This window comes from Spinacia oleracea, chromosome 6 (genome assembly GCF_020520425.1).
Source record: "Spinacia oleracea cultivar Varoflay chromosome 6, BTI_SOV_V1, whole genome shotgun sequence".
Lineage (NCBI taxonomy): Eukaryota > Viridiplantae > Streptophyta > Magnoliopsida > Caryophyllales > Amaranthaceae > Spinacia > Spinacia oleracea.
The window spans coordinates 131425555-131569733 of record NC_079492.1 but is presented as its reverse complement, the minus strand read 5'-3'; the positions used below and the strand labels follow the sequence as shown (position 1 = coordinate 131569733).

The following is a 144179-nucleotide window of genomic DNA, read 5'->3' as shown; positions in this document are numbered from 1 at the left end:
GACCCAGGAGAGGCGCATTGGACTGCTGCCAAGAACATTCTGAAGTACCTGAAAAGGCACAAAGATGACTTCCTGGTCTATGGTGGAGATGATGAATTAATTGTTAAAGGCTATACGGACGCAAGTTTCCAAACCGACAAAGATGATTTCAGATCACAGTCTGGGTTTGTCTTCTGCCTCAACGGAGGAGCAGTAAGCTGGAAAAGTGCTAAGCAAAGCACCATTGCGGATTCTACAACTGAAACGGAGTACATTGCTGCACATGAAGCAGCAAAGGAAGCTATATGGCTAAGGAAGTTCATAGGAGAACTTGGTGTAGTCCCCTCCATTAAAGGACCAATAGCCCTGTATTGTGATAATAACGGAGCTATTGCACAGGCAAAAGAGCCTAGACACCACCAGAGAGTCAAGCATGTACTTCGTAGATTTCACCTTCTACGAGAGTTCGTTGAAAGAAAAGAAGTCGAGATAAGCAAAATTGGAACTGATGACAACATATCAGATCCATTAACTAAACCTCTGCCGCAGGCGAAGCACAACTCGCACACTGCAGCTATGGGAATCAAGCATATTGGAGAATGGCTTTGATGTCTCTGTTTAATGTTTTAAAGTTTTAGAGTTTAAATCTTTGTAAAACATTATTGGTTAATCATTCACAATAAATGAAAAGAATTCATTTTTCCATTTAATTTGTGGTTTATTAAATGATAAGTCCCTTCAATTTGACGATATATTCAAGATAGACTGTCAGGACCAGTCCTGTGACTAAGAAATGTCTATCAAGTGAACTTGAATGTCAAAGGTTGAAAATGGTCCCTAATCGGAGTTTTCTATAAAATTGGACGCATAGAAAACGTTAGACGATTAGAATGCAAGATGACTAGTAGTTCTGTTTCTTGAACTATGTGGACATGGCAATGTCATAATCATTTGCATAGATACTTACTTTGGGAAGACTAGTATCGGACGAGACCTATGAAACTTTACTGTAAGAGATGAAAGTCTGTCATAAGTAAATTTCATTAAATTATTAGACACTAAATCCTCAATACCTGAGTGATTTGAAGATTACTTGTTTGAGAACTGGTTGCTTTGACGTTGACCAACCGTCGCACCGTAAAAGGAGGCTATAAAGGCAACGCTCAGGTAATCACCTATCAAACGAAGTCTAATCTCAAGATCGCAAGATTGGGATTGTCCTCCCATAAATCGGGATGAGATGCTTAAAAGTTGTACAAGGCCACTCGGAGAGCTAGAAACTGTGAAATGCATGGCCGTGCTCGGATGAATCATAGGCTATGATTATCTGTTTATTTGATCAGTTGAACTCTGAAACCGAGGAACACCTCTGGACATAATAAGGATGACAACTCTTACCTTATGTTCAAGAGCAAGCATCGAGCGACAAAGGAATTAGGAAATGCACACTTGTCCCTAAGGACAAGTGGGAGACTGAAGGAAATAATGCCCTTGGTCCAAGTATGCATTCTATGTTAAGTCTAATAAATGTGGTTCAGTATTAATTAACAAGTTAATAATTCAGTGAGATCAAGTGAGCTGAATGCCTAGCTAGAGGCCGCTTTAGTTCAAGTGGAATTAATGATATTAATCCACAGCTTACTCTTGACTGAACCCGTAGGGTCACACAAATAGTACGTAAACGGATCAAGTATTTAATAGCATTAAATACTCCATCTATGAATATTCGGAACCGACGGATCTTGGTTTCAGTGGGAGCTAAGATCGTCACAGGCAAGGAATGAATACTCCGGAAACGATGATATTGCCGGAAACGGAAATATGGATCGTATCGGAAATATAAATATTATCCAAGTCGTAGATGTTGCCGGAAACGGAAACATGGTACGTGTCGGAAAATATTATCGGAAATGGAAATATTGCCAGAATCGGAAATATTGCCGGAAACGGAAATATTGTCAGAATCGGAAATATTACCGGAATCGGAAAATAATTCCGGAAACGGAAATATTAAATATTTGTTCGAAACGGAAATTAATTCCGGAATCGGAAATATTAAATATTGTTCGTATCGGAAATGAATTCCGGAATCGGAAAATTTAATCGGAAGCGCATCGTACGAATAAGCATCGGACGAGGCCTGCCGGACGAGGCCCAGCACGAAGCCAGGCCATCGCCCAGCAAGCCAAGCGCGCCGCACAAACAGCCACGCCAGGCCCAGCGCAAGGCCAGGCCCAGCAGGCTGCGCGCAGCGCGCACAGCGCGCACAGCACGCGCAGCGCGCAGCGCGCGCGGGCGCTGAGTGGGCTGCTGCTCGCGCGCACGCATGGGGCCCATCGTGGCTGCCGTGCGTGTGTGTGCAAGTGTTTGTGTTCGTGCACGTTTCCTAAAACACGCAGAGTTCGGTTAATGATTAAATTCCTAAATCTATTTGATAAATTAATTAAATTAGAGTTCTTGTAGGATTCTAGGTTTAATTAATTTGTATCTGAATAGGATTTCGATTCCCTTTCCATACCGCTATAAATATGAGGCTAGGGCTCACAATTTATAACACAAGTTTCAAAGTATTCAAAGTGAGTTTTTGAGAGAAAAATTCAGTCACACATTTGCCTATAAAGTTCCGAAAATAATAGTACCTTAAGGGCGATTCTAGTTGGTCAATCTTAAGGCGGATCCGGACGTGCTGTGGACTATCTACGGAGGGACGACACTTGGAGTCCTAAAGACTTGTTCTTGTTCGGTTCGGGCGCAGCTAGGGAAGGCACGCAACAAAGAGTATGCATCTAATCTATGCTAAATGATTATGTGTAAATAATATGTTTTCCTGGGTTTATGGTTTTTCCGCATGATTTATGAATTGTCATATGTATCATAACCTAACACCTCCTTCACAAAGAAAACACAGAAAATTGGCTCTCCGAAAATTTTCCTCTCAAACACATACTCTCTTATTCATTTTTGGCAACGTTCAATTTCGTTTTCAATCTATCTTTTTGTACTACACCAACGAGATAGATGTCGTGTAACCCTGGAGGTTGATTGTCAAGAGGCCGTGTGTACGTAACGGGGCAAATTCAACTTTAGGGCAGTGTTCATACACGCCACGACTTGGTTAAAGATAAGTTTATTCGTTCATTACTAGTCATTGTTCCTACAAATACAACAATTTTCAATCAGCCAGGTCAAAAACGGGTTCCATCGGATTTTGACCCATTACTTTTCGGGTTGTTAGGGTTCAGATAAATTCTGGTTACGGGTCACAGAATCTTGTTCAAGACCCATTATTTCAGGACGGGCTTCGGGTTGGGTTGATTTTTGGGCAGGTCTACTAACGTGTATTACTCGATAGGTTCAATTGCGTAGTGTTGTACTCAGTTCTGTCTTATGGTTCCATGCATGCATTATTCGATACGATCCGTTCATCTTGCAGTTAAGACTTAAGATGTGGTTACAAAATATTTATTTTATTTTAATTTTAGGTGGTAAAATACAATTTTTATTTTATTTTAAGTGGTAAAAAATAATTTTTATTTCTTTAGGTGGTAAAAAATAATTTGTCAATTTTTTAGGTTGCAAAAGTCAATTTACAAGGATAGGAAAAAAAAAGATTTTTAGGAAATCATTTTTGGCGGAAAAAATTTGCACTAGAAAGTGACACATGTCATTCATGGTATCTATTTTAGACTTTATTATAATATAATAAAATAAATGGAATTTTGAAAACTAACAAAAAAATATGGAAACTATTTTGTGGTTTTTAGTTTTAGGAAAAAAAATAAAAAATTGAAAACAAAAAAACATACCAAACGGACAATTTTGGGTTTTGGTGTTTCAATTATACTAAAGCTACGTATGATCAAATACTTTTAAGATAACAAAGTTTGTACCGTCGTACATGGTCTAACACATGTAAAATCACTCCTCAAACACCTCAAATTATATAAAATTAACTTTGCAACGTGTTGACTTTTATACGATTTGTGCTCCCTACACATAATAAATCTTAGGATGAAAATTGATTTGTTACCATATTACACACATATGATATCTACATTTTCCTTAAATAAAAATGTTACTTTTATCATTTTAGGAATGATATAGGAAACTTGATTTTTTATTTGATATGTTTCTCCTACAAAGACCAGAACATTATTGGGAAGAAATCTCAAATTCCAAATGCATTTTTCTAAATCATTTATTTTGCCTCGAATTATTTACTTTATTTTTATTTTTATCACAAATAACTCATCCAAAGGTAAAAAAAGTGGCAACTATATAAGAGGCCCATAACAACATGAAATGAATTATCAATAACTAAAGCAGTTTTCCCCATACTACACACAAAAAAAAAAATACAAAAACTATTTTCATAGTTACAAGTATGGCTACATACATGTCTTGTTTTAATGTCAAGTTTTTGTTTCTCGTACTTGTGTCGATGATTATTATCGAGGTTTCTATGGTAAGTTTCGAGTTTGGACATATCACTACTCGTAATATAATTGATGCTTTATATATTTATGCCTTCGTACAAATTGATGTCACAAATTCTTGTTTATAATGGGTGTACAATAAATATTGTACACCGGAGTAAAAGTTGACTCAAAATGCTTAAAAGTTACATTTATATATGTAAAAGTTATCTATTTTTTAATGATAAATTTTTTCATTTGAATAAATATTACTTTTCAAAATCACTAATAATGTATAAATTAATCATTTAACCCTTTAAAATGTTTATCTATTAACTTTTTTATTTTATAATATAAAAGTTACAGAAAATAGGTTAAAGTTATGAAAAACTGCATAAAAGTTATCTTGGTGTACAATAAATTTATTGTACACCTTGTACGCGCAAGACCTTTTGAATTTATGTTAATTAAACTTTTTAAAAACATACATTCATGATCATTTTATTTTAATAGATTATCTCCAGCTGATCTAATTGTTTTTTCTTCTTATTCTTTGCAATCATTTTTACAATTATAGGCTGGAGGCGAAGGTTCATTGACAAAAGAACGTATGTGTATTCGTTTCCTTAATTTATTTATTATAACATGCGGGCGTGGCCAAAGATATATATATGGTTTCACATAACTAATAATGGGTTTATTCCGATGTTACATACAAATTTTGCAGAATGTCCAGCAGCATGCGATTACCGATGCTCAGCTACTCAGTATAGGAAGGCTTGTCTTTTGTATTGTAACAAGTGTTGTGATAAATGTTTGTGTGTGCCGTCGGGAACTTATGGGCACAAAGAAGAATGTCCGTGCTATAATAACTGGAAAACACAAGAAGGAAAGCCTAAATGTCCATGATAAATTATAAATGTAACTTTGCTACAATTAATTTTGTGTTTAGTTTGTTGTTGTATGGTTGATAACAGGGAGGATTATGGCCAATATTATTGCATAATGCAATGACAAATAAATAGACAAATGAGTTATTCTATTGTATGTCCAATAATTAGCATATACTCTTTAACTCTTTCGTTTAATACAAGTTTAACTCGACGTAAAAAAAACATTAAAAAAGAGCTATGTTTGGTTAATATGTGAGCAATTTGATTTCCAGTTTGACAAAAATCTAGCTTGATCAATCCCTTTTCCACATTACCCTTTAGGAAATGGTGCCTTATATGAATGTGATTTACTCTCGAATGATGCACAAGATCTTTGGAGATACATATTGCACTAGTATTATCACAATATATAGGAACACATTTATAAATAATGACAAAGTCACGTAGTTGTTGCTTTATCCATAGAAGTTGAGAACAACAATCAACAGCTGCTACAAATCCAGCCTCAACTGTGGACAAGGAAACAGTGTTTGTTTCTTGGAACCCCAAGAAACTAAGCAGGAACGTAGAATTTTTTGGTTGACTAAATCTCCAGCGTAATCCACGCCAGCATACCCCTTCAAGTCAAATGTGTCACTTCTTAGATAGAATAGACAGTGGTCATTAGATCCTTTGAGGTACCTTAGTGTCCTCTTCACAGCAGTCATGTGGGACTCTTTTGGGTTTAATTGAAATCTTGCACACAGTTCCACACTGAATAAGATGTCTAATCTACTACTCCCTCTAACTCTTTTTGTTTTTTACGTTTTCCTTGTTGGGTGTTTCAAAATGTTATTTACATTTCCTTTTATATTATCACATAAATGCCATAATATTCTATCAAAATCAGTGTCCAATAATTATTTTAACCAATTAAATTCATTGAGTCATTTAATTTTTCTTACATCCATTGAGACATTAAATATTTTTCATATTCCCAATATCAGAATTTTGATAAACGTGAAAACATTATAAATAAACGTAATTTATCTTGTTTAAATAAAAAAAAATAGAGTAATCTCAACACACATTAATTAACCGTTAAAACGCGTGAAAAATATCAAACGTAAAGAACAAAAAGAGACGGAGGGAGTAGTTGTTAGGTGTAGGAGTGATCCAATCATACCTCTAGACTTAGTTTGATCTACACTCTTTCCTTTGGGATCTTCATCAAGCCTTGTAGTTCTCCCCATGGTAGTGTTGTTGATCTTGCCTAATTCTAGCTCGTATTTCTTCAGGAGTTTTTTCACATATTTTTGTTGATGGATTTTTATTCCCTTGTCAGTTTGCTTTATTTGCAACCCAAGAAAGAAATTTAGTTCCCCCCATCATGCTCGTCTCAAATTCCCTACTCATTAACACTACAAAAAAACAGTACATTAACGACAACCCTTCAATGACAGGGCCTGAATCCCGTCGTTATTGTGATGGGTTTTACGACAGGGCCCAAATCCCGTCGTTATTGTAATGGGGTTTACGACAGGGCCCAAATCCCGTCGTTTTTGTGATAAAGTTTTATGACAGAAAACTTAAACCGGCCCATCACCCACCTGCGAATAATTAAAAACCTACAACAATCTCATATTCTCTCTCCTCCCTCATTTTGTTCCTTTCGCTCCATCAAACAAAGGCGACGAAGGCGATGAAGCTCCTCCGTAGAAACCGATGAAAATCGCAGGATTTCATGAAATTCCTTCATAAAATCGAAATTATTCAAGTTTTATTTGTCCAATTCAGCTGCAAATCAGAGATTATTTGATTAAAATCGAGCTTTATCAAGTTTAAATCCGGATGCAAGTTTATTAGGTTTTCTCCAAATTGATGATTCAAGCATTATCATGTATATAATCTCTCTTATGGTCGTTTTTTGCTCTTCAGTTGAATTTGTGTGAGAATCTGTCACTCCAATTTTATTTGTGTTTGTTTGATTTTTCCGAGAATTTGTAACTCCAATCTGATTTACCGACAAATTTTACTAGATTACTTCTCATTAAAGTTGCGAATTCGTATCTCCTAGTTATCTGGTGGTTTTTTTTGTTCTAGAATTTGATGTTTGATTGATTCTAGCTTTAATAATCTGCAATTAAAGTTTTTAGAAGCTTTTTTTTGGCATTTATCTGAAATTAAGGTGCAAGTTGTTTGGTAATTATGGTCATAAATTAGATTAGTTGATTGTAGATGATAATACTATCATTGGAAGAGTTATAATATACAAATTATCGTTTATTTTGTTGTTCTTGTTGTTGTTGTTCAGAGGAATGGAATAGTAAAATAACGCAATTGATAGAATCAATGGTTCTTTTCTTTGACATAATGCAGGAATTCCATGAGGACATGAGGTGTTACATAAAAGAGGCCTGGAGATTACAGTTCAAAGTTGGAATTCAAGTTTCATAAAATGGTTTGGTTAAGTGGTAAAGTTACTTTGTCTGCATTATCCAATTCGTTTTTACTGAAGAGTTTTGTTTTCTGAACTTCCTCCGAGTTAGAAGTCTGCTCTTCCAATCGAGCATTTGATGTTGTTATTCTTTTGTAAATTATGTGTTTCAAAGCATCATATTTGTTATTTTAAATAGCGCGTTTGGCATGTCGTTTATTTAGACTTAATTTCACAAATTTAGACAAGATAATATGAAATATATTGTGTACTTGCTCAAAATTGTTGAATTAGGATGCATATCATATGTTACTAGTCTTTGTGCTAGCTTTGAACTTCTCCGGAGAGTGGGAGACAATTGCCACAACAAATTCAACTCTCCTAACTTGTACATTGAACTTGTACATTGAAGCATTGGATATTCTATTTTAACTAATTATGCTCTGTATTAGGTTCTTACTTCTTAGTTGCGATGACATTTTATAATTTCTGAGATTTGTTTTTACTCATTGAGTAGAAAATAGTTGCTATAGAGCTTCTCTTTGTAGGAATTATCTTCTTATCTATTCTTTTCATGTCATTTATTGTGCACAAAGTGGTGCTTCCATCAGTGTTGTTCCCCTGCTTGACTTTGTAAAGCTCATCCTGTATCTCTTCTATAGTTTATTTTCACTTTCATAAACCACAGTCATGTTGGTGATCGAAATATTTGCCATTTGTTTCCCAGGATTTCATGGATATTGATACTAGCACTCACTTGGATATGCTCCTACTCTAGATGAAGGTGTATTTTACAAATATGTGACTTATTAGAGGCCTCCATTTGCATACACACCTCAAATGCTTCTACCTTGTCGTCATTCAAGTTATACTTGAAAAGGTAATTTCTTACTAAAAACACAGAATTTAATGTTTTCATACAATTGTTTCTTGCCTTTTGCTATTAATATTTGGGATAGAACTTGGCATTATAATTCATCCTATAAACTCAAAGGTTCCTGAAACTTATACGTTTTGCATTTCATTCTGTATAAATTGAAGTGAGGGCCAGAGAAGGAAGGGTGGTTAATATCCACATGGTTTCATGCGATTGGATATGTATTTCAGTATTGTGCAACCCGATGTCATCTCGTGATTGTGGGTTACAAAGTATTATACCAACATGTATGTAGCTGTATCTATCATCTTGAGTACTTATTACTATACTTTGTATAATGCTCAAATTTTTTGGGGAAAGTTATCAAGTCCATAAGAAAATCTCTACATCCTTGTTCAAACATACAATTTAAAGTTTATACCTTATGTTGTTGTTTTTCAGAGGAATAGAATAGTAAAATAACGCAATTGATAGAATTAAGGGTTCTTTTCTTTGGCACAATGCAGGAAGTTCCATGAGGAGATGAGGACATGAGGTGTTACATAAAAGAGGCCTGGATATTACAATTCAAAGTTGGATATCTAGCTGGTCCTAAACATTTTGTTGCGGCATGCGAAAAAATTCAGAGCCAGGTATAACTATTGAACTTGAAACTGGCTTCCAAACAAGTGATGGGATTTCAAAGTTCAAACTATCAAATTGTTTTTGCATGTCAAATGTCAGGTGATGAGTCATATTTGTATAGGGTATTTTAGGCGCATTTAGGTTGCATTATTAGGCATTTATATCATTTTAGTTGCATTTAGGATCACATTTGCATAAGTTATCGTAATCGTACTCTATTACGCCCCGTTTGTGTTTTCTTAATGTTTCAGGTGATTTTACGGTCATTTGGATGCTTTCGGAGTGTTATGAGTTGATTTGGATGATGAACGGATGGAATGTTGACTCGAGGATCATTGCATATCTCTAGGGATAATTTTGAGTCAATAACGAAGCTAAACGCTATTTTTCTAAGCATCAAAACGGACAAGCGTTCACTCTTTTGATGATATCTCAAGTTCTACATGTCGGAATGAGGCGATTTTTATTGGCCTAGAAAGTAGACTTCAAGAGCTTTCCAACGACAGGTCACACGTCCTTATAGGCATTGTAGAACAAGAGTTATGACATAAACAAGATGGCTCGACTATCCGATTCGCCCGAAGCCCAAAACGATGGCCCAATCTTCCCCTTGGGCGCGAAAACCAGCGACCCACCAGCGGGCCCGCTGGTTTCTCCGCCCAACTACTTCCACACGCGGGTTCATGCTTTCGCCTTGGTGATCGTCCAATTAAATCTTAGCTTATGTAATTGTTATCTTTTCCTATTTTGTTTAGAATTTGAGAAGCATATAAATACTTCAAGGTCATGCTTTTATTTCCTTTAGGTTTTAATTCTCTTGGAACTCCTCTCTCACGTTTTTTTTCTCCCTTTTCTTTTTCATGAACCATAGTTTTTCTACAAACTCCATTAATGTAATTCTTTGAGGTATTATTGATTTTCGTTTTTATTTTATTTATTGCTTTTAATTATGTTTTCATTCTTAGATTTGATTTTCATTGTTCGTTTCATGATTGAGTAGTTTCTTTTCTAGGGTTTGGGAATCCATGTTTATATTATGAATCCTTATTATTATTGTTGATGGTTTGATTATTCATTGATATTTCTAGTTGATTAGGTTTATATTGTTAATCTTTGCAATCTGATCAATTGTTTGATTAAATCATGCTAATAGGATTTAGAATCGAAAGATCGAATTTTAGAGGCTTACCTACAACTAGCAATTCTGATTATGTTAGCGATCGTACTGCATATGTTGAATTGAGAGTGTTAAGACCCGACCGTAGGATTAACTTGTGCTCTAGATAATTTGAATATTTGAGTTGTTGATGATGTTTTGATTGATTCTGAACTATGAACATGGTGAACCGTTGCCCTAGATCTTTTAATTTTTTTCCTTTTTATTTTAGTTTAAACCTTCAATCCTAAATTTCGTGACATCGTTAGTTTCACCGTACTTTGAAAGCTAGATTTAAATAGCCATCTCTCTGTGGATTCGACCCTACTTACCCTACTACATTGTTAGGAGGATTCGTTAGGATTTTATTTTTGACAGGTGTACGACAACCTATCAAATTTTGGCGCCGTTGCCGGGGAGACGGTTTTATTTTTCTTTTTAGCTTTTATTTTTGGTGAGGCTACATTGTATATAGTTTTTTGGTTTGTGTATAGAATTCCTTTTTTTAAAAAAAAAAATACACATGGCTTCTATTTGTTTTCCTCAATTCGAGAATGAAGTGTTTTGGAGGTATTATTATAGGCTCGGAGATTTTCTTGGTCCAAATCATCTTTTTGAACAATGGGAACTATGTATGGTGATTTATGAGGGATTGAATGAAGATACAAGATTGGTGTTGGATTCCATGAGTAGTTATATATTTGTGGAGAAGACTCCAGAAGAGTGTTGGGATTTGATTGAGCAATTAGCTAGGGATACATATGAGTGGGAAATGACAATGTTTGTTGAACCTACTCTGCAAAATTTCGCTTTTCCTATTCCTCAAACTCACACCCCTCCCCCATATTATTGTTCTTATTGTCATTGTCATGACCATGATACTTCTCTTTGTCCCTATAACGAGTCATATGTTAGTACTGTCAACCCTTTCCTTCGATTTGATATGCAAAATTTCCAACTCAAACCATCTTATTGTGACATGAAAATCCTTTATAATGATGATGATAATGATGGTGGATTTGTTGAGAATGTTAGTTCATTAGAGGAAGGTTATCATTTGACTCTCCATACTGATGAGGAAAAGTTGGATATAACGGAGACTTTGCAGGATAAAGAATCACTAATGTTTGTAGAATCGATGATTGAGAAACCATTGGTTGCGAAACTTTTGGTTGAAGATTTTAGTGACAAGTTTATTCACGAGGGTGGAATTATAGGTAAAAGCATTAATGTTGAGCCTATATCTCCTCCCGCCTACGTCCCGTTCTCGCGGAGGCTTGATCTTTTTCCTACATCCCCCATGTTAAGTCTTTCGCACTTTATCAATAGGTCTCCATTCCATGATACATTTGACCTTGCCGACCTTGATGCTCATTCTAAAACGTTTACATTGCCCGAGGAGCAATTAGAGGGAAGTTGTAAATATTCTCTTTTTTCTTTTTCTTTTGATTTTTCTTCTACTTCTGATTCTTTTTCTTTTGGTTTTATTTTTTCTGCTTATCTATCTAATACCCTATTTGCGAGGATGAATGTGGTTTTACTCAAGCCATACGTAGTGCTCAATGACATGTTTGCAGGGGCATTTGATAAATTACTCAAGGCGTTGGATTCTTCTGATTAACAACTTGAGTAGAGTCAAGCTAAAGACTTAAAACGAGCGCTTATCGGGAGGCAACCTGATTCCTAACTTTCCCTCATTTCAATTTTCTTCATTTATTTCCATTTTAATTTAGTATTTTATTTCTATTTGCTTAATTTATTGAAAAAAAAAAAATTTAAAAACAACAAAAGCACAAAAATATTTTCTTTTGAGTTCACTTGAATTCATAATTTTATTTTATTTTTAGATTAGTTTTCGTTAATCATATTTATTTATTTATTTATTTATTTTGCGTTTGATTTTACTAATTAATGATTTTTTTTCCCCTTTGAGTTCGCTTGAATTCATATTTTTATTTCATTTTTAGATTAGTTTTTCGTTAATCGTATTTATTTATTTATTTATTTTTATTTATTATTTTGTGTGTTTAATTTTCACTAACGATTCTAACTTTGAGTTTAGTGGTGTTTGAATTTTTTATTTAATTTTTTTTTTTTCAGAATTAAGGTGCAAGATCAAGTCCATTTCGAAAATTCGATGCATCGACAAGTTTTGCAAGCCACAATAATGCAGCGAGCAAGCGTCTCGCGCCCAGCGAGGGAGTTCATTATGCGCGCATGTCCCAGCGATGGCGCAGCGGGCCCGCTGGCCTGTAAGCATCCAAATTCGAAACATTCTGCCTTGCCCGCTGGCGAACCAGCGCTACCGCTGGAAATCCCGCCTTCCCCTTGATTCAAAAACCGAAACCAACCTCCCTCCCTCACCACTGCACAACCTTATCTCGCCAAATCCAACCACCATAACCGGCAGTTACGCCGGCGCTGCACCGGTGGTCCGAGAAACACCGACCCAGCCCCAGTGCCCCACTCTCCCTCACCCACACACCGCAGCCGCCCAACCTTCGACCTCCCTCTCTTTCGCACCAACCTACAGTCGGCCATCACCTCACCGGCGTTACGCCTGCGCCGAACCGTCACCTGCACCACGTGCAGCCGCCCAGCCGTCCAACCACCCCTTCGAAAGTTGGAACTCTCACCCTACGACGCCCACAACAAACAACTGCCTCCGGCCACCTGCACCATGGTGGTCGACGAACCACCGCACAACCAGCTCACCAAGCCCACCACCTTCTTTCGTCCAGTCCCACCACCAGCCGCCACATTCCTTCCCTCCCTACTTCTTCGATCTCCCACCTTCACCAATTTCATTCATAAATATCAAACCTCATTTTTGAAATCAATTTGGGGGTTTTTGGTTCTTTGTGGACATTGGTAAATTGTGTAGTATTATGGCTCGTTTGCGGAATTCACAACTAAATTATGGTCTTTGTGGTGCACAAAAGATATTAAAATTTCAATTTTTCTAACGTTTATTCACTTGAATCATATTTTGAAAAGAAATTTGGAATTTTGATGACAATATTGGTTGTTGAATTCAAATGGTTGTCGTTGTGAATATTATATGAATTATTTATCGAGATTGGTTAACGTTTGTTGATTGTTGAGTTCAAATTGGTAGCATTGGGAACTTATTGATTATTGCATGAACTATTCGTTGGGATTGATCGTTGAATCTTGAAGTATGCACCGTCTTGGTTGATTGGAGTATTTTAACTCGCGGTTGTTGCATCATGAAAGCAACTAAACCAACTAGCTTTCACCCAAATCCACCACATCTATGGAGATTGGCTCTTAGCGTAGTCAGTTTGAAGCTTCTGGCCACACCGCTTCTACTGTCGACAGTCGTACCGAGTCATACTCGGCAGACGATGCTCATCACGAGTGAGCATTTCCCATCTCTCTCCCTTGTTTGAATTTTTCTGTTGCTATTTTCACAGTGAGGGCACTGTGTTTTGTTTAGCTTGGGGGAGGGATATCTATCTTTATTGCTTTCTAGTATAGTTTTATTGCTTTTTTAGGTGTTGTACGCTTTGTACCATCCATTAGGGGTGGGAGTTTACGTGCAACGAAAAAAATGTACTGCTTTCCTAGTGTTATTGTTCAATTTAGTTGCATTTTTTGCATTCATATGTCTTTATACCCTGCATTGTGCAATTGACTTTCAAACTATGTTCGGGCTTTATTTGACTCTCTTGAGCTTCTTTTGAACTTAGTTATGATTCTGAAATTCAGTCGGTCATGCTATACATTGATAACTGCTTGGCATTGTGTGAACCAATTGAATGGTATGCGGTAAGATGTTGGTCTCGTGTCAAGAATAGCTAGCCAATTATCTTGTAGGTCACCTTACTATGTGTTTGTGTGATTGATGTGACTTGTTATCGTATGATTTTGGCTTGAGATTCATTAGTAGTTTAGTTGCAACTCACGCATGCCGCGTATGACAGAGGCCATTCTCTTAGGAAGCCTTCAGACGAACTTAGAAACATCAGTTCCTGCCTTTCATACCCATGTTGTAGCCTTGTCCGTTTATTGTTTTAACTCCACAAAATTGAGCCCTATTAGCCCCGTTGGTTACTTGTCCCGAGTCTAGCTTGGGGGAGCTTCGGTGTTCGTAATGGTTTCATTGATGTTGATTGATTGGCACACTAAGCCAATAGTTCGTGGTTCGAGGCTATGTTTGGATTTGTGGTTCGGAAATGGTGTATATTATTGTTGGCACCCAAGCTTGTAACAGTTAGCATTAGATTTATTTATGTACTTTCGATTTCATTATCTAGTTTCATTTTCATACCAGACGTCAAAAAAAAAAAAAAAAAAAAAAAAGAAGAAAGAAAAAAAAAAAAAAAAGAAAGAAAAAAAAAAAAAAAAATAATATGTTTTTCGTTTTTGTATGTAATTTGAAAGCAAGGAAAGGGGAATGAAGAAAGATCATTGACATTATATTATGTTTTCCCTTGGTTGTAACTTGGTTGATTGTTCGGGTTTCATGGTTCGATGGAGTTGGATTTGCGGCATTATCACGCCGACGCATATAGTTCACATTTGCTCCCCAAGTTGGACCTTACTCTCACTTTTTCCCAAATTATACCCTACCCTTCCTTTTCACCTAGCCCCATTACAAGCTTATTATAAAGACCTCTTGATCGGCATGTTTGTTTTGTGATTGAATGAAAATCGTTTCTTGCTATTGTCATCTTACCCTATGTTGCATCATATATTTATATTCTACAAGGTATGCGGCGACGACTAGCTTGATTGAGAATAGTTTGTGGCTAAGCTTGGTTGTTTCGATTGTGGATCACGATGCTTTGTGGTTCTATTTGTATCTGAGCTAGATTTCCGTCTCAATAACTCTGTTTGATTGTTTGCTCGAGAGTTAGGTTGGTCTTACCATGGTTTTATGAAAGTCAAGTGCGTCTTGCTTCTCTATCTTTGGTTTAGTGTTGCTTGGGGACAAGCAACAGTCTAGCTTGGGGGAATTTGATGAGTCATATTTGTATAGGGTATTTTAGGCGCATTTAGGTTGCATTATTAGGCATTTATATCATTTTAGTTGCATTTAGGATCACATTTGCATAAGTTATCGTTATCGTACTCTATTACGCCCCGTTTGTGTTTTCTTAATGTTTCAGGTGATTTTACGGTCATTTGGATGCTTTCGGAGTGTTATGAGTTGATTTGGATGATGAACGGATGGAATGTTGACTCGAGGATCATTGCATATCTCTAGGGATAATTTTGAGTCAATAACGAAGCTAAACGCTATTTTTCTAAGCATCAAAACGGACAAGCGTTCACTCTTTTGATGATATCTCAAGTTCTACATGTCGGAATGAGGCGATTTTTATTGGCCTAGAAAGTAGACTTCAAGAGCTTTCCAACGACAGGTCACACGTCCTTATAGGCATTGTAGAACAAGAGTTATGACATAAACAAGATGGCTCGACTATCCGATTCGCCCGAAGCCCAAAACGATGGCCCAATCTTCCCCTTGGGCGCGAAAACCAGCGACCCACCAGCGGGCCCGCTGGTTTCTCCGCCCAACTACTTCCACACGCGGGTTCATGCTTTCGCCTTGGTGATCGTCCAATTAAATCTTAGCTTATGTAATTGTTATCTTTTCCTATTTTGTTTAGAATTTGAGAAGCATATAAATACTTCAAGGTCATGCTTTTATTTCCTTTAGGTTTTAATTCTCTTGGAACTCCTCTCTCACGTTTTTTTTCTCCCTTTTCTTTTTCATGAACCATAGTTTTTCTACAAACTCCATTAATGTAATTCTTTGAGGTATTATTGATTTTCGTTTTTATTTTATTTATTGCTTTTAATTATGTTTTCATTCTTAGATTTGATTTTCATTGTTCGTTTCATGATTGAGTAGTTTCTTTTCTAGGGTTTGGGAATCCATGTTTATATTATGAATCCTTATTATTATTGTTGATGGTTTGATTATTCATTGATATTTCTAGTTGATTAGGTTTATATAGTTAATCTTTGCAATCTGATCAATTGTTTGATTAAATCATGCTAATAGGATTTAGAATCGAAAGATCGAATTTTAGAGGCTTACCTACAACTAGCAATTCTGATTATGTTAGCGATCGTACTGCATATGTTGAATTGAGAGTGTTAAGACCCGACCGTAGGATTAACTTGTGCTCTAGATAATTTGAATATTTGAGTTGTTGATGATGTTTTGATTGATTCTGAACTATGAACATGGTGAACCGTTGCCCTAGATCTTTTAATTTTTTTCCTTTTTATTTTAGTTTAAACCTTCAATCCTAAATTTCGTGACATCGTTAGTTTCACCGTACTTTGAAAGCTAGATTTAAATAGCCATCTCTCTGTGGATTCGACCCTACTTACCCTACTACATTGTTAGGAGGATTCGTTAGGATTTTATTTTTGACAGGTGTACGACAACCTATCATCAGGATTTAGAAGTGGGCAAGAATCCTCTGGCTAATTACTGAGTTAATTACCTTGGAACTACATTTGATTTGTTTGTTCCGCTGTTCTAGTGAACTTCAGGTGCCAGCAGCATATCTCAAAAAGCAGGAGTTGCTGCACTTGGAATGGGAAAGGCTGGTGGAGAGGCAGTAGCAACAATGGTCAAAGCATTTAGAAAGAGCAATGGTCAAGCGATTTCTTGATTAAAAGTTTCAGTGGTAATCCTCTCCCTGCATATAAACAACGAGACTCCCTCTCTTGTTCTTTTTCTTCCCCTATCTCTCCCCGCATTAAGAGCCGATCTTATTGACCCACATACTAGTTCACCTGTTTTCTGCTGTTCTAATTTTGTCTTGAAATTTCTTATAGGCCTATATTCAACAGTTAGAGTGTCACAACATGTATGATTTTCATTGCCCTGATTCCTTTTAACAGTTTGCCCAAACAACAGGTATGATTTCCAAGGCTTCAAATATCAATTGTTGGTGGGTTATTGTTGATTTGGCTTAAAATTTGATGGTGGGTGTACTGCATTTGGTTGTTTCACTAGTGATTATCCTGGCCAGTTTGATGAGCTTTTTTGAGCCAACCCTTCTAATTTTTAGATGCATTTCCGTTTTCTTTTCGTAGTTGGATTATCATGAAGAAAATATTTCCCGGTGTAGGAAAGATATCTTTTTCTAACTAAATACTCTAATACTCTGTTGTTACTTCTCAGGTTGCTGCGGCTATGTGCTTCCTTGCTGCTGCTATGTGCTTCCTTGCTTCCTGCTGGGCTAATGTGCCTCTTTTCTACTATCTGCTGCAAACTTTGAATTTTATTTTAATTGTAGTAATCAGATTAAGTGTTGTTATTGTGGTCTTATTTTTTGTGTCTTGGGCATCAAACAATTGATTGTGGTAGTTTTAATCATGGGCCCCTGTAAATTTGGATTTTGTGAAATGAACTTGATGGTACTTTTACAATCTGATGATGAAATTACTATGTATGTAGTAATCATTGATATATATTGATTCATAACTAGCAGGTGCATGAAACTAAAAGGTGCTATAAGAATCAGACTCATGGTCTTTTGCGACGGGGAGTGCCCCTGTCATAGTTAGCTTTTCGCGACGGGAGGTTAGCCCGTCGTGTTTAGCCTTTTGCGACGGGATTTTTCCCTGTCATAATAGGCTTTTGCGACGGGAATTTTTCCCGTCACAATAAGCTTTTGCGACGGGGTCATGACGGGGTAATCAATTACGACGCCCCCCTTTCATGACGGGCTTATGACGGGTAATCCCGTCATAATTGGTTTTTTATGACGGGTTAATGACGGGATTTCCCGTCATAAATAGAACCTTTTTTTGTAGTGTAAGTCAACGAATTCCTTGCACAAAATTTCGTTAGTTGCACCAAAAATTAAATAATATCATCTACATATATTTGAACAATGAGCGAGTATGTTCCTTTTGATTTAAAGAAGATGCTTTTGTCAACTTTTCCAATAAATTGCCGCCCATAAGTTTGACGTAGTTTTTGTAACGGTCGAGTATGTTTGCCTGATAAGATTAGATTTTTGTATCAGGCGAATATAACGTCCATTACGAATATGGTTTAATGAATTACATTTTTCCACTAGTGATTATTAGAAATGGTAGATGATATTTGGATCATTTTATTCAACATATCCCTCCTGATATTGTCAAATTGGTTCTAGCCATTGCCATATCTCAATCCTCCTCTGTTGGGGATTTCATTCAATGAACCAGCATACCATATTCTAACCAACGGTCAGATCATGGATCATTCCTCACCATTTTCTTGGAAGCAACTTTGGAAAGTGAGAATGTCATTCAAATACGAAATGATGGTCTGGAATTGTGCACATGCTATTCTTCCAGTTGGTCAAAAGTTATCCCTTTTTATGCCTTTTCTCTCCTCTAATTTCTCTAGATGTGGTTCACATTAAGAGTCACACTACCATTTATTTAAGGATTTCCCTACTTCCTCTATCTTATAGAATTTTATTTTCAAAAGATTGAAGGTGCCAATTAAATTCTTTGACTATAGTGATTTCACTTCTCTAAGGTGGGATAATTGTATTGGCTACCATTTGAATCTCCCAAGCTCTTGGAGAGTTATTTTTACGGTGACAATATGGCATATTTGGAAGAGTATAAACTTGATTGTTTTTTCCCTTGAAAATGGTCTCAAGTTTCTCTCTTTACTCCTCTTTCTTTACTGACTTACAATTCTGTGTTTCCATTGATCAAGGTAAAGGAAAAGGTAATATTACTCATGAGAAGGGGAAGACTTTAAGTGGAACTTACCCCAACAAGAATTCATGAAGTTGGACACTGATGAGGCATGGAAAGGTATTGACATTGCTGGTGGGGGTGGTGTAATCAGGAGGGATACAGGTACATGGTTCATTGGCTTATCTTCCAAGTACAATGCTCATACACCCCCCCGTTGTTGTTTAGTTGTTGGTCTTAAGAGTGGTGGTGGTGGTGGTGTAGTTGCAATCCAACCTGCTGCTTTGTTTGCTTCTCTACAGATGCGTTTGATGTCCTATTCTGAAAAATGTTGGAGAAGTTCTTGAATATCTTTAGTGTTGTGGTGAAGTTTCCATGGTGTGGCCCAGATACCTTTAGTGGTGTTGACAATAAGAAGGTTATCGCCTTCAATTTGAATTTTTTTAGTATTGTTTGCTCTTGCTTCCTAAATGCCCTTGTGAAAGGCACAAGCTTCTTCCATGAAAGCTTGATAGATGCCAAGATTGAAGGTTGTAGTTGAGATTACAGTGCCAACTTTTTCTCTGATGATGATACTGACACTAGCAAAATTATATATTTTTACAGGATCCGTCGAAGTTGATTTTGAAGGTGCCCGTAGGAGAAGGATACCAACGAACCAGACATGAATGAGGCTGTTGAGGATCACTGTGAGTGCGTGAAGTGAAAGGGGTTCCTTCAGTTGGTGTATGTCTAATTGCAGGCGTAGATGCCATTCTTATATGTAGAAAGTGTTTATTGAAAATTGAATTGTTGAAGATGCAATAATTTATTTCCTCCCAAAGGGTCTAAATTGCAAAAATGAATTTGCATAATGCCGCAAGGAACTTTTTGAGAGCGTTGACGTTTTTAAAGAGATCATGGGAGACTGTAGAAAAGACAAGACATTTCTTTGTTAGGGTTAAATCCCAGAATTTGTAAGAGGGTGGGAATTGGAGAAAGAGAATGTTTATTGTTTCGATGAAAGGAGAATATTTCTTTTGAAGAGAATATCTCTTATTGGGATGCTTTTATGGCAAAGTTGCCATAAAAAATAACAATTTTTGGGGGCAGATCAACTTTCCATATCCAGTGAATTAAAGTCCCACTTAGAGCTGTCAGGGATTACTTCATGAGCAATCTAAGTAGTGGATTTTACAGTAAAAAAATCGAATGAGGATGTTGGTCCCCGAGTTGGGCTATCTTCTAGGTTCGAGATTAGAATATAAAATTTCTTAAATCTTTCTTACTATATGCGATGGTAGATAATCAATGAGTTTGGTGATATTCCATTTTTCAGACGGGAGAATAAAATCTGCCACCACCATGTTAGCATCAATATTATTATAGTCTAAGTTACAACAGTTCTTTAGGTTATCTTGGGTTACCAAATTATCTAGCCAAAAGTTAATATGATAACCATTTCCTAGTTTCCATCTAATACATTTTCTTAGAATTTCTCTTTGATTTAAAATGTCGTCGTGCCAGATTTTCAAATTTTTTGCTTTGGCTAGAAAGAAAGACGTATTTTGTAGATAATTTTTCCTTACAGGTGAAACCCAAAGATTATTGTTATTTGTGAGGATTTTCTATCCTAGCTAAGAAATCTCTATGAAGGGATCGAGTTTTATGAAAACCTAGACCACCTAATGATTTTGGCTTAATCTAGGAAATCATGGGGGGCGAAGTGGAGTGGAAATTTTGTTTCAGGATAAATTTTGTGGATGATATCTAATTGCTTGCAAGTTTTAGTTGGTAAAAGGAAGGAGGAACATATATACACTGAGAGGGCTTCTAGGTTGCTTTGAATAAGTACTTCCCTACTTGCTTTAGATAGGTAACTAGTGTGCCATGAATTAATCCGATCTTCGTTTTTTTGCATAATATTTGTATAGTCCATTAGTAGTTTGTAGGAAGATAAAAAGGCTCCTAGATATATTCCTAGGGAGAGAGACTTGGTCATAGATGAAAAAAAAACTTGCCAAAGTATCTTTTCTTGTGTTTTGAACTTGTTTGAGGAAGATAATTGCTAATTTATAGAAATTAAAAAATTATCCCCACAATTTGCGAAATTCATTTGTGGTTTTGAGGGTATTACAAGCAGAAGTGGAAGCTTTACATAAAACAAGGTTGTCATCTGCAAATAAAAGGCAAAGGATTTTAGTCATTCAGGGGCTAGACTAATTCCAAGGCCAGTTTTTGGATTTGAGGTTTAATTAATGAGCATGATAATGAAAACTTCCATACAAAGAAGGAAAACATAGGGCTATAGGGGGTAGCCATGTCTAACTCCCCTAGAAGGGGGGAAATGATTTTTGGTAGCACAATTTATTTTAAGTGAGTCTGGGACTATTTTGACGCAAGCTTTAACCTAGTTAATCCATTGTTATGGGAAACCAAAAGCAGCGAGAGTTTTCCAGAGAAAATCTCATTCTATTCTATCAAAGGTTGTTTCCATATCTAATTTTAGTGCTCACCAACCAATTTTGGAAATTTCTGTTTTGAATGATAAGTATCTCTTGGACTATAAGTAGGTTATAATGAATTGATCGCTCTAGTGTAAAGGCATTCTGAAATGGACTGATATGATTTTGAAGAATTGAGTTAGGTCCAAAGACGAGAATTTTTGAAATCTCTTTATAAATGGTGTTGCAAAGACTAATGGGTCTGAAATGGTTTGGATTTTGTAGAACTCATTTTTTGGGATTAGGGCTATAATGATTTAGAGCTTTTGGATTTTTCTATGACGTAAGAAACTCATAATAGCAATATTGACCTCCTTCCCTATTATAAGCCAATAAGTTTGAAAGAATTTTGGACCAAATCCGTCAGAACCCGGGGATTTGAGTAGATTCATATCCACAAAAGCTTCTTTTGTCATCTTTTTCCTGGCCAGTTACAAACTGCGGAAGGAAGGAACGATAAATGGTTCTTCCAGATTGTATAGAAGTAGTGAAACGATGTTTGAAAGCATATAGTAAGGTATTAGAAATAGTCGGATGGTCATTGACCCATTCCCAATATCATTTTTGAGCCTAATGGTATTACGGTAATTAAGGTGTTTGATACGAGTGTGGAAGAATCTAGTATCACTCTAAGTGAGCCATTCTTTTTTATAGAACTTTTCCGGCTATTTTGTCCAAAGAGAAGTAATTTTCTCTTTGTTTGATCATGCGTTGTATGTGATTTCTAAGGCATGATTGAAAGGTTGGTCCAATAATTTAGCTTCTAGAGATTGAATTTGATCGGCGGCTTGTCTATCTTAGGTGATGTTATTACCAAGAGGAGGGTTTCGAAGTATTATATTACTCCCTTATTTAGGTTTAATGACCCATTGTGTTGGGGGATAAATAATGGTTTGTATTGGTTTTCATGGAATAAACCTCCTCAAGAAGGTTTGACTTAGGGTTTGAGACCCTTACTTTTGTAAACATTATAATGGCCCTGTTTGGTAATTAGAGTTTAGTGTTTAGCTGTTTACTGTTTGCATTAGCAGTTAGCTAATTACCTTTTTATTTAGCAGATTTGACTGCGGATTTGACTAGCTGTTTATATAAACGTGTTTGGTAACACTCAGAGGTTTGATAAAAGCTGTTCACTATTTAATTGTGCAAAAAGACACTTATGGACATTAGTATTATTATTGTCTTTTTAATTTTTTAATAATCAATAATTGTGATGTAAAATGTGATTTGCTAATTTAGAAAATATTATACAACTTTAGAAAACACAAATAAATACCACGTAAATCATTAGTATTTAATATGTGATATTATTAATTACCAATAATAACAATAATACATTAATAATCATCCTCTCACATCATACACACAAAAATATCAGAAAAAACAGAGATAAAAAAAACATCAAAAAAAATGGGCATGAAGAACCCAAAACCCACCCCCAATAGAATCAAAGCCCATTAGGTAATTATTAAGTAAAAGTAATAAAAGAAAAAAAAATCTTCAAAGTCCCAAACCCAAACCCAGACTCCACTTCTGTTCTCCAACAACGCATCTTCGTCTTCACCTTCTTGCCATCTCCGTCCGACATTCCTCCATCCCCATCTCCTCAAATATCTACTATTTTCCACTCCTAAAATATTTCCCATATTAATTATCAACGGACATCAACAATTCAAGGAAAATAACCGAGAAGTAATTTGGTAGGGATTCAACTTTTAATTTTAATTTCTTCAGGTATATCAAATATCCACCAAACAAATGTTTTCCCCCAATAATTATCACTGAATATCCAATTAAAAGTTTGATAGTTTATTTTTATTGTTCATATGAAATAGGTTTTCCGGACTTTTTTTTTGGGTTAGATTTATGGTGGTTTAATTGTGAATTAGTTTGGTAAATCACTGATCAATTGGAGTTGTGGAGATGTAGCTCAAGGACTCAACAGGGAGGACAAGATCGTCTTTTACAATTTCGTACTTACAAAACTCTCAACGAAACGTTGCTCAAAGCAGCGTGTTGATAAATGGAGGTTTTAGGCCAAAACTCTAATTCAAACCTCTTTCTACCAAACACCACTATTAGAGTATTTGACTAGTCAAACCTCTAATAGTGGTCCAAACCTCTAATTTTCTCCAAAACCTCTATCTACCAAACAAGGCCAATATCTAATTAATGAAGTGATCGTTTGTTTGCGTTAAAAACATAAACATGTGCGGGCATAACGTTGTAAAAGCCTTAAAACCCTCTAATCTTATTAAGTCGATTTTGAAACGGGATAACTTTTATGTAACCTTAACTTTGCAACGGGACGAGTTTTATGTAACGTTAACTTTGCAACGGGACGAGTTTTATGTAACGTTAACTTTGCAACGGGACGAGTTTTATGTAACGTTAACTTTGCAACAGGACGTTTAATATATGACTTGAATTTAAGTCCCGAAACGTAAACTTCTTAAGGTGAAATTTTTATTTAAATTTTTTGATTTGTTACCAAATGAATTATTTCACATATCTACAATTTCCTTATATAAAAAATTTATTTTGGTCATATTAGGAATGAAATATTCACCTTGATTTTTTTGATGTTTCCATAAGCAAGAACATGAGAAAATATCCCAAATATTCAGCTTGATTTGTTTCTGTTCCCGTTTCTCTGCTTTTTTAATAAATTAAAAAAATGAAAAATACAAATAATATTTTCTTGTTTTTGTTGCCAGTTTCCAAAACTAATATGATTATTTTAGATATAATAACTTTTAAGTTCATTATTCCAACCTAAGTGATATGACCTTTGAAATTCATAAAACCAAAACTGGAAACTGACCATGATACCGAAATATAGCCGCATGCACTACATAACGTACTCGGTATATAAGAGGCCCTTAATAACATGAAATGAAGCATTGATAAGTTCATAAACTTTCCTTTACCCAAAAAAAAGTTAGTCGAAACTTAGAAGTATGGCTGCATATATGTCTGGTTTTAGTGTCAAGTTTATGCTTCTTGTTCTCATGTCGATGCTAATTATCGAAGTTTCTATGGTAAGTTTCGACATCACTACCTATGAACACTCATTTTTTTGGGTAAATATTTGATGCTCAAAATAATTCTAAATTTTCTAATTTGTTGAATTCGATTAGGCAGGAGGCCCAGGCTCATTGACAAAACGAGGTAAGTGCGTGTTTTGCTGGATTGATTCCACATGGGAAATTAATATCATACTTTCACATCTTCTAAAATAAAATATGTTGTCTACTTTTTTTTAAAAACGAGATCTTTACAGTAACACCACATTATCATGTTTTTTTGACATATACTTATTTGCATAGAACTTTAAAACATGATTACACGACATCATTATATTATTGTAACACGGTAAAATTTATAGTTTCAAATAACTGATGTTTAATCTGGTGCAATAAATTTGCAGAATGTCCGTCAGCATGTGATTACCGGTGCTCGAAGACTCACCATAGGAAGCCTTGTCTGTTATATTGTAACAAGTGTTGTGTGAAATGTTTGTGTGTTCCGTCAGGAACGTACGGGAATAAAGAAGAATGTCCGTGCTATAATAACTGGAAAACGCAAGAAGGAAAGCCTAAATGTCCATGATAAATTATAAATGCAACTTTATTATTTACTTCTTTGATTAGAGTGAGGATATGGCCAATATTGTTGTAATTCAATGACTATTAAATAGACAATTGAGTTCATTTTATACGAGTAAATAATATCTTTTTACTTCTCTCAACTAGGGATGGCAGTGGGTAATGGACCCGACCCGGATCCGTGGATCCAGATCCGTGGATCTGGATCCTCAATTTTTGGACCCGACGGATCCGGGTAGGATATGGATCCTTGGTTTTAAAAACGGATCTGGATCGGGTCCTAACTCATTACCCGGATCCGGATCCGTTTACCCGTTTTTATAAAAAAAAAATATAAAAATATAAAAATAAATACTTAAAAATTGTAGTATTATTGAAGTTTTTGAACTTTTAATATTATTTATGTTGGATTTGTTAAATTTTATTTTAGTGAATGCTTATATGGACAAATATCGTTGTTATTAAAAATTTGTTAAAATATGTTTTAAGGTTAAAATGAAAATTAAGGTCGTTTGATGAAAAAATAAGTTAGGATCCGTTTTGGATCCGTTTTGGACGCGGATCCGTAGGATCCGTCGGATCTGGATCCTCAATTTCATTACCCAGCGGATCCGGGTAGGATCTGGATCCTTGCCTAAAAAACGGATCTGGATCTGGATCCTAGAGGATCCGGTCCAGATCCTACCCGTTGCCATCCCTACTCTCAACAAATTAATAGGCCCATTATTTTGTGCAACACTACCTTTAAGTTACAAATAATGGGCCATAAAATTACAAACGAATGAAAGAGATTTGAACCTAATACTTATCATACACGTATAAACCCTTAGTTTTAACCAGTAGACAAACCTTTATTGATATTTACAACTTAGTCGTTTTCATGGGCTCGAGCAATGGATAAACCACTTTGTTAATGTACATTTACATGCACCACAGGACGATACATGTAACATGTAACTTTAGGGTAATAAGGTCTTGCTCAATCTACCCCAAAACCCTAAGGCACGCGGGCTCAGCACGACTAGAGACATCTAGATGGTTGGTATTACGGCTAACCACGGCTTCTTGACCCCTACTCCAATTCACATATTCTTTTTCCTTTGGCCTTTTCACTCTCTCTGACCTTCCATCCATCTTTATATTTCACACAAGCACGCCCTTTCCTTTTTTCAGCCAATCTACGCAACAATTTAACTTTTACCCAATTTTTTCTAACTTTTATATTACTAAAAAATAAGTTAATCGATAAACATTTTAAAGGGCTAAAAGATAAATTTTATACATTATTAGTGATTTTGAAAAAATATTTTTTATTAAAATGAAAAAATTTATCAGTAAAAAATAGATAACTTTTACATGTATAAGGGTAACTTTTAAGCATTTTACGTTAACTTCGGTGCACAGTATTTATCGTACAACCCATGTAAATAAGAATTGTGCACCCAAATCGTTCAATGTTTCGCAAAACTTAATCAAACCAACATCCAACTGACTCCTCAAACCAACATCCAACTGACTCCTCAAACCAAACCGCACCGAACCCAAGTACCCAACCAACCCAAATAAAGGATACACTCGGAAATTCGGGATTGATCTGATCTAAACGGCTCGCTTTATGCAGTCCTCGTCATCGGTGTGAACCAGAAAACAAAGTTCGATACTGCTTTCTCTCTCTCTTCTCCATTCCAGTCTCCTCCTCACTGACATCTTTCGCGAACCAGGTATATGATTTTTATATGTTTCTTAACAAATACTGAGATTATTATTCAGATTCTTATTATGTTTTCAATTTATTATATTTCAATAATCATCATTGATTTCATTTCATAGTTTCTTCATTTTACCCATGTATTTTTTTTCACAATCCCAAGTTGAAGTATCACCCAAAAATCAACTGCTTTATGGATGATCATCCAAATAAAGATATGGGTTCCACCCATTAATTAAACTCTAATTGATGCTCTTAGTTTTATTTAATCTTCTGTTTATTTTGATAATTTCCAACTTCTTGCGTTAATCAGGCGAATTTGCTTTCTCTTGTGGATCTTGTTACTTAGTTTTCATGTATGAGCTAGTGATCGAGCTACAAATTACATTTATTTTTATTTTATTTTTTAATTTTAATAATTATTTTCAGCTAGAATTTTCCTTATTAATTTCTTGTTCTTTGTTGGTTATTGGGAAAATGGACAGTAAGTACTGGTTTTTAATTGAAATGTGTGGGAAAAAAGGAAATGAATAAATTTTATACTAGAAAAGTATTATGAGCATTCAAAAGAAGTAGTACAGGAAGTAGATTATCATTCTGTGAATGGGACTCTTTAGTCGTGGTGTTCATCCTCATAATGAATTTATCTTTGCTTTACAAATCGCTTACACTATACGAAGTGCGAAATTCCCCCCCCCCCCCCCCCATCCCACCTACCGATCAATAGAGGGAAAGGGAAGAAGGGGGTCGGTGGAGGGAAAGGAACTTTTGATGCGATCATGAACTCATCTGTAATTCCTTTTGAAATACATAGTCAATGTGGTATCTAATTTTCTTCAACGGAATGGGGTAGCTCACTTAGGTATGATATAGATACTGCTGGGAGTTGAAAGGAAAACAGTCTTGATGCTAATGTGAGTAAGAGATGGAAAAACAATTGAGTGATGTGGATTTAAGGTCGTAAACCAGTGTCCATAGTGATATGATAGGATTGATAGACATGTTTTTTCGGACCTTGAGACTTGAGTTGTGATAATCTAGGGAGCCGAACAGGGGCATACGCCATATTTAATTTAGTTGTATATGTGGTGGCCCTTTTGCAAGTTTTGGAGACTTTCGTGTTTAACAGAATTATCTATATTGCCTAACTACTGGTATCTGTGATGATTCTGATGAAACTGGTGATAGTTTTCTTCTTATCATGGAAATATTCGTTGGGCACACAATCTGACTTTCTCCCATGAATTAACATGTCTGTAGGATAATCCGAATTCTAGACATTCAGTGCTCAAATGGGCAGCATTAGTTCTGAGAAATTAAGGTTTTGCATTGACCGAGGGGGCACGTTTACTGATGTATATGCTGAACTCCCTGATCAAACTGAAGGTCGTGTTATGAAACTATTATCTGTCGATCCTTCTAACTATGATGATGCTCCAGTTGAAGGTATCCGTAGAATTTTGGAAGAATATACTGGGGAGAAAGTCCCTCGGTCTTCCAAGATTCCCACTGACAAAATTGAGTGGATACGCATGGGTACAACTGTGGCTACAAATGCCCTTTTAGAGAGAAAAGGAGAGAGGATTGCCCTATGTGTTACTCAAGGATTTAGGGACCTGTTGCAAATTGGAAACCAGGCTCGTCCGAACATATTTGACCTCACTGTATCCAAGCCTTCAAATCTTTATGAAGAGGTTTTGGAGGTTGAAGAAAGAGTTGAACTCGTTCTTGATACGGAAGAGAACGTCAACTCATCACATGTAGTCAAAGGTGTTTCAGGTGAATTAGTGAGAGTTGCAAAGCCTTTAAATGAAGGATCTTTGAGGCCTTTGCTGAAAGGACTGTTGGATAAGGGAGTAAGTTGTCTAGCTGTCGTGTTGATGCACTCTTACACCTACCCACAGCATGAGATCTCTGTGGAGAAATTAGCCTTGAGCATGGGCTTTAGACACGTATCTCTATCATCGGCCTTGACACCTATGGTTCGAGCAGTTCCACGGGGTCTAACTGCCAGTGTGGATGCATATCTTACCCCAGTTATCAAAGATTACTTGTCTGGATTCATATCCAAATTTGATGAAGGCTTGGGGAAGGTTAATGTTCTTTTTATGCAATCAGATGGAGGTCTAGCACCTGAAAGTAGATTTTCAGGTCATAAAGCAGTTTTATCAGGCCCTGCTGGGGGTGTTGTTGGTTACTCGCAGACTTTGTTTGGTATTGAAACAGATAAGCCTCTTATTGGGTTTGACATGGGGGGTACATCCACGGATGTCAGTCGTTATGCTGGTGGTTATGAACAAGTGCTTGAAACTCAGATTGCTGGAGCAGTTATTCAGGCACCTCAGCTTGACATAAACACTGTTGCTGCTGGTGGAGGATCAAAGTTAAAATTCCAGTTTGGAGCCTTCAAGGTGGGACCAGAATCAGTAGGGGCTCACCCTGGCCCTGTGTGCTACAGGAAAGGAGGTGAATTAGCAGTTACAGATGCTAATTTAGTGCTGGGTTATGTTATTCCTGAATATTTTCCTTCTATTTTTGGACCCAATGAAGACCAGCCTTTAGATGTTCATGCAACCAGAGAAGAGTTTAAGAAGCTTGCTGAGCAAATAAATTCACACAGGAAGAGCCAAGACTCATCAGCAAAAGACATGTCTGTCGAGGAGATAGCTCTTGGGTTTGTCAATGTTGCAAATGAGACAATGTGTCGTCCAATACGTCAATTGACAGAGATGAAAGGCCACGAGACGCGGAACCATGCTCTTGCTTGTTTTGGAGGTGCTGGACCCCAACATGCCTGTGCTATTGCTAGGGCGTTGGGCATGAAAGAGGTATTAATCCATAGGTTCTGTGGTATACTAAGTGCGTATGGAATGGGACTAGCTGATGTTGTAGAAGAGGCTCAAGAGCCATATGCTGCTGTTTATTGCAGTGAATCGGTTCAGGAAGCTTCATGTAGAGAAGCCAAGTTGCTGGAGCTGGTAAAACACAAGCTGCAAGAACAAGGTTTTAGAGAAGAGAGCATCAAAACTGAAACTTATTTGAATCTGAGGTATGAGGGTACGGATACAGCCATCATGGTCAAAAAACAAGAAAGTGATGGTGGATCAGCATTTGACTACGCTACTGAATTTGTGAAGCTGTTCCAGCGGGAGTATGGATTCAAACTGCAGAACAGGAACACTCTTGTCTGTGATGTAAGAGTTCGGGGTGTAGGAGTCACTAATATCTTAAAACCCAAAGCTCAGAACCCTGCTTCAGGAAGTCCAAACAGTCAATGTGTATGCAAGGTTTATTTTCAAAATGGGTGGCAAGAGGCCCCCGTGTTCAAGCTTGAAAATCTGGGTTACGGTCATGCCATCCCTGGGCCTGCTATTATCATGAATGGTAACAGTACGGTGATTGTGGAGCCAAATTGTAGAGCTATGATAACAAAGTACGGAAACATCAAAATTGAAATCGACTCAATATCAAACATAACAAAAGTTTCGGACAAAGTTGCGGATGTGGTGCAGCTTTCAATTTTCAATCACAGATTTATGGGGATAGCTGAGCAGATGGGACGGACTCTACAGAGGACTTCAATATCAACAAACATTAAGGAACGGCTAGATTTTTCCTGTGCTCTATTTGATCCTGATGGAGGGCTTGTAGCTAATGCTCCTCATGTTCCTGTGCACCTCGGTGCTATGTCAAGTACTGTTTGTTGGCAATTGAAGTACTGGGGTGATAACTTGAATGAAGGAGATGTTCTGGTCACCAATCATCCTTGTGCTGGCGGTAGTCATCTACCTGATATAACTGTTATCACTCCTGTATTTGATAATGGAAAACTGGTGTTTTTTGTTGCTAGTAGAGGACATCATGCTGAAATTGGAGGTATTACTCCTGGAAGCATGCCCCCTTTCTCCAAGGCTATATGGGAAGAAGGGGCTGCCATCAAAGCCTTCAAACTTGTGGAAAAGGGTATGTTTCAGGAGGAAGGTATTGTAAAACTTCTCCAGTACCCATGTTCTGATGATCCTGCTCATAAGATCCCAGGAACTCGAAGGCTCCAAGACAATTTATCAGATCTCCATGCACAAGTAGCTGCTAACCAAAGAGGCATTTCTCTTATCAAAGAGCTTATTGAACAGTATGGTTTGGAGACTGTAAATGCATACATGAAATATGTACAGCTCAATGCAGAAGAAGCCGTCAGAGAAATGCTCAAATCAGTGGCGGCTAAAGTGGCATCCCCATCTGGTGGGCCTGAAGCAGGGGGTATAGTGACCATTGAAGAAGAAGATTACATGGATGATGGTTCTACTATTCATCTTAAACTTACAATTGATTCAAACAAGGGAGAAGCTTTCTTTGATTTCTCTTCGACAAGCCCAGAAGTATATGGTAATTGGAACGCACCAGAAGCAGTTACAGCAGCTGCAGTCATATATTGCCTTCGCTGTTTGGTAAATGTTGACATTCCTCTGAATCAAGGCTGTCTTGCCCCTGTAAAAATTTATATTCCACCAGGTTGTTTTCTTTCTCCGAGTGACAAAGCTGCCGTGGTGGGAGGCAATGTCCTCACATCCCAGAGAGTCACTGATGTCATACTCACTGCATTCCAAGCATGTGCTTGTTCTCAAGGTTGCATGAATAATCTGACTTTCGGGGATAACACATTTGGTTACTATGAGACTATTGGAGGCGGATGTGGGGCCGGTCCAACCTGGGATGGAACTAGTGGTGTACAGTGTCACATGACAAATACTCGTATGACTGATCCAGAGATTTTTGAGCAGAGGTACCCAGTGATTCTGCACAAATTTGGTCTCAGAGAGAATAGTGGAGGTGACGGGGTTCACAGAGGAGGAGATGGGCTTGTAAGAGAGATTGAATTTAGGCGGCCAGTCATAGTGAGCATTCTTTCCGAGAGACGTGTTCATGCTCCAAGAGGATTGAGAGGAGGAAAAGATGGGGCTCGTGGTGCTAATTACCTAATTACTACTGATAAGAGGAAAATTTATCTAGGAGGTAAAAATACCATTCATGTACAGGGGGGAGAAACTGTTGTGATTTTAACTCCTGGAGGAGGTGGGTTTGGTTCTTCTCTCTAGAAGTTAGATGCTGCCCATTGAACTGTCGATGTGTACTGCACAAAGGTACGCCTGCATTATTTGAAATAGTTTCCTTTGTTTGTCCAAGGACATGATCACCCGAACAATAACAACCCTTTTTTTTTACGAGGTGAAAATAACAGCAATAACTGAACAATGAAAAGTTTGTTGCTAATTGTTGTATTACCTGTATGTTAAATGAGAAAAAGGTCACACATACCTCAGTTCATATTCACTGTTTTGTCCACTTTGTAGTGCATTTTAACTGAACAATGAAAAGTTTTTTTGCTAATTGTTGTACTTGGTATAATGGAATTTTATATTATGATTCTCATTAGTTGTGGCTTGCAAGTAAACAAGTTTATTAGTAATCATTAAAAAGGTTGAAAGTTGTAATTTGTTTAGAGCAAGGTAGCAATTCTTCAAGGCAGCCAGAGATCTAAAGTGTGAACTGTGAAATATGTAAATTTTTTCATTCTTCTGGTTTGTGCTCATTAAGAATTAGATTGTGTTAAGTAGGGAATCTTGGTAGTTTATGCACTTGCTCTGTTTTTTTGTCGGTTACAATGGGCCGTCCTGCTTTAAATACCGGCAGGCCTGACCCTGTTAAAACCATACCGGTCCGGGCTTTAAAGGTCTGTTGTTGACTACTTGTTCTGAGATCGGAGGTTTTTAGTCCGATCCCGGAGAAACTGCATGATGTATCATTGTTTTGGGCAAAAGGTTGGGGACTTGGGGGCAAAAAATAATGAGCTACAGACAACACTGCATATTAATTAAAATACTAATCTCTTGTCAAAAAAAAAAAAATTAAAATACTAATGAGATGCCTTGTAAAGTTGTCAATTTTCACCAAGAAAGTTAGTAGTCAATGATCCTGATTGCTAATTAGAATCTAAGCATGTGACTATCTAAGTCACTTCAATTTTAATGATCCGTACTAACTAATTTAACATGTATGAGATCTATGACATGTCCTTTTTTGTTGCAAGATTTGGATGCCAATCTTTGTCTAATAAACTAACAAAAGTGGAGAATAATTTTATTGAAATTTGGTGGAGTCAAAAGCAAATTTGAGTAAGTGTTTATTTGGATGACACATGGAATACTTTTATGATCGAATTGTTTGCTTGGAGAGAAATAGGAAGTTGTATTTCTCGCAAAATGGAAGAAGCTACTTAACTAGTCTTTTTAAACGGAATTTAAACACCCCTCAAAAGAAAAAACGGAATTACTTAGAAAATATATTCGTGAGAGAAACATTCATTTAGATAATACTATGTACTCCGTATAACTTATCATGTTCAACTAAACAAGTACTTCGTACTTTTATCTACAATATAAATTGAATATATTTGGAGTTATATGCATTTATTGTCGTGCTATTAAGAATTCTAAAAACAATGGTAATTTTCTTGTTATAACGGATGCAAAGAAAGATTAAATAACGTAAATAAGGAACGCATATATTTAACGTGGTTTACTAACAATATGTTAGCTACGTCCACATGCAGAGGGGAGGAAAGTTTTATTGATCTTGAGAAGTACAGATTACAGAATACAACTAGGTTATGACCTAGAGAGTTTATATAATACTCTCTAGAAGGATGCGGAAAAGCCCAGAAATAGGCCCAAAACAAATAACCCTAGTCCTGAACAACGGAGATACCCGTGATGGGGCGTTGCAGTAAAGGGCTTGACCGATTCAAGGCATTATTCTAACACTTCTGAAAACATGCTAGGCTAAAATGACATCTTAAACGAATTGAATTAGAGGGAAAACTTGTAGTTGTCACGCTTCCTTTATTTTCTACTCCCTCCGTCCCAAAATTCTAGTCATGTTTGAATAAAAACACGAATTTTAAAAAAATTAGTGGAATATAGTGGTAAAGTGTATAGAAAAGTGGGAAAGTGTATAGGAAAGAGTAAAATTGGAATCTATTACTATATACTAAAAGAGACACTAGGAATGACACGTGTCAATTCCTGGTGCAATTTTTTCCCGCCAAAAACCAATTTACCAAAAACGTGTATTTGTTTTATTTTATTTTTATTCTCTACCTTTTTTACTATTTACGTATAGAAACAAAATTTAGTTTATAAATTATGGCAATAATAGATACGGCGTAATAATAATTATTCTAATTGGTAATATTTTAGTCAAATCGCTATATCAATAATGGAAAATATATCACTCAATATTTTGTCAAATTACCAAATTAGCATTTTAAATATGCATATTAGATGAATAAATTTAAACGATTATGTTAAAAATGTTATAACTGTGCAGTAGTTTGAGAGATATACAGTTAAATTTGTGAAAAAAAATGATCAAAATCCGTGCGTGCACGGGATCTAATCTAGTATAGTGTATGGAAAAGTTGAAAAGTGTAAAAATTGTAATATAATGTATGTGAAAGTGGAAAAAGTAATATCCAACTAAGGAAACAAGACTAACTTTTAGATGCCTGAAATAAAAAACATAACTATAATTTTAGGATGGAGCACGGAGTAGATAGGAATCTTGACTTTACTTAAGGAAACCTTAAAGCTCGCTAAGGCTATATCTTGGATTGCAAATGGCTCTCAAGTGCTATGCACGCTTGATTGTGGTGGAAAGTGATAGCTTGTATGCCATTACCAAGTTTGAGAGCAAGGGTTAGATTTTTCATTTAGTGGATTGTTTTGAAATAATTTAGCTGATTTTTATTTAATTAAAAAGGCAGCGGTGAAGATCATGAAATATAATTTTGTAATGGACATATGTTCTTGTTTAAGACCAAAAAGGATATCCAAGTACGGAGTAGTAAAAAGTGCCTCATCCACACAAGTTTTTTTTAATAAAGAAAGAAAATCAAGATGGACAATATTAAACATCCTTTCGGATGAGATACAGTGACTCGATGGCTACTGCATTGGAATAAAGAGAACAAATAATACAATGGAAGTACACCCAAGTCTCGAACTATCCCATCCCCAATTCCATGTAACTTGGTAATTAAATAGACTACAAAAATACATGAATAACCGCACCGTAAAGAATAGATTCTCCGATATCACAAGGAAACGAAACAAGAAACTAACCTACGGCGAACCTAAGAGAATACGGAGTAATAAAACAACAATTTTTAAAAAAGATCTAAAACTAAAAAAATCAAACAAACTACTTCGGATTTACAATAATTACATTATGTTCAATTCCAAAACAATATATAGGAAAAGAAAGTCGAATGTTGAACAAATAAAAGAGTTGGATATAGATACCTACATTTGAGTATTTGACCCTCGTATCGCATCCTGAAACGTCTTTGATACAAAGTGAGATAGTGAAGAAAAATAGATAATCGGAAGAAAAAAAAATATAGAATTTAGTTGGCCGCAAAAATAAATCTCTCTGCACAACAATTTTCTAGCACACTATTTATGCGCTAGAAATATTCCAGCTCGGGTTTATATACGCTAGGCATTTTTTATCTCAACATACAACAACTTCCTTTTTAAAATGTGGCTCAACCTCTTGAACGCACGCTAGATTCTTTTCCAGCGTAAGCAACCTTGTGCTAGATATTTCCAGTCTGACTTCTCATGCGCTAGATTATTTCTAGCGCAGGTATGCAATTTTAGTCGATTTTCAATTCTATTCTATGTATGATTTCTCGATCAGTTTACATTATAAATACAACCTTGTAAACCTCCAAAATTAATAATTCTATATCTTCATTTCATATATACTTAGCACTCCTGGTATTTTGGATTAATTTCTCTCTCTAATTCTGTAATTCTGTAAGTCTGAATCTCGTCCCGATATCTGTACATTTTATCTATTTCTTAGCTTAGCCCTTAAACACAACTCCGCAATGTTACTTTTTGGAAACTCTTACTTGGGGCGGATAGAAGAATAGCAAGGTTACTTTGGATGAATCGCATCAAGAATCTGGATTTTTCAGTCAGGAAAAGGGTCTTCGACGTCTAAAAGGAGATTCTAGTAAAGACTAGTGGTAAGATTATGAGAACAACAACATAACTCTAAAACTATGTTGCAATATGAAATTATATTATTTATCACTTTCATCGCCCTTTATAAACTGTTCACATAATTAATTTATCCTGACATGCCTAATAAGATATTCTGGACAATTTGAATTATCCTATTAAGTACCTTGAATCCATTTAAATCAAATTTCGACATACTGTTTAGTCTAAATTATATGTGCATTAAAATCAACTTAATAGTAATATACATGCTCATGTCCCTGCATTGAATTGTCACACAAAGTTTCAGGCTGGTAAAGACCGTCGAGGGCTCATACTGGCACTCTCTATATTAGTAACTTCACCCCCGAACCCAATGTGTTGGGGCGATTTCAATTCGGAATCACAATGGAACCAATTGCTATTATGATCAAATATTTGAGTTTCTGCAAATTGGAATCTGTAGTACTCTTATATCACAAAAAGGGTTTTATTCGTTTTCTCCAACAAGTCTAAAACTATACGGCGGTTCCATTAATTAGTTAAGGCAAGATAAACCTCTTCCTTAATAAAAAATTTCACTCCAATATAACGAGGGAAAACATGTTCTTTTCTCCTTTAAAAAGGGCGGGGTGTGCAGCTTTTTCGACCCCCTCGCACTAGAAGGCGTTGAAAACAAGAGGCAACTTCTGCAAATCCTTTGCCGGAGATCCATGAGGCGTTAAAGTTCCGAATCTAAACATGAATTCAAGGTAAGAACTAGATCTGACCGGAGCGGTGAAAGGGATACAAAAATCATTTATAGGACTACGGAAACTTAAACGAAGAAATCGAGTACCCAAAAACAGGTTTGAAAAGGCATGATTGATTGAGGACAAGTATGAAAAGAGTGTGACTGAGGACGATGGGTATGAAGGAAATAATGCCCTTGGTCCAATTATGCATTTAATGCTAAGTCTAATAAATTCGGTTCAGTATTAATAAATTATACAAGTTAATAATTCAGTGAGATCAAGTGAACTGAATGCCTAGCTAGAGGTCGCTTCAGTTCAAGTTGAATTAATAATATTTATCCACAACTTACTCTTGACTGAACCCGTAGGGTCACATAAATAGTACGTGAACGGATCAAGTATTTAAAGGAATTAAATACTCCATTTATGGATATTCGGAATCGACGGATCTCGGTTCTAGTGGGAGCTGAAATCGTCAAAGGCAAATTATGAATACTCCGGAAACGATGATATTGCCGGAAACGGAAATATGGATCGTATCGGAAATATAAATATTATCCAAGTCGTAAATGTTGCCGGAAATGGAAACATGGTACGTATCGGAAAATATTATCAGAAATGGAAATATTGCCGGAAACGGAAATATTGTCAGAATCGGAAATATTATCGGAATCGGAAAATAATTCCGGAATCGGAAATATTAAATATTTGTTCGAAACGGAAATTAATTCCGGAATCGGAAATATTAAATATTGTTCGAATCGGAAATGAATTCCGGAATCGGAAAATTAATCGGAAGCGCATCGTACGAAATAAGCATCGGACGAGCTTGCTAGACGAAGGCCCAACACGAAGACAGGCCCATGCCTAGCAAGCCCAGCGCACAACACAGCAAGCCAAAGGCACGCCAGGCCCAACGCAAGGCCAGGCCCAGCGCGCCATGGCTGCGAGCAACGTGGGTTGCGAAGCAGCGCTTGGGCTGCGAGGCAGCACGGGGGCTGCGAGCAAATGGGCAGCGAGCTCGTGTGGGCTGCGAAGCCTGCGATGAACTTCTCGTGCGCGCGGGAATGGCCTACTCGCTTGTGGGTCGTGCTCTTGTGCGTGTTGGAGTTTGTGCATGCATCGAATCCTTAAGCGATTAGGATTAGATTAAAGATTAATTTTCTAAGTTACTAGTTTTAAGTAAATTCTAATTCTAATAGAATTAGAATACTAGAATCCTAGTAGACTTCTAAATCCATTATTCCTACTCTATAAATATGTGATGGCATTCACAAATTTATACACACAAATACATAATCTCAAGTATTCAATAAGTTTTAAGGATTAAAACTAAGTCAAATATTTGCCTAAAATATTCGAACATATTCATAGAACCTTAGGTGCAATTCTAGTTAATTAAATCTAAGGCGGATCCGAACGTGCTGTGGACTATCTACGGAGGGACGACATTTGGAGTCCTAGACTTGTTCTTGTTCGGTTCGGGCGCAGCTAGGTAGGGCACGCTACAAAGTGTATGTGTCCTAAATTATGCTAATTGTTATGTGGCAATTAATTTGGATTCTTGGCTTTATGGTTTTTCCGCATGATTTATATTCAATTATATGTATCATAACCTAACAGTGTAAATGTCCGAGTAGAGACAATGGGTAATTGTCCGACTGAGGACAAAGAGGGAAAAGACTAAGCTTCTCATATGAGTGCCAGATCTAAAAAATGGTGGAGTTGTATTTTTGGAAAATAGGGTTTCCCAAATTGGATTTACAAGGGAGTTATGATCTTTAAAACGTTAATAAATTGTTGTTTCATATCATATTTAAAAAACAAATGTACTTGACTAAGACAAGTTCAAATTTTCAATTATCAAGGTTAACTAGCTAGCTCATAAACCAAACCGAAAGACGACCGAGCTAAATTTACACTTTGTTTGGTAGTTTAACTTTGACCAGGAAAAAATGAGTAAAAGTGTACTAAATATGAGGAAAATATAATCCTCAATTTTACTATGTTTATTCATTGGAAAGAAACCAAAGAAAACTACATAACAAAAATGTGTGGAAATCCTTATACTTGTAAATGAGTCATTTAGTTTCAATAGTATTTCCTTTAAAATCAATGAAAAAATGTGAAAAGATATGAAAATCTTTAATTTTCTTACTAATTTCAACAACTTTCTTAACAAACTATCCAAACAATGAAAAATTAAGTAAATAAATTTACTTTTTCAATAGTTTTACTCATTAAATAATCAAACAAGTGGAAATCATTAATTTCATAATTTTTCTTTTCACGTATTAGTGTAATTTTATTTTTTGGATGGATCTGATTTCTAATCAAATTCCAAACCGGAAACCGAAGTTGCCCCCTTGCTATTCGACAATATTCCTCATGTAAACATGAACTTATTTCCGAGCTGTCTAACTGTGATGGTAAATTTTTTATTACCGTCGATCTTTGGGATTCTGGAGTAAGTGCTTTGCATTATTTGTGTGTGATTGTGCATTGGATAAATCATGATTGGATGATGCAAAAACGTATTGGCGGTTTTAGAGCATTAGAATATCCGCATAATGTAGTTAACATAGCTCATTTGATCATGAGTTGTATTGAAGAGTACGGTCTCAATAATAAGATTTTATCTATGACTTTTGATAATGCTTCCACTATGACTGCATGTGCCAAGATGATTTCCCAAAATCTTTTAGACGTAGTTTTGGATGGAATTAATTACTTTACATGTTTGATGTGCATGTCATGTTTTAAACTTATGTGTACAAGATGGTCTTAAAGAAAATAATCCGTATTATACCAAGGTAAGAGAAGCATGTAATTTTATTAACATGTCTGATATGAGAAAGCAAGAATGGAAGCATCATCTCAAAAGTCGACGGCTACCGGTAAGAAGAATTCCAGTTGATGTTATGCATAGGTGGGATTCATCATATGAATTGCTTAAGTTTGCAGTGAAATATAAGCAACCAATTACCGAGTTTTTTAATTCCCGGTGTCCTAATTTAGCATTATTAGAGTCTGATTGGGAGCAATGTGAAAGACTTATCATTTTTACATTTGTTTTATGATTCAACAATTTTTTTTTCTACGGTTTATACTCCAACCGCTCATACATTTATGTTATGGGGCTTTGATTGCACAACTTTTTAACAAATTTCGTGATAGGAACAATGTCAAAATTATCTTCCAAAATGGAAAACAAATTTATAAAGTATTATGCTACTATTCCAATAGTTTTTATATTTGCGTCATTTTTGGACCCAAGGCAAAAATTTGAAACAACTTGTTCATACATTGAACTTTATTTCCAATTTTTAGGCCTTCTTATTGACTTTAATTTGAGAGTTACAAAAAGAAGTTAAGTGATTTTTTTTTTCAACTTTATAGTTGTTATGATAATCGTTTTGGTGAAACTCGCAATGCTCCTATTAAAACAAGTAAGGATTCCGGTAGTGGTAAATTAATATCTAATATTTTTTTCAAAATGATCTACTTTACTTGGTCTTAGCAAAGGTAAGTCTAAGAAAGTACGTACTACTACTTCGTCTGACATGTCTGAATTCCAAATGTTTTTAAATTATGATTTCATGCGAGGTGAAAGTGAAGAAACTATGAATGATCTAGACTTGCTTGATTGGTGGCAAAAGCAAAGCAAATAGTTCCCTGTTTTATCAGCCATGGCACGAGATATTTTTGCTGTTCAAGTTTCTTATGTTGCTTCCGAACTTCCGAGCGAGCTTTTAATGCATCTGGTCGTGTTTTGGATGACAGAAGAACTAGATTAAAACCGGACACTCTTGAGATGTGTGTTTGCTTCAAAGATTGGTTAGATGCCAATAAAAGAATGTAAGACCGTGAAGAATATGATGCTGATTCAGATGATGTAACTGCAACGACCGCATCGGTCCAATCACTAGCATCTGAATTAGAAGGCGATGAAGAACAAGATGATCAGGAATATGAATATGAATAAGTGATGTACATCTATGATAAGCGTTTAAGTCATGAAGAACTATGAATGTAATTCTCGATTAATGTATGCATGATAAAATGTGATGTATCTCCTCCAAATAATTACTGCTAAGTTTAGAACTTTGGATGGTGTACCATGAATATTCAAAATATTTAATAAAAAAATATGAGGTATTATTCAATAGTAAAAATTCGTAACTTTGGATCGTTGGTCATATAAAAATATATCCTTTTTTAAGTTCACAAAAATGAACAATTCGGTATATCTAGTAGTTTTCTAAAACAATAGGTTTTTTCATGAAATGCCCCTGAGGTTTCACGAAATTCACCAAATACCCCTGCGTGTTTCAAAATACATAGTATACCCCTATTTGAACTTAGAGTGCACCAAATACCCCTTGACTTAACGGCCGTTAGTGTTCCGTTAACGTTATTTTACCTTTATGCCCTTACTCACCCAATATTCTACATTTAACTTTTTTTTTTAAAAAAAAAAAATTCCTCTCTCTTCTTCTTATTCTCTCTCCTCTCCTCCCTGTCTCTGTTCATCTTCTTCTTCTCTCTCCTCTCTTCTTCTGCCATTGTTGCTCTCTTCACAAAACAAAAAAATATTTCTTGCCCATTGATTAGCCTAACCCAACGTGAATTCGTATCTGTATTCCAATATGAATTCAACCTTAAACCCTCTTCTTTGGGTTCGCCCTTCTTGTTTCTCCAATCTCAGTTCAAGCGGCGACTTATCCGACATGATATCGCCTCCGGTCAGCCCATGTTGGTCGCCAATGAGAGCGGATCTCACCGCGGCGTGTCAGGCGTTCGCGACGGTGGCGGAACCGGACAAAAGTTTGAGTTTGCAATTTTCAATTTTTTACCCAATTTGATTTGTTTGAGGTTTGGAATTTTAAAGATGGATAATGCGGTGAGTCGGAGGAGGGCGATAAACGCGAGTTTCTCCAATCTACCTTCCCGTATGTTCTCTTCTGTGTTCTCCTTTGTTGTATCTCCAATCTCAGTCCAATTTGTGGGCGATTATTTTCCAATTGATGATTTCAATTGTTGTTACTCATTTCCCATTTCAATTTAGGGACACCAATTTATTTCAATTTATTTCTCCATTTGGTGAGTTAGATGGGGATGTCTCCAATTCATGCTTTACAAGCCACTATAGCTCAAGGTGTTGCTTTTGGAACTGGAAGTGTCGTAGTACACAAGGCTGTGTATGCTATTATGGGACCTCCTACAATCCAACATGAAACTGTTGGTACAGAGGTTGACAATATGATTTTTAATCTATGTTGTAAATGTAAAACAATTCATTGAAGGTTGAAGGTTGAAGGTTGGCGGCGAATATGATTTCCGCGGATATGATTTCCAATATTGTCAATTTTTCCATATGATTTAGGATCTATGTTGTAAAAACAGCAGAATTTAGGCAGATTAGAGAGAGATTATATATAGACACTAGAATTCGAATTTGTAGTTTAGATTTTTCGATTTTAGGAATTAAACTCTCAAAATTTAATATTCTCTTCTTCAATATTATGGGTTTTGTTCTTCAATTTTCACATGTGTTCTTCAATTTTGGGCTTCAAATTCAATTATTAATGGTATAAGCTGTTTGGGTATTTGGTACAAAAAACTTTATAAATAGGTGTATATTATGCAAAAAGTTTATAAATAGGTGTATTTGGTGAATTATAAACATGACTTAACGGAGGACTAAAGGAAAGTCATAATAGGGGTATTTGGTGAACCAGTTTGAAAAAATAGGGGTATTCTATGAATTTTGAAACGCGCAGGGGTATTTGGTGCATTATTGCAAACCTCAGGGGCATTTCATGAAAAAACCGTAATTTTAACATATTGCAAAATAATATTCTATGCTCATATTTTTCAATTCAGCAACTAAACAATATGCTGATATGAATCTTGGATGAAATTTAAGTTCAAATAAAATCCCATATAACTCAGCCAAAGTAAATAGGAATTGAATAAGAAAAAATGAAGAACATTTCAACACAAAATCTCACATAGAAAAATAGTTGACAGGGCGGAATAAGTGTAGTATTAAAAAATATTCAAATTACTCGACCCAGCACGAAGTAAGCACATGGGCCTAAGCACGAGAAAAGCATGTGGGTCTAGGCATGAGACAGACACATGGGCTTAGGCACAAAGTAGGCACGTGGGCTTAGGCATGGGAACGGTCCACCCCGGCCCGCAGGCTTGTGCCATGCCTAGCCGTATAATTTTCATTTTGTGCCCAGCCCAACCCGGCCTATTTAACTCGTGCCGTGCCTATAATGCCTTTGGCCCGAAGTCCGACCCGGCCCTACCCGATCCACGGCCATCTTTAGCCTGGCCCCTTGGCGACGTGTTAGTTCAATTGGAATTTTATCCCTCAACACTTTCGAAAGTTTAAACCAAAGTCGTCAATTTTCCAAACAAAACTCCAATGGCCATACAGTCACTCGCGGCAGGACCCACCTTCCCATTCCCGCCGCCATCCAACCACCGCCCAACACCATCCCGCAACAAACCCACAACCTCGCCTGGCCCCGACCGCCCTTCTTCATCCTCAACTTCCATTAAAAAATGGGGGCCCCCACTTCCTGCAATAAAGGAATACACCAAAGAAAAGGAGAGAGAATCAAAAGAGAGAAAAGAAGAAATCAACAGTAAAATTGCATCCAGAAAAGCCATTTCTGTGATTCTTAGAAGAGAAGCTACCAAAGCTGTGCTTGAGAAGAAGAAAGGGATTAGTTCTAAGAGGCTTTTACCTAGGACTGTTCTTGAATCCCTTCATGAACGTATTACTGCTCTTCGTTGGGAATCTGCTCTCAAGGTTTGATTTTTATTTTTTTTCTAACTTTTAATTGTATGGTTTAATTATTGCATTTGAATTTCTGGTCATATTGTGAATGAATTCTAAAGCAAGAGCTAAATGGGGTGCTACCTAATTCTTAACCCATTAGGGTATAGTGAGGTTTAAAGGAAAGTCCTGGTTTTGATTTTGTTTGGATGTTGAATTCTTGTAATATAGAGTCAGGGAAAATTGTTATAGAAGAATATGTAAGAAAAGTTTTGTTGGGAGAGAGTTTTAGTAGAGATGATTTGGGAGTGTTTGGCAAGCTTACATGTTTGGGGCTAGTGTATATTCCGTACATATCAATCAGAACTTTAGCTAATCCAATAAGCAATTTCAATCAACAAAGTATTTCAGCGAAGGCTGGCACTCAAATTAATGTATACCAAGTAAGAGATTTGGCTGGTATACCCACTCTATTATCCAGTTCTAATTACTTGTTTGATCAATAGTGGGTGAAAGGTGAAAGGTGAAAGGTGAAAGGTGAAACTACAATCTAATACCATACATGTTGTCTTTACTGATGTATTGTTGCTTCCTGTGGCTGATTTCTAGAAAGCTCTCCGCCTGATTCATGTTGTTTTAACTTCTTTGGCTTTCGATTGTTATCATTAATTCTATGTATCAGCTTCAGCGGTCTTTAAACTTCATTATAAATCTATAACACATTATGTGATGTTAAGAATACTAACTCGTACAGAATTTGATGGGTTAATTGTTTTGCTAATTGGAAGATGTTAGCTATCTAACTGGTTGCAAACTGAACTTATAGCTACATTAAAATTTGGCCTCGGTTTTTTTCAGATAAAATAAACATATTATGTTCATGTGATGTAAGGAAATCCAAAATGGTCTTGCTGAACTGAAGAGAAACTAAGCTTCAAACTTGAGCATATACTTATTGTCTAAAAACATCAAGGATAAATCTAACTGAGTTATTTTGGCCTTCAAACTTGACCATGCGCTTATTGTCTAAAATCCTTTTCTTGGGATCAAAACTCCTTCATATTATGCTCCCAAAGTGAGCATCCCAAGCTAAACTCCTTCTAAAATTTGGTATGAAATATATTGGTTGTAGCTCTGTAGCAGAAACTGACAGACACATTGGTGGCAACCCAAGCTAAATTCTTGATTCAAAACTTTAATATATTCATCAAAACCAGTCAGGCGAAGTTTTGTTAATTTCGTATTCCATACTCATTGTTATTCTGTTCGTGGTACATGCTTTAGGTGAATCATGTTGTGGGTTTTCATATATTAGTAATTAATAGCCTTGTAGATACACATTCGTGGTTTAAGATACACATGCAGTGGCATGCAATATGAGGAAGTTGGTACCTATGGTGAGGCTTAATCCTTTCTTCCATTTTATTCACTAACTTTTAGAGATTTTACAGTGAGCTCAAATCTGCTTGAAATTTCACTTTGCTACATGGCTACTAGTTGATCAGGGTATTGTTTATCTTGGTAGCATGTGCGCTAATGTGCTATGTGGAGTACTGGATTATGTCATCCAGCCATCATTTAAGGATGAACTGTATATAAGTCACCATTCTAATGAGATCACTAGATCACAGTCTTTAATTCTAGAAGTCGGTATGTCAGACTCCTATAATCAAATAGCTAGTTTATTATAGCATGTCCTTTATTCTTGGAGGTTTGCTAGTCCTGTGAAATAAATAATTACCCGAGGAAGAAAGATGCTGAAATATAAAGAATTTTAACCTTCAAAATTACTCTTTTTTGTAAGAACTAAGAAGTTAATGTTTCTACGAAGACATGGACCCTCTCTTAAATATCTCCCTGTAATTTGACGCAGATATTTGAACTAATGAGGGAGCAGTTATGGTATAAACCCAACTCTGGTATTTACATAAAGCTTATTGTCATGCTTGGAAAATGCAAGCAGCCCCAGAAAGCTCATGAACTGTTTTTAGCTATGGTTGACGAGGGCTGCGTTGTAGACCATGAAGCATGCACTGCTCTGTTGTCAGCCTACAGCAGGAGCTGTCAGTTTGATGAAGCCTTCGCGTTGCTTGAGCATATGAAGAACAGTAGTAATTGTAGACCTGATGTTTATACGTACTCGATCTTCATAAAGTCTTGCCTCCATGTTTTTGCCTTTGATAAAGTTCGTATGCTGCTTTCTGATATGGTGTCCCAGGGAATCCCGCCCAACACAGTCACATATAATACCTTGATTGATTCTTATGGAAAAGCAGGAAAGTAAGTGGGTTCTATCTCTTGCCTATTTTTAACCTTTTGCTTTTGCCTTCCATTAAAATTTTGGTTGAGGCATGTATAAACTTATCTAGTTTGATCATTACCTCTTGCATCTGTTTTCCATATTCGGTTTTGTCTGCATAAAATGCATCACCGCGTTTGCCCATTTTACCAGGTTTTGGTATGCCTTGTAATAAAATAAGCGGAACTTTGAAAAATAGATTTTTGTTATTTGTGTAGAAAAAAGGAAATTCTTTTATCCATCCGAAACTTTTTAAGTGCTTGCAAGTGAAATACTGAATGTCTGAGCAAGTCTCGGAGTTTTTTTACTTTTTAGTGATCCGGAATGTGCTGTGTGTGATAGCTTCTTATGAAAGATATTCATGATTTCGCTTTGATTTAGAATTGGATATTTCTGTAATTCTTTCTTTTCCTTTTTTTTCCTTGTTGCAACCAGATGGGTGTGACATTGTGATGACAGACAGAGAATTCATTTAGTTTCTCGTATTTCATAAAAGGTTTGCAGAAATGGAATCAATACTAGCAGAAATGCTTACTAATCGGCATTGTGAACCTGATGTATGGACCATGAATTCTACACTTAGAGCTTTTGGTAACAGCGGACAAATTGAGATGATGGAGACATGTTACGAGAAGTTTCAGGGTGCTGGAATTGAACCCAACATAAGAACTTTCAACATACTGTTAGATTCATATGGCAAATCTGAAAATTATGAGAAGATGAGTGCTGTTATGGAATACATGCAGAAATATCATTACTCGTGGACAATTGTGACCTACAACGTGGTAATAGACGCATTTGGAAGAGCTGGGGATTTAAAGCAGATGGAATTTTTGTTTAGGTTGATGCAGTCAGAAAGGATTAAGCCGAATTGTGTCACATTTTGCTCACTTGTCAGGGCTTACGGAAGAGCTGGAATAGCCGAGAAAATTGAGAGTGTTTTGCGAATAATTGAGAACACGGATGTAACTTTGGATATCGTGTTCTTCAACTGTCTGGCGGATGCATACGGGAGGATGGAACGGTTTGCTGAAATGAAGGAAGTCCTTGAGATGATGAAGAACAAAGGATGTAAACCTGATAGTGTTACTTATCGAACCATGATCAAAGCTTATACTATGGCTGGAATGGCAACTCAAGCAAAGGAGTTGAGAGATTATATTACATCTTCAGAGGATTCTTTGAGATTCAAACACCCCAACTAATGTATGAATTATTATAGAAATCGATAATCATATCAAGTATCAAGTATAATGTAGGAAATATAGCTATTATCTTAGGGTGAAATGTAAAATTAATTTTGTCCAAAATTTTAACTTGTGAAGTAAATTTATATGGTACCCCTACTCGATACAATTCCACTTGCATGGACCCGGTCCATCATAAGATTACCATGGACCAGGGTAATTAGGTAATTTTAACAGTGAGTAAATTATAGAAACTGTAGGTTCTGTAAAGTAACTATATCTCCAGAATAATAACTATGAACATAATAATGATAAGAGTAACTATTTTATCCAAAGAGTAACTATATCATATAGAAAAGTAATTTTAACTGTAAAACAATTACTACTATATATTCATTCTTGCAGACAAAAAGAGTAAATTATAGAAACTATAGGTTCTGTAAATTAACTATATTTTCAGAATAGTACTATGAAATAAATAATAATAATATAGTAATTTCGATGAGAACAATTATTCTATCCAAAGATTAACTATATTATATAGAAAAATAACTTTAGCTGTAAAACAATTACTATATTATAAAAATAAACAATATGATATAGATGGTTTAGAGGTCATATAGTACTTTTTTTTATTATATATCACATAATTACTGAAATATAAAAGAGTAACTATATCAAAAGTAACAGTAATTATAACTCTTGAACAATAATAAAGAAAACATTAACTACTTGGTTAGTTGTTTTAGCTACGACATTCTAATTCTTTGCATCTATTAAATAAACTATGTTAAACTCAAATGTTTTTTGAACTAAAAAGTACTAATCGACACGTTCACGTGGACCACGTCTCTTTTTTCCACCAACACATCATGTCCTTCCTCTACCACGTTCTTGGTTTCCATTGTTGTCAGGATTTTCTACTTCTCCTCCTGCTTTTGTTTTCCTTGCAGAATTTATTCTTTGCACGATTTCAATTATGGGTGCATCATCTTTGTATTTCTGAATAAATAATATTTAAACTAAGTTAATAATTTAACATTTAAATATGAAAAAATAACATAGTAACTATGTAAAACGTGTAGTTTCTATTATGCATCATATAGTAACTCTTACAATTAACGATGGTAAAATACTTGCAGAATTGCATATATAGTTATTGTTATTGTTATAGTCATATAGTTACTGTCAAAATAATATAGTCACTTTTATTAATAATAACATGGAGTACAAAGAAAGATCATAAAAAGAACATAATGATAAGATAATAACTATTAAAAATATATAGTTACTATTATACATGATATAGTAACTCTTAATATTAATGATAGTCATATACGAGCAAGGTTGTAGATATAGTTATTGTTATGATCATATAGTTGTTGTGATCATAACATCGTAACTCTTATTACTAATAACATGGAAGACAACAAAGAACATGAAAAGAACATTATAATATACATAAAAAACTATACCAAACATATAGTTACTATAATACAAGATATAATACCTATAAATATTATTGATGGTCATTTAGTCACAGAGTTGCAGACATAGTTGATGTGATAATAATATAGTAACTCTATCCATAATACAGTAAATATATCATTAAAAATATAGAATAACATAAAAACATGCACATAACATAATAAACTAACATAGTACCTATTTCAAAAATATAGTAACTATATAAAACGTACAATAACTATTAAAGAAAATAAACATATGGTAACAAGTCATGATAAAATAAACATAATATCTATTTCAAACATATAGTAACTATATAAATAATATAGTAACTATATAAATAATATAGTAGCTATTGAAGAAAATAAACATATGGTAACATATCATGATAAAATAAACATAGTACCTATTTCAAACATATAGTAACTAATATAATAATATAACTATTGTACACATATAGTAACCATTATAATCACACAACAACTAGCTTAACATATAGTGACTATTATTATAATATAGTAACTATTGTACAAATATAGTAACCATTATAATCATATAGTCACTATCTAAGAAACAGACAAAAATATACTCGAAATAACATATTACATAATGTAACGTATAGTAACTATTATTTATCAAAAAGTCACTATAAACTGTTCTTAACATAGTAATTATCTTAAACACATAGTTATTGTTTTAAATTTATAATAACTTTCTAAAAAATATAGTAACTATTTTAAACAAATAGTTACTGTTTTAAAGTTATAGTAACGTTTAAAAAAATATAGTTACTCTAAAAACTACTACTAACATAAACACAATGAATATTCCAATGACTATTAAAAACATTATTTCGCAACATAAATTAAAGGTAACTATATCATTTATATACTAACTATATGAAACACAAACCCTAATTTCACCCAAACAACAAACACTATTTCTACCTCTTGTGCTTTGCTGCATCAATTCTTAAAGTTCACAGCCTTTGTCTCTTTTTTCTAAATTTAAGGCATTATTTCTTCTTATACAAATGATATTGTAAAGTATTTTTGGAGATTCGTCACTAGATAGTGCAACTTTAGGACCTGGAATAACATGTGATTGATACTTCGTATTATTTTCTTATACAAATATCAAATATATAGTAACTATATAAACCATATAGTAACTATATAAAACATATAGTGACTATTATTAAAATATAGTAACAATTTGAACATATATAGTAACCATTATAATCATATAGTCATTATCAAAGAAGCGGACAAATACATACTCTAAATAACATAATACATAATGTAATCGTATAGTAACTATTATTTATCAAAAAGTCACTATAAACTGTTCATAACATAATAACTATCTTAAACACATAGTTACGGTTTTAAACTTATAATAACTTTCTAAAAAATATAGTGACTATTTTAAACACATAGTTACTGTTTTAAAGTTATAGTAACTTTTAAAAAAAGTATAGTTACTCTAAAAACTACTACTAACATAAACACAACGAACATTCCAGTGACTATTAAAAACACTAATTCGCAACATAAATTAAAGGTGACTATATCATTTATATACTAACTATGTGAAACACTAACCCTAATTTCAACAAAACAACAAACATTTCGAATCACTCAACAAAATAATAACTATTGTACACAAATAGTCACTGTTGTACACATATAGTAACCATTAAAATGATATAGTAACTATTGTACACATATAGTAACCATTAAAATTACATATTACCTCTTTAAACCATATAGTTGTTGTATTACTCATATAGTTACTATTTAAAATCGTGAAGTCACTGATCGAATTCGCGAAGTGAAACGATAATTCGGTAAAACACAAACATTAATTTCTTCAAAACAACAAATATTTTCAATTTTAAATAAAAATAGACTTAAGATTCTTTAAAAAACAACAAATCGAGATGTGATCTCTAAAAATTCTTGCGAAGATTTGTAGGCGAGCGCAAATTCTTCGATTCGATTTCGCCAACGATGAACCTCCTTGATCTACTACTTCCTCCAATTTTTCCTCATCAAATAGATCCAATCATAAGAATTATAAGATAATTACGAAAAAAATCGAACAAAACCTAGAAATTTGGGCTAAATTTTGAAAAGCATAGAGAGAAAATGAAGAGAGAGAAAATGAAAGAGAATGAACAGAATGTAGATCTGAAACTTTGAAAAATAAAAAAGTTTAAAACGTATATAAAGTGGGCTAGACACAAATCGCATTAAAACTCTTCAAAACACATAGTAACTCTTTAAAACACATAGTTACTGTAATACGCATATAGTTATTATTTAAAATTACAAAATAACTGTCACGTGACAGTTACATATGTTACCCATAAAAATTACTCCGTTGCCCTGGTCCATGCTAAGTTAGCATGGACCAGGTTTATATTAGTGTAAATATACTCGATAATCTACACTACAAATACGATTTCTCATTGTGCTCAAATAATTTGGGAAATAATTTGATTCTTCAAATATATTTTTTTTTTGACGAAAATCAAATTTTCAACTTATGTTCACTTAGATATTATGAAAATCATGAAGTATTAAACCGCCCAAAAAAACTAAATTGGCGTTGCACATTGTGATACTAACAATCATTGATAAATAAATTGTCAATTAGTTTATCCAGAATTTTGGATCAAATTTCGTCTACTAATTAAATCAGAAAATCCAATAATCTTTTTAATCTTTTTTGGGTTAAGTTTTGGAATTCCCCGAACTTCTTAACGAAACATCTTCCTTATGTTTTTTTTAACGGTTTTTTCATGAAATGCCCTTGAGATTTCACGAAATTCACCAAATACCCCTGCGTGTTTCAAAATACATAATATACCCCTATTTTTCCGTATTGTTCATAAAATGCACTTGGACTTAACGTCCGTTAGTTTTCCGTTAGCAGTAGTTTACGGTTTTGCCCTTATATTGCTTTCATCCCCTTCATCCCCTTCACCTGCAAACTCTCTCTCTCTCTCTCCTCCCACTCAACCACCCAAACTCTCTCTCTCTCTCCTCCCACTCAACCACCACTCCTCACCGCCGTCACCATCTTCGCCCTCGCTACCGTCGCCTACCTCGGCCAGGGTTCGACTTCCTCGGTTGCACCGTTGATGGCATCGGTGACCCGGTCAACTCTCTATCTCCTCCATTGGCGTTGTCGACGAGTGAGATTTCGTCAAGGCGAGAGACGTCGATTAAGGGGAGGAGTCGATCCCGGAGAAAATGTTGATCTTTCTCTCTCTTCTCTTCTGCTAATTTCAGTAGAAATTTATCACAATTGTTATAATAATATGTTAAATTAATGTAGCCTTACAATTTCTCTCTTCTCTTTCTCTTACTTCCAATGAAATTTATGGGTTTTCTGCATTTTTAGGGTTTTGATTTAAGGTTTTTGTTTGTTGATTTTGGATTAATATTAAGCATATAATTTGAACTGATGCATTTCTACGCTTTTTTATTAGTTGGATTTTCATCAATGATTGTTTTTTATTGTCCCGAAAACATGATTTGTGGATATTACAAGTTTTCTGCTGGAAATGGACATCTCTGTTGTAATCAGTTAATTTGAGAACTAAGGTGTTTGGTGGAAATGCCAAGAATGTACATTTGATATTAAAATCTTATTTTGATAGGATATTAACATTGATTATGTTTTCGTATGGGTATTATATTTTTCTAGAATATCTGAGTATTCGACACCATAACATGCTTGGACTCCTGACCCTTAATTTGGACCAATCATATGAAGTTTTAGTTGTGTTTGTTGCATCCATGTTCGACATATGATTTTGAGTTGGTGTTAGAGCCTCCAGGATATCCATTTGTGCCATAGCTATTAACTGCTATGTTATTGTTGGGATTTGATGATCCCTTGAATGAGATTTTGTTCAATCCTAATTTTGACGTTAAATTGCATTTTAGGTTCTAGTTGATGCTCCTAACATGGTTAGAGGTCAAATGAACTTGAAGCTCTTTGACCTATATCAAGGTTGAGATCGAGAAGTCACCAAACAAGAAGACCCTTGTCCAAGCTATGGAGGTTGCTGGTATGGTTTTTTGATCTCGGATTGATCTTTTGCTGCTTTTTCTTTGGGTATGCTTTGTTGTTAAATTGCTATGATGTCGGGCAGATGTTAAAAACAAGTGGGAGAACAGTTCATGGGGAAGGAAACTGATTGCCCAGAAGAGAAGAGCTGCTCTTATGACTTCAAAAGATTCAAGATCATGGTGGCCATGAATCTGCTTGTGTTTTGCTTGTGTTTTGATTCCATGAAATTGTTCCAGAAAAAATTCACGGGGTTACAATTGTTTCAAGCCATTTATGAGACTTTTTATTTGTACTCCCATCATTTTGTGATGAACCACACCACTAACACACCACCTGCTATTGTGTACACCAGGAGAAAGAAACAGAAGCCACTAGAGGCAGCAGCAGTGCAGTAGAGCAACACAAGGCTTGTGGAGAGAGTTGTTACCCCACTGCTAGCAGGCAAGAATAGTAATTAATGAAGTGTACTATGTAATTCTTAAATAGAAGAGGAGAGAGATAGAGTAGGCATTGAGCAACTTGTATTGAGATAGGAGATTGGTGACCTAAAGTCACTTACTTTGAGAGTTGTAGCCTTCAAGCTGTTGTCTTTTGTATCTGTACTGTTTGGTGTGAATCAAAGAAAGCTTCTTCTTTTCTATCTCGGTGTGAGCTTTTGACAGGTTGCAGGAGGAACTTGTTAAATTGTCTTCACTCGTTTCCATAAAATGTTCAAAGTATATGGCAATGGCAATCTAAGTTTTTGTAAATTAAGTTACTATGCAAATTAATCAGCTTTTTATGAAATATAATCCCTGTTTATTGCTGGAAATTTGTTACAAGCTGCTCCACTTCATTGCTAGGAAAATTAGAAATGCAAACTAGCCGTTAGATTTAAATTATGCAGTTTAAAAACAGTTTGGGTATTTGGTGCAAACAAGTTTACAAATAGGTGTATATTGTTCAAAAAGTTTATAAATAGGCGCATTTGGTGAATTATAAACATGACTTAACGGATGACTAACGGAAAGTCAAAATAGGGGTATTTGGTGAACAATACGAAAAAAATAGGGGTATATTATGTATTTTGAAACACGCAGGGGTATTTGGTGAATTTCGTGAAACCTCAGGGGCATTTCATGAAAAAACCGTTTTTTTAATCACATTGAAGCATTCCTGGTTCCAAAAGAGAGCATTGTATTGCCAATAAGCCCAACATGCAAATAATTAGCTTAAAGTCAACCGAGTCAATTCTCAACTTCTCATACGCATCATAAAAAATCAAGAAAATAGACTCATAACCCTTTTTTTTTTACGGGGAAAAACAATTTCATTAATAATTAGTCATACGGCATCTACAATGATAAAGTAGATCTGCATACCACAGATTCAAAGAAAATACATAACTTTTACAATCAAAACAATTACTATTCTGCATCCTAAAGCACATCTCGTACTCCACCGCTACTGGCTTAGCGCGAGCAGTGATTTTCGATGTTTTCGCATCGTTACAAGTAGAGCCCTTCGCAATCTGCGCACGAACTGTTCTGATCGACGAGTTGATGATAAATCCTAAACCTGTATGAATCCAAATCTCCTTCCCAATTATTGAAACCCTAAAAAAATTCTCATCCATGGATGAGAATCAAGAACCTAGAAAACTCTAAGAAAAACCCAAATAAATTGAGAATAACCCAAGAATAAATTGGGAACAAATCAACGGGAAAAAAAAATACCAAAACAAAACAACATAAAGAGAAAACAATGGAAAAGCAAGAAGAAGGGTTGGAAACAGTCTAATTTTCGAAGAAATTGGACTATTTTCGGCCTAAACGGCAAAGAAAACTGAAACCCCAAAAGATGAGAGAGAAGGGAGAAAACTGAAACCCTAAACTCATAACCTTGACTTAATGGAATCATCTAAATTATACGTTCTCCATCCATCTTATCATTTTTCATAAATTTACGTTGTTATGTTAATTTAAATTTCTCAAATTAATAAGTAGTAGTTATAAAAAAGGAAATTTTGGTATTTACTATCTTAAAAATATACAATTTTTGTATTTACTACCTTGTGAATTTTTTATTTTAAATTACTACCTTAAATTTTCAATTTTTTATTTATTTACTGCCACTTTACAATTTTCTCATTTTAAAATTAAGATATATCTTTCGTTTCTTAATTGTTTAAAGTGACTCGATCAAAGTTCATTGTTTTCTTTTTCTATAGGGATCCCTAAGATATATCCTTATTCCTTTCTGTTAATCTGGATTTCATATGAGAACGACATTTCAAAATAATTCGTTTGATAATTCATAAATATTTTTAAATTTACAAATAACATTTAATTCGTTTTACCTTTTACAAAATGTTAAAATCAAGATTCTTATGGAATCCTTACACATAAGTGAGAAGAATGGATTTTGAATCATTTAAAGTGATTAAAACACAAAAGAGATATCTTAATTTTAAAATGAAAAAATTGTAAAGTGGTAGTAAATAAAAAAAAATGGAACTTTAAGGTAGTACTTTAAAACAAATAAAAAAAATGGAACTTTAAGGTAGTACTTAAAAAAAAAAAATGGAACTTTAAGGTAGTAATTTAAAATAAAATTTTCATAAGGTAATAAATAGAAAGTGGTGTACTTTCAAGGTAGTAAATAATAAAAAAATTCTAAATACAAATAAGTTTAATTTTATAGTTTATGCCGCACACAAAGACACGAGTAAACCCGAAGGATACGCCCTTCAAGACCACAAAATGACGAACTTTCTAATCCTTAAACTCTAATGTTCGAAGATAATGATATATTGTTGATAAAGGGGTTTCAAACCTTCAAAATCAAAGCCATTGTGATATTTATTGAGTTACTAGTGAGAATTACGTGTCATGCACGTGTTGGAACGAGCTACATTTCTGAACATGAAAAACAATGTTTTAATGCAATTAAGGAACATGTTTGTATGAATTTTCTAAATTTATCATTGCATGCATATTAGCATATGTTTAAATAATTAAAATTACAATTTCATTTGAATTTGCTAATTATGCAACATGTTTGAAATAATGTCTCATAATTATCCTAAGAACTCCCTACATTACATTGATACTTAATTAATTATAACGTCATGAATTTTTTTGGATGAACTCGTATCTAATACAGAGTACACTACTACAATATCTTAGAATCTATCATACCCCCTCCATATTTTTCAGGAGTCACAATTACTATTTTCGGTCGTATTTTTTTTAGGAGTCATAATTCCTTCTTTTGGTAACTTTTACACACACTTTCCAATTGTTTTTTATTTTTTAATTTCTTATGAGTCCACTTAAAACATAAATAATTTCATTTTTGATAACTTTTACACCTTACTTATCTTTTTATATTTCTTATACCAATTGAGGTTGGCATGAGTGGTTAAGGGCCTCTTGCTCCTTAACCAAGGTCTCGGGTTCTAGCCTTGGGAATGGAAAAAATCTCAACTGGGAGTGATGCTGTCCATCGAGGTACCCATGCAAACTCCTGCGGGAGATTAGTCCACTCGCCTAAGGCGGTGGGAACTCCTCGTAGTAGAACCAAAAAAAAAATCTTTTTATATTTCTTTATTGTCAACTTTTACACTCTACTTATCTTTTTATAATTTCACTTACATCATTATTATATCTTATTCAACTATGATTCCTTAACACTTGTGTCGATTAACATGTGACTCCTAAAAAAGATACAGATGAGTATTAAACTTGATCCAGGATCGGCACTAAACAGTCATAAAAATAATAATGAAATCAAATAAAAAGAGTTTGTTTAGAAAAAACTAAATTGAAATTGTAATAAGCAATTGAATAAAAGGGCAAAATGGAAACAAAAGTTATGCAAAATGTTGTAACTCCTTCGGCTTTTTATATAGGTAGTGATAATGATAATGATAATGATAATGATAATGACAATGACAATGATATATTTGATGTTAAGTTGGATTATTAATCTTCATTTACATGCTAGAATGAAACCACTAAGAAACACCAATAGAAACAACATCATTGCATAAAACACTTAGGGTTCGCCAAGTTTGAGGGTAAAGGGGGAGAATAAATAAATTTGAGGGTAAAGGGTGAGAATAAGAGAGTATTTACTTATTTCATGCCTTTTTTAAAGGGTTGGATTAAGGGAGAAAAATTAGTAAGTGTTTTAATACCTCTCTCTTTCCACTATCGGAAAAGTAAGAGATCACACCCTCTCACATCTATTACTTTATACTAAAACAAACATCAGGAATGACACGTGTTATTTTCTGGTGTAAAATTGTCCCGCCAAAACCACTTTCCTAAATATTATACGGAGTATCTGTTTTATTTTATTTTTATTCTTTACCCCTTTTTATATATACTAATTATGTACGAAAAAAAAAATTAGTTTAGAATTATGGTAATAATATATACCACGTAATAATAATTTTGCAAAACACTCTTTGGTAATATTTTAATCAAATCGATACATTAATAATGAAAAATATATTAACTCGATATGTCATGTTGGTCAAATTAACATATTACACATATATAATATGCATATTTGATGAATAAATTTAAATGAGTATGTTTAAACAAATTTATAATTATGCAGTAGTTTGGGGATATTCAGTTAAATATTTTGTACAATAAGTTATCATAATTCGTGCGTGCACGGGATCTAATCTAGTTCAATTAAAATACGAAAATGATAAAGGTCGCAACATGCGACCTTTAAGCCGTGTCACAATGATGACATGACATGCTTATGTGTCATGATTTAAATATGAAACTAAAATATTTAATTATATAACCTATTATATATGTTTCAAAAAAATGTATAAAAATCTTAATTTTATAATTTGTTTCCTTCTTTATATCGACTACTTTATTTACATATTTTCATAGTAAACAAATATTGCATTGATAGTAAAAATATTCTGATGACGCATAACTCACGTGGCGCATATATGTACCAATTAAACTCCGACACGTAAGATTGCGACAACTAAATATTGTAGCAACTTGCGACCTTTATCTCATTTCACATCTACTTTTTTAATAAATTAATATTTGATAACCAAACAACAACTTAACTCCTAAAACTTTGTGTCATAATAAGTGTAAAGACTAATTTGTGACGGAGTGAGTAATATTTTACATCCATCATCTCCACCCATACTCCGCCATCAAAGCTAATACATCGTCACAAACGTAACTCCGACATTACCCGCGACTATCTCTCACTCCCTCATAACTTTTTCCTTCTGCAAATCTACAATATTTGGTGAGGGATCGAGGAAATTACTGTCGGATTTATCTTAGCCTTGTCATTCACACATGTTAAATCATCAGCATCCATAGCCACCTACATTATGGTGGTTTTCACTTGTTAACTAATTTAAAGGGTTGTGCTTAGAGATGACAATGGATCCTAGAACCAGTCTGGTTGATCCATATCTGTTTTACAAGATCTAGATCTTTAAAATTTGGACCACGCAAATCTAGATCCAGATCCGGATCTGTTTCCGGCGGATAGGATATGAATCCTGTTTTGAGATCCAAATCTAGTCCAGGTCATATCCATCGGTCCATTTATAAAAAGAAATTTTATTTAGTAAAAGTATGTAATAAAATAAATTGAACTTTTTTTTTGATATTTATTTTCTTTATTCCGTTATAATATATCTTACAACGTATGATAAATGTACAGTTTTTTGTTTCTTTTGTAAAAAATAGTATAAAAATAATATTTTGAAGGAAAACAAATTACATTTGGATTCAGATCCTACCCACAGATTCGTTAGATCCGACGGATTTGGATCCAAATTTTTAAGACCCACGAATCCAGATCTGGATCTGTGTATGAAAAACGGATCTACATCTGGATCCACTAGAATCCAGTCCAGATCCTATCCGTTGTCATTCCTAGTTGTGCTAACTAGGTGAAGGTCATTAATGACAAAAGATCTTTTTTTCCCTTTTCGGGGCAACAAAGAGAGAAAACGAGAAAATGATTACTTTAATTTTATTGGCGGGTAAAAATTACTCATGTGCCAAATTTGTAGAAAGGAAAAAAAATGATTAAATAATTTATGTTACAATGTATATTTCAATTCCTCATTTTTTTTACCCCTTGAAATTTATACCCAATCTTGGCCAGGCCTTAAGGTGTGTTCGATATCAATCCGAGTTTTAAGTTTTTGGTTTAGGAAATTAGAAATTATGTGATTTAGGAGTAATCATATATCTAAAATATTCACATTGAAAAGTTGACAAAAAAAATGAAATTACTTTTGTAGTTTCTGTATATTTTTATTTTATTCTAAACAAAAAAACTCAAACAAAAACAAAAACAAAAACAAACCGGGTTTTAAGTTTGCATGATAATACAAACACGTATACAAATTACATGGGATATATTAAGTTGCTAGTCTTGTAAAACATGTAAGATTATTAAACGTTGTATTCGTATCTGACTGGATTACGTAAAATCATACCTTCATATATTTCACAAAAGTATACTCCTATAATTTAGATCAACCAAAAATGTTACTCCCTCCATCCCAAATTAGTTCTTAAAATTTTCATTTTCATATGTACCATATTAGTTTTTACTCAATCTGTCCCAAATTACTTGCAACATTTGACTTTTTGCACTATTCCCTTTGACCACATTTTATGTCAAGTAATTGAAAACAAATGTTAGTATGTAATATATTGTTGGCTTCTTCTTAATATATATTAATATTTTATAAGTTTTTTTTAATAGGAAAATTTGTCAATTACTACCTAGCTCTTTGGTGCGCTTGTGAATTACTACCTACATCTTTGAAAATTGTCAATTACTACCTAGCTTATGCAATCCTTCTATTTTTCCCCTTCTGTTAACGGGAAATATGGAATTTTAGGTAGTAAATTTTCTTAATAACCCTAACAAAATCATGCAATGAAGATTTAGGAATTTGTGTGTGGGCTTAATAGCAATAGAAATCAATATATTAGTCCAAACAATAATTTACAGCGATTCATCTCAAAGGAAAAAGAAAAATCACGAATGTATACGACGAGTTTTTATATGTTACAAAGAATTTGATTCATTACAATTACATTGACAAGTAGGAAAAAGAATGACAAAACTACAGTATTTGTTTTTTAAAGTTGCATCTTTTTCAATGCTTATGGTGCAGTTATTATATTAGACCCCTAAAAAATGCAATAAAGTTAAGCAATTATAAAGTATAAAATACAGTATTAACTGTAAGGTTATGAACAATATAATTCATGCGGAAAAACCATAAAGCAAGGAATCCAAATTAATTGCCACATAGTCAATTAGCATAATTTAGTATACACTAGATTAGATCCCGTGCACGCACGGATTTTGATTATTTTTTTTACAAAATATTTAACTGAATATCTTCCAAAACAACTGTATAGTTATAACATTTTTAACATACTCGTTTAAATTTATTCATCTAATATGCATATTTAAAATGCTAATATGGTAATTTGACCAAAATATTGAGTGGTATATTTTCCATTATTAATATAGCGCTTTGACTAAAATATTACCAATTTAATTATTATTATGTCGTATCTATTATTGCCATAATTTATAAATTAAATTTTGTTTCCATACATAAATAGTTTATAAAAAAAGGTAGAGAATAAAAATAAAATAAAACAGATACACTTTTTGGGAAAGTGGTTTTTGGCGGGAAAAAATCGCACCAGGAATTGACACATGTCATTCCTGGTGTCTCTTTTAGTATATAGTAATAGATACTATGTGATGCGTGCCTTCCCTAGCTGCTCCTGAACCGGACAAGAACAAGTAAAGATCTACAAATGTCGCCCCTCTGTAGATAGCCCACAACACGTACGGATCCGCCTTAGGTTCAACCAACTAGGATATTCTCTAAGGTTTTATGCACTCGGGAATTCACAATATGTGATAGGAAAATATTAAACTCTCTTGAATTTAATGTCTTAGCAAAGTTGTTCAAATATGTGATCATGAACCTCATATTTATAGGGTGGAAATAGAGAAGTTTATTCCTACTAGGAGTCGATTAACTAAACCCATTAGGATTCTAGTTAAACACAATCACTTAGTATTCTAGGAATTATCAAATACTAATTAAGTATTAGATTCATCCTAGATTTCTAATTATATAGGATTTAGGAAAACTTTAGCTTGAGGCCCAAGCTACTTGTCGCGCAAGTAGACTTGGCGCCCAAGCCTACAACAAGTGCAAAGATGGGCCTACGTGCTCGCTGCACACGCGTGGCGCCAAGCCCACGTTGCAGCTTGCTTGTTGCCCACGCATGCCTTGTGGGCCGCGAAGCCTTGTTGTGCATGTTGCCTTGGCTCGCAGCCCATGCTACCTTGACTCGCAGGCCACGCTGGGCCTGGCGCTGGGCCTTGTGCTTGACGATGGCTTGTCGTTCCAAGCGGGCTTGCTCGTCGAGCGATGGGCTGGCTTGCTTGCCGGCTTGTCGCTCGTCGTGCTTCCGATTCGTTTTCCGATTCCGGAATTTATTTCCGATTCGAACAATATTTACGTTTCCGATAATATTTCCAATTCCGACAATATTTCCGATTTCGATAAAGTTTCCGATTCCGATAATATTTCCGTTTCCGGCAATATTTTTTATTCTGGTAATTTTGTTATTTCCGTTAATATTTTCCGATACGAATCATATTTCCGTTTTCGATAATATCTTCTACTTGGATAATATTCATATTTCCGTCATGAACCATATTTCCATTTCCGGTAATATCTTCATTTCCGGCAAATATTCTTTCTTTTCCTTTTGATGATTTTAGCTCCCTTTGGAACCAAGATCCATCATTTCTGAATGACATAAATAGAGTACTTAATGAATATTATATTTACTTAAATACTTGATTCGTTCACACACTATTTGCGTGACCATACGGGTTCAATCAAGAGTAAGTTGTGGATTAATATTATTAATTCCACTTGAACTGAAGCGGCCTCTAGCTTGGAATTCAGATCACTTGATCTCATTGAATTATTAACTTGTTAATTAATACTGAACCACATTTATTAGACTTAGCATTAAATGCAAACTTGGACCAAGGGAATTATTTCCTTCACTAACATCTAATTATAAGAAAACAAAAACAAAGAAAGAGCAAGGAAGAAATCATGAAAACATCATAAAATGGTAAAAGAAAAAATAAAGCCAAAAAGATTTTAGAATGTAAGAAACCATGAAGATGAATGGTCACGGGTAACTGGGTAAGGACAAAAAAAAATGAAGTAGGTTTGAAGAGTGCATGTGTCGGAATTTGAACACAAGACATACGCGTTCAAAGGCTAGAGTTTCAGCAAGTAATTTCACCACTGATCTACACCAATTCATTATTATCTTAAACGTACATTAAATACATATATATACTTTTCTATTTTTTTCTAGAAAAATGGGGGTCCTTTTGGTCCACTGAAGGACCATGTAGATCCGCCCCTGACTACCTACATCTTTAACATTCATTGTCAAATACTACCTAGTTGTCATTTAACTATATTTTAACCAATTAGTGAACTAATAAAACCTATAATCACCCTAATTATATATTAGTTATTTTAATTATTTATTAAAAATTAAAACCATTGATTTTTAAGTTTGGATGAGTTAATTTTTAACTTGAAGGAATTCGGGTCAAGTGGACCAAAAACAAGTCCGAGTTAGGAAACTCGTTCAGAACTCGGTCGATAATGGAAGGTCTAGTGAGTTCGAACCTCCTAGCACCACTCACCAAACACACCACAATCCTAGACCGATTCAACTCGTCTTTTCGAGCCAACTCCGCCGCCGCTGTCACCTTCGATAAAGACAATTATTGGACAGAGCTCGGGTTGAATTGAATGTTTCCGGTGTTGCGGTAGGAGGAGAAGTAGAGGAAGAAGAGAGACAAGAAGAGTAAAGGGAAAAGACGGCAATCGATATTGGATAGCCACTTTGTTAACTGCATCGATTAAAAATAAATGGCTTTAATTTGTAACTTTTTTATTTTCTTTTGAGAAAAGTTTTAATTTGTAATTAAAATACCATTAGGGTGATTATGATATTATTAGTTGACTAATTTGTTAGAAAATAGATTACTAAGTAGTAGTTGACATCAAATGTTAAAGATGTAGGTAGTAATTGATAACTTTTAAAGATGTAGGTAGTAATTCACAAACTCACCAAAAATCTAGGTTGCAATTGACAAATTTTTCCTTTTAATATGTACGTAGCTAAAGATATTAGTGGTCAAAGATGTGCATTACCAAGCGTGTCCAGTCAAACTGTGGCAAATAATTTGGGACAGAGGGAGTACACTTCTATTTTAGAAAAAACCCAACAAGTATTTTAATTCATCTCTCTTTCTACTACCAAAAAGTTCGGGTCACTATGGTCACTATGGTTGCATAGAAACGCGGATCTTCAGTTTACTTCAATTATGTGGTCACTATGGCTGCATAGAAATGATATCTTGTTTCGAGGCGTGAGTGAAAGCCCAAAGAGTATTCTCAAAGCTGCACAGGTACACGTCCAAAGGTGGGAGCACATGAAGGTATTCAAACAGGCCACCTCTCAGTCGCTGCATGAGGTTCATAGTGTGCCTTTAAGCCAAAGGCCATGCGTGTTCAAGATTGGAAAATGTCAATCAACTAGCTTCATTGCTGCGGTGGTGGATGCTGCGTGGAAGAATCATAATCAGAAGTCAAAGAACCATTGGATTGCTGCGGTAGGATGGGAGGAAGACACGCATCAGTCACCAAGGGTTAAGGGAGCTATGAAGCTCTTTGTTCAAGATCCCCTACAGGCTGAATGTTATGCGGTTTGGTGGGGGTTACATCATGCCTCCCAAATTGCAGGAAATGTGCTAATAAAATCTAATTGCAGGGAAGTAGTTCAGGCTCTTCAAGACCCAGGGAAAGCCAGTACACACATCGCCACAATCGTGGCTGAAATCAGGAAGCTTGCATCATCTCTTGATTACTTTGTGTGTATTAATGTAGGTAGAAACCATGTAGCAAAGGCGCACTTTCTTGCTCAACAAGAGAATAAAAGCCTTTGAAGTGTTGTTTTAGCTGTCAACAAAAAAGAAGCCCAAAGAGTTAGGGTCTCACACTCTCTCACATTCAATTAAAAGTTATTACACTATGTTCTGTCACATCCACTTTTCAATAAAATAATACCCACTATCTCCTTTCACATCTACATTTCCAAAATTAAAATATTTGATAACCAAACAACAATTTACTTCCTAAAATTGTGTGACATGATAAGTGCCAAACTAATCTGAGACGAAAGAGGTAGTAAAACTTAACAACTAATTTGATTAGCTTAAAAGGCAAGGAGTAATCCATTTACGATAATGTCATATACCAGTGGAAAAGATTTAGAAAATCATACGAAGTATATTTACATAGTAAAGTATGTCTAATTAGATTATGTGAAACAATATATTCGTAAAAATATAGATTAACTGTGTAGAGTGTAACATAGTTGTTCCTCGATCACTCAAAAGTGCACGAGAGGAGAATTATTGTGCTAAATGACCAAGTAAAACAATTTTTTTTTTATATATAAGCATTCTATTAAAAGGGTAGTTTACGTTATTTTATATCGAAAATCTACATATATCAAACGTTCATAAAAAGAAATATTGTTTACATATGAAATTTGATCCAAATAGATTTTATGAAAATGTTTTTGTTTTAAATATTATTCTGCGATTTCAACAAACCGCGTCAAATCACATTCATAAAAATATATAATAGAATCATATATTAGCAAAAATAAATATCGTATTGAGATAACATAGTAAAAAATGTGTTTTATGAGCATGTATACTCTAAAGTTTCAAAGAGGACGATATCATCGTCTTCCCTCTCCCTTTCCATTTCCTTCTTCAACGCTATTTGTTTCTCTAATCTCCATGACATTAAAGCGAGTGGTTTTTTTGGGGCGACCATCTACGTTCTTTATGTTAAAAAACCTATGATCGAGGAAATATTTAATAGTCCATAATTTCATATGCTTCAAATAACAATCATTCTATTGGTTTTCTCCCCATTTTTGTGGGCATCTTCCCTCTCCATTCAATATGAGTTACTTGTTATTATTTTCTACAGTATTTACGAAACTGATGTGATACATTACTTTATTTTACAGATTTTTCTAACAAAATACAATAATTGATTGTGAAGTCCTCTGCGGTTTTAGAGAGCTATCAAGCATTATTCACGGCAAGATGAAGGTTGCTAATTCAAATTCTTACCCAAATATAAACCTGGTTAACAAGTCTGATTACAAAATTTATGTCAGAACTTCTACTCTGTTATGTTATGCATATCTAATTTCACATTTAACGCATTATATTTTTCTATCAATGATATTTTTTTCCCATCAAGAATATTTATTCAACCCGAAATCCAAAATATTTTATTAAAATAAAATAAGACGTTCTATTTATTTTTCCTCATTACAAGAATTTTGTATAAAAAAAACATAGTTCTCCACGTCCAAGCCCACTTTGCTCCCTCTTACTCCTACTATTTAGATCTCCTTACCACTATTGCACATTTTATAGAGAGAGAAAAAAAAGACACTGAGATAGAGAGACAAACCGAAAAAAAAAGGATTTTTTATTTTAAATTTATATTTGTTGTTTGGGAAAAAGGGAAAAAAAAAACCCACGAGGAAAAAAAATTATTTTTATTTTTAATTATTTTTAATTTTTCGAAACGAAGAACCAACAACGTCGAGGTCGAAAAGCTTTATTTTTTCTGGGAAAAAAGGGGGGTGACAAAAACAAAAACAGCAAAAAAAAAATTAGTAACACTTCGATTTGAGGACGTGTTTGCATGCTTCGACATTTTTGCTGAGAAATTGGAGAGAGAAATCGTTGTTAATTTCATGAAATTAGGGTTCGAATTCGTTTGTTGAAGAGGAGGAAAAAGGAAAATCGATTTTTTTTATTTTCGTTTTACAAGCCCTAAAAAAACCCTAGTTTCGGAAATTAGGGCAAAGGATTTCAAATTTCGCTTGCTGTTTTGCGACATAGGTTTTGTAATCTAAGGGTTTCGTGTTGCGGGGGTGGTGTGTTTTGCTCAGGTGATCTTCTCGACCTTTAATTTTGACCTAATTTTTATTTTTATTTTCGCAAACCCTAGAATGTCATCAAGTTTGGGAAATTAGGGTTAGGGGGAATGAAATTGTGTTCGTTTTGTTTTGATTTTCGACCTACTAGATCAATTGATGAGTTGGGGGATATTGAAATGTGATTCTGCTTGCTTATGCTGCTGAATTTCTGTTGGGATGGTGATGGGGTGCTTTTTTGGGGTTAGTTATTTAAATTTTGATGCTTTTTATCTGTGGCATTGAGTGCAAATCTTTATTTCGAGCTTGCCCTTGATGCGAAGTGAAACTAGCTGTTGCGCAGGTATTACTTTGATCATTAATAGCTTGAAATTTGTACTTCTAGTTAACTTTTGCTGGTGGCATCTGTAGAATTTTGCTTTGAGGTGAATTACGGACCATTTTTTCATTTATATGTTCTGCTGTTAATGTCATTATTGACCTGCTTTCATCTCGTAGTACCTTAGTACTCAGCATAGACCACTTACTACGTTGCCATGATGTTGTTCTATATTGTCTTTGTTTGTATGGTACATCTTCAAGTATGTGCTGTCTCTGCACTTTGCAGTGGTTCTGTGCTGTTAGTATTTGTTGGACTTGGCAAATCTTTTTTAGTTATTTAGAATATCAGTGACCCATATATGTTTATCCTCCTATCTGGATACTCGAGTGTTGAAACTACTGCTCTTATGTTTCTCCAGCCCTCTGGACCATTCTTTTCTAATTTTTTTGTAATCCATGCGTGTTAGACTGTTGATGCTTTCTGAAAAATGTGGGTTCTTCTTGTACAGGAAAAATAGTTATTGAACTTATCAGATGAGTTTATTACATTTGGCATGTTGGGAAACCTCAATTTGTTATAAGTATTCATTTCCAACGAATACAGGAAGGTTTCGGTTTGTTATGTCATATTCCTAATTCTATTATGAATAAATATGATTTCTGCCAACTAACCTCTCTATAGAATGTCTTTTTATATTTTTTACTCAAAAATAAAAAATAAATAGAATGAATTCCCTGTGTACTGTGTGGCATGTGAGCAAGTCAAGCTCCTTATTTTCTATGTCACACGTTGGATGAGAAATCTCCAAAGTATTAAGACGGAGGGTTATTGCGGGTGAGTATGGTTGCTCTTTGTTTGCCACTGAGGATGATACCAGTATACCACATACAGAATGACATTCTGGATTTGCAGCTTTGATGTTATTTTTAATTTTCCGTACTCAAGTTTGTTGAATGCTTAAGCAAATATTATTACTTCTAGTATTTTGTAATCTAGTAATAAAGCTCATCGGTGCTAGGAAAAGGGAGAATCTAACAATAGTAGTAAAAAACCTAAAAGTAAGAGTGATGAAAATATGTAAGCATACATATATATGTTTTTGAGAGTGTTTGTGTGGCTGTGTGTGCATACACAGTTACACACACATCACACACACATACGTACGCGTACATACACAGGATATGAAATTATGAATATTTGTGTGGAAGTATGCATGTACATATGTGTTTATCTATATTGAAAGCCGGCCTTAAATGAGAGGAATTCTAGAACAGCTGAGTGTTGAGGCTTACTGATAAATAATTTGAGATTCAATGACATGCGGACTCTTGGTACCTAAGCCTTTTAAAAAAAAAAAGATGCACTGCCTTCAATTTACTGTACTCCTCTCTTTATTGCTATTTCCTTGAAATTCATCGCTCTTAATCAAATCCTGAAAGCAACATCCACTATCCACTCTTATTCTTTCTCTGATCTGTTTTCGATAGATTTATATCCATGATTTTTCATGATATCCTGCTACCATTTGGTAGTTAGGAACCAAGATCAGGGGTCTGAGTCCAATATTTATCTCTCTTGGATACTTTTACCCCCTTTAAATTTCCATTGATTTAATTGGAGCTTAATTTGGTAAATTTTGCTACTGATCTGATGGCAGTTTTATTTATTTATTTAATTCTAATTTTTCTGAGAGAAGGGGGAGGGGATTCAAGCTTCATTGTCATTAATGTTGAATCAAATGGTTAAACATTAGTTGCCATTTGCCAACATGCTCTTGACAATGAGTATCAATCAGATTCCATTTACCAAATGCTTTAAATCCAACTCATATGTCTTAATCACTCTTCTCCTTTGAGCTCATTTCTTGGCATGTGTGTGTGTGATTTATATGCATTAGCATCTTAGTTTTGAAAAGCGCGAAGCGCAGTGAAGCACAAAAGGGCCCTGGAGCTTAAGCGCAAAGCGGAAGCGCACGCTTTTCGCAGGCGAAGCGCACCCGAAAAGAAATAATAAAATTTCAAAAGTTCAGAAAAGATGGAGAAATATGGAAAGAAAAGATGGAAAAAAAAGAGAAATCAAAACGATGAAAGAAAAATTCAGAATCAGACGGGAGAAATCCGACGAGAAGGCTATAGAAATCCGGCTACGGGAGAAAATTGCACTAGGATTTTCAAAAACTTCCCAAATATTCACTTTTTAAAAAAAAGAAATCACGTGATACTTTTAAAAAGAAGATTAGAGTCACGTGGCTTTATTTTTTATAAAAAAGAAGGGTCTGATGTGCCCAGACTACAGGAAGCGCAAAAGCGCTAGGAAGCGCAGAAGCACCGAAGCGTGTGCGCTTCCTGTATGTCGCTAGGCTTCAGCTGGTAGAAGCGTTTTGATGTGAGCTTCTGAGCTTCCAGGGCTTAAGTGCAAAAAAGCGCGCTTTTTAAAACTAAGATTAGCATACGAGCCCAACGCTAAATTGACCTTTAATTTCTGGCCTTGATGCTAAATAGTGGATTTAGAAAAATTATATTACTCCCTTCTCCGACTATTAAAACTCTTATTTGCTTTTCACGTCCTCCAATGCATAACTTTGACTGTTCACATCTTTAACTACATACTTTCTCCGTTCTTTTTTAGATGACAGTATGACACATCTTAACTTTTGACACTATTCATATAATATTATAATCTACTTTGACTATCAAATATGGTTTATACTTAAGAAAAAATATAGTGGCGGGGGGTCATGTATTTATCGTCTCATTGTATTGATTATCATATCAACTTTTTATACTTTTTACTGATTGATAAATAAAGATATTAATGATTGAATTATTACATTGGCAAACGTGATTTCGTGTCAACTAAAAAAGAACGGAGGAAGTATTAATATAAAGGATGTTTTTTTTGTTTCTTAAATTACACATTTAAAGTTTGAAAAAAGATATAACAGGACCCCACATGACATTAAAATAGCAAATATCACTTCTATTTGAACAGTAGGAGTACTTTTTTTTTTATACTTATGTGCATGATTAACTATTAACAATCCTTTGGATTTTCTGTGATTAGTTCTTATTTTATGTTTTGGAATTGTTCTGCCCATGTAAGAGATTACATTATAAGAGATTTTAGGCTATAATTTTTTTGTTTTTCTTGTATCATTCTTCGAGGACTTAAGCTCTGGTTTGGGTCGGGGTGTTGTACTCTGGTGCTTCCTTACTTGATCATAGTCTGGCAAGTTTGTAGTTCTCCTATCTTCTTTCAGTTTCAACCTTTTATGTATTCAACAACAATGAAATAATCTAGTGAGGGTTCCAGTTGTAGGATCTGTGGATGTGGATCTATAAAAATTCAAGCCTACTACACTCAGTCCACATTTGTGGAGAGAGTACTAGAGTAGTGAGAGACCATTTTCAATCTTTGGATGTATACAATATGGTTCAACTTTCAGTATTATTTCTTGTTACCCTTTATGGCCCTTCCCATTAAACTGCAAGTAGAGCTTTTTGTTAAGCAGTAGAAATTTTCCTTGTTCTTCCGTCACCTTTTTTTTTGGGTAATTAAACAAGTTGGTACGTCTTTTCTGCAGAGATTTGACCAAATTACAGAGCAATGGAAGGTGACCAACTATAGCTTTTTTGGAGAGGAATGCATGGATTTAGTACTGGATCTACTTTCCTCGTAAATGCTGAGGTTGATTCCATGGGAGGAGTTGTTGACGGTGGAGTTGGTATTGGAAACAAACCCTCTCCACGCCGAGCAGCAATTGAGAAAGCACAGGCTGATTTACGGTAAGATGGATCTGTCTCTTGCTAACATGGTTTTTTTGGTTGTTTATGGACAATAAACTTTTTTTTAAATTTATGACAGAGTGGAATATGATGTCCGAGAGGAGAGGAGGAGAGAACTTGAGTTTCTTGAGAAAGTAAGTAGATCTGTCATCTTTTCTTTTTTTTTGATGTATCTATCCCAGCTTCTGTTGATGTGCTCTCTGGTTCTTGTGCCAAACATTGTGTGGCTTATGCCTTTTTCTTTGCAGGGTGGAAACCCTCTTGACTTCAAATTTGGTCATGCAGCATCGGTGAGTGTCCAGTCTACCTCACACACGTATCAACACCCAGATCAGATTTTGACGAGGTTATAATGAAATTCGATTTCTTCTGCAGAAGTGTCTAAAATATACTATTTATTTGCTATTGTATTAATTTTATTGTTATACAGTGAAGCAAAAGGTAGTTTTGCATTGACTGCCTCGCCTCATGGAGATTCGGTTGAAAGTAGTGGAAGATTAGGTGTTACTACACTCTGTGAGCCAAATAGTGCTGATAATTTTGATGGTGAGAACGAGATTCTTGAAAGTGAAAGGAAGTCTAAACATCCTACTAGAGGTACCATCACTCCGTCAGAACATTCTTCTCAGCTTGATGGGAGCCAAAATGTCAAGGAGTCTGAGGACTCTCCTATTTTCCATCCCAAAAAAGGTCAAGCGTATAGGAGAAGGAATCGGTCAAGGACAAATCGTGATGGCCCTCGATCAAGTTCCAGTGACATGGCATCACGCGGACAGAATTCTTCTTTGCCTGGTCGACATGCGATCCTTGCCAAACCTGTTGCATCCGAGTATCAGTTTGAATTGGAATCAGAAGGCACCCATGGTTTGCATACATCTACATGCTCAAGAGCCAGTGAAATTTCTGAAGGTAAGTTAACTATATCAACTTCGAAGGAAAATCGGGAGGAGCTGCAAAATTCAAGTGTAAAAGCTGATGAGATTCCTGCTGCTGCAACCAATGTCGAACCTGATATAGTTGCAGGAAAGGAGACTGTAGTTCCTGTAGATGCTGGAGGTCCTCCGTGTTCTGGTACAGAGAAAAAGGAAGATATTGTTAGTGCCTCACGACTGGATGAATCTGGTAAATTCAATGGAGATGGCAAGCCAACACCAAATGATGCAATTATTAGTAATGATGCAGTTGTTACAAAAGGATTAGATTCTGAATCCTCGTGCACCCGTACTAGCCGTAGTGTAGATGGAAATGGAAATATTGAGATTGATTTGTATACTAACTTAAAGAATGTAGATAGTAATGGGGTCCCTAAGGAGCACAAGTTACCACTTGGGGAGAAGTGCATCAATGTAGATGATGAAATGCTGAGTGAGAAGCATGTTACCAATCCACTAGACAGTGTTTCTTGTATTAAGGAGGATCAGCATTCTATCAGCCACCATGGCAATGGTTTTGCCGATAAAGATCAAGAGGTTGATAGAGATAGATATCCTTCTACAGACAAGCCCGACTTTCCTATAAATAGAGAGGAGTTATTGGCACTTGATCATGCTGAGACAAAACCAGATAAAGACCACGGTCATGATTCCGTTCAGAAAGTAGAGAGCTCTTGTCCTGTTAGACCTCTTTCTTCTGTGGAACCATCTTCCCATGAAGTTAATAGGAATGATTTGTCTGCACCGCCTCCTGCTTCGAACACTCAAACTTCTAGAGAAAACCAGCGGAAGCAGCTTGACAAGGCACATGAGGACAGGGTATTGGAAGAGGCACGGATTATAGAGGTTATTGTTTCTTCTTTTTATGTATGATGTGTGAGCTATTCAGTGGGTACTTTTTGCTTCATGACTAATGGATTATGGTGCTTTGAACAGGCCAAACGTAAAAGGATAGCAGAGTTATCTGTTGGTTTGACTCCTAGGGAGCACCGCCGTAAGTCTCAATGGGACTTTGTCCTTGAAGAGATGGCGTGGTTAGCCAATGATTTTTCACAGGTTTGTCAATTGGAACATTTTTCTTTTCAGTTTTGTCTTTGCAGTATTTTTAACTCAGTCCCTACTTTAATTGTATTGGTTCTATTGCCTGACACTTCATGAAGTTTTGTCAACTGTTCAGTATCGTTCTCATTTCATTTCGTGTATTCTGGAATTTTCTTCCAGGAGCGTGTTTGGAAATTAACAGCTGCTGCTCAAATTTGCCACCGGGCAGCCTTTGCTTCTCGATTAAGGTTGGAGAAACAAAATAAGAGCTGGAAGCAGAAAAGTGTATCCCTCACATTGGCAAAGGCTGTGATGGAGTTTTGGCATTCAGCAGGTCTTCGTGTTGAGAATGTTACGCACAATGCTTCATCAGGGGCAGATAAAACTGGACAGGTGAAGGATGTGGCTGGAGGTTTTGAAAAGGTTTGTAACCTCTGAAATTTGAATCCATTTGCTTATTGTCTTATTTTGTTTTATTCTGAATATAGTTGATACTAGTTGGCTTATTCTGTGTACCTCTCTCACTGGTTGTGAGTCTTATGACATTATTGCTGTCGCTTTGCTGTAATGTTGTGGAGGTTAATGAAGATGTAAAAACTTGTTGAGCTGGGTTTGAAGCTTAATATTATGTTCATTTGCAGTGATGTATGCTCTGTTTGTTTATCTGTTGAGTGAGCAGGTGTGATATTTTCTTGCTCTGATGTTCTTGGGTTTAATTCCCTTTTTTTCAATGTGTTACAGTAGTATAACGTCTTTATTTCCGTAATATTTCGTAAATATATATCTTCTGCTGCTTGATATTTTTTTTGTTATATGTGGTGATACCGGTGTTGCGTATTTTCTTTAACTAGATAGGAGACTATGCTTTTAAGTGGCCTTTTTTTCCTTAGCTTTATTGCATGGTATTGTGACAGGATGACGTTTCTGAAAAGAAGCTGCAATCTACTGGATGTAAACGGGATCTCGCTGTCTATGGATATGCAGCTAGATTTTTGCAATATAATCGCTCTTCACCACCTTTTGTCAAAGTTGAGGGTTCAGGGACTCCTGATGTAGCATGTGATATTGACTTAATAGGAGTTTCTTGGCAGGACCAGCTTACAGAGGTATTGATTTTTCATCACTTTGATATTTATTACGATATCTTGCTGATGCTGGGGCCTGGGGATGCCATATGGCTCTCTGTTTCCGTCCATGGGGTGGGCACTTGGTAGTTGGTACAACTTAAGGTGACCTGTCAGCAATTTATTGGAATCTATGTTGCTCTTTCTCTCCTATGTGCTTTTCCGTGCCTGTTTGTTACATATCTGATGCCTTCAATTGCTAGCAATACTTGGCCATGATTTTGAATGATTAGACACCTTTTGTTGAATTGGGAAAAAAGAGAGGGAATATCATTTGATTCGTTGTTTTTTTATGATAGTAGGATCTGATGATCAGAATCTATTGTTTAAGCATAGTCTACACACAGCATTAACATATTATAAGAATCCCTAACACCCTCATGGATTCTTCTAATGAGTTTAATATTTTGCAGAGTCAGGGTAATACACTTCAGTAGTGGTTCCTTCTTTTTTGGACTATGTGCAACTCTGTTGTGTTGTTGAACTCCATATGAACCTTCCCCATGGCAACTAGATTAATGTGATGTCAGTGTTCTCAACACTGCAAATGTTTAATCAATGCTGTTTTTACTACTGGGATGTGGTTGATGCTTATTATAATACCTTTGGCCGTCTCTTTCACATGAGCTATGTGTGCTGGATATGCTTCCCGAAATTGATTTGCTTGTCTAATATTACACTTCTTAGTGTTCTTAATGTTGTACGAGGCCTCATTTCACATTCCTGTTCACTTTCTTTTTCCAGGAAAATCTCTTTTATTTGGTTCCTCCTGGTGCAATTGGAATCTACAGAAAATCAATTGAACAGTGTTTGTCAGATTTTGAGGTACACACATCTCGTTTTTTATATGACATGCTAAATATCCCAGAAATACTGTTTTCTGAATCAAACTGACAGCTTGATGTGCTTGGATATTGAATAAGTTATTATGTAACTGTATATAGTTTGCTAATCCTTCTTTGGACATGTCGTGTATTGTTCTTATTTCGTTCAAGCTATGAATTATCCTATATGGCTCTCTTTTTCTTCTTTATAAACGTGTGCTTTACATCATTTTTAACCTTTTCTCTTTATGCATCTTTCCATGTACTTCATGATTAATTTAGAGGGTGAGCAACAATATACAGGAGGAAGTTGATACGTCTTTATATGATGCTGCCACAGGTACTGGTCAGTCTGCTTGAATTTCTTTTTTGCTGTGTAATGATTTATATTTTTAACATTTGCACTTAACTGTTTTAGAAATTGGATATCAAGAGAATGATTATGAAGAAGATGAAGGAGAAAATGGTTACGATCTACCATTCGACTCTGGGAGATCGTCAAAAAAGAAACGGAAAAACATGAAATCATATGAATACGGTGGTGACTTTGGCTACGTACGCTCCCTGGATAGCAGGAATGGAACCCCACAGTCTGCTTTAGTGGGAAAAAGGCCTGCCAACAATCATGGTGTTGGTTCTATTCCCACAAAAAGGATACGCACTGCATCTAGGCCGAGAGTTGTTGGTCCCTTTGGTGCTGGATCGGCTGGGGTCACTCTAGCACCAAGTAGGGCAGATGCTTCTAGTGGAGATACCAACTCTTTCCAGGATGACATTGTCCCAAGAGGCTCAGAGGTTGATTCTGGCATGGGCTTTGAGAATCAGTCTTCATTTGATTCTCCAGAAATTTCGGCAAAGCCTAAGAAGAAGAAGAAAATTAAGCATCCGGTAACTAATTGGTTAAACTAGATACTGGGTTACTTGAAATCACTAGACTAAATTTCTTTGCAATATCTGTTCTGTTTCAATAGTGCTCTATTCTTGATGGTTACAGGGTGCAGGATATGATCCCAATTGGCAGGTTGACTCTTCCTTGCATAATGAACAGGTGTCCTTGCTTTCACATACTTTACTTCCCTGTCTGCAAAATTTGTTTAAAGAGACTGTCTATTATTTGAAAACCGAGTCAAAGCAACACAACCAAATGTAACCCTGCCGCAAGGAGAGGGATATATTTTGTGTTAATAGAATAAAGCTCTTATGTTGAATTGGGTAGGTACCAAGTATGTTCTTTACTCAAGTTGTTTGAAAAGATAGGCATATAGCAGAGACAGGGAGTAGAGGAAAAAGTGCAAGCAGGCCACATAATTGAGGCTGGAACAGAACGTGAGAATGCAGAAGTAATTATTAAACACATACTAGAGGAACAAGGGGACACAGTTGCATATAGTCACCATCACAGTTGTTGTTCTAATTGCGTTTTTAGGATCAGTAGGATAAAGCTGCATACTTCTTAGCGTTGTAGATCTGCTTGAGCCGTAATCTTATTGGTTGTAAAGTAATGGTGGCCTATCTGGGGTTTGCATCTTTCATTTTCACCTTACCTGACATTTCTTTCAGCTGTTAATTGTTAGAATGGTTATTATTTTTTTAATTTCTTTTTCAGCATTGCCAATCCCTATTTATTTTCTTACAAGAGCGGCAGAAAGATTGAAGAGAAAATAGAAACTTACAATCTAAAGTAATAGGAAGTGAAACACTTGAAAGTGTAGTTGGAGGTTAAATTATCTCAAAAAGGTTTCTCAACAGAGGGTTTAAAATTTTTAATATGGGATATTGGGAAAAGAAAAAGGGAGTTTATTTCTGTTAGTGAGTTATAAATGTATGTCTCCTTAGTTTTCGTCATTCTCAAAGTCTTGTCACTTTTCTAGGGAGCAAGTATCATTAGAAAGAAGAAAAAAAACAGAAGACAAATAGTATATACACGGATGGTTGACAGTACAAGGATTTTTTTTCAGCTGTGGTGATCCTCCGTCACCATTCTTACCCACCTAAACCTATCTTTGAAAGATATAAGGTTGTCTCGCAATTTGTTCCAAAACTTCCAATGTCACTTTGGTTTTTAGTCCCCACCACTTCTAGGCATCTCGTTCTCCAACTTCAGTTTTACCTTTTCTTTCACTTACCCCGTTGCTTTTATCCATTTAGTTGCACTGAAGCACTACATCAAAGAAATCATACTGATGTATTTTATAAGTGTTCCCATCTTTGTTCAGATGACTTAGTGTTGCCTCTCCTTGTACCCCCCTATATTTTCTGTAACATTCTTGCCCTATCCCTTTCTTAACCTTTTGTCTCTGCTCAGCTTGCAAATATAATTGTCATAGTGGTACTTAGAATCAGCTCTGTAGTGGTAGTATTACTGATGAATTTGGAGGTGGGTCTGAAGCTCTTGTGCATTTCTTGTCCTTTTAGTTGTCAATTAAAACATTTTGTGGTGAAGTTTTTCCCTATAGTCTGGCAATTTTGCTGTAACATAGATGCTTTACTTGTAAGGTCCTTCTTTGTGTGAGGTTACTTTGTGTGGCTATTTGGCTTTATATTTGGACTATATTTGGGGTGATACTCAAAACATCTGACATTGTCTTATATGTAATACAGAAAGATCATGCGAGAAAGAGATACGAGAGTTACCAGCTTGAACCCAATGGGAATAGCGGTGAGATTTGGTTTTTCTTCTCCTTTTTTTCCTTCTCTGTTTATTTTATACCACCATAATAATTAGTTTTGTATACTTCTACCTTTTCTTCCATATTTAGGTATGTATGCTCAACACACTAAGAAGCCGAAGACATTTAAGCACCCATTGGATAATCCATTTGATAGCACAATGCCCATGGCTGGGTCAGTTGCTTCACCAGTTGCTTCACAAATGAGTAACATGTCCAGCCAGAGCAAAATCATTAAATTGATTGGTGGCCGGGATAGGAGTAGAAAAGCGAAAGGGCTTAAGGTAATATGTTAAGAATGCCGTATTATGCCCTATTATGCCTTCTGGTTCGCTGTCATCTTTTTGCTGGTTATTTTAATTTTCTGTTAGGACATATGAATACTACACGAGGAAACAATGGCAAGGCTAGTGTTAACTGGTGCCGACTTTCGGAGTTTCGGTGTATTTTCTCATATGTCTTGACCACCTTGGATCCTGCTGCAAGCAGTATCTGAACTGGGTAGTGGTTGGTTTTGTGAGATCATAACATGAATTTACTAATTTTCCTTGTAGGTGCCTGCTGCTCAGACTGGTTCGGGAAGCCCGTGGACTTCATTTGAAGATCAGGTTTTCTTTCTCCTTCAATTCTCCTATCAGCTGTATATTTGTTCATTTCGAAATTTCCTGATATTCTTTGTTTCCTTTTCCTCCAGGCACTTATTGTGCTTGTTCATGATATGGGTCCAAATTGGGAGCTTGTAAGCGATGCTATTAACAGTACTTTACGATTCAAGGTATTCTGTTTTGAGTAGCTCCTTGTCAGCAGTTGCAGAATTATTTGAAAAATCTAAGTTTGTTAACTGTAAATTAGAAATTTATTATTTCCCCTTTCCAAAGAGAATTACTTAGTTATTCTTTGTTAATTATCCAGTGCATTTTCCGCAAGCCTCAAGATTGCAAGGAGCGGCACAAACATTTGATGGACAGGACTCCTGGTGATGGTGCTGATAGTGCTGAGGATTCTGGATCTTCTCAACCTTATCCATCTACGTTACCTGGGATACCAAAGGCAATTTCTAGGCTATTTGTATTGAAATAATGCTTTATTAATGTGTCAGGCTTTCCTCTTCCATCCTACTCCCTCCGTCCCATAATATAGTGCCTGTTTTCCTAAAATGATGTGCCTATTTCTATCTTAAACCATTATTTTTTACCCATAATACCCTCAAGCACTAATTGTAATTCCAAAATTGTCCTAAAAAGGTCAGAATTTTTACTTTGAAAATTGTACTTTTTGACTTTTATTCAACCCATGTGCTTGATTTTTGTCATTTTAAACCCATTTATTATGTACACACCTTTAATTTCTAATTTCTCTCCATAAAAGCCACCTAACATGTACTTTATCTTGAAAATACAAATAATTATTGTTTTATTATCAATGTTATCCTTTACCTTAATAACCATGATTTTGGTCAAACGAGCACTATATTATGGGACGGAGGGAGTAGTTGATTATGAATTGCTTGTAATGATATGTCCTGAGGGGTGGGAATGCTGCTTTTGCTGAATGTGTTGTACTTGATTTATGCAGGGAAGTGCAAGACAATTGTTTCAGCAACTGCAGAGACCGATGGAGGAGGATACTATTAAGTCCCATTTTGAGAAGATCTTCCTTATTGGGCAGCAACTACATTACGGGAAGAAACAGGTATTTTTTTTTAATAATGCATAGGCATAATACTAGAATAATTGTCGCTGCTGTCATAAATATGTTTGAAGTTGTAAATAACTAGTGTGTTTAAAATTAAGGGTCACACGGTAACATCTATATTACCTTATCTGTACTTGCTAATAATTTGCTTGTTTAAGCTTAAATTCGCTGCTTTTATTCACATGTTGCCCTTAATTTCTTGTTTTGTGATAGACTTTCTGTAGTTTTATAGCCGCAATTCTGGTGCTTTTTTCAGCCACTTGCAGTGTTTCTTAAAATTATTTCCATGGCAAAATGTTATTAGTTTTATCAAGGCATTTTACACAATCACAGTAACAAACTGGTTGCTTTAGTTCGAGTTCCTAAACTGTGCAGCAGTTCTTTCACGAGGTGATTATAGTTGGCATCTAGTTAATTGCTTGTGGTTGTATCTTAATTATGGTTCATTAGCTTTCAAAACTTTATGATAAGTTTGTTTGAATTCAATTCACATGAAATAGGAGATCTACGGGGATTGTTTTTTCAAAATTCAATTTCTTTGACTTCTAGTCACGTTGAAGCATGTTGTCTTGTTTACCCTTTTGTTTAATCCATATGAAATAAGTAGGAGATCAAAGTGATGTTATTATGATGGGAGATTTGAGTTGTGGTTAATAAATAGCATCTGCTGTTGCGAAGTTTTTTTTAACAGCATTCTCTGTTTTATTTACACACTTGTTTTCCTTGCATAATCTGTTTTGTTCATTTTCACCATGTGCAAGTGATGTGTGATTTTTTTTAAGATTGAAAGTAAAATGTATACTCTTTAACGAATAAAACATTTATAAGGTTCTTTGGTGGTTGTAAAATAAGTACTGTTGCCTCGCAAATATTCCAGCTAAATTGGCTCAAATTTGCAACACACTTGAAATGGGACAAACAAATAATCATCCTTGAATTGAACCTTGATAGTTGATGTTATGCCCTAAAAAGTGGATGAGAATTATTAAACAAGTTTGTTCTTCTTACTGTTGTGCATTTGCGTGTTTGACAAGTGAGGCACATAGTATGGTATTTAAACTTGTCCTACCTTAATCACTGACTCATTTTAGTTTCTAACTTGTGCTTTCCTCCTTGTAAAGAATGATAATCAGGATTTGAAGCAATTAACACCTGTTCATGGTTCACATGTTGTTGCACTCTCCCAAGTCAGTCCGAACAATTTGAATGGGGTGATTCTGACGTAAGCTTTTATTCTTCTTTAAGTGCTTTTAAGTGTTTTTTTGGGATGTGTTGATCTTTCTTTATTTCTTGTCAGTCATTTTGCTATTAGCATGTCCAATCCCGGACTTCCTTTTACTCTCTTTTGCCAGGCCACTTGATCTGTGTGATATTGCTCCATCCAACCAAGATGTTCCTCTTGGGTTTCAAGGCTCACATGCCGGAGGGTTGGCAATGCCAACTCAGGGTCCATCACCATCAATATATCCATCTGGTGGGCTCAATTCCTCGATCCCATGTCTTCCAGGTTCTCCTAGCATGGGTAGTGTTAACAATTTGGCATCTCAGTCTTCTCAGTTCACTAACGCTCGGTAATATGTTCAATGATTTTTTTTTTTACATATTTTGATTTAGCTGTAGCGTATCAGCAAATGCATGCTCACATGCTGAACCTTATGTTTTGATAGGGATGCTAGATACCCAGTCCCTAGGTCTACATCTTTGCCGGTAGAGGAGCAGCAAAGACTACAGCAGTACAATCACATGATACCTGGAAGAAATGTTCAGTCGTCAAACTTGTCGGCTGGGTCTCTTTCAGGACCTGATCGAGGTGTGCGTATACTTCCTGGTGGAAACGGCGTTGCCATGGCAGCCGGAATGAGCCGAAGTATGTCAATTTCAAGACCAGGACTTCAAGGAATTTCATCTTCACCAATGCTGAATACTGCTCTTTCCTCCAACACGGGAGGGATGCCTAGCAACATGAATATGCACTCTGGAACAGCTTCGGGTCAAGGAAATTCAATGTTTAGACATCGTGATGCATTGCATATGGTGCGGGTGAGTTTGTTTTCTTTTCTTTTCCTTTACAAGAGTGCCTAACTACCCATGTAGTCTAAATTCTGATTGGTGGAGAAGATGGTAAATATTCTTTTTATTTTCATTTAATGAACTGTGAAACTGGTAAACAACTTACGGGGGACGAAGATGAACTTTGATTGATACACTGGAAAATTACAGAAATGAAGGATAGATTCCAAGCATTCGAGTGGCTTGGCAGTAGACCTGTCAAAAATCGACCCGACCCGAAAACCGACCCGAACCCGACCCGAAAATACTGGGTCCTGAACAAGATTTTGTGACCCGTAACCCGATTTTATCCGAACCCGAGCAACCCGAAAAGTAATGGGTCAAAACCCGACCGAACCCGTTTTGGACCCGACCGATTGAAAATCGTTGTATTTATAGTAATAAATGCGATTATGAGAAAATTTAAACATAATAAACACGCTGTTTTTACTATTATTGTGTGTAATATGATTTTAATTTGAATTATACGTCATTTTATGGTTGAATTTGACTAAATATAAACTTGTGTAGGAAAATTTGTTAATTTGTGCCCATATTTTGTATATTTATCACCTAAATTAATGAAAATATAATGCGCGTTTTAAAATCTCTCAACCCGTTGGGTCGACCCGAACCCGAAAGTTCTGGGTCTTGAACAAGCATTTGTAAACCCGAACCCGAAAGTGACCGACCCGATCTAACCCGAACCCGAAAATAATTTTTTACAACCCGACCCGACCCGACCCGTTTGACAGGTCTACTTGGCAGTGTTGGCACACTCCCAAGCTAATACACTAAAAGTAAATTTAACTTCATAATCTTCTCACGTAGATTATTTAATCATCTGAGAGAGGGAAGGATGGACAGAGCGTTATTAATAAATGATCTAATTGAACTCAAACCCTGTGTTGTTTCTGTACATTTGAATCTCTATGCATTCCCTTCATTTTTGGGCATATATAATTTCTTTTTATATTATTTTCGGGGAAGAAGTTAGTTCCTTAAAGCATAGGATGAAATGATGAATACTCAAAGTCAATGTAGCATTGTTGTAGCATTGTTTTTGCCCCGTCTAAGTTCACTCAAACTTCTTTTAACATTGCTTTCTGTGTGCAGCCTGGACAGAGTTCAGAGCATCAACGTCAGATGACGTTGCCAGAATCTGGTAGCCCAGGAGTCCCTCCTTTTGGTGCTTTGAGTTCTGGCTTCACTAATCAGACTGCTTCTCCACCTATTCAAGCATATGCTGGCCACCACCACCAACAACATCCGATGCCACAGCAACATTCCCATGTGCTTGGTAGTCCTCATCATTCGCATCTCCCAGGACAGAATCACACTGTCACTCCAGAGCAACAAGCCTTTATGCGTCTTCAAAGAGACCGGCAGATTCAGCAAAGATTGTTGCAGCGGCAGCATCAACAGCAACAGCAACAGCAACAGCTTCCCGCATCAGGTGCATTGATGACACATGCCCAAACTCCTTCCCAGCTACCTGCATCATCTTCTGTGCAGAATGCTTCCCAGATTCAATCACCATCTGCTTCTCAGCCTGTATCGTTGCCTCCACTAACTCCTTCATCTCCAATAACTCATGTGTCTTCCCAGTCATCGCAGTCGCTAAAGCACCATGTGGGGAAAGCAACACCTCAAGGACTTGGGCGGAATGCACAAAGTGGTCCAAGTGGATTGATGAATCAGGTGGGTAAACGTCAACGGCAAGCACAACAGCTTCCACAGCAGTATCAGCAATCTGGTAGGCAACATCCACAACAGCGTCAACAATCACAGCCTCAGCAGCAGGCTAAACTATTGAAAGGAGTGGGAAGAAGTAACATGCTGATGCATCAGAATCTTCCCATGGATCCATCTCATCTGAATGGCCTTACAGCGAACTCAGGAAATCAAGCTGCTGAAAAAGGGGAGCAAGCTGTGCATATGATGCAACCTCAGGGCTTATATTCAGGGTCTGGTGTAAGTACAATGCACCAATCAAAACCTTTGGCCTCAACCCAGAATTCAAGTCATTTGCAACATCAAAAGCCATATGCAAATTCAGTTCCAGCAACACCAAAGCAAGTTCAACAAATACCTTCTCACTTGGAAGGTAGCAACCAGGTTCCTGCAGTTTCTTCTAATCCTGCATCAGCAGGCTCAACCCAAGGACTTTCATCAACGGCAATGCCTTCTCCTAACCATCAACCATTACAAGGACATTCACAACCTCTCCGAAAGGCTGTTAATCAATCTCAGCCTGCTCTTCAAAGGGCTGTTCAACAAAATCGTCAAGTGAATCCTGATACGGTGAACAAGTCGCAACCTGATCATGCCCCATTGGAGCAGCAGCGAGCGAATAATGCTTCTTTAAATGCCGGTGTTCAACCAGCATGTGTTGATTCTACCAGTGCCTTACCTCTTTCATCTTCTGCCAGCACTTGTGCGCGTAGACAAGCTCAGGACCCTCTAAGCGATACCAATATGAATAATGCACCCACTTCATCAGGTCCTGTAAGCAGTCCAGCTATTACAACTTCATCAGGTAATGAGACATTAACACCAGTTAGCGATGGTCTTGGGGAGAGGCAGCAGTCAGGCAACGTGGAAGCTCATGGGCATGGGGTGCAATTCCAGAACACGTCACCACTTCAACCCATATTACCGCAAAAGCAGTCACAGCACCAGCTGCAGCAACTTGAAAAATCCCGCCAGATAGTGCCACAACAACAGCCTCAGTCACAGATTCAAGCTGCGCAAAGCAGTGTGCTAGCAAGGACCCCTAATTCAAGATTGGAATGATCCTTACCATTGATTGAGAGCAAGTCTCGGCACGCTTGTGCCTTCCAGGATCAAATCGGCATGCTCTTGTAACAGCAATGTACAGGTCAGTTTCCACAAACACTTGAAATTCTTCATGACCATGAAATGCATCTAAATATTCTGAAACTGCATACATTTGTTTGATACTTTAGGATGAATGTTGGCCTATTGGTAGGCACTTGATGGTTGTTTGCTTGACATGGAAACATATAGGAGGTTATCCTTATTGGGAAATAGAAAATCTTGACCAAACTGAGGAACTTCTTTATGTAATAGGGGAAATTGCTTGCTTAATCCACTCCTGTCTCCTACCTGGCTAATTGACCTTCTCCAATATGTTGAACTTTCCTACTAGCCTCACTCAACCAAATAGCTTCTTGCATTACTTAGGGTATTTCATTTATACGAGATTGTGATTTGGGAATTGTAAACTTCCTTATCCAATGTCCTCTCTATGGGCATAACTCCTTATCCAATGTTCTCTCTACATAAGAACTCTAGGGATTGTGATTTATTAAGAAGCTAACTAGGTCATGGCATAACTTGCAGATGGAGCTGTTAAATTTGCAAGGGCTCTACAGGAAAAGGTAAATGGGATGATGATCGTAGCTTCCAGGTTACTGACTTGACAACTTTAGGCAGGCTTTTTTGGGTTTATAATGTATATTACCGCTGCTTAGAGCTTTGTAAAGATAGAGACATATAGAGGTATGTGTACAGGATCTCTTATCTCTATCTTGTTAACCACCTTTTTTTTTATCCTTTTCCTTTTCTCCCCTAATTTGGGTTTCCTGGTCATTGATATGGGGTTTATTCCTTTTCACCCCCCCCAAAAAAATAGTTAGCGCATGTATAATTTTGGTTGGAGTTAAGGGGGAAGCTTCATTGTTACAGGCAAATGCCTTTGGAAATTTTGTGAATATAGCTTCGTAGTGTATAATGAATTTTCTTTTAGTCATCGTTTTGATCGCCTTTTGTAGGTAGCTTAACTTTTTCGTTGGTAGTGTATAATCCTTGTTTTGTAAAGGTAATTTTGCGAGAGATTTCAAATGTTTATGTTAAAACATTTGCCCTCTCCTCCTCGGTTATTGTACTGTTGTTTTAGTTTAACCCCATTCATCTCTCTGCATGAAAGAAAAAGGAAACACATGATTGTGAATACTGTACAGGGGGGAGCAGCGAGAAAAGAGGCAAACTGTGTTGTATATTGGCAGGTATGACTGTATGAGGTTCTGCATCACTTGAAAGTTGGAACATTTGTTTTGCTAATCAGGCTCAGAATTTTGTAACTAGTAGTTGCTCCATTGTTTTGAATTAGACAGTGATTTTGTTACGTATAAAAACAGCTCAAGTGACGGGCAGCATAAAATGTTAGTATGTTACAATGGATGATGGATTGATGGCTATGTATTTATGAGCCGAGGGACGGGTCATCTGAATATAGAATCGAACAATGGACCTTCATTTCCATGGTGCACCCAAAGCCAAGGAAAGAGTTGGGGTCAACAGAGAATAAGTATGGCTCTAATTTAATCAACAGATCTTCAATTTGTTTTGGTTACAATTTTTTAACCTTCCAGACTTGTAACCATCGATCCATGCGAACACAAGCAATTTAGTGATGCAACTGGTATAGCCGACAATTCTCCAGTTTCCAATATTGGTAAATACCTAAATTGCGCCCAAAACATAATTTTGCTAATAATGAGTATCACATTCTTGACAGTAAAAATAGGTTCATAAACTATAATTGTGGTGTATAGAAGAAGACACTATCTGAACTCTTAGAGAGTATTTCCTTAAATGACGTCTCAGCTTTGAAGTTTGAGTACGTGAGTGTTATGAAATATTAGTTTACTAGTATGTGCCTGTGCTAATGTACGGGATAAATAAATCATAATCTTGTTAAATCAATACCTCGTATAATAACTAAGGATGTTTATAGAGAATTAATGTCACAATTGCAAATACTCCGTATAATGTTTGGATAAACATAAAAACGAAATTTAGAAATAATAACCAAGAGCAATAATACAGTACTAAAAAATCATGATGGTCTTGGCAAATCGAAACTACAAAACCGGTGATGTGTTTAATTAACTTCAATATGTGGATGCCCTAATAGTAAATGTATTCTTCTCATTTGCGAAGGATTGTCGCGAATCGCGACCCACATTTCTTCATTTTCTTCTTAGGAAACACGTAGAATAAACTAGCTTTTTGGCCCGTTCGATGAACGGGCTGATTATAGGAAGGAGATTTTTTATTTTATTTTATTTTATTTTATTTTTTAACGAAATGAACTCCTTTTTATTTGTTTTTTTGTGGTTGTATGTTCCTTTCTTTCGCACACTTCATTATTAGTCTTCACATTCATATATTTACAATTGAAGAAAACATAATTTTTTTGTGTAGTATGATGAAAACATAGTTAATCATACATGCTACTGCGTATATTACATAAAAATTATGCCAATAGAGCATCTCCTATGTCTCGAATTAAAACTAAATACTTCGTATATCATAAACCCTAAAATCGTAAATGAAAACTGTGACGTTTTGGTCACAAAAAGAAGTTGATGCTCATGTTTTCCACCTGCTATAAAATCTTGCTTTTGCCATTAGAATTTAGATGCACCTGAAATCTCTAAAACAGGTTATAGTGTCATGTTCTCAATGTCATAAAATTCGGCTTATATTCTAGCTTCTTTACGTCACTCCGTGTATTCCACTTTTACGCTTAAAATGGTTGTTTACATCATGTCCATAAAATGTTCGATGAAATGCTTGAACGAAATGTAGACTCTTAATGACTTTCATGAAGTCATTACTGCCCACTTAAAGCCGTATTAATTTTAAAGACAAATGACATTCCCATCTTTTTTTTTTTGGTGCGAATGAGCCACTAGGGCAATATAAATTACAAATGGGGGCGGGGGGATTCGAACCTGAGACCTTGTACACAGGCCCTCAGTCTTAACCATTAGGCCAAGACATCATTGGTACATTCCCATCGTGTAGAAAATAAAAATACCCTTGGTTGCACCTAATAATTTTCACCAACTCAAGTCATTAGCATTATTATGTTCATATTACTCACCGTGTATCCATTAAGGAGAATCAAATTTGTATAATTCATCCTGTCCAAAAAAATTATCTACTTCACCTTCAAATATGTCGAATGTCATGGATTTTCCAAATTTAGCAGAACATGATATTGAACTTGTTAGGAAATAAACACAACTTAGTAAAGTTGACAAAAATACGAAACGGACTTGTTTGATTTAATATATTGTTTCCTAGTTTAATTAGAATTGTAATTAGGAAAGTACATATATTTTGGTATGTAACAATTTCTAAGATTATTTAGACTTGGGGAGCAAGTATAATTTAGACTTGGGGAGCAAGTATAATTCTAGTAGACGTGGGTTTCTAGTTTAGCCTATAAAAGGGGGTTTAGGCCTAGCAAGAAAATAAGACGAAAAATACATTGGTGAGAGGAATCATCAATTGAAGGATTATTGTGTTATTTTGCAGGAACTTAATAATACGATAATATTTGAGGGGAGGAAATATAAATTTCCTCATAAACACTTGTGTCTTTTATTATTGTCTTTTACTATTTGTTCTATATTATATTTGCAGGGTTTGTTCCTAATCGTTCGTGGCAGGCGTTTGGTTATAACAAACTTGTATCAAGAGCTGGGTTTAGTCATGGATGATTTCGGGAACAAGTACAAGGTAGAACTTTTTAATGGGAAGACGAATTTCTCATTTTGGGAAAGTACAATTAAGGATATTCTTATACATCAAGGTCTTCACAAGACTTTGGAGGATAAGAAACCCGATTCGGTGGACAAGGACAAGTGGGAGGATATGCAACTACGGGCTACTAGTACGATCAGATTGGCTCTTGCACCGGAGATCAAGTACAACGTCTTAGACGATAATAATCCAAAAGAGTTGTGGGACAAATTGATTAAGATGTACGCATCTAAGTCATTGGCCAACAAGTTGTTCTTGAAAAAAGAGCTTTATTCACTCGAGATGGAGGAAGACAACGCACTACAAGATCATCTGAATAAGTTTAATGGATTGATCACCCAATTGGCGAGTTTAGATGTGAAAATAGAAGAGGAGGACAAAGAAATTTTATTGTTGACATCTCTTCCTAAAAGGTAAAACTCTGTGATAACTAGTTTACTTGTAGGGAAGACAACAATTGCTTTGGACGATACTGTGGTGGCGTTATTCGAGACGGAGAGGTTCATGAAGCAAGGGGGATCATCATCAATTCATGGAGGAGCAGGATTGGTAGCGGAGGGTAGTAGCAATAACTGGAAAGGCAAGAAGAAGGCGAGCAATACAAACCCTAATATCAAGTGTTGGTACTGTGACGAGGTAGGACATATACAATCAAAGTGTCCTAGGTACAAGGAAGACTTGATGGCATTGAGGAACATAAGGGTTAGAGGTGCTGCTACTATTGCTATTGATGAGGATATGGCTCTAATGGTGGAGGAGAGTAAAGATCCAAAAGAGGGTTGGATTTTAGATTCGGGATGCTCACAACATATTTGTTGTAGGAAGGAGTGGTTTACTTCTTATAAACAAAGTGATGGATTGTGTGTTACCTTGCCTAACGGGGAAGAGGCTAAGGTTGAGGGTATAGGTGAGGTTGAGATCAAGACACATGATGAGAAGACTCGAAAATTACGAGAGGTGAGGTACATTTCGAGACTTGATCGGAATCTTATATCTTTGGGTCGTTTGGATGGCTAGGGTTATGCTATTCATATTGAGGGCGGTCGTTTGGAGGTCACCAAGGCTAGGAGTGTGATCTTGAAGGGACGACATAACAAACAAAATCTCTTCATACTTGAAGGAGGTAATGAGGGACAAATTTTGACTCAAGGGAAGGCAAGCTCCGAAAGTTGTTCGTTAGTTCGCGAAGAGACTAAGTTGAGTTCAAGGGAAGGTTTGTTAGGAAATAAACACAACTTAGTTAAGTTGACAAAAATACGAAACGGACTTATTTGATTTAATATATTGTTTCCTAGTTTAATTAGAATTGTAATTAGGAAAGTAGATATATTTTGGTATGTAACAATCTCTAGAATTATTTAGACTTGGGGAGCAAGTATAATTTAGACTTGGGGAGAAAGTATAATTCTAGTAGACGTGGGTTTCTAGTTTAGCCTATAAAAGGGGGTTTAGGCCTAGCTAGAAAATAAGACGGAAAATACATTGGTGAGAGGAATCATCAATTGAGGGATTATTGTGTTATTTTGCAGGAACTTAATAATACGATAATATTTGAGGGGAGGAAATATAAATTTCCTCATAAACACTTGTGTCTTTTATTATTGTCTTTTACTATTTGTTCTATATAATATTTGCAGGGTTTGTTCCTAATCGTTCGTGGCATGCGTTTGGTTATAACAGAACTCAATTGAACAAAATTCAGAAATAATATACTCTAGTGGCTTTAATAACCACTACTTAATAATTAGAAAGATCATAGCAGGAAAACAACAAACCTGCAAACGAACTCAACAAATTCCTAAGCTTTAATTTATCTTTTTCAAGAAATGTGTCACAACACTATTATTGTTCGTGAAAGATTTTAAACTAACATATATCAAAGAAAAAACTAAAAACCTTAATTTAAATCAGAACCAAACCAAAAATTGGGCAAGATAGCATGAATCTAGAAACAAATTAAAGCGAAAGATGTCATTATGATTAAAATGAATTTTTTTAAAAAAATATAGGGAAGACAAATTTACCTCAACTAAAATAAGATTATATAAAATCAATTAAGAGAACCCTTGCACCGATTTCGGACAATTTTATATTTGAAGACAAAAATGCACCCAACTTGTAAATTTCTTGGAAAAAAAAATTATGAACAGAAGATTAAGATTGTTGCATGGAGGAACCCGAATGAAAATTGGTTCTGGGTATAAAAACTAATTATATCCATAAACTCATATCTTTTCAAATTCATCCATTTAAAAATTGATTAGTTAATTAATTGATGATTTTAAAATTACTAAAAACCTTTCAATGAAGGAATGGATGAATTTGAATGAAACCGTATGAATTAACTTTGTCATTGATTTTGAAGGTTAAAGGAAATTAGAGAGGTAATAAAGGTGAATCATTTTCCATAAATCTTTGTAGAATCATAAAGTTTTTATTTTTTTAATAAAAAAGTAAAGGGGGGGCTTGGGTATTAGGAAGTTTCACTAGTAGAAAAATATTAATTTGCTGCTATGACTTAGCGGCGTTAATTTGAAAACGCCTATAATTAAATGATAAAAGATTCATTGGCGGCGTTAGTTGTAACTATAACGCCTCGAATCAATGCTAATAATTAGTTAGCGGCGTCATTTTGTTTAACGCCGCAGTGTTATGTCCTCGACAAAATATCACCCACGCTTAATTCTTTCTTTGGGTTCTCGTCGGTAGACAAAAGCTCCTCCTTCTTCCTTCAAACTAGGTCCGACTCTGACCTCCATTTTCTTCACCATCAAATCTCGCCGGGTTCACCATCAAATCTCGCCGGGAAAAGTGAAGCTTAAGATTCATATCCACCGTCATTAGCCTTCGAACTCATCTCCACCACCGCCGTTCTTACTTAAGGTAAATGATGCTTTCACTCACCCTTCCTCCTCCTCTTTGCTGGTTTTCCTTTCAATTACCCTCTTTGCTGGTTTTCCTTTCAATTACCCTTTCAATTTACATGAATTATCGAATTATTTTTCTCTTGCTCTCTCCTCTCCTCTCTCCCGCTGAAGCATAAAACCCTAATTATCAATTTTAATTTTTCGCATAAAGAAACCTTCAAAAAATTTCGAATTTGAGGTTAGGTAATTTCGTATATCTAATTTCGTCTGCAAATTTGATATAGTTTAGGTGCTTCCAAGAAAGAGGAGCGCAAATTTGAGAAAAACACGAGTTTTGTTTTCCAGTAAGACATCTTTTTTACTTTGCTAAAATTCTACTTAATTTTGTGGGTTTTACTTTAATTGTTGAATTGTTTATTTATATTTTCTGGGTTTGGTTTGAAATGAGTGCAGAAATCATGGAGGCTGTTGCAACCTCAAGTGCTAAGAATATAATTCACAAGGTGAATTTTAAATTAAACTTCTTGATGTGCTGTCTTCTGAAGAAACACGGAGGCTGTTGCAACCTCATATTCATTATGCAAGATATGTTTTGATATTTTTAGTCCCCTTTTAAGAACAATGTTGTTGCCTGAAATTAAATTCGTGTCATGCTAGGTTAGTCTAGGGTTGAATTAGATTCGTTTTATGCTAGGTAGTGTGTCTACATGGACTGAATTCGTTCTTGGGTTACATTTGGGTTTTCATATGCTGTCATGCTAGGTAGTGTGCCCACGTGGTTTGCTTAGGTTGTTCTCTGATCTGCTATTTAGCTAAGTTTTGATCTGCTTAATAGTTGTTGTGGTTGATCTGCTTGCTGCTGTTGCTTGCTGTTGTTGCTTTCTGTTTTGCTGAAATTCTACTTAATGGTTTGGATTTTACTGTAATTGTTGAATTGAATATTTATATTTTCTTGTTTTGTTTTGGGATGAGTGCAGAATCAGGGAGACCATTGCAACCTTAAATGCTAAGAAGACAACTCAGAAGGTAAATTCTCGTTCCGTTAATTTCTTATACACAAACTTGCAACGTGCATCTGAATATTTCGACTTCTTTTTTACAAGGTTTTTTTTTTACTTATTAATGTCACATTTGGTCACTTGGGATTTGATTATTTCTTTTCCAGAAGAGAAAGAGTGCAATAAGACGAAAAAAGAAAGTGAAGGGATATGACCTATCCCACCCAAATGAGTTCTTGCCTGAGCTGAAAGAAGAACAACAACTTGCTCTTCCACCTAACGAAGTGAACTGCAAATCCAGACAAAACCTATTGTAAGGGCTACTTTGAAATTTTCATATTTCATCTTCATCTTTTTAATTTTAATTGATAAACTTGATTGGTTGATGTTTCAAATGTGGGGTTTTGACACTAAACTGAAGTACTGAACTTAACTTAACTGTTGCTTGATAGATGCTTACTGTTGGAAGATTTTGTTTGTTGTTGTTGATGATGTTGTTGACCTTGATCTCAATTCTTAGTGTTGCTAGTTATGTTGTTCATCTTGAATTTCGCACTAAATGCAGCAATGCTTTTGTAGAAAATTTAGGCATGAACATTTTCTGAGAACATCATTTTGTCAGAAACCTTTTAATAATGACAATGCGGTAGTAAGAAATACAAATAATCAATCATGTTGATCTGCAAATTTTGTTACCTAAACCGTTCGAAGCATGCATTTCCGATGCATTAGTGCTGGCTTAATGAGTTAGATCTGATAAACTAGGGGCAGCCGTTTGGCTGTTTGCCTAGTTGTTGGTGCTTTTCAATTCCTTGCAATTCCTAAATGCTGATTGACCATCCCTTCCCTGGTAAAGCTATTGCATTGACTTGTGAAGGTCTAAGGGCAACTGCCCTTTTCTAAGCTTCTTTCTCTACTTCTGTATCAGTTCATGCCCTTATTTGCTTCTCATTCATCTGTTTTGATATATATTTGAACATAATGTTATTTATATGTAGGAAAATATGGGTTAGTTGATGATTAAGTTTTATGTAATGTAATGTATAAACATTAAACAGCCTTGGGTATGATTGTGCAGGAACTTGGGATTTTGGTCATGATGGTTCTGCTAATGGTTTAAATCGGAGAAGTGGAGACCGTTTGGATAGTTCCATGCCACGAAACTTTCGACCTATCCTACTTCCAAAGACCATCAAGAAGCAAGAGGAGACTATCTGCAGGGGGCATAAAAATTTCGAGTTGATGCTCAACTTGCAGCTAGGAATAAGGTAGTTTATTACAGAATTTGCCCTTTTCTAAGCATCTTTCTCTACTTCTGTATCAGTTCATGCCCTTGTTTGCTTCTCAGTCATCTGTTTTGATATATATTTGAACATAATGTATTTATATGTAGGAAAATATGGGTTAGTTGATGATTAAGTTGTATGTAATGTAATGTATAAACATTAAACAGCCTTGGGTATGATTGTGCAGACATTCTGTAGGAAGACCAGGGCCACCAGTAAAGCGTGACTTGAAGTCTTCGGCTTTTGATCCCAAACGAGCCTTAAATGCGCATAACTTGACAAAAGTAGAGATAATGAGTCTTATCATCCTAATATTAAGTATATTAAACATTTAAATTATTTAGGATACTTATTTAGCTTCATTAGTTGAGAGTTGGGAGCGAAAACAACCATTATAGTCAAAATATGTCCTATAACGATCAAACGAGCCTTAAATGTGCATAACTTGACAAAAGTAGATGAGAATGAGTCTTATCATCCTAGTATTAAGTATATTAAACATTTAAATTGTTTTGAATTGTTTAGGATACCTATTTAGCTTCATTAGTTGAGAGTTAACCCTTATAGTCAAAATATGTCATATAACGAACAAACGAGCCTTAAATGTGCATAACTTGGAAAAAGTAGATGACAATGAGTCTTAGAAACCTAATACTAAGTATATGAAAGATGTAAAGGGTTAAGAATACCTATTTAGCTTCATTAGTCGAGAGTTGGGAGCGAAAACAACCATTATAGTCAAAATATGTCCTCTAACGATCAAGTGAGCCTTAAATGTGCATAATTTGACAAAAGTAGATGAGAATGAGTCTTAGAAACCTAATACTAAGTATATTAAACATGTAAGGATTTAGAATACCTATTTAGCTTCATTAGTTGAGAGTTGGGAGCGAAAACAACCATTAAAGTTAAATATGTCCTATAACGATCAAACGAGCCTTAAATGTTCATAACTAGACAAAAGTAGATGAGAATGAGTCTTATCATCATAATATTAAGTATATTAAACATTTACATTGTTTAGAAAACCTATTTAGCTTCATTAGTTGAAAGTTGAGCGAAGATAACCCTTATAGTCAAAATATGTCATATAACGAACAAACGAGCCTTAAATGTGCATAACTTGACCAAAGTAGATGGGAATGAGTCTTAGAAACCTAATACTAAATATATTGAACATGTAAAGGGTTTAGAATACCTATTTAGCTTCATTAGTTCAGAGTTGGGAGCGAAAACAACCAACACTTGTTATTTTCTATTTTGCTAGTTGTTTTTAGATCTAACCGAAGATAACTTATTTTATGATATATATTATTTTTTTAGGTTTGCCCGTCACTAAGTGGAGATCCTTTCACCGATGAGCAAATTGCTGAAATACGAGACACATGGGCATCATACTTCACCGAACATTTTGTGTAGATAATTAACACTTCATCGATCTCTTTTTGTGGATGTTTCCTGCTATTGAAATCATATACAATTGCCTTATTATATTTTTGGTGTGAATTTGTAACGTACGAAGTGTAAAAGATATAGTTATGATCAACTTGAAACCATTTAGTTGGATTATTTTTGTAAACATATGATGGTGGTATTATATGTAAAAATCAAAGTTTCTTGGAAGTTATTGGTTGTTGACGATACTTTTGGACATTGTATAAATGTGGCGTGAGTACAGGTTCTACTTTTTTGGGTTTGTTGAATACAGAAAAGAAATTATTTATAAAAAAAAAGAATTACACATTATTGGCGGCGTTTATTCTCCCGCAATTTTACAATGTTTGAGGCGTTTAGGTAGAAAACGCCGCCTAACAATACTATTAATTTGAGGCGTTTTTCTGCCTATACGCCGCAAATGAATTATTCATTTGAGGCGTTTTTTAACGCCGCAAATCAATCCTATTCATTTGCTGCCACTCTATTTGCTGCTACGCCAAAAACGCCGCAAATGAATATAAAAGTGACGCCTCAAATGAATGTTTTTCTACTAGTGTTTGGTGCTCTAAATACTGCTTTTTTAGGCAACCAGGCGTGGAGGCTTCACACCAATCACGATAACCTAGCTAGTAGGATGTTTAGAGGGAAATATGGTGAAGACCCGATAACCTTAGGCTACAGAGGTACTTGCTTAAAAAACGCATCCTGGGCGGCTAGAAGCATGGTGAAAAGTATAGCACACTCAAAGGGGGGATCCGGAGAACTATATCGGAAGTGGGACGACGGTGGACGCTTTGGGGAGGAGTGGACGACGATAGGTCATATTCACAGAAAACCAGGCCTCGCCCATGCAAGTCCCATCAAATGGGTAGCGGACCTCACAAACTAGTACTCAACCTGGGACTATGGCTTACTTTGGAAGGAGTTCACTAAGGAATAAGTGGAAGCGATCTTGGCCTCAAAATTACCTAAGGTAGGGAAGCATGGTGGGTTCTTTTGGGGACCATCGAAAAATGGGGGCTTCTCCATCAAATCTGCGTACTGGCACTTAGTCCAGAACGACCAGGTAAGGGAAAGGTGTCCCTTTTGGGCGGCGCTGTGGAAAAGGAAGATATCTCCCAAATGGAAATTTTTCTGTTGGAAAGTCATCAATAAGGCTATCGCTTCCCGGGCAAATATCAAGAAAAGAGTTAGTCATATAGATGATACTTGCCCACTGTGTGGTGTGGAAAGGGAAACGGATTGTCATCTGTTCCGTGATTGTACGATCAGTACCCATGTCTGGAGAGTAGGTGGTTTGGGGATTGACACTCGACTATCAGCCTCAACGACCATTGGGGATTGGTTTAAAAAAAATTTGTCCTTCTTTTTCAAAGAGGATAAAAAGGAAGAATCGAGAGTGGTGGAATTCATTTCCACCCTATGGGCTCTCTGGCTTCATAGGAATGAAGTTGTGTTTCTTCATGTGTAGTGCTCACCTGCAAGGATCCTGACACTGGTCAAGGAAGGGATAGAGAATTGGACAAAGCGGACGAATCTTCTACTCGCTGATCCTGAGGGTAAGCTGACTGAAAAGGGGCTTCTGCATATACCCAAAATGGCATGGGCAATCGGGAAACCTCTTGTGGCAGGACACATTACTCTACTTGTTGACACATCGTGGAAGGGAATACAGAAACGGAAAACCTCGGAATGGGGAGCGGCTGTGGGGTGGCGAGGGGAGAGGTCGACGGAAAGACACATTCGAGGGTCTATGAGAGTTTGTGCCACTTCGGCGCTATAGGCCGAATGTATAGCAATCTGGGAAGGGCTGAAGAGTGCAGCAGGTATGTCCATGAACATTTTGATTAAGACAAATTGCCAAGTGGCCATCCAAGCTCATTCGAACCCGAAGTCGGCAGATAACCATATTCAACATGTAATAGCGGACATCATTTCCTTGGCTTCTACTCTAGACTATGTGGCTTGTGTTAAAGTTGGTAGGACGACTATATCCCCAGCCCACACTCTTGCGACCAACGCAAGAAAGGGCTCGACTGTTTGATCCTTTGTTGTTGTGCTATAAAAAAAAAAGTGAATTTTAAAAATAAAAAGAGGAACAAAGGGAGGAAATGTCAAATGTCATCATGTCATGAGTGGTTTGGGTTTTATAGGAAGACAAATTTACCTCAACTGAAATAAGATTATATACAATCAATTAAGAGAACCCTTTCACCAATTTTGAACAATTTTAGATTAGAAAACAAAAATGCACCCAACTTGTAAATTTCTTGGAAAAAAAATTTGAACAAAAAATTAAGATTGTTGCAATGGAGGAACCCGAATGAAAATTGGCTGTGAAAACTAATTATATCCATAAACTCCTACCTTTTCAAATTCATCCATTTATAATTGATTAGTTAATTAATTAATGATTTTAAAATTACTAAAAACCTTTCAATGAAGGAATGAATGAATTTGAATGAATCCGTATGAATTAACTTTGTCATTGATTTTTAAGGTTGAAGGAAGTTAAAGAGATAATGAAGGTGAAGCATATTCCATACATCTTTGTAGAATAATAAAAATTTATTTTTTTTATATAAAAGGAGGGTGCCATGTGTCATAAGTGGATTTTAAAAATAAAAAGAGGAACAAAGGGAGGAGATGTCAAATGTCACCATGTCATGAGTGGTTTGGGTTTTTAAATACTAGGTATTGATTGATGAATTCATACGACGCTTACATAAATATTGCTTCAATAATCAATATGATCAAGTTGTAATAATTTTTAATCTTTATAATCTTGAGTCGTTATAATCCTCCAAACTTATTAAATTTAAACTTTATTTACCAAATGATCTATATCCAACGTATTTTTGTATTCCATGTTATGAAAATTTTACTGTTAGTCCTCTAAATTTACCGTCTCTTAAAGTTCGATCTATGATTTGTTTCTTTAATGTTATGGTTTTGATTGACTTTATTATTGTTGGAGATTGAGCCGAAGGTTTTGAAAGATAACTTTACCGTGTATTTTTAAAAAACTCTGAACCAATTATCTCATTTAGAATTTCTATTTATTAAGATTTTAGTATGTATAATGGAGGTTGAAATTATATTGTTTTTTCCCTACTGTATAGAGTGTATCGTTTCTTACATACTTATTCTTTTTACTTTTATAGTCTGCTATATATGTAGTACTTTTTTTTTTGATGGGTACATATGTAGTACTTATTTTAGGTTTAATTCGATAATTATATTACTTCTTCCTATTGTTGATTTTTAGGGGTTATTTCAGAAACATTGACTTTTATTAAGTTAGATTGAATTATTTAAGATATATAAATTTGATTAATTTAGTTATTGAAATTACCTTTTTAATTCTTTTTCCCTTTATTTTTTCTTGCTTGATTGATGTGTGATTGAAGATGTGAATTGATTAATTGCCTCTCGAGTGGGTATGACATGACATTTGACGTGGCATATCTATGAGAGTATTTGGGGTTTGCTCATTCCTCATTAACCACCACTTTGCTTTAATTATATAAATTTGCATAATTTTTTTTGCACAATATGAGTTAATTCAAAATAAGATAAAAGTATGTAAGGTCTTTAAAATAGATTTTATTTTATGGTCTAGAAGAACTAATAAATAACATTATAAGTTATACTTTCTATGTTCCTTAAATTATCTACCATTTTCCAAAAATCTTCATATTTTCATTATACGCGGTTTCAATGTACATATATGATCATTTTAATTTCTAATTTACATAAGAACAAAATTTAATTTTTTTTGATATTATGAAAACATAATGTAACACAAACTAATAAATCTCATTTGACAATATCTCTCTTATATATACGTAAACCTATTGTATACCACCACTGATAAACACCAGAATAAGCGATATTCACTGGGCCAAAAGAACCTACCCAAGTAAAAGCTTCTACAGCAGGTTGACCAAAATGAGGATCCCAAATTGCATGAGCAATAGGTCTTACGTGTAAAGGGTCATGTACCCATGACTCAAAATTTCCTTGCCAAGCTACATAACTACCAAAGACAGTCAAAATAATTAATGGTCCACTACATGAACAATAAGTAGGAAGGTATTTTTAGGAAATTACGGAGTAGTAAACTGAGTTAAGAATAGCTATTCAATATCCAACCAGGAAAAAAAATTTAACAACATTTTGTTGCCTTTATTTGAGTCAACATTTTTTTTTTTTTGAAGGTATTTGAGTCAACAATTGATAGTGATCTTATTACCGATATTTTCAAGGTTATCCTAAAAAAATTGATAAATTGGTTTTTATCACCTAAAAAAGTAAAAGTTGTCTTTTACCACCTAAAAATAAAATAAAATTGTTTTTTTCCACATCTTAACCGAAAAAAATGCAAGGAAACGTTATGCGGATTCATTTCACCGACTATATTTTTTGCTTCCTTCCCTTCTCCACGATTTTTCATGCATAAAAGCTATCATTTTCCCTTACTTCCCATTAATTCACATAACGTTTTCATCCATTTTATAGTTAAGAGGTGGTAAAATACAATTTTTATTTTATTTTTAGGTGGTATAAAACAATTTTTATATTTTTAAGTGATAAAAAATAATTTGTCTTAGGTGGTAAAAAATAATTTAACTTATTTTCAAACATGTTTTATGAAAAAAGAAAAAAGTCAAACCAATCAACCAATGAGTCTATTGCCGAACAACACTCTAATATTTTTTTTTGGTGTACCATCCGGTTCACCCTTAGGGCTAATCCGGATTCGGGGCGAGTTCTGAGTGGATAGGTTCCATTCCCCTCCCAATTGTTGTTGCGGGGGATCGAACACAGGTCCTCCCTACCAAGTTCAGCCTCAATCACCACTGAACCAACAGTCAATTGGTAACAACACTCTAATATGAACATTGTACATTTGTACATGAGATAGAGTTATATCCTATGATACGTGATAGAAATAGAAGTGGGCCCGCTTGTTCATCCTCGAGTGGGCTTGTTCTTCTAAACATTACATTACATTACCACTATCCTATATTCCTATTCCCATAACTCCTTGATGTCTCACTAATTCAGATTCAAGTTTTAACCCTCTTCGATCAAATGCGACGAAAATGCTACTCCATGTCGCATTAACCTTTCGGAAAATCTCAAACTGTTCATCTGCCTTACCCTGTCTTTTTAATGGAAGTAACGCACCTTTCTTCATCATTTCACCCATATTACTTCTTAATAATACTCATTTTCACTCACTTGGATCACCAGAAATCCCTGAAGTAACAAACAACAGCAAAATTACTAATTACCCTTTATCAAAAACTAACTTTTTAATCAAACCCAGTTGCTCTTTGTCTCCTGCAGATTACGCTTCCATCCTCAAATCTTGTATTGCTCAAAGAGCGATTCTACCTGGTAAGCAGATTCATGCTCAAATTTGCGTATCTGGGTTAGCTTTAAATGTGGGTTTGGCAACAAAACTTGTTGATCTTTATTGTAATTGCAATGTATTGGTTTATGCACACCAACTGTTTGATAAAATGCCAAAGAGTAATTTGTTTCTATGGAATGTTTTGATTCGTGGGTATGCATGGGATGGGCCGTACCAAGTTGCTTTATCACTTTACTATGAGTTGCTTGATCATGGGCTTGCGCCTGATAACTTTACGTTTCCTTTCGTGCTTAAGGCGTGTTCTGCGCTGTTGGCTATTAAGGAGGGTAGGGAGATACATGAGCATGCTATCCGTGCAGGATGGGAGAGTGATGTTTTTGTGGGTGCTGCACTTATTGATATGTATGCAAAGTGTGGTAATATCGAGAGTGCAAGGGGTGTTTTTGATAAGATTGTAAGGAGGGATGTTGTTTTGTGGAATTCTATGCTTTCTGCTTATTCCCAAAATGGGAACCCAGAAGGTGCTCTTAATCTGTGCAGTGAAATGGCTTTTGCAAGTCAGAGGCCTACAGTTGCTACCTTGGTTACAGTTATCTCGGCTTCAGCTGACATTGCTGCTCTTCCTCAGGGGAGGGAGATCCATGGGTTTAGTTGGCGACAAGGGTTTTCAGCTCAAGAGAAGGTTAAAACCGCTCTTGTAGATATGTATGCAAAATGTGGGTCGGTTACAGTGGCAAGGAGAGTGTTTGAGGGGCTTCAGGAGAAAAGGGTTGTCGCGTGGAATGCTATAGTTTCTGGGTATGCTATGCATGGTTATTTTGTAGATGCCATCAATTTATTTGAGGAAATGATCAGGCTAGGTTATACGCCTGATCATATTACTTTTGTTGGGGTACTTTCTGCTTGTCGCCATGGTCGTTTACTGGATGATGGGTGGAAATATTTTGACCAAATGAAAGAAGAATATCTTATTGCTCCCACGGTGCAACATTATACATGTATGGTTGATCTCCTTGGCCATACTGGCCGACTAAAGGAGGCTCACAATCTCATAATGGAAATGAAGGTTACGCCAGATTCTGCTGTCTGGGGTTCATTGCTAAATGCATGTAAGATCCATGGAAATGTCGAATTGGGGGAATTAGCATTGGATAAGATCATTGAACTTGAACCTAATGATTCAGGCAATTATGTGATTCTGTCTAACATATATGCACAAGCTGGACAATGGGATGGAGTTGCAAGGGTGAGAAGATTGATGATTGATAGAGGTATTAAGAAAAGCATAGCATGTAGCTGGATTGAAGTGAAAAATGAAGTTCATGCTTTCCTCTCTGGAGACACTTCGCATCCAATGTGTGACGCTATATATGCAGAGTTGGAGAGGTTGACAGGGCTGGTAACAGATGCGGGGTATGCTCCAACTACTGGGACAGTTTTCCATGATGTTGAGGATGATGAGAAGACCGGCATGGTTTGCAGTCATAGTGAAAGGCTAGCAATTGCTTTTGGACTTATCAGCAGTCAACCTGGAACTAGGCTACTTATCACAAAGAATCTCCGCGCATGCGAGGATTGTCATGTTTTCATTAAGTTTGTCTCAAAAGTAACACAAAGGGAAATTATTATAAGAGATGTCAATCGATACCATCATTTCAAGGATGGTGTTTGTTCTTGTGATGATCATTGGTAAATAACTTGGGACTCCTTTCCCTTTTTAAAGTCAAAATGGTGTCAATGTTCAGTGAAAGCAATCCCTAGAATTCTCTCCTTGGCTTTCCAGAAACAGTCTGGACTCTGGAGTCTGTCCCTCTCTTAAGGTACTTTCATATTCTCGATTCAGTAGCTCCTGTTACTTACTGGGAGCCTACCAGTCTTGTGACTTGTGTGGACTTTTGTTCTGCCATATTTCCAGATGAATGATCTCATGATTTATACAGTTCTTAGATCTTGCATGCTTTGCCACATGAAATTAGCAATGCGTTTACATGCTACCTGGAAGAAAATACAGGAATTAATTGGCAAGTGTGTATGCTTGTTTGTGGAAGCAGATTTTGCATGAAATCTGGAACCAATGAGCATGCCAATCTTAAGGGCATTGGAGGATTTGCATGTATGTGAATTCGGAATTCATTTCCAGCACTATTCTTGAAGATGATATTTTAAGTCCAAGCTGAGTTACAGTATTAGATGGATGATGTTACTAGAATGCAGGTCCAAGTGTCCTTCATTTTCCTGGCACCAACCTGAATGCAATCACCACCCATTCAAACATTTGCTGAACATGGTTTAATCAGCAGCAACATCCAGAGCTCCCCCGTCTGCATTGTTCCCCAAAGGATATAATAATTCTGTCCGACCCCTCTCGTGGCCTTGCTAGATAAAGGTAATAACTAAGCTTAGGTTGTCGAAGTAGCATCAGTGTCAATGGTGTCCTTAGTGTTATCTCAATTTATCTGCTTCAATGATGCATCTTCAGGCTTCAGAATCACCAACTCTGTTACTGATGAACCAGGAATCTGTGTTGCTTTACAAAATATTGATCCGTCTTGAACTGGTACAACCTCTCTAACCTTTTCCACCTGGTGGGGTTTGCTTCAGCAACCAAATGCAAGTACAGTTCCACCATCATTGAATGATTTGAATCACTAATACCTTATCACTTATCAGCTTGATATCATCAATCAGGGTATTTTGGGAATTCCTTCTGCTCCTGGAGCTGCATTTTTGCCGTTTCTTACCATCTACATTGCAAGTCGGTATAGCCTCCCAAGTGGTGAATCAACCTCGCCTGCATTTTCTGAGGGCAATTCAACTATGTCATGAAATGAATTCTGAACCCTTGATCTCGTCAGCGTTTCCATACTTCTTGAAGACACCATGTATACAACTTGAAATTGGAAGTATATACTATTCTACTTTTTCAAATTAAAAATCCTATGTGCAAATTATATTGGGTAACCATCCCGCCAAAAAAAGATTCAAAAAGTTCTGGTGAATCCAAATTATCAATGGTATGTGCTTAAAGATAGCCTATGGGCTGTGCCGGGTCAAAAATTTCAAAATACGGCCCAACTTTGGACCAAGTACCGTGGGGCCTAAGCCTAATTTTACTAAATTTAGTGTGTTTTGCTGAGCCTAGTCGTGCCTTGTTGTACTCATAAAAAAAATACAGCCTAAACCTAGCCCACGACTTCGTGCTTGTGTCGGGCCGTGTTTTTCCATGCCCGTGCCGGGTCGGGTCGGACCTTATGTCAGGTTGGACCTTGTGCCGGGCCGCTCTACAACCATCTTTTTATGTGCATAAAACAACTGTCGGTAAAAAATTTGCACCCACTAATCCCAAATTTTATACTCGGTACTATTTTTATTTTATACTCCGTACTAATGTACTTAGAATGAGTTAATGTACTTGTACTGTATTTGGGCCATTTGGCTACTAGCTCGCCAGTTTATCTTACTATTTACAGTACTGCCAAGTGCCAACCATGCTAATCACTACTCTGTATTATCTTATGTTAACAATCTTGACTTTAAACACAGAATGTCAACCATGATGTTATTTCTTCTTCGTATGTTAATTTAATTTATTGATTCTGGCATCTGTTAACCGAAGTACTCCGTATTGTTAAAACTTATGGAGTAAAAGTCTTACTCCTTACAACATAAGGAGTAGTTTTGTGCCCTTTTTTCGACATATTAGAACATACTACGAACTCAAGTACTCAGTTATGTTCCTTTTTTTCCGATATCCTAGAACATTCTCGTATAAAGTACTAGATTTTGTTCCTTTTTCTCAACGAAAAAGTAAGAGCGGTAAACTATGAATATGCAAAGAAAAAGAAACAAAATCTTGTCAAGTTATGTGAACAACATTACTCAGTAATTCTGTATGTTTTAAGAAGTTTGCTCCTCGATCAAATGCCCATACATTAATGGTAAATCATAGTTTTGTTTAACACTATGAAATACTTTCTTCGTATTATACAAGTCTGACCACCTACTTAATATTACAAAACTACATCAAGTAGCTCTTCTTCTACGTTCAAATAGTACTACCCTAATGAAATGCAGATCCCTCACCCTAATCTTTATTCCAAAACACAATTAAGGAAAAAAAATTAATCACATTGCTAGTAATTTGAACCAGTAATGTGATAAAGAACTCCGGATAGGATTGAATCTCTTGTGTTGATCACAAATCTGGACTCATCTTCATCTTCTTTTCAGAAGAAACAGCATCATGAAAAGCCTTGTTAATCAATTCAATAGTTTTGTGTTGATAAACAAGGACCATTTCCTTTTTCTTATTCTCCATTTCAATCCTTAATCTTTGATTCTCTCTCATCAATTCCACTTTTTTCTTCTCAATTCTCACAAAACTCTCAGCAAATCCCCTCATTTGAGCGGCCAATTCACCCATCAAATTACCTCCTTTTTCTCTTTCCTCCACAATCTCCTCTTCTTCCTCCTCCTCCTCCATTCCGTACCCAACTTCTTGTTCTTGATATTGTTCATCTTCATCTCCTTCCCAATAACTCTTCCTCTTCTTCAAATCCCTCAAGTTCCTTAAATTCCCACCTTCAAATTCACTTCCTCTTCTATACCCATTTCCAAATTTCCCTGATTTGAAAAACCCATCTCTCAAATTGCTGTTCTCGCCTCGCAATTTCCCTAAACTCGCAAATCGGACTCCAACTTCTTCGTCGTCGCTGTCGATCAAATCATTGTTGTTGTTGTTGTTAATGTTATGGTTGATATTGTAGTTGTTGTTGTTTGGTGGCGCGACGGCGGAGATGGGAAGAGGGCCGCGCTCGAGCTGATCCATGAGAGAGAAATAGATCCAAGGATGATTGTGGTAATTGAAATTGGGGGCAAGTTTCTGCTTTTCGGCGCGGTAACGCTTCCTCAGCTTCTCGATCTTGTGGCGGCACTGAGTGCCGGACTTAGAGGGGTCGTCGAGGCCGCAACGGGCAGCGACGGTGACTGCGACTTCCTCCCATTGGGAAGCTTTCAATTGGCCGCGCTTGAGGGAGTACCACTTTTCTTGGTAGGCTTTGATGAGGTTGAGGGTTTCTTCGTGGGACCAAGGGATGGGTTGGGGTTTTTTGAGAGGGGAGTAAGAGAGGGCTTGGATGATGGGTGGGGGTTGCGGTGGTGGTGGGGTTGGGGTTTCGGTGGTGGTGGTGGTGGTTGTGGTGGCGGCGGTGGGGGTGGGGGGAGAGGGTGGTGTTTGGGGTTGAGGTTGGGGAGGAGAGGACATTTTGGGTTGTTGTGAGGGAATGGGAGGGGAGAGGAGAGGAGAGAGATTGGGATAAAAGAGAGGTGGCGGTGAATAGTGGTGGTGGATGGTGGTGGGTGAGGTGGGGTTGAGAGGAGGTGGGATCAAGGGATTGGAAGGTTTGGTGGAGGGGTAGTTAATGGACCCGACCCAAATGGGGGGTGCTTTTGTGGTTTGGGTTTTGACCCAATTAAATGACAGTCGGATAAGTATGAGATTCGAACATGTACAGTTGTACGGGTGGCAAACAGTGGATCGAATCAGTTTCATGCAAGGTTTTTGTTTTTTTTGGTTGGTTGGTGCCAAACTATGAATGAGTCGATAAAGAGTAAAGACATTACGGTTCTTAAATGAGGAGGGAAGGGTAGAAGAAGCCGTAATCTATCGTATATGAAGCTCTCAATTCTGCCACTAGATTTAAATGCACATTGTGTGAGTTTCGCATTCTAAAAATATGTATGATAACTCACAGTATATTGGAGTAACTTTGAAAATATCAAATTTTAAAAGATGCGTAAAAAAAAGTAAGCAAATTTTCTGATATCAAACACCTCAAAACCTCATTGTTCGAGGGCGTCAAAATCGCAGCCAGGCATGTATTATGAAATACATGTCATTGACTTGTTTGTAATTTCTCAGCCATTTTGAAATTGTTGAATAGTCAACCCCGTTTGCCAATTTGGATCCCGTTACTGAGGTGTGTTTGCCAACGTGCCATCAATAATCATTAAAATGAATACCATATAGAAAAATTGAGTACCAATTTTGTAATATGAATACCATTTTAAAATATTTAGCACCATTTTTGTGATATTAACACCACTTTATAAAATTTAGTACAAAACAAGTACCATTTAAGGAAAATGAATTTCATTTAGAAAAAGTTTAGTACCATTTTTGTATTACCGATACCATTTTACAAGGGGTTAAATGATTTGCCAAGTCAGCACCCCGTTTTATAAGTGTACAATACCGTTTTACATTTCCCCCCAAATATATTTACCATTTATATTTACCTTTTTATTTGGGGTTGGCATGTTTTTACAAATACATGCCTGGCATGTATTTGGACTACCTCCTCATTGCTCATGTAAGGTTCAGTTGACTTTAAAATTAAAAAAATGTAAGGTTTAGTTGAATTTAGGTTTCTATTGGTCGGGTAATTATGTATTGAACTATTGATGAGTAATTGAATTGGGTTGGATTGAGGCTTTTTTCAGTTTATCTTATTTCTAATAAATTTAGTTTATCTAGAACATCAAAACTCTAGGTGACAAACAAATATACTCCATCTGTATTTATTTAAGGGATACACTTGCTTTTTCCGGCCGTATTTATTTAAGAGATACACTTGCCATTTTTAGTAACTTATCAACTCCACCATCTAATTAAATAATCTTTCTACACCCCACCCCCACCTCTCACCCCCTAAAATGACATGGTCCCCGCTTGTTTTACTTATTAAAATATCAACTCAACCCCACTTGTTTTATTACTTTATTTCATTTAATTCTTTTTCTTAATACCCGTGCATGACCAAGTGTATCTCTTAAATAAATACGAAGGGAGTATTGACTAGAATAGAGTTTCATTTGTTAATTCAGAAAGACAACATAGATTTGTCATTTGTGTATGATCAACCTAACTTTTACTTAAAACTGATAGCAAAAATGATAAATATTTTATGGGTTGGGAAACTTGGGCACATGGAGAGAGAAATATAGAGAGAGTAAATGGTGAACATACAAAAAGATGTATGAGGCATCCTAAGAGGTACATTTCAATTCCCAAAATGACATAAAAGACAGGCAATTCAAAACTGATGGGGGGAGTACAATAAGGAGAAACATACTTTGTACTCATGCCACTTATACATTGTGCACCACTTCAAATTCTCCCCTATCAAAAATCGTCTTAATAGTCCAATTCATGCGAAACTCACCTAAAGGGGCGTTTGGTGGGGGGTCTTCAGGAAAGGGAAAGGAATCAACACCTCTCACTCCTTTTGTTGTTGTTTGTCTGTCTATTTTAATCATTTTCTTTACTCCTTTTATTTCCTCTACCATGATTTCCCCCCCGCCCCCAGGCCCCAGGGTATCAATCTTACCCCCAAACTCCTTTTCAACTCATCTTCCTTGACCAACATTGACCAACTTATACCACCCAACTCCAACACCACAACTGCCGCCATCTCAACCACCACCATCCGCAACCACCCATTTCAGCCTTAATGTCGCGGTGGTCGCAACAAACAATAACCTCATCAACAACTACCACCAGCAAACAATAACCGAAATTAGCCTTAATGTCGCGGTGGTCGCAACAAACAATAACCTCATCAACAACTACCACCAACAAACAATAACCAAAATCATGCTTGACCACCATCAACCATCATCAAAACCAAAGGGGAGGAGAGAGAAAGAGAGGAACGACGACGGCGGGAGGAGGGAGAAGGAGAGGAAATAGAAATTTCACCCAAACAACCTACCAAATCAGAGTTTTTCTTTCCTTTTCCGCTTTCCCCCTTTATTGATTCCATTTTCTTTACCCCGTTCGAACCAAACGCCCCCTAATCATGTACTATATAACTTAATCATCTTTCTTTTAATACAAACAAAAGTATTTCGTTAAAAACTTCATTTCTTCATTGTGTAATTACAAATGACATATTTCTAGTTATCATAAAAAATTCTTTAAAAACAATTTAATTTACGGTGGTTTATGATAATTTATAAACACTTTGATTTATATTTTGGAAAGAAAAGAAGAACAAAACTATCAAGCCATCACATGATTTTATGGAAAAACTTTATCTGGAAAACAAAATCCTAAAATGTTGCTGCCCAGGCTCGAACAATTTGTGTAATTACAAATGACATATTTGTAGTTATCATAAAAATTTCTTTAAAAACAATTTAATTTATGATGGTTTATGATAATTTATAAACACTTTGATTTATATTTTGGAAAGAAAAGAAGAACAAAACTATCACAAGCCATCACATGTTGTTATGGAAATCTGGAATACAAAATCCTAAAATGTTGCTGCCCAGGCTCGAACTGGGGACCTTCTGTGTGTAAGACAGACGTGATAACCACTACACCACAGCAACTTCTTTGTTAGAAAATCTACGTTTAAGTATACGCCAAGAGATACAAGCTTACCTTTTTGTGATGAAGTTGCCCTGCAAAAACAGACTGCGTTGTTACTCAAGCATGGTTAGCCCCAAATTTAAAACACGCAGTATAGTTTTGCTAATATAGCATGTCATTCACCTAGTAATAAGGTCCGATAAGCAATTAACATTGAATTAAGTGAGTTTTGATAAAGTTTTAAATTGAATCTTGAAAAATCAAGTCTCAACTTAAAATTATATGGATAAAAATTAAATTAAAAAGTCTTTAATGTGTTTAAGGTTGACGAGCTAAATTTGGTGAGTCCGAAAAAATCTTAACAAGAATTCAAATTAAATTTTAGTGGAATCATGATGTGGTATGTAAAGAAAATCTTAGGACAATACTCCATAAACATGCTATAAAATGTAAAGATAAGATACATTTCTATTACAAATAGAACTTTATAAATTTGTAATTTACGGAGTACATGCTTTTATATAAAAAAAATATATATATTTTATTTTTGTTAACTCAAAATACTTAAAGTTAGCCTTGTACATGTAAAAATTATCTATTTTATAGAGATAAAAAAATTTCATTTTAATATTTTTTTTTTTCAAAATCAGTAATAATATATAAAATGAATCAGTTAATCCCTTTAATTTTTTTTTTTTTAATAATAAGTTAATCAAAACATATTAAGAGTTTTTCATGTTAGTACAATATGTCAAATGTAGTTTCTTGGAATTTTGTTAGTAGGAGTAGGAACAAAGTGGCTCATGAGCTAGCTCATTGTATGCTGTGGAAATTAGGTAGGCAAGTTGGGGAAGATAGCTATCCTGCTTGTATTACTCCTCTTTTAGCTTCTGACATTTCAATGAATGAGAATTAACGGCCTTCTCGACCTTCCTAAAAAAACAAGACATATTAAGAATTACAAAAAAACTAGGTAAAGTTACAAAAAAGAATTAGATAAAAGTTGTTATGATGTACAAATAAATTTATTGTACACTTTTTACGCACAAGACCATTTATATTACTCCCTCTGTCCCTTAATACTCGACCTGTTTTGGTCGGACACGCTTGCCAGTGTACAACATTGACCACCAATTTCTTTAACTACATATTATAAAAACTTATAAAAATATTAATATTTTGAAAATATATATTAAGATGAAGCCAACTATATATTATATATATACTAACATTTATTTTCATATACTAGAAATAAAATAGGGTCAAAGCGAATTATGTAAATAGTGCAAAAAGTCAAACCGAGTCGAGTATTAAGGGACAGTGAGAGTACTAATTCTTTGTGTAGCAACTCTCAATCTACCCAACCATTTAGAGCATCAATAAGAGGAGACTCTCTCTCATATGTCCACATAAGCTTTAACTCCAAATAAGAGTCCATCCAAAAAATTGTGAAAATGCACTAACTCTTACCATTAACTCTTATTTTCTCTCTTACCCTCATATTTTATTTTATTTTCAAATGAAAAATGTTGACATGGCACTAACTCTTATTTGTCGGCGCTAGCTCTTATTTCAAAATTTTCTCTTACATACTCTAATTAAGAGTCTCCCATTTCTTACATAAGAGCTAGCTCTTAATTTTTCTCTCTCCTTAAGAGACACCTAAGAGTCTCCCACTATTGTTGCTCTTAGATCATCAATAAGGGGAGAATCTTATTCTGATGACTCTTAGTCTCTCTTCTATGTCCAAATAAGCTTCAACTCCAAATAAGAACCCCTCCCAAAAATTATAGAAATGGATCAACTCTTAACACTAGCTCTTATACTCTCTTTCCCTCTTTTTTTATTTTATCTTTATACAAAAACAATGATGTGGCACTAGTTCTTATTTCAGAAATTTCTCTTACAATCTCCAAATAAGAGACTCCCATTACACACCTAAGAGCTAGCTCATATATTTTTCTCTCTCCTTAAGATTCATCTAAGAGACTCCCTTGAAAGATTTTCTTGAAACTCTTGAAAGATTTTCTATTCCCAAAAGCAGAAATTTGGCCAAACACTTCAATTTGAAAAGTACTTCTGACATTTGTGAACCCCATATACTCATATTTCGTAGCTACTTGTAACGTCTATATGCGTGACGCTTTTTTTGACATTTGTGAAAATGTATTTGACCCGATAGGGTATGTTACATGGTGTACGAAAAGCGTGGAAAACTGCTGGAATAACTATCTTCAGTACGCTCATTAGGAAAGCAGAGGACCTCGCATTTTCAGTACCAGTCTGGACATTTTATGGTCCCCTAGGAAAATTAGTATGTGAGGGCCCATAATATAAGTATAGATATGTTATATTTCATGCTTTTTTATTACTCCTTCTATTTCCTTTTGATGTATCCATTTGGAATCTGGTGTGGTTTTTAAGAAAATTGGAATATTGGTTTGTATGGGTATAAGTGTAATGATTGGGTGTAAGAGATTATAATAAATAAAGGAGTGGGAAAATAATAAAAAAAATAAGGTAAGAGAGAGGAGTGATAATGATGGGTGATAAAGGAGGTGAGAGAGTGGGTATATGGGGAAGGGAAAAGAATTAAATATTATGGGTGAGGAAAATTATGTGGGAATATGGGAAGAATCTTTAGGTATTTTGGTAATTAGATAGAAATGTAAGGTTATTTTAGGATAAAATGTATGTCCAAAAATAAAATAGATTCTAAATGGATACAACAATATGAAACGCTTAAAATGGAAACGGATACAACAAAAAGAAACGGAGGGAGTAGTACTTACTACTGGACACTATTATTTTTGGCCCCCTCTCTAGCCCTGCACCCCGAGTTTAGGGAGAAAATTGATACTTCCTCCGTTCTTTTTTAAATGATAGGAAGTTCTTTTTTAAATGACACAATTATTTAGGCACGTTTTCCAAAGCACGATTTCAAACATTAATATCTCTAATTGTGTATCGGAAAAAATTATAAAAAGTTGATATTTAAATAATATTTACTGATACGAATCTAATAAGACTCCACACGACTATATTTTTTCTTATGTATAAACCATAAAAGGAAGTCAAAGGTGTTTGTGTGAATAGTGGCTAAAACCCTATTGTGTCATGTAAATAAGAACAGAGGAAGTAGTTTAGAATACTTGTCGTTGATAGGAAGAGGTGGATGTGGTAAAGTATACAAAACAGAGTTGTCAGGCAACAATGTAAATACGATTGCAATAAAAGAGATAGAGATCACTGAAGGAGACAATATTCCGGTGAACAAGATGCGTCAAATCTAATCAGAAAAACTAATTGCATGTTGGCAGAATTGGTACCTCAATTTAATGCCTCTCTTTTCTCATGTGCATGGACAAAAATCTTATTTGCTTGTATTTGAGTACATGAAAAATGGTAGTTTGCAACACGTAATGGTATAATTTCAAAGGAAACATAGCGTTCGATTGACTTTCTAGATATACAATGGCCCTCGGAGTGGCTTCTGGACTTGAATATCTCCATATGAGCATAAACCTCCGAATCTATCACAAGGATCTCAAGCATGACAACATTCTTCTTGATGATGACATGGAGCCACGGATTGCAGATTTTGGGCTTACGAGAGAAGTTCCAAGGGACGATACACATATGTCAAATACACATCATTGCATGTGGAACAATTGGGTATATGGTTCCAGAGTTCTCAGAATTCAACCTACACTTCAATGTATACAACTTTAGCGTGATTCTTGGTTCTCTGGTAATGGGAAAGTTTCCTCTAGATGCATTTTTTGAGAACGAAGTGGGGGGTTCCAAAAAAGTCACGAGTTTAGATCATCCTAGAAAAACAGTTGATCATAATTTCAACGGAGGATCCAATATTTTATATTAGGTGTGCTGAAAACCAAATTACAGTAATAATTTTCCTCAAAAAATTACTATAAGCATAATATAAGCTAGATCTATATTTTGTTGTCAAACGAATACAAAGTTTATATTTTGAGGTTGGGACGGAGTTATGTTTAAATAATAGGGATCAACTGACATCAATTAATCCATAAATTTCTTTTAGATTGATATATGAATATATGATGCCTTATTTTAGCTTAGTCGAAATGAGAAAAGAACTTGTGAGTTGTACAGAATCTACAAATTTTAGAAATATACTGTTACATATGTTAATTTATGTAGCTATACAATATATAATATATGTGCAATATATGTATAAAATATAATATATGTTTGAACCTTCTACTTCAATACAAGTTGTTAGATCTCTTATGCGCAAAATGCTACCCAACTACACCAATCCAACCACATATATTTAAATCTAATATGTAGTTTTTTTTTTAATATATAAAGGCTTTCTAAATGATAGGGTGTCCCCCTCTCAAGCCCTGTTCCTTAGGCTGCCGCACCCCGAGTCTAGGGAGAAAATTGATAGTTTGGCAAACTTGTCGTTGATAGGAAGAGGTGGATGTGGTAAAGTATACAAAACAGATTTGTCAGGCAGCAATGTAAATACGATTGCAATAAAAGAGATAGAGATCACGAAAGGACACAATATTCCAGTGAACAAGATGCGTCAAATCTAATCAGAAAAACTAATTGCATGTTGGTAGAATTGACACCTCAATTTAATGCCTCCCTTTTCTCATGTGCTTGGACAAAACTCTTATTTGCTTGTATTTGAGTACATGAAAAATGGTAGTTTGCAACACGTAATTGAAGGAAATATGTCCTTCACCCAAGGTGCATTTAGTCTAATACCAAGGTTCAGATTAATTGTGAACAATTAATTCAGTGAGATCAAGTGATCGGAACAGCTAGCTGGAGCAATGCTTCCGATCAGTGAGTTCTAATGAATATTAAACTCACAACTTACTCTTGACTGAACCTACAAGGTCACGCTAATTACAGGTAACAGATCGCCGGATTAAATGAATAGGAAAATCATTTAATAGCTTTTCGGGAATTAGTTTTGGAAAACGTATTATACGATACGACCTAGTATCGGAATCGTATATCGTATCGCGAATATTCGTAAGCTGGGCAAAACGAATAAATCGTATCGTACGACGGTGATTCGTCGTATACGAAACGATAAACAATATCCGGAAGGTATTAGTCGCGAATACGAAGGGCATCAGAGTTGTCGGCCCGTCGAGCCAAGCACGCAAGCGTGCAAGGCCCAACGAGCCAGCAAGCTCGCGAGCAAAGGCTAGCAGCCAGCCCGCGTGTGGGCGCGAGCACGCAACAGTAGCGACGAGCGAGCAGGCCCATGGCCCAGCTGCTCGGCTGCGCGCGCTGTGGGCTTCGGCCTGCAGCGTGGCTGGGCGTTGGGTTGTGGGTGTGTCCGTGTGTTTGGTGTGGCCGGTCAAGGCCTCTTGGTCTTGGCCGGTAACATCATTTAATACAATTAGGCTATTGTATTTTTCCACAAAATTCAGTACACACAGTTTTCCAAAACCCTAAACCTAATTCAGAAATTACGTTCTTCAGTTTTCTCTTTCTGAGAAAACTGTTCTTCCCAAAAAGCAAAAAATCTTGATTGATTGTCTAAGCTACGGTTATCAAGACGGATCTGATCGTGTCAGTGAACCAAGTAGAGGAACGGCAAGTGGAGTTCTAAGTTCGTGTTCGTTAACAGATTACTAGGGAAAATACGCTTCGAATGTAAGTTTGCTTAATCTGTGCTTTATACATGTTTCCTGACTTTGGGGATTTTTTCCTCACATGTTATTATATTTAACTGTATTCCCCTACAGAAATGCCATTAAGCAATCCAAAATCGGGCACCGACCCACAAAACCGAACATGTCGGGCCCCGTCCCGTAAAACCGAGTGTAAAAATACAAAACCGGGATAAAAAAGGTGTGTTTTTAGTCTGCCCGTATAAGCCTGGATCATGCCCAAGAGTCTAGTTAAGTCAAGGACAGTACGTTGCGTAAAAGGAAAACGAGTAAAGACAAGTGGTTAGTTTTCTGAGAACCGCAATATAGCCAAAACTATATTGTAACATGTCATAATATGTTTTATTGCTTTTATCACCATTATAAATTTGTCAACATTAATATGATTATTTATAACGCCTAAAAAGATATTCTTTGGAAAATCCGGAATCTTGTTAGGTACCTTAAATCAATCTAAATCATACTTTTTGACATCTGTTTAGTTAATTATCTATGCATTAAAACCAATTCATATTAGTAATGTAGTATAACGCATGTCCCATCATCATTACATTGAACGAGTAAGGACCGCTTCATGGGCTAAAGCTGGGCACTCCCTGTATTAGTAAATATCCTCCGAACCCTCAATATCTACTTCGCTAGATGTATGTTGAGCGATCTCAACACTAGGGATCACAAGGGAACATACGGTCGTTATGGTCAAATACGTCAGCTTGGGATTTCAGCTTTTAACTCCGTATCACAATAACCTGGTTTTGTCAGTTTTCCTCATTCTGGTTGAAAACTGAATGGAGACTCCTTAGACTAGTAAAAAGAGGCTAATGCGCACAGTTAGTACCGTTTTACTCAATATTGCTTGCTACACATCCGTAAGGGAAGAAAACGAAAGAGGCTTTAAACCTGTCTTTTTCCGACCCTCTCACACACTTCTGGATTATGGTGGTGACAGTGTTGACTATAGCAATAAATTTGTGACAAATGAAATATTCAATGGTTTTGAGAACGCGGCGAATTGGGCAAGGCAAGTTGTTATCGAATTAGGATTCATCTTGATAGGCAGCTCATACAAAAAGACGCGAAAAGATGGTCGAATGTACCGGTACTTGAAATGCGACCGTGGAAGGAGAGAAAACAATTCTAGGGATCCAGAGACCGCAAAACGTCCAACACAAATTAAGAGTAAGGCATGTGGTTGTCGGTTTTATGATTAAGTGTGAACAACAACAAATAGAATAAAATAATTGGGTTATTGAGTTGTTTAATGATCGTGGCACACATAACCACACACATATTTTGTACCTCGAGGGTCACCGTGGTGTCAGTGGTCTTACTCAAGGTGCGAAGGAAGTTATACGTGAAATGAACGATGCACAAGCTAAGCCAAAACACATTATGATGGCCATTAAAAACAAGTATCCAGATGAATATCCCAACATGAGCCACATTTAAAACTTCAAAGATAAGATTAGACGAGAAGGTTCAGAAGGGAGAAACGTTGCTGACAGATGTTGTATCTAGCGAGAGAGCACGGCTACATAGCTGGGAGATCGTTTGAGTAAAGTCATTACCTGTGCCTTCTTAGCTCACCCTGCAATGGTGGAGATGTTACGCACATATCCACTTGTAATTGGCTTGGATTCGAGTTACAAGACAAGCAGTTATGGGTTTCCTTTCTTGGAGATTGTTGGTGTGACACCGACAAATCAGAATTTCCTGATCGCCTACGCGTTTATGAAAGACGACACGGCAGCGAGCTATCGTTGGGTGTTACAAAAGTTGTAGTTTCTCCTCGGGAAAGCCACCATTCCCACGGCTATGCTGACGGATAAAGAGGGTGGTCTTATGAGACCGGTCTTCGAGGTATTCCAACATTATCGACATTTGCTATGTACTTGGCATATCAACAATGGCGTGGAGGAATGTGTATCATTTTTGTGCAACAAGAACAAGGATGTCGGTGTTGCATTCAAGAACGGAGTTTGGAAAAGAATCATGGAGGCTAGGACCGAGGATTAATACGAAAGTGCATGTATAGTCATGGAAGATCATTATGGAAGATGGTCAGCCGTCCCCAATTATGTGCATAAAACATGGCTTACTCATCATAGGAAGAAATTTGTTCTAGCTTGGACGAAGGAGGTCCTTCACTTTTGCAACATAATGACTTGTAGGGTCGAGAGTCAACACTCCGTCGTTAAGAGTTGGCTTGGCAGTTAGCAAGGGTCGTTGGTTACTGTATTTTGGAAAATTGTATGTGTCGATCAATAACCAAGTTACGGAAATAAAAGAAATTGTTTAGAGGGTCCAAGACGACAACATGGTGTTCTGTTCAAGCATTATCTATACCAAAACAATTCCAATTATTTAATTAAAACAGAAAAATAATTTTCTTAATTTACAAAATATAACAAAAATCAGAAAACCAATAAAAACTTATTTCCATAACTTTTTCAAAAAAATTCATAAATAATACTTTTAATAAACTTAACATTTTCATAAACAGTTTCAAAAATTTACATATATTACAAATTAAATTAGGGGATGCAAAATAAGCTTTTTTTTTAATTTAGGTTTAAGCGGTTAAGGAAAATAAAAATAAAAAATCAAACGAACTTTTTAAAAAAAAGAACAGGGGTGTCGCCCTTAAATGTCGGCCCCTACCATGTCACTGTCACTCGGAAACGGCGGCTGAACCATGCTCGCAGCTGCCATTTCTAGGCGGTCGTGACATGGCAGGGGCTTCCATCTCTGGGCGGCACCCCCGCTCGAACAAAAAAAAAATAGAAAAAATAAACTTCGGTTATTACCTGCCGCGCGGCCGGTATGGACAGAGGTGGCATGGTTGACCTCTTCGGCGGCATCTTCGGTACCTAACCACTCTGCTCCTCCTCCTCGTGCTTCCGTGCCACTTTTCTCGTCGTCGTGTTGCCTCTCGTATTCTCCTCCTCCACCGGTCTGCTATTCTACTCCTCCCAACGTTGCGGCTTCGTGGACGGGCTTAGGTAGGAGAGGAGGTGGAGAGCCTGAAGTTTTTGTGTTTAAATTGACAGCGGCACCCCTCTTCTTTTGTGTTGAAACTTGCCGTAGAAAACAGGAAAGAGAAGGGGAGGGGTGAAGGAGGAGGGGTGAAGTGAGGGAGGCAGTTTTTCGGTTGAAGGTGGAGGCAGTTTTCCGGTTGAAGCTGGCCGAAGAAAACATGAAAGGGAAGGGGAGGGTGAAGGGGGAGGGGTAACTTTCTTTTAAAGGGTAAACCTATACTTTTACTACAAATACGCGAGCGTTTTTATTAGGACGTCCAATAAAAATCCTGTATGTTATTGTGATTTGTGAGAATGGTCAAAGTCGCATTTAAATCAACCTTGACGGTAAAACCCAACACACGTCAAAGTACCTATTGTAAAACTCAACGCATATACCAATGTCCCATTCGTTCGTATTATCGTATATGATTCTGAACACTCCGATAACCACAAGAAATTGACTTTTAGCTCTCACTACTTCAACGATCTTTCTTCCCCGATCTCTCAATTCATTCATTACTTCCACTACCTTTGCAAAATTATTCAAGAGTTTTTTGTTTTGTTCAAAATTATTCAAGTTGTTTCAATATGTAAACGTTTATACATTATTAATATATACTTGTGTATCGATGATCAAAGGAGTGTCGGGAAGAACAATCTTTCGACTCCATTTCTCCTTCTTCGGGCATTAGCCATAAGGGGTTTGTGGAGAGGTTTGTTTCATCTTTTTGAGGTTTGTTAACAAACCTTGCTATTGTTGGGTGAGGTTACAAATGGAGGTTTGTGTTTGAGGTTTGTTTTTACAAATCGGTTACTCTATTTCACTTGGAATTTTTTAGGTGGTTCCTTGTCAAAATAAATGATAAGAAAATAGGACGATGATATAGGTCGCAAGTTGCGACAACAAAATGTTGTCGCAATCTTACGTGTCGGCGTTTCATTGGTACATGTAGGCACCACATAGGCTACGCGTCATCAAATTTTTTTTTTACTATCAATTCAATATTTTTACTATGAAAATATATAAATAAGGTAGTCGATATAAATAAGGAAAAAATATTTATTATATTTATAGTAAATATATATTTCTTTTTATCTTATAAATTACAAATTAAAAAAATAAAAATTATAATCTAATAATATATTTTTGTGTAATTAAAAAAATACATCGAATTAATTAAAAAATACACTAATTGATAATCTAATAATATATTTTATGTAAATAAAAATTCATAATTATACATTACTTTAAAATATTATTTTAATTTTAATGATTATGTTAGTTTTAGGTTTTTTTCATAGTAAAAATGTCGTTCGTCTCTCCAGCCACACTAGACAAAGTCACGAGCCAATAGTTCTCGAGTTTATCTAGAGAGGAAGAACGGCACTTCAACAATACATCCATTGATGAACAAATTTTTTTCCTTTAGAGGGGGTGGGGGGGGGGGGGGGGGGGGTTGGGGGCTGAGGGTGAATGGGAAAGATGAAGGTGGATGAACAAAACCAATAATGACGAAATACTTTTCCTCATCTTTTATTTTCAATGCATTGTATTTTTTATTTTCTAAGTATAACTTAGTAAATGTATTTTTTATTTAATTTCCTGTATTATGTAAATAATCAAAAGTATTAGAATTATTTTTCTGAAATGAAAATTATATTATTCAATTTGTAAATTGGAATATAATTAAAATTTTCCTACCTTTTTTGTAACATGTATAATAGGTTATAAAATCTAAATATTTTAGGGCCCGTTCGGTATCGTTTTTTGTTTTTAGTTTTCGATTTTTTTACCAAACTAAAAACCAAAATATTAAAACCACAAAAATTAGTTTCCAATTTTTCGTTATCAGTTTTCAAAATCAATATGATTACTATAATTATGACTATTTTTTAGTTAATAATTCAATCAAAATCATATGACTTTTAGTACCAAAAAACCAAAAACTACAAACTGACAGTGATACTGAACGAGCCTTTAGTTTCCAAATGTATTTATGACACATAGGCGTGTCATGTCACCAGTGTGACACGGCTTAAAGGTCGCAAATTGGGACCTTTATCAATTCCGTAATTTTGCTTTTATTATTTTTTGTAAATATTAAAAAAGTCATGTAATACTATAATAATATGTATTACTGGGCCCCACATACAAACCATTTGATAGGTTTATCTAATACTTCGTATTGAAGAAAGGTTTGTTGGGAGGGAGGAGGTTTACACTGTGATGATGTGGAATGAGAATATACCTCCTAAAGGTTTGTGTTGCTATTGCCCATCCAAACAAACTCGCAAATTTTAATTGTTAGCCCAATTATATCCCTCCCTTGACTCGTGGTTTGGGTTGATGATTAGGAACTCAAATACAGTGCATGTGAGAACGCGCCAATGCATGACACGCTATAGCTGGTATGCACAGCCTACACGGCTAAACGCCAACTGCGGTGCAGTCATCTGAGCCAAGCATAACTTTATTTGGGTAAACTAGTGAGAAGAATTCAACAGATTTGTACAATAATCTAGAATTATTTTGTTACTCAGGAGGAACTAATCTGATGGTATCCTCTGCATGAAATTTGGATGTTCAAAGCAACATAAAGGCATATGTAATAATGTAGAAGAAGAAAAAGGGGAAACTATACCCAATCCCCTTTGCACGTTTTATAGCATTTCCAATTCTGATACAAAAATAGGCCATATCTGTTGTTACATCGTTCTGTTATTCTCACGTTCTTGTCGAAAACGGTATTTATGTATTGTTCCCTTTGTAATCTAACCTAAAATCTCTAGCTTTAAACTTTGTATGGCCGACCTATTCACACAAGCAAGATATCTAGTTAGCTATTCACACACGATACTGTGAAATGACTGCGCTGTACTGGAGTCCACTCCGAGCAGTCGAAGCAATAATGTAAAAGACCTGCAAGGATGATCATAACATGCAAATATCAGAGAGGGAAAGAAAACAGGGCATAGCAAGTAGAGGCAAAGGAGACAAGCAAGTTACCAGCTGTAAGAATCTGTAGTCTTCAAGTCAGCAAAACCAATGTTGAAGGAAGTGACAAACACATACATAATACTATTTTGACTCATCCTAACGACTTTCTGAAGGAGTATGCTTATAACTTCTCCTCCAACAAGTTGCTGGTCTCTGTCACAAAAACTGTAATCTCAGTAAATGTATTTCAAAGCAAATATCTACTCCATATTTTAGATTATTTGAAAATCATTATAATTACACATCGAATCAATTGAAAAGTTCATATACTTTGCAGATCAGCAGATTATTTTAAAACATGGACCACAGTAAGAAAGCGTTTCAAGCAGGCAGCATGTAGATGAAAGCCCAAAAATGCTTTACTGTCTTCTGCTGATTTTACATTTTCCTCGTGCTCAGCAACTCTCCAAGAAAATAAAGTAGCTATATCACTCATACTCAGCTGCCCAGTTAGTGATATTCTAACTCTAACCTTTCTATATTATGAGAAATTAAGAAAAGTTGCTTGTTCATCCAATTCCGTCCAACTTTTTCCTCTTTCCATTCTACACATTCTGGTAGGAATTACAGGCATGAAATTCAACATGTAACTATTAAGGATTCTGCAGTTGCTATTAAATACCTAAATTCCCTATCATCTTTGTGTGTGAAACAACTATGTCAAAAATAAAGAGTGGAAGTTGGAATTAAATTATTCTAGTGATTGCAGTTTGGTAAAAGAATCCCATATAACAAAGCTATCATAAGAATTGCTACATCATCAAACTAGTTTAACTAACAAGCCCGCAGAGGTTAATTTTCGCATTTCACAACCAGGTACTTTATTTAATAGTATTTCTTGATGAGAACTTACATGCATGCTGCTTTCCTTCAGATTTTCCAGCGACTCAGCAAGCTCTACTTGCTTCGATGCTGTTGCAAATAAGGCCTGTTCCAAACAGTTTCACAGAAAGTAAGAAACTAAAAGGTCGCTGATAACTTGGTAAACACATCTCAGAAGGTAGATATATAGTACTCTTTTAGTCTTTACCTTCTTTGTCTTTTGTAAGTCATATTCTATGGCTTTTATTCTTTTTAATGACTCAAGGATTGTCTCCTCTTTATCTGCTGGGATTCTTGAAGGTCTATTTACGAGGTCAGTCACCAACTGCTCTAAATGCTGAAGCCTTTTCCAACAAGGATCAAGCACAGAGTCATCAATCTTCTGAACAACAGTTGGACCCTTGAAACCTGGCTCTAACTCGGGCAGGCTCTCTGTAAAGTTAACAGGCTCACGCAGCAGCTTTAGCTGCTTATCTTCTGGTCTAAGATTCCATATTTTTCCCAAGGATCGAAATAAAATTTGCAGATATGCAAAAAATTTGAATATGAAGGCAGTTGGTAAACTTCTCGAATGAGAAATGACATTCAAAGGCCCCACTTCTTTGCTCCTGCCAAAAGCACGATCTGTTCACACAAATTCCAAATTAGATGGCCAGAAATGCCCTACATTCAATATAAATAAAAACCAACTCTATACTAAATTATACATCCTCACAGGAAAGATTTATTCCCTTACGTGAATTAATGTGATATGTATTTCATTTTGGGAAGCCACATATTAAGTCGGTAGGGGGAGGGGGGGGGGAATCTTTTAAAAGAATTATTGAATAATTCATCTCTTATACTTTTGGTTGAACTGTCAAACCAAAAAGGAAAGAATTTGTTGAAGGGATAACTGATTAAGCGTAATTGGGACTTTTGTGCCTGAATCTGATGAAAAAAATTTCACTCATAAATCAGATTCACCTAGACACCAGAGTTATCAAAAACCAGTATAGGCTTTAGAGAAATAGCTAGGAATTAGGACGCCCTATATGCCTCCTCTTCCAGTCCACACAAAAATTCCTCACCTACATGGCTACATCTGCTAAACTTCCCTTTGTATGGTGCAAATTTGGTGTAAGTTTGAGTTTTTGGAGTGAACCTTGGCATGGAGACCCTTCATCTATTCCCTTGCCCCTACCACCTCCTTACATTACCATAAATCCATAACGCTCTAATTTCTTGTTAAGAGATTATGGGTTCATAGTGAAATTACCATCTTAGACAAGGCCCTTGAGGTTTGAGTTGAAAAACTCAAAAATCGGTCAGAAGTGGAGTATTTGCACAGGTTTCTAATTGCAAGCTTGATTAAGAAGGTGTTTTTTCTAATTAAGCCCCTAAAACAAATTGTATCCTTCCTTCACTCCATTTTCCTATTATTTTTAAAAACTCTAGGTCATATGTTGTAGTGAAGATACTCCAATTCATATGTTCTTGTATTGCGGTCTACCTTCGTTTTTGTGGAACAATTCATTTGCAATTGCAGGGATCAGCTAAGCTCGTTTTGCAGATACGCTTAGACCTCCGATACTCTACTAAAGGCCTAATGGGATAAACAAAGGGAATATATCTGTATCAAGTTCAGTAGGGACACATCATATTTAAGATTTTATGAACAACGGATCACAGCCATATCAGCATTTTGCTAAAAATTATATAGATATTCAAAAATCCTTGTCCACCAGTAGGCAGTGGCGTTCAGCTAGCATGTTTATCCCCTGGGGTGCTGTGGTTAGAAAAGAATGACAAGATATTTGGTAAAAGATATTCTAGCTGGGACCCTCCCAAGAAAAACAGACATCCTAGCTGGGAGTCTTGGAGAGAAAAGTTACGTTTCTTGCATCTTCAGTTATGTAACAAGTTACTTTCCAGATTTAGGTATGAATAGATACTTAGATCGACTGCCCTGCGATTAACTTTGCTTTGTATTCTAAGAGGATTGCTTGCCCCATGTTGATGTGCCTTTTATCTTTTTCCTTATTAATAAAGCTCTTCGCCGGGAAGGGAGGATTGCTTGTCCCATGTTGATGTGCCTTTTATCTTTTTCCTTATTAATAAAGCTCTTCACCGGGAAGGGAGAAAAGCTTATTGGCCTTTGACTGTGAAAGAATTTCTAATGTTTGTGTTAAAATGATTTTTTCTTACGTACTCCATATACCTTCTCCTACCCAACCCTTAAATGTTATTTATGGGGTACTTCTGATTTAAAACCTGTTATTGTATGACGAAAATAACTCGCAAGATACACAATCATCGAGGCAAAGGCAAATAACCATTTTCATACACGAATGTTTCCTTATTCCCTGTGTCCTGTATGAGGTCGTTGACATCACAAAGCTAATAGGCACAGCCGAAGGATCGGGAGAAAAATGCGGAACAGCAGCTTTGTTTACCACATTGTCAGATATAATATGAAATCATATAAATGAAACCAATAAGGAAGTGACATGTAAAGAAATAGAGGGAGTAAAATATAACAGACAGGAGATCACATACTTGTTAAATTAGCCTCTTCAACTTTAGCATCGGTGCTCACCACTTCCACCAAGTTGCCACTGCACGAAGATTCACCCATTCTTACCTGAGAGAATGGTAACGATGAGAAACAAAAAGAATATATGAAATTCCAACGAAATGTTCAGAACTTTCAACAACTGCAGAAGATGCAATATTATTTTGAAAATAGCCATGAAAATGCGGATGGAATTATTGATGCAAGAAGACACATAGCCATTCATACAATTAGAATTATACCAGTCAACAAACTATTTATTATCAAATGAAGGTTTAATAGTAACTAGGTTCAACCTCTGAATGGTTTTAGCCATACATTTTCAGCATATCTTATTCACTTATAGACACAGGATATTTTCATTGCTTACCAGGTCATTACCATATCAAAAAATGGTTAGAACAAGTTATATCAGAATAACATCAGCAACAAGGATGCAATAAAATAGCCATGCATTTTCTAAGCCCACAATGGAAGAAGAATATCTTTTGAATTATGTCAAGTCCAAAACCTAAATGTCTGTAATGGCAATGCACTGTTCTGCATACTTTCGCACAACTTCAAACATAATTGGCACCTACTATAAGTAGGATAATAAATAAAGCAGAAAGCTAAACATACAGACAGAAACCAATTGTTTTATTTTTGGAACTGCCTTTTGGTTTCTCCCCCAAGCCCCTTTTGGGGAATTAAGGTGGGGAGAGGGACGATTGTCCTTGACTTGAGAAACTTACATTAGCATCTGGTTGCGCTGTAATGTTAGGAATTTGACCATCTAAATCAGGCACCGTGTCAGCAAAAATCATGTCATTCCTCTTAGCCTGCACGAGCAGAGCATGTATTTGGTTGAATTTTGCACAAAATTGTAAAATAACACAGTTTTATGCCATTATAATGCACAATACCTTATTAGCAAGTAGTTTGTTTTTAAGATCTTCGCAATCAGAAGAACTTGTGGTTCTCTTTAAATACATAATTTCTTGTGCCTGCACCAGCTGAAAAACATTTATGTGACTTATCATCTTACAACTGCAAACAACAGAGACAAAGACATTGCCGGTGATCATAAAAAACAATAACCTTACTTTCATTATTTCTGGATCATTCCAGGGCCCCTTCTGATATTTAAGGCAGCCGCCTGGGCAAGAGCAAGTTCCACCCACAAAATCAGGTAATTGGCTGCAGAAAGATGGTGCAATCAGCTTCTGAAACCAGAGACTGTAAATTGCTTTATTTTGACCACACAACAGTAGTGTAGGAATATAAAGAAAGAAAGTCCCACCTGGAATCTACAGATTCCATCAACTTGCTATGGAATTTGTTGCCCAGAACCTGCCAAATACGACAAATGACAGGTTAACATGTTTATCTTCAAACTCTTAAAAAATTGGTATACATGCAGAGTAGGTCATACATGTATCTTTGAGGTAGTCTTCGGATCAAGAAAGCTTTTCACAGTAGTCCATGCCATCTTGAATCCAGCACCAGCATTTATGATAAACATTTGATGCAAAGTCTGGAGAAAGTTTCAGTGAAGGGAGACCAGGTGAGCATGTCCAGCACCATTGAACAAGGTAGCATAAAACAAATGTATGCCGAAATTATTGAGCAACCTACCTCAGGGTAATTGTCACCGTCAATTTTCTGCATGTTCTTTATCAGATCAAGAGCAACTTTACCAAAGCTCATCCAATTCTACAAAAATTAAGAATTAATAAGAACATATAAGATGAGACGTTTCGTGAACAAATTATTCTGGAAGAATTTAAAACACATCATCCATACCACCCCTTGAACATCTAATATTGTAGTCGTGGAATCAATATGTTTCTTGGCAGCGATGGAACAGGCTGGAAATTTCTCAGCAAATGCCTTTTCAAATCCTTGTACATGATACTTTAAAAAGCGCTCTATTGTGGTCACAATCATAAGTTTGGCAGTTTCAATCTTGCCAAGCCGTTCAATATAAACAGGTCGTCCTTCCTTATCTACACCGTGATAACCATGGGGATAGTGTCGCTGTACTTCTTCGAATTCTTCATAGTAGAAATCCTACAGAAAAGGAGTAAAAAGAACCTTTTGTAATAAACATCATGGAGAAAAGGCATTGCATAGCCCAAAGAATAACAATAACAATCCCATTTCCGTGATGGAGTCAATGATTCACTATTCTTTTGACTTCTGGATGATAATGAACCAAATTAAAAATGCATTACTAAAAATGTCTGCACATTTCTATTTACTGGTAGTTGCGTATCAGACAAAGGCTCAGCTAAAAACAATCATTGTTACTGCAAGGGTAAGGTTTATATACATAAAATTCAATTTAAGATTTGTGAAGAAAATCATCCAGAAGAAATTTTGAATTCAACTTAACTAATCAGGAATACATCACCATGAAAGCTTCGTCAAGTTACTGATAAGTTACAGCAAAAGAGAGTTTTTATCAACAAGAAAAATTGAGAGGGGAGAGAAAGGAAGTGACGGCAGGAGGAGGAAAGAGAGAGAAAATGACTGAGAGGAGAAGAGAGAAACTGATAAAGGGAGTAGAGAGAATAATGATTGGTGAATGAGTCTGTGATTGGGTGATTTTTAGTAAAGATAATATGGACTTTCCCAGCTATATTTAGTTTCCTTCTAAATCCTCCAAATTTTGCCGAGAGTTGTTTCTTAAAGAATGAAGAAATCAGCTCCTCTTTCCTCACCCTCATAATTTACTATCCAAACAAGGGAGAACACCGCCAAAACTTCCTCTATCCAAAAAGCTGTGAATGGTTTGTTAGTTTGCACATGTAGAGAACATTATCATCTCTAGTTCGAAAAAATTCAGAGACCCCATCGCATAAGTCTGATTAATTCCTTTCCCAATCATAAAGGCATTGGTAAAGATAAAGATAATTGCCTGGGTTCTGCCTCCATCAAGAGCTTAAATTGGGCTGAAGCCAATAAATCCATTGTCACTGTCCCATATAAGTCCGAAAAATGTATTTGATAATTTTTCTGACAGTTGTTTTCTACAAAGACATGGACATAATTTACCTTAATTTAATATCTAGACCGCACAGGAAGATCTATCAAGTGTGTACGGTGACTTTCAACAATAGATGGAATGATGTATCGTGTAAAATCCAGGCAACATTATTAGGATACGGTTAACAAGACCATGATGCTTGACATTCTTCTTTTTCTAATGTCAAATGATGCCTGTTTCTTGAAATTCGAAAACATTATTACCTGTATAATAGTGTCTACTCCATATTCTTTCCTCCATTTGATCATTTCTTCCCACATATGAAGAGCTTTATCAAGGTCAAACTTCCTTGCTTTCAAAAATCTGCAAGAAGAGACATCTTGTTAAGGAAAAAGTCATGGATTATACCAAAATGGACTTCAAAAGACCATGATTAAAGATTTAGAATGACAATTAGCGGACTTCCATCATTTTCGTATTCTATGTGCTCATAACTTTAATGCTTGATAATGAAATATCATATTTTTGGGATCAGAAAAGCATTACAAGCCAATTGACGATTAATTCGTCAATCGACTATGAATTCATTCTAATGTTCTAATGGATTTAAATATCCTACATTCCTACAAGTTAGCTTTATATCAGCAACTCTAATGCTCTGCAAAGCTAAATCAAATACTCAACTAAGGCAACATGGTTGAGTTTAAAGCACCACAATTACAAGTTACCAAGGAGGTAATTATTTATCGCTTTTAAAAATTTTTGATAGGAAAAGAACTCCATATACAAACCATGTGGGGAAAGAAATTGTAACTACGAACGTGTGAAAGGAGCATTTACAACTATTAAATCAATATAATCAGAAAGCTGATATCATTTCCATTTATCAAAAGCATGTGCCTCATAAATGACATTTCCGCAGCTTGATCTAATTTAATACATAGATTGATTGTTAAGAAGCAAAAGTGAAACTAAACAAAAAAAAAAGAAGGGAACAAACATCCCCTCGTCACCAAAATTTCCATCCCTAATCTTCTCCCCATTCCACTTTATATTCTCTTATTTAAAACTTTTCTCAGCAACTCATATTCAAATTAGATGGTCAAAATGTTCAAGGAGTACAATGCTTACAGGGGTGCATAATCACAACGTACAGGCACACTAATGTGAAAGGAAGCACCTAAAAGCCACCAGGTGGGTTGACATTTCTTATACGGAATACACAACTTGTCAACTTTCCTACCATGTCTGCAGCCTATCCACCTTTCTGGAAATTCAGGCTCCTTCAGGCAACTATTAATTTGCCTGAGAAGTAGGGATCATAAATTTCCCATTTCAAGTAATTCAACATATACTTTTGGAGACTGAATTGACTCCAAATGTTCGTTCAAACTCACTCCATTGTCCTATATTAGTCATACCCTTAGTACACTTGATCTTCCGGCTGATTATTTGCAGTGATTGATACCAGGATTGCCAAATTCACTCATAAGTGAGTGATTTTGGAATTGGATCCTTCAATAAAACAATTTCTTAAACAGGACATTCAGTGAACTTATAGCACTTTTAACAACATCCAAACATTTGGCTCTCAGGCAACATTATATATTCTCTCTCCTAACACCAAGCATTTGGTCTTCAAAGAATGTATGCTCTCTTGGCCTCCATCTCTCTCTTCTTTCTTTCTCCTCTCTTTTATTACTTTTCAATACCTTAATAGATTATCTCTCCTCAAATCCAAGAATTCGGATATCACTAAAGATGCTCTTAACAGCTTATAAACCATTTAGATAATTTCTTAAACCCCAGGAAAGGAATATTGGGTCAATTAATCATCAAACTAATGAACATCTTGATTTTTGCTTTTTAATATTGTAGATTAAACAAAAGAATCATGACTTCCCTTAACAATCCAATAACCATGAGAATTACCGATCCTTGTCCTGTATTCTTCCATTTAGCTGTTCTACGTTCTAGGTGATACTGTTCTCAACTTCAGGGGGGAAATGCTACAGAAGCAAAATCGAGGTAATGGCAAATCATCAAACTTTTTGAATTATTTCTGATAAACCTGAAGTCATCCTGTACAGAAAGAGTTGTGAATTTTTGGGGTAAATCGACTAACAGTCATTATTGTGCCTCTCCACCTATTGCTTTTCAGGATTCATTTACTGACAGTACACCACTAATTGAAGGAAAATTAGCATGTGAGGTTTGTATCAGCCATAATTCTGAGAAACCACCTGAAAATGGCGTTGAGATCACAATGTGTAAGAAGTCTCTCAAAAACACCTCTTGGACCCAGTCCCCTCTATTTTATTTTCTTTCCAAAAAAAAAGATATTTTGTCTCTAGCCTTTCTTTTATACAGGTGACAATGCATGCAAGTCTTTTAAATAATCTTGTTATTCGTAAATGACCGGGTTTCATTTTTAAGAAATTGAGTTAAAATCCCAATTTTACCCTGCACTTATCAAATAATTAAACTTCCACCAAATCAATAGTCTTACTTTGGGATTTGGGTGAAGGTTATCATCCAGGGTAATAAGGAATTTGAAAAGTTTAGCTTACTATTTTGGGAGAAAAATATAGAAATTGGCATATTGTTTTGGGAGAAAAAAAATATAGAATATGCCAGGATAAATATAGAAATTGGCATATTATTTTGGGAGAAAAAAAATTCTGCTCTAAATGATGTTTGGAAGAATAGTCAAATGGCATAGAGATAATCGTTCTAGCACTTATAAAGGGTATCAATAGCCTTGTACTTTGGAATCCATCTAGGCTCCCGTAGAAGAAGGTTGGAGGAGACATCTCGTGATCTCCAGTCAATGATTACAATAAGCAATGATGAGGGGTGGTGACGCATGTATGAAGGTGCAAGCTGAGACACTGGATAATGCTGACTTTCCTCAACGGATAATGAGAATCCCTCTTCGTAAATCACGAACAAGCAATTTTTCTAAATCTTTCTAGCCATGCTGTACTCTACAACATTGGCACCTTAACAACATTATGTAACAAGATGCAAATCACTACTGTTTTTCCCATGCAACGCAAGATAAAAAAATCATATTCATGCCCAGTCCATGGTATTCTACACAGTGAGCTACAGACAAGCTAACTGAGGCAAGTCGAAAAGCAAAACCGAAGTCCTTTGTAACCCATCTTTTATTACGAACTTACTAAGTATATGCATTTAGCTCCAAGAAACAATCCAGATTGATCTCCCAAAAAGAAAATTTAAAAGTTCACCTTCTTACTCCAAATTAAGATCGAATAATGAACAGCCACCATTTAATCCATGCTATAATCTTTGTAGACCATGAATTTAACATCGGAACCCATCCTAATCAATGAACAAACCGAAGGCCACAACCCGTATTCTATGTAAAATTCCAATGAAATGGAAATTTTTATTTTAAAAAATCAGCTGAATTCAATGATCACCGAGAAGGAAATAAAAAATACGAACTAATAAAAGAATAATACGTACTCTAATAAAACAGTAAAAACACGCATCACTCACCTAAGCATAGTATGGTAATCATCAAGATGATGAGGAAGCATACTCTTCTCCACCAAAATCAGCCGAAACGCATCAACAGCCTCTTCTTCCTTCTCATCCCGAAAATCATCAATCGCGATTGCGGCAAACTTACAGTCGGCGATTCGCTTGCCTCTTTTCTTGAGACCATGGGCCAATTTTGTGGAAGCGCTCGCAGCTTTCTTCCTCAAACTCCTGATCCTCGTTCTTCTTATTGGCTCATCCTCAGAAACTTCAATCTCCGACTTTCTCGCCCTCTCTTCTTCTCGGATCAATTGTATATCCTCTAAATTCCAAACCAAACCATCAAAATTAATCAAAATCGGTGCAAAATTAATCAAAATCAATCAACTTTGATGCGTAAAATTCAACCAAATGTGATAATACCTGGCATTGCTGATTTTTATTCCGTATGATTAAATTTCTGCAATCAAGAAATTGATGAACAGATAGAAAAGTCAGTATATTAATGTTAACAAGCAGATCTAAGCAAGATTTTTAGCTTTACTTCAATCCTAAGTGATCCGATTTAATTTCTATATTTAAATTAATAATTAAAAAAAAGCATTAAAATAGTTTACATACCAAGAAACTGATAAAAATAAATTAAACAAAAATAAATAAATAAATAAGGAATCTGAAAGAAAAAAAAAAGAGTAGATAGAAAAGCAAGAAGATCGCGGCAGCAGTGTGTACTTAACACTTTAATTTTCTCTCTCCTCTGACCAAATTAAGAATGGTAAAACCGATGCGAAAGCGAAATAATAACAAAAACGGAAATCGAGATTATGGAATTGAATTGAATTGCATACAAAGCGACAAAAACCGATGCATTAATTACGACGAAAAAAAGGAATCTGAAAAAAAAAACCTGAGAATGATGCTACATTCATTCAATGGAGCTGAAACATCGTTATCATCATCGTCGATCAGCTGAAACGAACAAACAAAAATTGCCAAAAAAGAAAAATTTTAAAAAATCTGAAATTTGTAGAGTTTCTCTCTCTAGTTTTATTGAATTTCTCTCTCTACTGTAAGTGAGAATTAGGTGTCGGCTGGGGGAAGGATGGTGAATTTTCTAGACTTCTAGATGGCGGAGAGAGAAAAAGAGAGGAGGAAGGAAAGAGGGGGAAAAGGAGGGAGGAGGAGTGAAGGAGTGAAAAGTGTGTTGGGGTGACCGAGGTGGATGTCGTTGTCGAAGGAGGAGAGAGAATTTGCCAGAAACGGAAAGGTTCCGTCACGGTTGATGGATGGCGAGTGGTCTCCGTCAATCGAGTCTGCGTTTGTTTCGTAGGTTTTGTTTAGGAACTTAAACGTTGTACGGGGTTATTAAAAATTAGTTAACGGCGGCTGTACGGTACGGATTATACGGGAAAATACGATGTGGGAGTGGGATATGTACGTATAACTCTAGATGATCAGTCTATTTTTGTTGAGTTTAGAGTGTGTTTAACCTCAGACTCACCTCCAATCGTCAGACTCTGCCACATCAGCTTTCCACTAACTTTTTCATTATCCAGACTCACACAAAACTCACCCTATTTTTACACATTATCCCCAGACTCACCTAACTCTTAAAATAATATTTTATGTATATTTTTTTTTGTACATTTTCTAAATAATATTGAAACTATGTTTTCTTATATATAAACAAATTAGACCTGATCAAAAGGCGCGTTGGGCCGGGTTCGGGTCGGGTCGAAGACATAAAAATTTGTCAATTATGTCAGGGCGGGCCGGGCTAAGCTTCGGGCCAATTTTGTATGCCCAAAACCCGCTATTCGGGCTAAAAATAGCGGGCGTTTCAGGCCAATTTCGGGCAGGCCAGGCCAAATTATAACTAAAATTGTTGTTTTGCGTTGTCCAAAGCCCGTAAATTTTAAAAAAAAATCGAGTCGGGTCGGGCCTTATGCCCAAAACCCGGTAATTTTCGGACTGGTTTAGGCCGGGCCAGCGCACCGGGCCCATATTGATCACCTCTAAAACAAAGTAATTTATAATTTGAGAAAAAAAAAATAGAAAATGTTAATTTCGAAATTGACATATATTCCGTACAAATTAGAAACAATAATACAACATATTAAATTCAAAAGATCTAGAACATAAATTTAAAGGCAAATGAAACAAAATAATACATAAACCATCAATAATTTAGTTGGGTGAAATAAGATAAATTAAGTTTGATAATGTGGCATGATTTGATTGGAGGAATAAAAAAATGGAGTCTTAAGAAAGTCTTGAGTGAGTCTTGGATTTTCAAACTAACTTCAAGACTTGGTGTAGTCTTTTACCACATTATCCCAAGATTTAGGCTTGAGACTCAGCTCAAGACTCCGTTCAAGACTAGAGATAAACTCACCCTTAATAAGCTAGATTGTCTATGAGTTCTGAGTCATTTCATGTTCATCGGTTCAAATAACGATTAGCAAGTTCAACTGCATCATATTCCAATCGGTAAAGTGTTCACAAATTCATGTAATTATTTATATTAGGAATTAGGTGGGTGATGTTTCGTTCTTTTAATTGAAATGCTCAAATTGCCAAAAATAAGATATACTTCGTATAATGTAAAGGCAAACATAGGTAAACAACAAAAGGTCTTGCGCGCATAAGGTGTATAATAAATTTATTGTACACCAAGATAACTTTTATGCATGCAGTTTTTTATAACGTTAACCTACTTTTTGTAACTTTTATATTATAAAAATAAAAAGTTGATAGATAAACATTTTAAAGGGTTAAATGATTAATTTATACATTATTAGTGATTTTGGAGAAATAATTTTTATTCAAATGAAAAAATTTATCACTAAAAAAATAGATAACTTTTACATATATAAATGTAACTTTTTAGCATTTTGAGTCAACTTTTACTCCGATGTATAATATTTTATTTATGTACACCACTTATAAAAATGAATTTAAAGACATATATGTAGTGTAGATGGTACCAAATATTACAAACCTATTTGAACTATTTAGACTTCCCCTCGAAGAACATTTAAACTTATCTATATTTATCTGAAATTGTCTGAATTCGTTTTGTTTGAATTCATACTTGTTTAAACTCTTTTTTTTTTTGGGAAAAATATTTTTGCTAAACTTATTTGAATTACTTTTAATGTTTTGATTTGAAGCTAATTTTCTAAAGTAAGAACGGAATAACAAATAGGCCCTTAATTAGATATATAAAGATTGGAGGAGGGAGAAATTCCTAACAAAAGTTATCCAATCGCTAACCGCTAACTTACCAAACACTCACAAATTTTATAAGTAGTATTATGAATATGTCAAAATCCTACCCGCTACCTTAAATGCTACCGTCGAACACTGCTAAGTTATTGGAGAATATATTATTTGATTTGTCTCGTATTATTCGTGGGCATACGCCTCTATTTATATTACAAACTAGTTGGTCCTACACTTCGTATAATTCTCAAGTCCCATAAACTTCTATCTTATATCATATAACATAACCCCATCTCATGTGATATTCTATCCTCTAAGACAACTACGTTATCCTCAACACCCTCCCGCAATTGTAACAGCTGTTTCACAAACGTTGCGATTGGAAACGCAAAATGTCTTTTGCGTTAGTACCATATCAATCGGATGAACTAGAACTTTTTCGTCTTTGTTGAAGTCGATACGCAAAACTCAGTGATGTCGGCTTCAATAAAAAAAATCTCGATCGAGTAGGAACGCCATTTTTTTCGAACCTCTAATTTGTTCTCTTGATGAGAACGCCTTTCTTTTCGAACTCACCAATTACCTCAAAATAACGGAAACGCCTTCGGCTCATTAGTTGTTCAGAGCAACACTAAGCTCTAAAATCTTCATTGGTTTTTCGAAGCAAAATCAAACTCATATATACTCGAATCGGACGTGATACCAAGTACGGGATTTTTTTCTCCAACACAAACTCATCGCTAGGAGGAATTAATCTTCTCTAAGTGAGGAACCCATAAACTCTCCAACTCTAACAATACCCATAGTGGAAAAAGAATCCCTAGGGTCTCTATGGGCTATTGATACCATGCTAAGATATGTGGTAAATATGTTTGATTTGTCTTATATTATCCGTGGGCATACGCCTCTATTTATATTACAAACTAGATGCATGTCCTACACTTGGTAGGTTTCCTAATTCATATAGACTTTTATCTTATACGAAGTATCATATATCTCAGATATAACATAACTCTACTACATACGATATTCTATCATATAAGATAACTTAGTTATCCTCAATACCTTCCCGCAATCGGCACGTCAGTTTCACGAACGTTGTGATTGGAGAAATATAAAAGTTACAGAGTATGTCATATGCCAGTTTAATTTGTCGTGTCAAGGAGTTATGTCGTTACTGTCATTTTAAGGAGTCATGTCGTTTCGTACAAGAAAAAATGTTATATGTTTGTCTTGCCGTGTCAAGGAGTCATGCCGTTTCAAGGAGTCATGTCGTTTCGTACAAGGAAAAAATGTTATATGCTTGTCTTGTCGTGTCAATGAGTCATGTCGTTACTGTCGTTTCAAGGAATCTTGTCGTTTCATACAAGGAAAACCAAACCCTGTTTCACGGCACAAGGAGAACCAAAACCATGTCTCACGGCACAAGGAAAACCGTCTATATCTTACGACATATGGAGAACCGTCCATATCTTACGACATATGGAGAACCGTCCATGTTTTACGACACATGGAGAACCGATTAATCATCAAGAGTAATTAACCACGTACCTAGTAATTCTTGGCGTGAGATCCACATATCACTAATCAATCATCACCAAAATTTTATTACTAGCACAAGATAATTAGGCCAATAGTACCAACACTCCCAACACACACGAACCAAATATGGAATATAAATCAACTTTTTTTTTTGAATGAGAAAATAGAAACCAAACTTATATATGTTGCACAACGGAAATAATTGAAGGAAAAAAATCGATAAAAGTATTGTAAATCCCGCCAGTGAGTTTAATTTTCTAATCCACCGGCAGGGAAAAAATTTGCGTAAACGATATTTAGATCTAACCTGCTCTTTATACCATGATAAATAATAATAATATTGATGAAAAAATATAAATTGTGGTGTGTGTTGTGTGTTGTGTGTTGTGGGAAAATAATATTGATGGGAAAAAGAATCCCTATGATCTCCCTGGGCTCTTGATACCATGCTAAGATATGTGTGAAATATATTTGATATGTCTTGCATTATCCGTGGCCATACGCCTCTATTTAGATTGCAAACTAGATATCCTACACTTTTGTAGGTTTCTTAATTTATATAGACTTCTATCTCATATCATATAGTTCAGTTATATTAGATATTCTATCATATAAGATAACTTAGTTATCCTCAATAAACACACCCGTCATCTCCAGTGTTCCCTTGTACTGAATATAATAGAGATGAATATTGATTTTCTCCTTATTTTTGGTCTAGTATAAACTATGGTGCATGAGACATGACATTTTCAAAATGTGGTATTGGAAACTTATCGGATAAATCCGACACAATCCCAAATACTACTAAGGTGACAAGAGACTTCCAACGTACAAGGAAACAAAACCCGAGTATAAACTATCACAACTATCTCGAAGGGATAAAATATGATTTATACACCCGGGTGCACAATACTCACTGAACACCCTATTTTTTAAAGAATATATAGTTCAAATGCAAAGAACATGTCATTCATATCCATAGAACATATACTAAATGAACATATAGTTCAAATCCAAAGAACATATAGTGCAAATATTTTATTTGTACATATATATATTGAAATCATTCTTCATGTTTTTTAGATTCTCAACAAATGTTCTTCAGGGTGCACAATGAGCACTGTGTACCCGGTTGTATAATTCAAATTGCGTTAGAGAGAGGGAGTTTAAGTGGGGTTGTGAAAAAATATTTACCTACTTTTAGTTAATATTTTCATTATTTTTTAAAAATACTTCATTTCGAATAATTTTTCATTAATTTTTAAGTAGTTACCCTTAACTATAATGGTTGAGAGGCGACAGTTCCACCATATATCGAGCTCGCTCCCACTTGATCCGATCGGTCATCACTCTTTAATTTATGTAAAGAAATATGATCTGTTTTGACTTTAATTTTAAATAGTCCGTATTAATTAAGTGGATCATAACAACTGGAGTAACAAGTACAGTAGTACGTACAATGAATAAACACTAAAGTCTGCACTACAATAATTGTACAGTACATAAACGCATCTAATTCTAATGTTGTTAAATAAGTCAACTAATACTCCGCCCTTCTAATCGGCGGAAATGATTAATACGTTTGCGGAAGAGACTCACTTATTCCGTGTGTCGTTTTTTTGTTCAACTACTCATCTTTTTATTGTTCACCAAAAAAATATGGAGTACGTAACATTTTACGGGATGAATCTAATTTGTTAATTACAAATTTTTAGGAAAGACGGTCTAACGGTTAGACCACTTTTATACATGCACTTTAACTAATTAGTTAACCGGTAAAACTAATTAGTTAAATTTGAAATTCAATTAGTTAAGCAACAAAACCAGTTAGTTATGCAACCGAACCTATTAGTTAAACAATGAAACTGATTAGTTAATCAATGAGATCAATTAGTTAAGATTTTATGAGTTTTGGTTATTAATAAGTTTGTTCGAAAATATTAACTATTCGACTCATAAATTTAACTATTTGTCTTTATACCTTAACTATTTTGTTATTCAATTAGTTATGATTTTATTACTTTTAGTTATATTTTACACTAATTTAGTTATTACCAAAAAAGTGGTCTAACCGTTAGACGGTCTTACACAAAAGCTTTTGTTTGTTAATTAACGAAGATAATCTTGACAGGAAATATAAAGTTTTTTTAAGTTATTTGGTTTGTTTTTTGTGAAAAATCACGGATACTTCTTTCATTCTTGTTTAGATACAACACTTTTATTTTTACACTTGTATGGTTTTTTTTAACAATTAATATCTTACATTATCGATAAGTAAAAATTATAAATTTTTTGATATTTTGAAAGTATTTGTTGGGAGGTATCGATACCATATGATTTACGTGTTTTTTTTCTCAAATTTAAAACACCAATAAATAGAGAAAAGAGTGTGTCAATAGTGTAAAAATAGAAAGGTTTCATCTAAAAAAACAGAGGGGGTATATTAGAAGTTTATTTATAGATACTATTTATTTTTAATTTTTTTAGAGGAAGTGTTTATGCCGGATTACTAAGATAGGGTTTTGGAAGGTTGTGTTGGAAGTTAAAGTTGGAAACATGACATTTTTATTACTCCGTACTTCCTATGTGTTTGTACTTGCAACAGTTTGACTAGCATAATAAATTACTCCGTACGTAATAAATTCCTCGGTTTTTTAAGTGTTATACTTTAACCGTTGCATAATTTTAGAAAGTTTGAGTTGAAATTAATAAACTATGCAAGTGGCCGGAGTGTGAGTGATAGTGGATAAATCATTTGTTGTGAAAAATAGAGTGTGAGTAGGGCCCTGTTATTTGGGACTTTATTTTATTTCAGTTTAGTTCCATTCTTTTCAGTTCAACCAAATAAACTCAAAAGAACAACGCCCAAGTAGGGAGAATGGAGAGACCATGGAAGAAAAAAAATACTTGGGAGTGGAACCATACTCGATAAGATGAAAAATATTTAGTATTAAAATGTACCCATACAACCTTTAAAAAAAATGTTGAGGATAATAGTTATTCAAGGTGATAGAATATCATAAAAGATAGAGTTATTTCATACGGAGTATGATACTAGTTTTATACACATGCGATGCGTGCGACTATAAGAAACATATTTGTGTTATTACATTTAAACCTGAAAATAACATGTAAAAAATATAATATAAATGTGATGCGTGCGAATATAAGAAATAGATAATTTAGATAGAGTCGAACGCATATAAGCATATTGATTAAAATGGTAAGAATTTATTTAAGGGGCTAGATTGATTAAAATGTTTCGTTGGGATTTTTCTATTGGGTAAATTATTTTTATAATATCTATTCTATAGATGTGGAGGATATTTTAGCAATCCAAGGGGGACACCAAAAGTGAAATTACTAAAATAACCTTAGCGCTTTACTTATATAATAGAGATAATATAGATGTATATCAGGGTCGTCTCCGGGAATTTAAAGGCCCTGTTCTATTTTTTGACGGGAAGGCCTTTTTTTAATGATGTAATTACTAACACTAAATATTATTTTTTTATAGTGTAATACGAAGTATATTATTAGTAATAAACAGTAAATAAAAGAGGTTATTGTAAATGATATGAGTAATAACTATGTAACATGATAAAAAGCTAAGAAACAAATAAAAATGTAGCTATTGGCCGGGACTAGATCCACGACCTACAAAGCAATTAAAGATGGTTGCACCCCATGCAGTCTATGTGAAAAACAGGAATTGGGTGGATTACAGTCCATCTGTGGCAGTCAGTTGGGCTATGAAATATATTTGCAAAGTGAAAAAAGATTGTTCTGACAGATTACACTCCACTTCTTGGCTCACTGCTACTAGTTATTCTATTAAAGTAATCTATCAGAATCTGTGTGATCAGATCCCTAAGGTCAACTGGCACTATTTTGTGTGGAATAGGTATACTCTTCCCAAGAATAGAGTCACTATTTGGCTGGCTCTCCATGACAGACTTAAGACCAAAGAAAGATTACATAGATATGGGGTTACCATGGATGAAACCTGTGCTTTGTGTGGACATGACACTGAAACTAGTGCTCACTTGTTCTTCAAGTGTCATTTTAGTAAAGAATGTTGTTCCATGGTGTTGGCTTGGCTTGGCTTTATCTCCTCCAGGAACAATCTTTTCACTCTCCTTAAGTGGATTCATAGATACTGTAAAAACTCCTTTACTATGAAGGTTGTATATGCTGCTGTTGCTAGTACTGTGTACCAAATTCGGAAAGCAAGGAACCTAGCTATATGGGAACAATTTGTTCCATCCATTGCTTGTACTGTTAAAACTATCCAGGTTACTGTTAAACATAGAGTAATGAGCATTATTGTAAGAAATAAAGGCTATTGAAATCAAATAAATAAGAGAAATTTAATAACTTTACTTGATTGATAATCTCCGGATTACAATGATTGTGCCGTGGTATGAAGGCCACTGACTTAGAAGAGAATTTCGCCACTACCGGTACAGGCTCTCAAGTAACGAACGCCCCCCAAGGTTAACACAATCCTCCTCTAAATTCGTGCACCCGAACTCAGAAGGTGGAACTGCTCAAGAACTGCTCAGATCTCTAATAGGGTTTAGGGTTTGTGTTTTTGATATATTGTGTTTCGGTATATTGTGTTTTTGGTAATCTCGTGTATTGTGTATATGTTTAGACGGAAGTGTCGACTACACATCCACCCGTCAAATTGCCAATTACTAACTTGAATTGAGAAAATATATGGAATTCTTATCCTAATTCCTTTAATAAAGAATTAGAAGAGGACAAAAGAAAGTGAGGTAAGAGTCTTGTAATTAACAAACTCTGACTTTGTACAATTTGAGGAGACACGAATTACTGGGTTTAATTTCTTCCTTCACAACAGTTAGTCTCACGGCCTCCCCGCGGCTCAACAGACAAGCCACACCTTGGTTGTGACATTAACTGATCTTCATCAACATAGTATCTTTGCGTTACGACCAACATTCCCCCACTAATGCAAAATAATACGACACTTAGAGAACTGAGCAGTAAATAATAGGCTTAGTACTTAAATGTTAGTATCCAAAGGTTTGAACTAACACATAGTGGAGTGGGGTGTTTAACGGTCTAGAGAGTGTCCAAAGGATTGAACTCCTAGATTATTAAAGTAACCCGACAACACGCACTTTACCTTAAGAGCTTGAGCAATTCCTCGATAACACAGCCGCTCATCTTGGGACTCTTAGTGAACGCTCTAGAGAGATATCCCATCACTCATAGAAGGAGGCCATCCCTTCACATTCACCGTAGGTGTTCCGCTAACATTAAGAACATTTAAGTTCAACCTTCCATCTATACAACTCACCGGTCATCTCACGACACCACTAGCTCGAGTGGCCTATGTCTGTGAGGCTAGTTACATAGATCTTCTCACGACACCATTAACTCGAATGGTCCCGGTCTGTGAGGCTAAGCAAATAAGTACCGTATCTACCGAGCATCTCATGACATCACTTAGACAAGTGACCTCGGTCTATGAGGCTAGATACATCCAGAGCTTTTAACTCACATACATCATCCCTTTCGGGATGGCTCACCACACGGGTTTAGTATCTCTCAAACCCATACCTCTTGATGAATCAAGTACCTTCCTTCTGTCCAACCCCTTTGTAAAAGGATCCGCTAGGTTCTTCTCCATTCTCACATATTCCAGAGAAATCACACCATTCACAATAAATTGTCTTACAGACTCATGTCTGACACGAATGTGTCTCTTCTTGCCATTATACACACTATTCTTTGCAACAGCTATGGCTGCTTGTGAATCACAATATAGGTACAGAAGGAGTTGGCTTACCCCATAATGGAATATCTGCTAACAAGTTTCTCAACCAATCGGCCTCCTGTGTCGCAAGATCTAAAGCAATGAACTCCGACTCCATGGTAGACCGAGCTATGCACGTTTGTTTAGATGACTTCCATGAAATTGCACTTCCACACAAGGTAAAAACATACCCACTTGTCGAGCTCACCTCATCACTGTCTGTCACCCAGTTCGCATCACAGTACCCTTCAAGAACCAATGGAAAACCAGTAAAGTTTAAACCCCATTCCATGGTGCCTCTAAGGTATCTCAATAGATGTTTAAGAGCACTCCAATGCTCCCCGCTTGGATTATGGGTATAACGACTGAGTCTACTCACAGCAAAAGCAATGTCAGGTCTAGTGCAATTCATCAGAAACATAAGACTACCAATCACCTTGGCATATTCCTCCTGAGAAATACTCGTTCCATTATTCTTGAAAAGATGTTTGTTCGGATCACACGGCGTCCTCACAGGCACCACATCAAAGCAGTCAAACTTCTTCAAGATCTTCTCCACATAATGTGTTTGAGACAACATGTAGCCCTTGCCGATCTTGGTGACTCTCACACCAAGTATCACATCAACCTCACCCAAGTCTTTCATCTCAAATTTGGAGGACAAGAAGTTCTTAGTTTCATTTATGGCATCTATACTAGCACTGAATAAGAGCATATCATCAACATATAAGCATATAATCATACATTCAGTACCAAACATCTTTGTGTAGACACACGCGTCACTGCCATTCACCACAAAGCCAAAACTAAGAATAGTGTTATGAAATTTTTCATACCATTGCTTCGGTGCCTGCTTCAAACCATATAACGATTTTTTCAGTCTACATACCTTATTCTCCATCCCAGGAACTACAAAGCCACGGGGTTGCTCCATGTAGATTTCCTCCTCTAGATCTCCATTTAGGAAAGCTATTTTAACATCCATCTGATGAACAATCAGATTAAATGCAGATGCTAACGCAAATAAGATACGAATAGTAGCTATCTTAGTCACAGGAGAGTAAGTATAGAAATAATCAACACCAAACTTCTGTGAGAATCCTCGAATCACAAGCCTAGCCTTGAACCTTTCAACTGAACCATCAATCTTATTTTTCCTCTTGAAAATCCACTTGCATCCTATGGCCCTACTCCCTTTCGGAAGTTCCACCAACTCCCAAGTCTGATTTGTCAAGATGGATTCAAGTTCACTATTGATTGCTTCCTTCCAGAAACTCGCATCAACGGACCTCATCGCTTCTTCATAGGTTTTGGGGTCATCATCTACCACCTGTAGACACACCATTATTTCATCCAAACCATCCATATTTTCCATCTCCGCAAGGAATGCTGTGAGAAAATCAGGTCTGAAACTTGTTTCTGTTCTTTGCCTTTTACTTCTCCTAGGTTGCTCTTGATTGTCAACCCTAGGGAAAGTTTCAACATGTTCTGCAGAAGGTCCAGCCTGAGAAGACTGTCCTGCAAGAGGGGTAACAAAGGAAGAATCATTAGCAGCAATGTTATCTTTCAAAGGAAATACCTGCTCGAAGAACTCAGCATCACGAGCCTCGTATATAGAGTGATCATCAAGTCTCATGAACCTGTATGCTGCACTGGTCTCCGCATAACCTACCAACACAGTATCAAATGTTCTCGATCCTGCAGTAGGCTGTTTGAAAGATGGATAACCTACTTTTGCCAAACACCCCCACACCTTCAAGTAGCTTAGGTTAGGAGCATAACCCTTCCAATACTCATACGGAGTCTTGTCCATCTTTTTTGTGAGTAACCCTGTTCAGCACAAATTTTGCAGATAGCACTGCTTCCCCCCACAAGTTATCAGGAAGACCTGAACTCAAAAGAATTGCATTCATCATTTCTTTCAACGTTCGATTCTTTCTTTCTGCTATGCCATTCTGCTGTGGGGTATATGGAGCTGTCACCTCATGAATAATGCCTTCCTTCTCGCACACTTCCTTCAGAAATGTCGACCCATATTCTCTACCTCTGTCAGATCGTACCCTTTTGATTTTTCGATCTAACTGATTTTCTACCTCTGCTTTATACACCAGAAACTTGGACTCTGCTTCATCTTTAGACCTTAAAAGGTAGACTTTGCTATACCTTGAAAAATCATCAATGAAAGTAATGTAATAGCGTTTTCCACCTCTACTTTCCAAGTTCTTGAAATCTGCCAAGTCAGTGTGAATTAACTGTAACAATGTTGTCTCCCTCTTTGTGACTGGTTTGTACGGTTTCTTCACAAACTTTGACTCAACGCATACACCACATTTACTGTGTCCATCAATTATCATATTGGGGAGAAGATTTAAGCTCTTCATACGTTTCAACTCGCTCACCCCCACATGTCCCAGTCTACCATGCCACAGATCAATGGACTCAACAATATAAGCAGAAGAAGAATTCTTATTCATGGTAGAATCAAATACAAAGTCAAGAACAAATAAACCCCCACTAAGGTATCCCTTTCCTACATATTCGCCATTGCGAGTCAGAACAAGCTTGTTAGCTTCAAAAACTAACTTAACACCTACTTTGTTTAACAAAGCACCAGAAATCAAATTCCTACAAAGGGATGGTACATACAGTACATTGTGTAAAGCTAGTGTTTTGCCAGAAGTGAGCTTGAGAAGCACCTTGACCTTGCCAACTACCTCAGAGCTGCTTGAATTTCCCATGTAGACTTGTTCGCCCTCTTCAGCTTTCTCAAATTCCACGAACATGTCTTTGTTGGCACAGAAGTGCCTCGAAGCCCCCGTGTCAACGATCCACTCAGTTATGTTTTCCACCAGGTTCACCTCAGAAATCACAGCAGCTATCACATCATCTGTCTCTGCAATATGAGCCTCACTCTTTGGTTTAGCCTTGCTATTGCTCTTCTTGTTCCGACATTGGTACTTGTAATGTCCCTCCTTTCCACAACCATAGCACACGCCTGTGAACTTCTTCTCAATTCTCCCTTTCTGCACAAACTTGCCTTTCTTTGCATTTCCTGAACTTTGTCCCCTGTTCAAGTTACCATGACCTGCATTCTTATCAGAATTAACATTAGTTTCAACAAGATTTGCTCTCACAGCAAGTTCATTCTTGGGTTTCAGTGGAGTATCTTTGAGCCGGTTTACTTCTTCAACCTTCATATGACTCACTAGCTCAACAAGAGTCAAATCTCTTTTCTTATGTTTCAGACGGTTCCTGTAGTCAGACCAGGAATCAGGCAATTTCTCAATCAATACATTAGCCTGAAGGATTTCGCACATCTTCATGCCTTCAGCAAGCACTTCAGCAACTAGGGTTTCATATTCATGGACTTGCTCCATGACAGGCTTAGTATCAACCATCTTAAAATTAAGCCAATTTCCAGTAACATACTTCTTCTTCCCAGCATCATCTGCACCATACTTCTTCTCAAGAGATTCCCAAATTGTCTTAGCTGATTTTTCTTTAATACAAAGATCAAAAATTGGGATAGTCATGTGGTACACCATGTGAGCCCTAACAACCTTATTGTCTTTGTCATACTTCTTAACATACTCCTCATTACTCGTAGCAGTTGTACTACTAGATGATTTTCTAGTTTGAACAGGTGTATCAAGAACAGTTATTGTATTTTCAGATGAGGTTGTATGGATAGGGCGATCATTGAACAACACATAATCAATATCAGCTTGTTCAAAATAAATTAACAATTTTTGAGACCACCTCTTATAATTAGTTCCATCAAGCGGTTCCAATTTTGACAGATCCAACATCAAACGAGATTGCGGTAATCCAGACATGATTTCAATAGTAAAAATTCGCTTCTAAATTGTAAGAAATAAAGGCTATTGAAATCAAATAAATAAGAGAAATTTAATAACTTTACTTGATTGATAATCTCCGGATTACAATGATTGTGCCGTGGTATGAAGGCCACTAACTTAGAAGCGAATTTCGCCACTACCGGTACAGGCTCTCAAGTAACGAACGCCCCCCAAGGTTAACACAATCCTCCTCTAAATTCGTGCACCCGAACTCAGAAGGTGGAACTGCTCAAGAACTGCTCAGATCTCTAATAGGGTTTAGGGTTTGTGTTTTTGATATATTGTGTTTCGGTATATTGTGTTTTTGGTAATCTCGTGTATTGTGTATATGTTTAGACGGAAGTGTCGAGTACACATCCACCCGTCAAATTGCCAATTACTAACTTGAATTGAGAAAAGATATGGAATTCTTATCCTAATTCCTTTAATAAAGAATTAGAAGAGGACAAAAGAAAGTGAGGTAAGAGTCTTGTAATTAACAAACTCCGACTTTATACAATTTGAGGAGACACGAATTACTGGGTTTAATTTCTTCCTTCACAACAGTTAGTCTCACAGCCTCCCCGCGGCTCAACAGACAAGCCACACCTTGGTTGTGACATTAACTGATCTTCATCAACATAGTATCTTTGCATTACGACCAACAATTATTAGTCAGAAAATTAGAGCTAGGGATAGGGAATGGCTTCTTGCCTTGTAACTAGCTGGTCAGTTGCTCTTTTGAGCTTCTGTTTTTTCTCAGTTTGAGCTTTGAGGGAGTCCTTCCTAGAAGGTTTGCCTCTCCTCTTTCTGAGTTGTATGTTGGTGTTTACTCTATAAAATAGCTCCTTGCTTGCTTGCCAAAAAAAAAAAGATGGTTGCACCCTGATCCAGAGCTAATTTGGTATCTTTTAACTGCGCATTTACAACCTACAATTGGGCTATATGTATTACCATCAGATTTTAGTTTTTAGCTAAAAATTTGGGGTTCTGTGTTGGAGGTCCTAATGGACCTCCTTATAGCCGGGCGTATACTTTCAATATTCCCATAATATGAAAAAATTGTACACAATATAGCCGGACTAAAAATTGTACATAATCTATCTAACTTGTAATATAGATAAAGACGTATACTTTCAATATTCCGATAATATGAAAAAATAACAAAATATTGTTTCCACATAATTTAACTAGCAAGTACTTCGTATAACACTTTAAAGAAAAAGGCCGTTTTCGATAAATGTACG

At 35.8% G+C, this 144179-nt stretch overlaps 8 protein-coding genes, 1 long non-coding RNA gene, 1 other non-coding gene and 1 pseudogene across 13 annotated transcripts; 8 read left to right on the top strand and 3 right to left on the bottom strand.

Moving 5' to 3' along the window:
* The first annotated feature begins 4307 nt into the window (after positions 1 to 4307).
* On the top strand, positions 4308 to 5412 carry LOC110793456 (gibberellin-regulated protein 12-like). Its single transcript, XM_021998329.2, has 3 exons — positions 4308 to 4444; positions 4972 to 5002; positions 5122 to 5412. The coding sequence occupies exons 1-3, from the start codon at positions 4364 to 4366 to the stop codon at positions 5301 to 5303; spliced, it is 294 nt and encodes a 97-aa protein (XP_021854021.1). The 5' UTR covers positions 4308 to 4363; the 3' UTR covers positions 5304 to 5412.
* A 19038-nt stretch (positions 5413 to 24450) lies between these two features.
* Positions 24451 to 25242, top strand: LOC110793455 (gibberellin-regulated protein 12-like). The gene is made up of 3 exons (XM_021998328.2): positions 24451 to 24578; positions 24678 to 24708; positions 24968 to 25242. The coding sequence occupies exons 1-3, from the start codon at positions 24498 to 24500 to the stop codon at positions 25147 to 25149; spliced, it is 294 nt and encodes a 97-aa protein (XP_021854020.1). The 5' UTR covers positions 24451 to 24497; the 3' UTR covers positions 25150 to 25242.
* A 1467-nt stretch (positions 25243 to 26709) lies between these two features.
* On the top strand, positions 26710 to 32286 carry LOC110793468 (5-oxoprolinase 1). The gene is made up of 2 exons (XM_021998342.2): positions 26710 to 26866; positions 28114 to 32286. The coding sequence occupies exon 2, from the start codon at positions 28146 to 28148 to the stop codon at positions 31947 to 31949; it is 3804 nt and encodes a 1267-aa protein (XP_021854034.1). The 5' UTR covers positions 26710 to 26866; positions 28114 to 28145; the 3' UTR covers positions 31950 to 32286.
* A 10752-nt stretch (positions 32287 to 43038) lies between these two features.
* Positions 43039 to 47106, top strand: LOC110793467 (pentatricopeptide repeat-containing protein At5g48730, chloroplastic). The gene is made up of 3 exons (XM_021998341.2): positions 43039 to 43484; positions 45325 to 45731; positions 46247 to 47106. Exons 1-3 carry the CDS (start codon positions 43095 to 43097, stop codon positions 46953 to 46955), a joined length of 1506 nt encoding a protein of 501 aa, XP_021854033.2. The 5' UTR covers positions 43039 to 43094; the 3' UTR covers positions 46956 to 47106.
* An 18009-nt stretch (positions 47107 to 65115) lies between these two features.
* On the top strand, positions 65116 to 83824 carry LOC110793466 (chromatin modification-related protein EAF1 B). 2 transcript variants are annotated; one of them, XM_021998339.2, is made up of 23 exons: positions 65116 to 65623; positions 69514 to 69715; positions 69795 to 69849; positions 69964 to 70061; positions 70146 to 71493; positions 71584 to 71703; positions 71869 to 72111; positions 72603 to 72794; positions 73557 to 73637; positions 73919 to 73976; positions 74055 to 74524; positions 74631 to 74684; positions 76238 to 76295; positions 76396 to 76589; positions 76860 to 76913; positions 77000 to 77080; positions 77218 to 77355; positions 77881 to 77997; positions 79122 to 79222; positions 79353 to 79571; positions 79668 to 80040; positions 81166 to 82930; positions 83416 to 83824. In XM_021998339.2, the coding sequence occupies exons 2-22, from the start codon at positions 69573 to 69575 to the stop codon at positions 82843 to 82845; spliced, it is 5877 nt and encodes a 1958-aa protein (XP_021854031.2). In that variant the 5' UTR covers positions 65116 to 65623; positions 69514 to 69572; the 3' UTR covers positions 82846 to 82930; positions 83416 to 83824. The 2 variants fall into 2 exon arrangements, with proteins under 2 accessions (XP_021854031.2, XP_021854032.2); XM_021998340.2 differs by lacking the exon at positions 65116 to 65623 and adding an exon at positions 65696 to 65951.
* Positions 83825 to 89117: 5293 nt separating this feature from the next.
* On the top strand, positions 89118 to 93415 carry LOC130463776 (uncharacterized). Its single transcript, XR_008923909.1, has 7 exons — positions 89118 to 89514; positions 89783 to 89842; positions 89952 to 90001; positions 90476 to 90524; positions 90664 to 90809; positions 91575 to 91764; positions 93106 to 93415. It is a non-coding gene; the product is annotated as an uncharacterized lncRNA (long non-coding RNA).
* Positions 93416 to 98161: 4746 nt separating this feature from the next.
* LOC110793465 (pentatricopeptide repeat-containing protein At4g21065-like) lies at positions 98162 to 102170 on the top strand (annotated as a pseudogene).
* A 293-nt stretch (positions 102171 to 102463) lies between these two features.
* LOC110793458 (trihelix transcription factor ASIL1) lies at positions 102464 to 104264 on the bottom strand. Its single transcript, XM_021998332.2, has one exon. It carries the CDS (start codon positions 104151 to 104153, stop codon positions 102798 to 102800), a length of 1356 nt encoding a protein of 451 aa, XP_021854024.2. The 5' UTR covers positions 104154 to 104264; the 3' UTR covers positions 102464 to 102797.
* Positions 104265 to 106926: 2662 nt separating this feature from the next.
* TRNAV-UAC (transfer RNA valine (anticodon UAC)) lies at positions 106927 to 106999 on the bottom strand. Its single transcript has one exon. It is a non-coding gene; the product is annotated as a tRNA-Val (tRNA).
* Positions 107000 to 118298: 11299 nt separating this feature from the next.
* Positions 118299 to 129811, bottom strand: LOC110793464 (phosphatidylinositol/phosphatidylcholine transfer protein SFH9). Of its 3 annotated transcripts, none has more exons than XM_021998337.2 (16): positions 129446 to 129811; positions 128962 to 128998; positions 128557 to 128860; positions 125292 to 125391; positions 123843 to 124109; positions 123675 to 123752; positions 123472 to 123573; positions 123340 to 123389; positions 123143 to 123236; positions 122963 to 123043; positions 122792 to 122878; positions 122042 to 122126; positions 119712 to 120127; positions 119535 to 119609; positions 118691 to 118834; positions 118299 to 118603 (listed from the first exon to the last, which is right to left on the bottom strand). In XM_021998337.2, exons 2-15 carry the CDS (start codon positions 128966 to 128968, stop codon positions 118778 to 118780), a joined length of 1803 nt encoding a protein of 600 aa, XP_021854029.1. In that variant the 5' UTR covers positions 128969 to 128998; positions 129446 to 129811; the 3' UTR covers positions 118299 to 118603; positions 118691 to 118777. The 3 variants fall into 3 exon arrangements, with proteins under 3 accessions (XP_021854029.1, XP_021854028.1, XP_056686941.1); XM_021998336.2 differs by having other exon boundaries at positions 122963 to 123052; positions 129446 to 129808; XM_056830963.1 differs by lacking the exon at positions 129446 to 129811 and adding an exon at positions 129160 to 129301 and having other exon boundaries at positions 122963 to 123052.
* Positions 129812 to 136979: 7168 nt separating this feature from the next.
* Positions 136980 to 137654, top strand: LOC110793457 (uncharacterized). The gene has a single exon (XM_021998331.2). The coding sequence runs from the start codon at positions 136980 to 136982 to the stop codon at positions 137652 to 137654; it is 675 nt and encodes a 224-aa protein (XP_021854023.2).
* Positions 137655 to 144179: the final 6525 nt, after the last annotated feature.

Excerpts from the sequence above, each read along its gene's own strand:
- LOC110793464 (XM_021998336.2), bottom strand. Across the intron at positions 125,392-128,556 it reads GATTACCATACTATGCTTAG|ATTTTTGAAAGCAAGGAAGT; the intron begins GTGAGTGATGCG and ends CTCTTCTTGCAG. Across the intron at positions 119,610-119,711 it reads ACTTACAAAAGACAAAGAAG|GCCTTATTTGCAACAGCATC; the intron begins GTAAAGACTAAA and ends TGTTTGGAACAG.
- LOC110793467 (XM_021998341.2), top strand. The coding sequence starts at position 43,095 with ATGGCCATACAGTCACTCGCGGCAGGACCCACCTTCCCATTCCCGCCG. Across the intron at positions 43,485-45,324 it reads GTTGGGAATCTGCTCTCAAG|ATATTTGAACTAATGAGGGA; the intron begins GTTTGATTTTTA and ends AATTTGACGCAG. Across the intron at positions 45,732-46,246 it reads TCTTATGGAAAAGCAGGAAA|GTTTGCAGAAATGGAATCAA; the intron begins GTAAGTGGGTTC and ends ATTTCATAAAAG.
- LOC110793457 (XM_021998331.2), top strand. The coding sequence starts at position 136,980 with ATGGTTGCACCCCATGCAGTCTATGTGAAAAACAGGAATTGGGTGGAT.
- LOC110793466 (XM_021998339.2), top strand. The coding sequence starts at position 69,573 with ATGCATGGATTTAGTACTGGATCTACTTTCCTCGTAAATGCTGAGGTT. Across the intron at positions 71,704-71,868 it reads TAGCCAATGATTTTTCACAG|GAGCGTGTTTGGAAATTAAC; the intron begins GTTTGTCAATTG and ends ATTTTCTTCCAG. Across the intron at positions 74,525-74,630 it reads AGAAGAAAATTAAGCATCCG|GGTGCAGGATATGATCCCAA; the intron begins GTAACTAATTGG and ends TGATGGTTACAG.
- LOC110793468 (XM_021998342.2), top strand. The coding sequence starts at position 28,146 with ATGGGCAGCATTAGTTCTGAGAAATTAAGGTTTTGCATTGACCGAGGG.
- LOC110793456 (XM_021998329.2), top strand. The coding sequence starts at position 4,364 with ATGGCTACATACATGTCTTGTTTTAATGTCAAGTTTTTGTTTCTCGTA. Across the intron at positions 4,445-4,971 it reads TTATTATCGAGGTTTCTATG|GCTGGAGGCGAAGGTTCATT; the intron begins GTAAGTTTCGAG and ends TTACAATTATAG. Across the intron at positions 5,003-5,121 it reads AGGTTCATTGACAAAAGAAC|AATGTCCAGCAGCATGCGAT; the intron begins GTATGTGTATTC and ends CAAATTTTGCAG.
- LOC110793458 (XM_021998332.2), bottom strand. The coding sequence starts at position 104,153 with ATGAAACTGATTCGATCCACTGTTTGCCACCCGTACAACTGTACATGT.
- LOC110793455 (XM_021998328.2), top strand. The coding sequence starts at position 24,498 with ATGGCTGCATATATGTCTGGTTTTAGTGTCAAGTTTATGCTTCTTGTT. Across the intron at positions 24,579-24,677 it reads TAATTATCGAAGTTTCTATG|GCAGGAGGCCCAGGCTCATT; the intron begins GTAAGTTTCGAC and ends GAATTCGATTAG. Across the intron at positions 24,709-24,967 it reads AGGCTCATTGACAAAACGAG|AATGTCCGTCAGCATGTGAT; the intron begins GTAAGTGCGTGT and ends ATAAATTTGCAG.